The sequence below is a fragment of the Hevea brasiliensis genome, chromosome 16, assembly GCF_030052815.1.
Source record: "Hevea brasiliensis isolate MT/VB/25A 57/8 chromosome 16, ASM3005281v1, whole genome shotgun sequence".
NCBI classification, from domain to species: Eukaryota; Viridiplantae; Streptophyta; class Magnoliopsida; order Malpighiales; family Euphorbiaceae; genus Hevea; species Hevea brasiliensis.
The window spans coordinates 47,762,190-47,901,592 of NC_079508.1; the positions used below are offsets into that span (position 1 = coordinate 47,762,190).

Below are 139,403 nucleotides of genomic sequence, written 5' to 3' on the forward strand. Positions count from 1 at the left end.
GTACAAAATTTGGACTTTTATCTAATCGCTCAAATGCTGGATCAGCCAACGCTTTTCTTCAAATGTAATTATGTAATGCCATGGACACAACTACTATATCTTTTTGTACATAAAATGAATAAGGAAGCATTGTTCATAATATCTTCCATCTTGCCTTTCAAACTCCAAAAGTTCGTTCAATGCAACATCTTAGAGATGAATGCCAACGATTAAAAATTTCTTTGAGTCCCCTTGGTCTTCCACCACGTTGAAAATCAGGTAAATGATATCTAGTACCTTTATAAGGTGCAAGATATCCTTCCATCTGTTGATATCCAGCATCCACTACATAATATTTTCCTACATATGAAATATATTTTATTAAAAAAACAAATCACTAATGTATAATAGTATAAGGTTTGTGTGTATATATTTGTGTACATCTGTGTACTTGCCTTTTTATGACCAATTGAAAAAAGAAATGAGAAAAATGAAAATAAAATACGCATTTACCTGGTGGTGGTTTGGGGAAGTTTAAATTTTGTTTATTGATAGCATACTGGAAAAGGCGTCCATCATGAGCTGTACCTTCCCATCCTGCCATTACGAATGTAAATTGCATATCAAAGCTACAAGCAGCCATAATATTCTGGGTAGGCACCCCTTTTCTACCAATAAATCGAATCAAATTTTCTTCTTGAACACAAGCAGACACATGAGTTCCATCAATTGCTCCAATGCAGTCCTATTTTTCAAATGTTTAGATTTTAAAATTAAAATACTTAATGATTTTTAATGATATTTGTAGTATAGTACTACATACAAATATAAGAAAAAAATTTGGAAAATATACCTTGAAATGAGGCATATATCTGTCATCATTCAGTATCTCAAGAGGAATATTACTGAACGTGGGGTCTGTCGGTTTTATCATATCAATTGATAAGCACAGCATTGCTTTTAATACTTCATGAAAGTTCCTACTGACAGTTTCTCCTGAATGCTGAAACCTTTCCTGAACTTGCCTATTTGAAGCTCCCAAAGCTAGAACATATAAAAACATGCCAACTTTTTCTAAAATAGTCATTTTTTTAGAACATTTTAATTTGTAATGACACTCTAAGTCTAGACAAAGTTTTATTAATGTGTCTTTATCCATTCTGAATAAATTAACACATCTTCTCTCATTACCTCTCATTATTTCTTGTGATCATACAAGTCCTGTATGGAATGAATCCATACAAGGTTCTTTATGAATATAAGACAAGTAATAGCTACATATAATATCAGCTGCATATGTGGTTGTCTGCCAAGCTTCATCGTCATCATCATCCCAAATCATTCGCTGAACAACATTCATATCTATCAAGAAAAAATAAAAACAAATAAACCTCATATATAAATTAATATCAAGTACTAAAAATTTTAACTTTAAAAGTTCATGATTACACTAAAACTTTATTGATAATTAAGAGTTCAAACAAGTAATGAAAATAAGAAAAATAGCAAATACAAGTAATAGCATCTACTAAGTAGAAGGCTTCCACACACCATTAGTCCATAATGAGAAATGAAATTGAAGCCATTTCCACTTTGTTTCTGCATCTTCGAGAGTATTGTACATCTCTCTTTTTAACTTTTGATCAAGTAATAGTGTGCAGAAAAAATGAATATCGCTTCCTTTCTCTATAAGTGGCAAAGTTAATACATCTTTCATAACTTCTTCAATAGAACAACCGTGGCGATCTCCCAAAAGACTGCACATAGTTGCAGTCTTAGACTCCATGGTCTCTTTTATAGTTTCTTTTAGCTCTTTAACTGTATCAGTCATCTGTGTAGCACCTGAAACCTTTTTGCCCTTATTATCCTTTTTTTTCTTTGTTGCAAGGTCATTAGACAACTCTTTCCTCTTTTGTTTTTGCACGTTATGTTGACTATTATCATTTTTTGTATTCTCTAAACTCACATTTTCACCTACTGCTTGACTGAATGAACCTCCAGATCCAAAACCAGCATTCATCATTTCATTTAAATCATCATCAAAATTAGATTCTACATTAATATTCTCCTCAACATGATCTGCGGTATCAAATTGTTGCGTCTCCTGAGTTTCATTAGGTAAAACTCCAGATGATGGTGCATATGCAAATTCTCCAGTAGCCACAGTTCCTAGAAATAATTCTTGATAGTTTTCATAAAGCTCTTGTCCAATTCCTTTCTCTCGAAATCTTGCAAAATTTGAATTTTCCTAATACATATAAAAATCAAAACACTAGTGTTAATAAATAATTAAATGCCTATTTGTTTAATAAAGCCTTAAAAGCTAGTTCTTTATTTAACTTACCTTAATTTTTTCGTTCCACCACTCATCAGGAGCAACAACTGTGACTTTTATGGGATCCCATCCTAATCCTGTTTCATTCCCTTTTAATGCTTTCCACATCTTCCATTGATCTTTCATCCAATCCCACTTGTGCCTTAATTGATCTTTAGTATACTCTACACCAACTTGCCTCAATTCGTTCTGTAACCATGTATATCCTTTGTCACCCCATCCACCACCATTTCTCTTGCCCAAATTAGTGCCTCGAACACAAATTTTAACAAACAAGTTAAATTGTTCACTACTCCGTGCAACCCTTCCAACACCCTTATTTTTTGTAGCCATATCAACCTATAAAGATGAATGCTATTAACTCCAAATAAAAATAACATTCAAGTAAATAAAAGTAAGCAAAAGTATTAAACATAAATCCCCATTTGAGATTAATTCAAGAAACAAAGCATGAAAGTAAGTTTCCTATTTTGTAAGAATTCAAGCTTTTGAAAGGCAAATTCCAACAACCAAAACTCCATTTGAAACAGGCTTGATTCCATATGATACATTGGAAGCAAAGGAGTAATTGAAATAATTCATGATGTGATGACTATTCTAATGCAAAGCATTCATACATCTAAAGATGTCTATCATCATAAGTGGAACAAGATTACTACTGTTCTAGGCACAGAACTTAATTTCTAAGTCAAGCTCTTAGATTCATAAACACCATTGATTCTTTTCATTGTGAGGTGAATAGCATCAGGAAAAAAAATATATATATATATATAAAAGTTAAATTGATGTCTATCATCATAAATGAAACATTCACTCATAAATGGAATTTTCTGAAATTAGCTGATGTCTATCATCATAAATGGAACATTTAAGAACACCCACACACACACACACACATATATATATGTAGCAGCTATTGTTAACTTTTTTCTTTGTGAGGTGAATAGGAAAAAAATAAATTGAATTTTTTATTATGAGGTGAATAGCATCGGAAATCATTGGGAGGTGAATATATATATATATATATATATATATAGCAGTTATTGTTGACTTTTTTTTCTTTGTGAGGTGAATAGGAAAAAAATAAATTTTGGAAGGTGAATAGCATCGGAATCATTGAGAGGTGAATAGCATATATATATATATATACAGCAATTATTTTGTCATTGCACGGTGAACAGAGAAAAAGAAATTGATTTTTTTCTTTGTGAGGTGAATAGCATCGGGGGAAAAGAAATTGCAGTTTATATATGTATATATATATATATATATATATATATGCAACTAAACTGAAATCATAATGTATGAGTTCATAATTTGAGTTTAAGGTTGTTACCTTTCACTCTATGTTCATAAGCAGTGCAATCACATATCATTAGAATTAAATTAAATTCAAAACTAAAAAAGGAGACATAACAGTAATATAAATAGAATTAAAAATCAGAATATCATACCTTCTTGACTCAATAAGGGATAATCTGATGCACTTTAATGTCACAAGTTAATTCTACCTTGAGAAGAAATTCGAATTTCAATTGATAAGCTCAAGAAGGAGACACAATGATGGCACAAAAATTGAAAAGAAATCACAGCTTTGATGAAAATAGAAGCAAGAAAATAAAATAAGGAAAATGACAGATTGAAAAGAAATCAGTATTTTGATTCAAATAGGATCAAGAAGATAATACAGTGAAGGATACTGTGTAAATATTAAAGTAGGGATATTTTAGTCAAAAAATAAAAAAATATATATAGAGCAGTTCTAAACAGCTCCTATTTTAGAGCTGATAGAATCTGCAGCTAATAAGTATCCTATCAGCTGTCTTTCAGTTATCAGCTAATTTTTTAGAGTTTTACTAAACACTTAAATTCAACTGTTTGGATACCCATCCGCTATCAGCTGCATCCAACAGCTAAATCAAACACCCTCTAAAAGAAATTACCTCAGTTTGGTTACCACTATTCTTTGCTAGGCTGGCTTTCTAGTGATGCTAGCCTTGCATCCTCTTGCATTAATCCTTGTTGCCTTACATTTGTGACATCTAATGTACCCTTCATCTTTAGTTAATTTGAAAGGATTCCTTACCTCTCTTACACCACCACCAACCCAACAGCCCCCCCACCCAACCCACCAACCCAACAGCCCCCCCACCCAACCCACCAACCCAACAGCCCCCCCACCCAACCCCACCCCCCACCCCCCCCCCACCCCCCCCCCCCCCCCCTTATTTTCTTTTTGGTCTGCATGCAACTCTTGTCACTGGTGGAGGGTCATTATTAGCAGCTTCAACTTTTTCCTGCTCCTCCTTGCTTGGAACGGGGTTAATGACATGGTTATTCACAGACGAATATGTATCCTTTGAGAAGAATGTGTGTTAGGAATCTCTCTATTAGTGAAGATGACAGAAATTGCATGTTTACAAGACAATCCTGCCAAGTCCTACCCTGCAACTACAAGTTTTAATGTGCCAAGTCAACCACATGTTGTGTATCATAATTAAGAATCTTCTTATTTATTATTACCAGCCAGGACGCAAAAGCAATTTCTGCTCTCTAACTTTCTTTTCTCCTACTCAACTTGGGCAATAGGACATATATTACCTCTATAATTCTTCATGACATTCAACTTATATAATATCAAACTTCTTCATCAATCACTTTCTAATCTATTCAAAAATACTTAATATAGGCGATTCTCTTTTATTCTTAATGTATGAGTTGAAGGATTCACTAATTAATATTATTTTGAAAGGCGTCTGATTTGGGGTGTAATTGCCCATATGCAAGGATCATGCCTCATAAGCCAATCATATGTTAAATATTATATACTATAATGTTCTACCCATCAATAATCCAACATTATATACATTCTCGTCTGTCTCTTTTAACTTAGAAATTTGAAACTCATTGCATCACAGGCTCCATACCATAATATTTTTTTTTTCTTATACTTAAGTCCTGTAAAAATCACATTGTAGTTGTCATACATGTGCATTGCACAAAATCTATGTTTAACCCCTAGCATCAACAATTTGAGTGCTTTAACTAAGCCCTGCACATAAGCATATAATCAGTAAAAACATGAAGTAATTCATACAATTAGTCCAAAAATAAATGATACCTTTTGTTGGTTTGACATGAAGATCCATCCAGTTTCAAATGGGTATCCACTATCATCCATAAGTAGCTTAAGAAACCAGACCCAAGACTCTTTACATTAAATATCCACACATGTAATGGCAATGGGAACATGTTGTCATTGCCATCTCTACTTATGGCACAGAGTAATTATTGTCCCATTGAAATCTTCAAATGGCATCCATCAAGGCCAATTATAGGTTTAATACCAAAGGAAAAACTTTGCCTTGACCTGTAAATCTCACATATATATATTGGAAAACTATGATATATCCTTAGGAACACTTGATACACACTCCCCCTCCGGTATCATCCAATAGGAGAGCACTTTGATATGTGGAATCTTCAGCCAACTACCAGGATTTATGTTCTTGACAGTTTGTGCGTAATCCTATAGCCTCCTATATTGATCTCTAACACGTCCCTCAATTGTCTCTTTAGCTTTGTTTTAGCTCTATAGCACTTTGAGACAATAATTTGTTCACCCACTTATCCATAAATCTTCTTTTGCATGGAATCCCGATAAGGATTTTATCTGAAGTCCCCTAAGAACTTACAAGATAAATATGTTGCACTGACAAGAGGCTAGTGGAATTCCCTTGGGCAATGGTCTGGCTTGAATGTCTTAATTTGGAATGTGTCATTATCCCTCAGCTTGCTTGCATGAACCCTAAAACCACAAGCATGCATTCTTGAAGACAACAGTAATCCTACTTGCATTATTCTTCTGCATCATATAACTGTAAAACTTTTTATAGCCCACTCAAAGCTTTCCTGAAAAGCTAACCACCAGTAAACTTCATTCTTTTACACAATAATGGGCATTCATATTTGCATCTTCATTGAAATCAAGATTACCTTACTCATCATCACCATCAAATTTCTCGTGCTATGTAAGTCATCATAAATCACTGATTTCTTATTAAATTCTCCAATGTCATCTTCATTTAAGCCTCTGCCATAAACTCACCAACATAATCAGCTTTTTGATGCCCTTCTGCAATTCCTTCAACATCTTTTCTTTGCCCTTCACCACCTCTCTCATTAGTATTTCTTTGCCCTTCTCCAGCTTTCCCCTTATTTAGCTCCCTCAAAACTGCCCAAAAATATTATCATCACTACCCTCAAGATCTACCACATCTCATTAACATCACTGCATTCTGAAGTATCATCAACAGAAACATCATTCTTCTCAGCATCAACAACATAATCATTATCTGTATTTTCATTATTGCATAACTCAGTGTGTTTATCTAACATATCCTCATCAATTTTCTTCTAAATCAACAATATCCATACCACTTGCCTCATCCATTCCCTCTCTCCCTTGGGCCATATCCCTGTCGGTTTGCTTTGCATTTTGTTCTCTAAATTCTTTCCCATTACCAACTTCATTTACATATCCTATCAACTTTTATATACTATAGACAGATAAATATAATTATAAAATATATTGAAATTTAAATTCAAAATTTTATAATTTTTAAAATGATTTAAACTAAAATTTATTGATTATTTTTTTTCAAAAAGGCTATAGGACTTTTTTTGTTAAAAATTAAAAAAGGATTGTACTCCGTGAGTATGAAAATATATATTTATGGAAATCAAATCTGATAGTCCATTTATCATTAATGTCAAAACAATTTTTAAAACTATTTTTTTACATATTATTATGAAAATAAGTTTATGAGTCTTTATCATTAAAATATATTATTTATCTACAAGATTAGGAATTTGAATACTAAAATCGTTATTATTAGAAGAGTTTTACCTGAATATCACTCCTAGACTCCTAACCTGAATATGAAAAATTGTGTACTTAAAAATAAAAAATCTATTATTTTGTTATCCTCTAACATCTTCCTCGCTGTCAACTTCATTTGAATCACCAACATATGCATCATCATCATGAACCTGAGGGTCATTATGTAAATTACCTTAATTTACAGCTAAAGGTGGATCATTATCCACATAAAATACATCAATGTGAGGGCAATCCTTGCTTTAATCTAAAATATTATTTACATTGACATCATTCCAAGCCTCTTCATCATAACCCTCATCAACACTTAGGCCAGATATCTTAAATCTATTCTACACCCACTTGTATCCAGAATCCATACCACTACCCAACATAGTGCATAATTAATTAAATTACATATTGTGCTATTTAAAATAAAATAAATAAATAAAACAGACATTCATTCACTGGCTCATATTCGAAGACAAACAATATTTGAAGGAATGTATTAACTCTACTACTCACTGATGGTAACATGCCAATAGCAATGCATTACACAAAACTTAAGAAATTGTGCTCTTGCCTTTGTGTTCTTGTAGAGTTGTGAAGGCCATTTGTGAGATAGCTAATTCTGATAGACTTATATGGTTTCTTTATGGGGCTTTATGATAACTATATATGATCATACTAAAGAATCAAATTTTGCTGATGAATCCTTTGCCATGTTATAAATAAGACTCACATGCTATGTCTGCAATATTTTATTTGTTATGAGTGAGACTTATATGACATATAATAAATAAAATCAATAATAACATATTCTCATAAATTAATTTCGATTCTTAGGTAAAATTACACTCAATTTAAGAAATTTGATTTAAATAATAAAAAATGGAAGTAGCGAGGAGAAGAAAACGTAGGGTAAACTTTCCAATAATTTATCTAGCAAAGCCCAAAAGATAATTTTTCAAATTGAGTGCCAGGCCATGTGATTTTAGTCTTAAGTGATTATTTTAGGCTGGTGCAAAGGATAAGCGCAGAGCTATGGTAATTAAACGACGTGACGTATTTGTCCAAAGGCGCCAGAGGTCAGAGCCGCTTATCATCAATGGTTCCCAAGGAGCATAGAAAAATCCCAAGGAGCCAGATAAGTAGAAAGTTAAAAACCCAAACAAAATCCATAATCCTAAACCTGCAAGAGTGGCCATGGCAGGCACATCAAGAACACTCTTAAGCCTCTCTCTATCCTCTGCAACCAAGAACTACCACCCATTTCTTAGGCTTCCCAATTCCAGCAGGGTTTTTCTGGGGTTTAAACCCATGTGCACCGCCTCAACCACCACTGTCTCACCAATCGACACTAGCTCAATTCCGGGACCAGACCAAGCCAAGCACTCAATCCTTCTAGAGAGGCTGAGATTGAGGCACCTCAAGGATTCCTCAAAACCCCCACAAGCCAAAACCCAATCCCCATCAAAACCAGTTGTTGCTGTCGAGAAAGATGAAGATGGTTTTAAGTCGAAAAGGGGGAAGAAGATAGTGGGAAGCTTTGAGGAGCTTGGGCTTAGTGAGGAGGTGATGGGGGCTGTGAGGGAGATGGAGATTGAGGTTCCTACTGAGATACAGTGCATTGGGATCCCTGCTGTTTTGGAAGGCAAAAGTGTGGTCTTGGGCTCACATACTGGGTCTGGCAAAACTTTGGCCTATATGTTGCCTCTTGTTCAGGCGAGTTTGTTTTCATACTTGATTGATTTTCTCGTTCTATTGACTATGATTTTGCATTTCGTTACCTTTTAGACTTCTCGTACCCCAAATTTTGGAGTGTGTTTATGTTAATAAATTGTTTAAATTTGTTATTATTTTTTTGGCTGAAACCATAGCTGATCTTAAAATTTTAACAATGTACTCTACTGGTGATCAAATTTGTTATTTTAAAACATTGAGAAAAACGTATTTTTCAAATTGGATGGTTGAAATCTTTCAAAATGTGACCAATTTGTTTAGTGAGTTTATCAACTGTTCCACTCCTCTGTTTGGTTGTGTCTTTCTTATATTTGGAAAATGATGATGATAAAAACATGTGAATTGTTGTGGGTGTCAGTAAAAATTAAAAAGAAAATGACTTTTCATTTGTTCCTTTTGCAGTTGCTGAGACGGGATGAAGCAATGCTAGGTATGCTAATGAAGCCTAGGCGTCCTCGAGCTATTGTTCTATGCCCTACAAGAGAGCTATCTGAGCAGGTATTTTGAGTACTTCAGAATTTGGAGCTTCCTCAATCTTTGTGGCTAAACCTTTGCAATTGAAAACATTATATGTGGTCTTTAGGTTTTTCGTGTGGCAAAGTTTATCAGTCATCATGCTCGATTCAGGTCCACCATGGTTAGTGGTGGCAGCCGGTTGAGACCACAGGAAGACTCACTAAATAACCCTATTGATATGGTAGTTGGGACCCCTGGCAGGGTTCTTCAACATATTGAGGATGGGAATATGGTTTATGGTGACATAAAATACTTGGTGAGTATCTAATATTTTTACTAAATTTCACATTTTCAAAGGACTGAAAATGTTTTAAAATCTTGAATATGGATGTTTCTCATCAGTATGTGAAGACCTAGTGATATATTTACTTGCCAGAACTCTGCTTGTTGCACTTGATGATGTTGTTGATCTTTTAGTAGGTGCTAGATGAGGCAGACACCATGTTTGATCGTGGCTTTGGTCCTGATATTCGCAAATTTCTAGGCCCATTAAAAAACCGTGCATCAAAAACTGATGGCCAAGGGTATCAAACGATTTTGGTCACTGCAACAATGACAAAGGTATGCTGACTTGCACTAGAGTCTTACTGGATATACAAAATGCTGTTTATCTTCTGTGGATTTTGAATGAAAAGTTTGGTCACTACAACAATGACAAAGGTATGCTGACTTGGACTAAAGTCTTACTGGATATACAAAATGCTGTTTGTCTTCTGTGGATTTTGAATGAAAAGTTCAGCCTCAAATTTCTCTTACAAATCAATTTTATGAAAGGAACTATGTTGCTTCTCCTCACTTAGGAAATGAATTCAATTCTGCACTCCATAGCTTTTAAAATCAGTTCATTCTATCATGCTCGAGTCCATAAATTTTTCATAATCTTTTTGCTTCCTTGTGCAATTAATGGAAGCAGATGGTTGATTTTGATCTATAACTTTCTTTGATGGTTCATGTGCATGCAGCTTATTGATATTTTGTTTGTTTACCTGTTGGCTGTAATTTAATCAACTTTCTTCTGCACAAAGGAATTTGGATCATTAACTTTTTAGAGGTTTTGCAGGCAGTTCAAAAGCTGATTGATGAGGAATTTCAAGGAATAGTCCATTTGCGCACATCGACGCTACATAAAAAGATAGCATCAGCTCGGCATGATTTTATAAAACTTTCTGGTTCTGAAAACAAGCTGGAAGCACTGTTACAGGTTAACTGCTGTTCTGCTTTGTCATAATGTCATCCCAAGCTTATGCTGATTCTGCATGTATTTGTATTTCTTAATGTTATATTGTTATTGTTGATGAAACTTATGCTTCAGCCTTCAGATAATGTGAAGGCATTGTTATTACTTCTAGATCTAATCCAACAGATGATAAAAGATAGATTTTATTTGTTCCTAAATCTTCCTTCCCTTCTCTCTTGATTTTATGGCCATAGATGAAGCATCTTGCAGTGTGGAGTGTAGAATGGGGCATCTCTCTACTACAGTCCTACTACAAAAGTCAGTTAGGTTAACAGGATACAGGCCTACATAAGTAAATATGGATTTCAGCATCTAGAGACAAAAGGTGCAAAAAATTTGTGACAAACAGACCCCTTATGTAGATCCTTTAGGATATATTTTCAGCAATTTCTTTTTTGCAAACCAAAAAGAGTCCACAATCTATGAAAGATATTAAAATTTTCCAACATTCTTCCACTCATACTGAGATAAGAATTGTGAACAAAACTTGATGAGAACCTTTTGGTTTCTGTAAAATGACTCTTGGTCAAACCTAAGCAACAGTTGCAAAGTAATCATTGTTGAGGTTGGTTTAGTGTTTTAGATCATTCTGGTTTATATGTGGATGGCCTTGTAATAGAGGTTCATGAGAACTTGTAGCCTTTGTTGATTTTTGAATTTGATGAGTTTGAGGATTGAACTAGCCTCATTCTCCGTCCGCTGGTTTAGTTGCAAAATTTAGCAAGATCTGGCCAATTATTGCTTTGATTGTTTTACTTTAGGTTGTTTGCCAGAAGAGATATGTCAGGTGAATTTTAGAAAGGTTGAATTGCTATCGGTTAAGCATACTTGCAAAATCACAGAAATTAAATCAGTATGTTCTGGTGAAGGCAGGTTCTTGAGCCAAGTTTAGCAAAGGGAAACAGGGTGATGGTGTTCTGTAACACATTGAATTCCAGCCGTGCTGTGGATCACTTTCTTGCTGAAAATCAGATTTCTACTGTCAATTATCATGGAGAGGTGCCAGCAGAACAAAGGTTAGATCATGAAAATTATCTGTTCCTGGAAATTGTTATTTATTGGCACTTTGCTTCATAGCAAATCTCCACTTCATAGTAAAAATTCACTAGTAAGTGGAGTGCCAATAGCACCATTCTTTATTCAAAGGAGAGGAGTCTCTCTTTTTTTTTTTTTTTTTTTTTTTTCCAATAACTATCTAAACTTGTTGTTTCTGTTATAGAGATGGCATTCCTTCAGGATGATGCCATCATGAGGTTCAGTCCTTGAAACTGTCTGTGCCAAATAAAATATTATTGTAAAAATGGGAATATAGTATTCTAAAATAATCGTTTCTGTGTGCCTCCATGTTCAACTTTAGTGCTTAACCAACATTTCCTTATAAAAACAGGGTTGAAAATCTACAAAAGTTTAAGAATGATGATGGAGATTGCCCAACATTGGTCTGTACTGACTTGGCAGCTAGGGGGCTTGACTTGGATGTTGATCATGTTATCATGTTTGATTTCCCCTTGAACTCTGTAAGTGACTCTCTTTTCCTTTTCCCTCCATTATGTTCTCTCAGTTTGGCTTTTCTTTCTCTCAGTTTCCTCTTTTGATATCTCCTTTTAACATTTGAAAATTGGCTGCCAATATGTTGGCAATATCTTTTGGCACTTGGTTCAGTAACTTGGAACCAAATCCTGCCCATCTGAGATGGGGGAGGTTTTTGGGGAGGGGAATGGCTGCTCCAATTTTGTAGCCTGGAATTAGAAGCAAATAAAAGACTAATGTTTTATTTTTGTGGCCTTATAGATCGATTACCTTCATCGCACAGGAAGAACTGCTCGAATGGGTGCAAAAGGTATGGAGCTTGGAAATTTGCTGAAGCTATATAGTTTTTCAAGTTCAAATAAATTTTAAACCTATTTAAAGATCAATTTGTTTTAGATCAGGAAAGAAGTACTGAAAATTTTGTACATTTATGGAAAATATCACCTTATGACTCAAAATTGCTGCGAACTCAAATAAATGTTTTCTAATTTCAATTTTTTGAACTTGGCAGCATGAAACCTAGTGCAGTTTTTGACCTATGACACCATGTTCTCTTCTCCTTGCAATTTTCAATGCTTGAGAGGATTTTCTTATATTTAAAGAAATTCTAAGACACCTGTAGTGATCACATTTTTTCTGTCTCTTGAAAATTTTATCAGTGTGTTCCGTTCCATTGCAGGGAAAGTCACAAGCTTGGTGGCTAAAAAGGATGTGCTGTTGGCTGCCCGAATTGAGGAGGCAATAAGGAAGAATGAGAGCTTGGAATCCCTTACTGCAGATAATGTTCGGAGAGACATTTCAAGGGCTCAAATAACTGAACAGAAGGGGAAGAGGGAAAAATTGATTAGACAATCCAATCAGAGAAACAAGACTAAGGCTGCAACAAACAAATCTTCTAGCAACCTCACGGAGGCTTCATCTTCAGTAAATAAATCTGGAAAAGCATCTATCTTAGCAAAATCTGCCAAGGCTGTTAAAGTTGTGAAGACACTGGAAGTCTCCCGTAAAACATCTCTAGGTGGGAACAAGAAAATAGGGAGTAAAAAGTCCACTGTAGTCAAATCTACAGCTTCAAAGCTCAGAGTTGTGCCACTTAGAGGTCGCTCATCTTCATCTAACAAGAAAGAATCATCGAGGTCCAGTTAATTGTTGTTGTTAAAATTTTATGATACATTAGAAAATGCCTTTTATTTCTCTTTTGTTTGTAGTAGTAGCATCTAAAATGTTTAATGTGACGGGAAATGTCGGTTTGTGTTCTTTTCCCAGATTGGCGCTTTACCACAATCTTTGGAAATTTTATACCATTTTGTTTTTGCAGTGTTGAAACTGCGTACTACCATGAATACATAAAGTGTAATTGTTTTCTTCTATGAAGAAAACCATAACAGAGCTATTTATATCGCAGAAGGATGTATATGGTTCGTAGGGATTGACAGGAAATCAGTTATGTGAATATTACAGCATTGGCATTGTTGATCACTTCCAGGTGAGCAAGGGATGGGGATTTTTTGCAGGGGTAATAATATTTCCATCAGAGTCATAAATGATGACACCTGAAAAGTCTGGTAGCTGGCACTTCCCGCCCATGAGTATGTTCTTCTGCCAAACTGCAACTCCTTGCTGTTGCTGTTCACCACAAAACATGAGTTCATTGTTACTGCCACCATGAATAGCATGAACTCCGGTGCTTAGCGTCATAGCTTCAGTATTGAGTTGGATGACAGGATCATGGTTGGAAGAACCATAACAAGAGCTCCAGCGTCGCCATTTACGCGAATGTGAAGCACACATAAACAATGCAAAGGCACACAAGAGAAGAGCCATTCCAATCATGCCTGCTTGTGATGTGTTTAGCGGTATTTGTGCGAAGTGAAGTTGACGAGCCATAGGAAATTTGAAGTTGGTTGTGTGTGAGTCTGTATCCAAGTCTATACATATATATATATACGCATCATCTCTTCCTCTTGTTTGCCAAATGGGGTGGTTGCATTTGGAGGATTTGTTAAGAGTTTAGATTGAGATAATAGACTAGCATGTCTATGTGGTTTAGGTGCTGACCCTGGACCTCCATTCTATCTACCTACATGTTGTGCAGGTAGTAATGGCCATATTAAAAATTTACATGATTTTTTGAAAATTTTTATGCCAATATGTAATATTTTGCAATTTTCTAGCATAAAGCGTGGATGTGCAGAAAATTAAACTGATTAAATTGTATAATGGTTTGTAATTTTGATTTTATTAAATTGTACTAAATCAAATAATGAGAATTTATCCATGCTCAAAATTAAATTGAGAATTTATAATTTTTAATAATATTATATATAAAATTATAACTCCGCCTAAATAGTTTGCGCTTAGCCGGTCCCAAGCCTGGATAAAGGAGGAGGGTTGCGGTAGGTGACAACCAGCGTAAAAATTTCATCACACCTTATGATATGGATTCAAATGATATAAACATTGGGGCGTCCTCTACTTACGAACCGCTACATCAGAGCCCGGGCGTAGTGAGAAATATGCAAGGGTGTAGGGCGTTCACCAAAAGCGACGAGCCATGCCGAAGCCTGGGTGTGGTGTTAAGTGAGCAAGGGTTCCCACATCATTGACGGGTGTGGGTAAAGAAATTAGTCCATAGGACAGATAGTGGAACAGAATACAAGATAGATATAGAAAACAATAAAAGATATCATAGAAGGAGACCAATTAGGAAGGAACAAGATAGGAGGAGGATCAGGGTTGGTACTTGGAATGTTGGATCACTTACAAGAAAATTAATGGAGCTTGTGGATACCTTGGAAAGGAAAAGAGTGAATATTGCTTGCATTCAGGAGACTAAATGGGTAGGAGAGAAAAGTAAGGAAGTGGGTAATTCATGGTACAAACTGTGGTTTACCATAAAGGAAACAAACAAGAACGGAGTGGGTATAATCATAGACAGGACATTGAAAGACGCTATATAGCCGTGAAAAGAGTAGGAGATAGAATTATACTAGTAAAACTGGTACTAGAAGGAGAAAAAATAAATATAGTTAGTACTTATGCCCCACAAATAGGACTAGATAGTGAGAGTAAACAAAGGTTTTGGGAAGATATGGATGATTTAATGCAAAGCATACCGAATGAAAAGAATGTTTCATTGGTGGAGATTTGAATGAACATGTAGGAAGTGATAGGCAAGGTTATGAGAATGTTCATGCAGGTTTTGGTTTTGTCAGTCGAAATAAGAAGGGAAAAAGCATCATGGATTTTGCTATGGCATACGACCTAATACTAGCAAATATCTACTTTATAAAAAGATAGTCACATTTAGTGACTTTCAAAAGTGGGCAACATAGAAGCCAAATCGACTTCCTCTTAACCAGGAAGGCAAATAGAGCTCTATGCAAGGATTGCAAGGTCATTCCAGGAGAGGCTTTAATAAGTCAACATCGGTTAGTGGTCTTGGATGTCAAGTTTAAGAACAATTCAAGTAAGGTCAGAAGAAATAGTGTAGCTCGAACAAAGTGGTGAGAGTTCAAAGGAGTAAAGCAAGTGAAGTTCAAAAATGAGCTTCTCGAGTCCGAAGCATGGAAGCTGGATATGGAGGCTAATGATATGTGGATACAGATGGCATCAAAGATTAGAGAAGTAGCTAGAAAAGTACTTGGAGAGTCTAAAGGACATGGACCACCCTTAAAAGAGAGATGGTGGTGGAATGAGGAAGTACAAAAGGCAGTGAAGAGAAAAAGGGAATGATATAAAAATTACCTAAATGTGATAATAATGAGGCATATGAACAGTACAAGATAGCAAAGAAAGTGGCAAAAAAGGCAGTTAGCCAAGCAAGAGCATAGGCCTTTGAAAAGTTATATGAGAAACTTGGAACTAAAGAAGTGGAAAAAGATATTTATAGATTGGCAAGGAGGAGAGAAAGGAAATGTTAAGATCTCAATCAAGTTAGGTGCATTAAGGATAAAGAAGGAAAAGTGTTTGTGAAAGATGAGGACATTAAAGAAAGAGGGAGAAATTATTTTAATGATCTCTTTAATAATAGTCAAAATGGTAATAGCGTGAATATAGTGTAACACCCATATTTGTATAGCCTGGTATATTTCACTGTTCCGGTGACTGGTGTCAGTCCGGACAATTAAGCGGATTAGAACCACACTTAAGACAACTAGAGAAGCTATAAACACAAATAATTAGTAATGTCCAATTAGTTAAGTATAAACAAGAAAAACATAACATAAGAAGTTAAACGAGCCGAGAGTCACAGCGATGGGTGACCTTTTCGGGAATGACTGCGAAGTCATTTTAAACTCAAATTTCGAACCGTAAAAAGTGACGTTGCGGTCCTTAGGACCCTTATAAACACAGTGGAAAAGAGAAAATCATGAAAAAGAACTGTTAAGCCAGTCAAATAATTAGGTCAGGGAGCCGGAAGAAATATGGAATTAATTACAAACCGGGATGAACCGGTGATGGGCAATTTGGTCAATTGACCCCGAGAGCTGACTCCTGACCTAACTATCAAATAAAATCGGAGAAAAGAAAATTTTGGAATCAAGAATTAAATTAAAGAACTAATAGAAAAAAAAAAAAAGAGAATGGAAAAATTAAAAGGTGATGACATCATGCATGACCTCATGCATGATGCCATAAAGAATATAATTAATTTATTTATTTAAATGGATTTTTGGGTCTTCCATAAGACAAAAGACATAAAGAAAGAAAGAAAAAAAAAATAAAACACAAAGTCTTCTTCTTCAAAACGTCACTTTCCCTCTCCCTCACATCTCCATAGTTAAACCTCCATTAAAGCTTGTCTTCAAGCTTTGAAACCCTTACCAAATCCCAACTTCTTCCATAATCACTCCATAAAACCTTATTCCCTTCCCTTGAGAAAGAAATTTAACAAGAAAGAAAGAAGAAAAGAGGAGAAAAATTGAAAATTGGATATCAAAGTTGAGGTAAGCACATCAAATTGAAAGTTTGAGATTAATTGTTGTGTTTTTAGCTTGAATAACTTAGAAAAATGCTTAAAATGAAATAAAAATTTGTTGAGGGACCATGAATGATTTTCAGCCAGCATGTATATGGGAGTATATTTGCATGGTTTGATGGATTTAATTGGGTATATAAACCTTAGTTAGTTGAATGACTATGGTTAGAGGCATGGAATTAAGTAAATACATGAGGTTAGTGAATTAGGGTTTGGACATTAGGGTTTAGAGACCAAAAATGTGAAAAACTTGTAAATGGTGTCTTTGACCTAATGTGAAGTGACAAATGGTCATTTGTGACCAAATGAGGTGTATTAGAAGTGTTGGAATTAAAAGCCAATTCGGATTGGATAAGGTCATGTGCTGGCAGCATGACCAAAATTTCCTTTGAGGGACCAAAAATGAAAATTTTCAAGTCCAATGGATATGGGACCAATTGGGGATGAAAATAGGCACTAAATGACACAATTTTCATTGAGGAAGCCTGCCAAAAAGTGACTAAAACCTAGTGAACAAAGTGATCGAAGTTGAAAAATCGCAGGCTGCCCTGCATAAACTGACCAAATGAACAATGTTTGTTCATTTGGTCATAACTCGAGCTAGGCAGGTCAAAATGACCTGAAATTTTACCAGTGTTTAGATGAGATATAGATCTAAAACTTTCATAGAGAACACCAACCCAAATTATGCCATTAACCCAATCAAATTACTGAGCCAAATTGGGTCACTGAATCTGCAGACTGCAGATTTGCTATTTGAATAGTAAAGTTTCAATGGCTATAACTCTCTCTAGAAACCTCCAATTTAGGTGATTCTTGAACCGATGGAAACCTAAGGCATAGCAGAACATTTCATATGAAGAAAGTTAGACCAAATTATGGACTTAACTTGATCAAATTGCTGAACGAAGTTGGAATTAATAATCTGCTAGAACAAAATTCTGCAGCATGAACAGTAAACGTAATTTGCTTATAACTTGAGCTACAAAACTCCAATTGGAGTGATTCAAAAAGGAGAATAAACTTAAGACAATAAGGAACATTTTCTATTAAGAAAGTTTTGCCAAATTCCAATAGTAAACTGACCAATGAAATAGTACAATTAAGGACACCAAAACTGAAAATTTGGCAATTTTGCTTAAAAGACCTAAGTTTTGAAAAAATGACCAAAACCAATAAGTTTGGTGACCAAAATATGGTATGTGGGTAAAGTTAGAATTCCCATACCTATTAAGCCTTAGAAAGTTAATAATTTGACTTGAATAGTGCAGTGAATAGTAACCCGAAACACAAAATTTCAAGAGCGTCGAATTTAGCACGTTAGAGCTAGGTAAAAGTGAAGTTAAATTTATTTTTGGATTTATGTTAAGTTATGGTACTGAAATACTGTAAAATTATATGTTTCAGTTGAAAAGAATACCGGAAAAGAACCCGAGGAACCGAGTCAAGGCCAAGAGGCGACTCGCTTGAGGTTTGTGCACAACATCACTATTCTTTAAAATTCATTGATAAAGTGAATGAAATATACATTTTACTTTTGCTTTGAATTGTTGAAAGTTTATTGTGACCGTATTCATGATGTTTTGATTTAAATTGTGAAAGTTATTGTGTATATTTGAAATGACAATGTTTAGCAAATTGTTAAGATAAGTTTTGAAACCACAGTATCATGACCATATTTGAACACCTCACTAGCACGACTAGTGGGGGTAATTAGTTTCGAATTTTGATTCCTTCTCTGGAGAAGTGTTGAGGTGTGCCAGTAGAAGAGGATGTGAATGGATATCCATATATTTGAGCTAGCTAGCCTTGTGATGTGATTTCTCTTTACCCTCTGGCTATTGAGATTCTATTTGTTTCTAATGGCATGATCTAACTGTGGATTTTATGAAATGTGTTTTGATACTTTGAAATGAACTTGGTTTGCATTTAAAATCTCATAATGCATGATTTGTACTTAATTCTCATGTTCAGCTAAATTTTTGAATAAATGTGATTTAAGTTTTGCATAAAGATTATTTTAGTATGTTGTGCACCACTGAGTCCTAGTACTCAGCGATAGCTTCTATTGCTGTCGCAGATATAGAGACTAGAGGAGCAGCAGACTGAGCTGCTGAGGTGTGAGGAGCTATCAGCTTAAAGTCATCGGATATAATTTATACCCTAATTGTAAATATTTCTTTTGATGTATGTATTGCATATAAAAGTATGGACATGTAAATGGGTCTTGAGCAGGTTATACAAAGTTTGTAATAAAAATTTAGTTTGAATTTCCTTTGATGTAAATTTTGTAATGATGTATATATATAAATTGTTTTGTCTCTAATGAAATATGAGTGGAACTATTTTATTTAATTTGAATGAAATATATTGCTAGTATTTTGAGGATTATTAAATTTTGAACTTGAGAAATTGATTGAGTTTGATTGTGAAATTGAAGTAGTTGTTGAGAAACATTTTTAGAAGTGCTTTTTACAGGTATTTGAAGAACTGGTTTCTCAAAATACAGACAGAACTCTGTCAAATTTTTATAAAATTTGTGGAAAAATAAAATGGACTAGAAATATTAACTAGTTTTAATTTTAACTAAATGTTTTAAATACTTATTAGAAAATGCTCACCACTTATCAAAAATAAGAAAATGGTTTTAAAATCCCTTGTAGGGTACTTAATGAGTTATCGGTAGGTGAAGTTCGATAGTTCATTAGGTATTCTACGGGATCATGTTATGCCTTACAGAGGGGTAAGGTGTTACATATAGACTATAGAACAATAGAAAAAAAATGTGAATTATACTAGAAGGATTAGATCTTTAGAAGTAAATGAAGTACTTAAGAGAATGAAAGTGGGTAAAGTCTGTGGACTCGATGGAATACCAATTGAAGTGTGGAAGTGTTTGGGAGATATGGGAGTGGCTTGGTTAACTAAATTATTTAATAAGATTCTAAACTCAAAGAAAATGCCTGATGAATGGAAGAGGAGTATTTTAGTACCTATTTTTAAAAATAAGGGAGACATACAGAGTTGCTCAAACTATAAAGGAGTTAAACTCATGAGCCATACTATGAAGTTGTGGGAGAGAGTTGTGGAGCATCGACTATGTCATGATACTTCTATTTCTCTCAATCAATTTGGCTTCATGTCCGGTCGTTCAACTATGGTAGGGATCTTTCTCATTAGAAGCTTGATGGAGAAATATAGAGATGTGAAGAAAGATCTACACATGGTTTTTATTGATTTGGAGAAGGCTTATGATAGTGTTCCAAGAGATGTCTTATAAAGTGTGTTAGAATAAAAAAGGGTATCTATTAGGTATATACAAGTATTGAAAGATATGTATGAAAGAGCAACTATTATTGTGGGCACAGTGGGAGGGGACACAAGAGATTTTCTGATTTCAATTAGATTATACCAAGGATCAGCTATAAGCCCCTACCTTTTTTACATTATTATTAGATGAATTGACGAAAAATATACAAGAGAGTATTCCTTGGTGTATGATATTTGCGGATGATATTGTTCTAATAGATGAGACCCGAGAAGGAGTCAATAGAAAGCTAGAGCTTTGGAGAAGTACTCTAGAGTCAAATGGCTTTAAGTTAAGTAGAACGAAGATAGAATACATGCATTGTAAGTTCAGTGAAGGCCAAACTAGTGATAGGGAAGGAGTTAGTTTGGATGGAGTGGTACTGTCCTAAAGTAATCACTTTAAATATCTCGGCTCAGTCCTTCAAGTAGATGGGGGATGTGAAGAGGATGTTAGTCATAGGATTAAAGCCGGATGATTGAAGTGGAGACATGCTACAGAAGTTTTATGTGATCGTAAAATTCCCAATAAGTTGAAAGTAAAATTTTATCGTACAGCCATACGACCGGCTATGTTATATGGTAGTGAGTGTTGGGCACTGAAGGAGTCGTATGCGTCTAAGATAAGAGTTGCAAAGATGAGAATGTTAAGGTGGATGAGTGGTCATACTAGACTAGATAAAGTTCGTAATGAGAGTATTAGAGAAAATGTAGGAGTGGTGCCAATTGAGAATAAGTTGAGAAAAGGGAGATTGAGGTGGTTTGGTCATGTGAATTGTAGACATACAGAGGCTCCAGTTAGACAAGTAGAGCACATTAGATTAGATGATAGAAAGAAAAAAAATGATAGACCTAAATTAATTTGAGGAGAGTAGTACAACATGATCTGGAAGCATTAAGGATTTAACACAAAATTGTTTAGAGTGTAGAAAACGAAAATTTTTGGGATAAATGGTTAGTTGAGTTGAGTTGAGTTTTATTATACATAAAATTATACATATAAAAATTAAAAAAAAAATTAAGCAAGACCCATAAACAAGCATTTCCAATTACCCAGCCCATCCATCTACACTTGAAAAATTGGAATTTGGGATTCTGTCACTCCGTAGCCATTGAATTCAAACACCAAAGCAAAGATGCATAAGCGATCGCTGGTTTCTCTCTTCAATTTGTTCCGGAGACACCATTTTCAACCTTTTCCACAACCCATATATGCATTTTCTCTCGAATCGCTCTCATCGATTCCGACTCGACTCGTTCCCAGTTCAATCCAACCTCTGAACCTCAAATTTCTTCACACTTCCACCTCAAATCTTTACACATACGCCCATTCACTTTGCCAAAACCTCGACGCCTGGCACACGACTTATAAAACTCGGAGAAAATACAGTACTGAGTCGGAAGGTGACCCATTTCCCGCGTTGGATGTGAACAAAGAGGTGGACATGATAAATCTCAAGTTTGCAGAAGCAAGAGAGGAGATAGAAATGGCAATGGAGTCAAAAGAGACTGTGTATTTCAACGAAGAGGCGGAGTGTGCACGAACTGCAGTGAAAGAAGTGCTGGACATGTTTGAGGGGCTACTGGGGAAGTTGCCAGGGAGCGAAAAGGCGGCTTTGCAAAGATCAATGGGGCTCAAGATTGAGCAGTTGAAGGCTGAACTTCTACAGATGGATGACTAATGAGGTTGGTGATAATGGGTTCTGGTCGAATTTCCTTTGGTGCAATCATTTTTTGGGTTCTGGATCATGTACTATGTTTTCGTTGAGCTTATTGAGGATAATTCAATATCGATGTCATCGCTGAAAAGGGATTTTGTGATGGAAAGTTAATTTTAGTTAATATAGACGATTTTGATTTGAATAATGGACTAGGAGTTCGTTCCTGAAGTTCAATTATCTTATAGCACTAATCTCTGATTTTTTATATTACCTTTAGAATGAAACGATTTTGTTTTGCTGTAACTTTTGATCATATGGAACCCAGTATAATAACTTTTGATCATATGGAACCCAGTATAAGACTGATAATAGTCATATTCTTCTAGTGCCAAATGGTATTGTGATAAAAACCAAGGGGAAATATGTAATGAGATATCTTCTTTGGAGAGTTAATGCAATTATTGTAATTAAACACTCAATCTAAGTAGCTTCTTATACTCTCAGAACAGACTGCATAATTGCTACACGAACATTTTATGATCCAGTGACAAGAAGACCAAGTTTTATGGAAAGTGAAATATATCATATGATGGAAGAGAGATGTATTTGTATATCTCCATTGACCTCCTGTCTTGTCATGACTCTTCCATTACCAATTGAGTCAAGTGGTTAGTATTTTCTAGGTTGTGGAGCTGTGTAATGAGCAGCCGTCTTCTTATGTAGTACAAGACTTGGTCGTTGAGAGTGCTTTATCATAGTGCTGTAATGCTTTATTTCAAAATGAAGTGGAAGTGGAAATATGAGCCTTGAAGTGAAGAATTCCTAGTGTAATTCTTTAGAGCCCTGAGGTTTATTCATTTTGGTCCTTGTGCTGATTCTCATCATTTGTTACTCCGTTGTGACTTTATTGTTGTATTTTTGTATTCTTAAAAAAAAAGGAAAAAAAAATAAAAAAACGCTCTGTATCTTAGTAATGTAGCCCTTTTTTGTATTATTTCATGTTGACTTTCTTACTCCTTAAATTGTTTCCTTAAACTGGCCCTTAAAAAGACCTCGAGTTCCTGACTTTAGGTTCTGGATTTGAAGAAAACCATCATCCCATTTTTGGCAGAGTGTCTGTTACATCATGCTGAAAAGAGCTTGCAATTTGAATTTTCATTTTCACCCTCACATTACATTCGTTCTCATCATCAGCGGATACCACAAATTAAATATAAGCAGCAATAATGCTCAACTCCAGGTGGATTTTTGAATGTCTATTGCAATTCCTAGTCTACTGAGTTGAAAAGGCAATTCTTCTCTGATTTAGTTTTTTCATGCTTTTGATATAGTATTGTTATGCATCTGAAAGGAGCCTTAGATTTTAATTTTAGAATACAGTGAATTTTTTGAAGCAGCAATCAGTATGTGCATAAAAAGCAGGACTTTTCACATGTAATTGTATTCTTTCGCAAGATGCTTGAGCTGCTTAATTTCTGTACATGTGAAGGGTGAACTCTGAACCCTGATTACTATCCTCTTATATCATTTGTTATTAAGAAGTGAGATTGATTCAGATTTCATCTCCTTGTGGATAAAATTAAGATAGCTAATTCTGCCTTATTTCTTATAGGTATCAGGCTAAAGCTGATAGTAATGTACCTGTAGAGTTAATAATGTTAGTAGTGTTGTTTGTTAATAATGAATTCGACTTTGGAAGAAACAGTATGGTCAAGCACTTTATTTGCACTGGAACAGAATAGACCAGAATTTTTTGGTGGGTCTGCCTGGCAAAAAGGATTTTCCCTATATTTTTTTACCTTCAATCAAGATTTTTACCGGTGATGAGGCATTTAACATGGGTTTGAGATTCCATTACCATTCAACGCATTTTGTTAGTGAACGAAGTTGATTACAGCTGAATTCACAATTAACCTTATGATGCTCTTTGACAACATTGATGTGGCTATTTGGAAGGCTGCAATTGTATATATTGCATTTGAAAAGTAAGAAATGATAAAGCTTGAGATTTGACAGGGCATGTTTGCTGAGGATCAGATTGGTATGGCACAACATGATTTGTGCAACTGAAAGTTAGGTTGAGGCTTAAAGCTTAATTGAGTCTGGTTGTTTGGTTGTTTTTTTTTTTTGAGTCTGGTTGTTTAGTTACACTTTCTAAAACTCTATATTATTGAATCAATATTAAGGGCTCCAAGGCAGTTCTGCAGCATGTGATGCGACTGGCCACATATTTCTGAAAAATCCTATCTTTTTATGCTTGAAGCAGTGGGTCTCTCAAGATTTGTTTAGTGACTTTATATTGTTTGGGATGATTTGATTTGATTGATGGCGTAAAGTATGCATTAGCCACAAAACCACGAAAAGTATTTAGGAAAGACAAATTTTTACTATTATGTTAGCATTTGTTGTTCTTTTAGTATTATATTAGTATCAGTTGACCGGGTCACTGAGAGGAGAAGCAAGATCATTCTCTTTGAAGCATAAAAATTATTTAAACAAGTTCTACCGAAAAGATTGATTGTCACCTAGCAAATTTTGTATTTTATTTTCGTGATGATGAAGTTCATAGATAAAGCTATCTTAACAACATAAGCCAGTTGGTTTCAAGATCATCATATGATATAATGTCTAGGGAGAAAGAAAAATCAGAAACAAATAATACCTGTGAAAGAAATTATAAGCAGGGAGAAAGAAATATAAAGAAGGCCAATGAGGGGAACATTGGCAAGTGTAATGATAAGGCTTTTTGGGACAAGCTGAGTGGGCCTTAAAGAAAAATTCCACTACAGGAAACTGAACTCACAAGCTTAGTGACTGAATTTTAAGTATTTTTTTTATATTATTTTCTTTCAGCATTTCTGCTTTCTTTATTAGCAAGTCTGCACTAGGTCCTGCAACAAAAGGCCAGGTTCAAGCAATGAAACTAGCTAGAACTAAAACCTAAAAAAATATGTCTTCACTGGGAATAGATCTAAGATGAGACCCTAAAAGATGCTGGTTGCAGAAAATGTGCCTATGAAACTTTGTCCGGAGAAGAGGACATCGATTCTCATGTGGTGAGCATGGGCCGTCTGGCTTTTCTTCCCTTGTAGAGCTTGTCTGTAGGGTCACCAACCCATTGTGAAGGCCCCGGTACAAATACAAATTGAATGTGATCTGCGTTCCCTTCCTTTTTCCTCTTTCTTTTTGGATTGCTTTGAGGCATGATACCTGGAACTATAAAGATTGACCTGAGTACTAAAGAAACAAAAAGAGAAGCTTATTGAATAATCATATATCTTTGCATTTCTTTATTGATTTTTCATCAAGGTATTACCATGCTAAGGTACTAACTTTTGAGAATTGGATTTTTCTGATATTTTATTAGTTATATAATTTAAAGAAAAAGGAAGCAGCGGCCAGAGGGGGATGGATGTTGAACCAATGAGTTGCTGATTATTATCTTATTAGATCTCCTTTTTTTGACCAAAACTTGTGACAATATATATTAAAAAAGATATGGACCAATTGGAGAATAATGAGACAGGGGAGCAAATCCTTTGCCTGTTGAGGCATGTGGGGGAGAAGGAGAGAGGCATGGCCTGTTTCTGTCTGTCTGCTTTTATCCTGCTTCACAGACCCTACATACAACTCGTGTTTGAGGAGGTTGCTTTCCCCTTCTGAGTTATGGCAGCAGCTCCACTTCTGCTTATGAGTTTCACAGATTATCTTTTTATTTTACTTGAAAAAGAGTTACGAGTTTAATGGCCATACAAAACCCCACCTGCTGCCCCACACTTTGGACAGCCTTGAATGTTCATGTGATTCTGAAGATCTCTCTTCATTTTTTTTTTTCCTGAAAATCTCTTGTTGCTTTGGATGTCTTGCAATTGATGTTATATCAACTATGCAATGAGAAACGTTACTAGCCAGAATTTAAGCTGAAATTAGGAACCTCGAAAAAGTTGGAGCTAAGAATAAAGTTGACATTTTATTGAGTGGAAGAGCTCTTGATTACTGAAATGCTGCCTAGTATTCAGGAATTTGGAGTGACATAAACTAGGGCAGAACGGAAATGCATAGAGAATAGAAAATTATAATGATAAAGAAAAAGCAAAGCATGAAGCAATTCAACCAAATTGCTGTTTCTAAAACTGTACAGGAAACCCAAGTCCACCATCTCATCCAACAATAACACCACCCAAAGCTCTTCCTCTTCTCATTTTTCTCAACAATTGCACTCCTCTTTTTTGTTCTTGGGATATAAAAGAGAAATCAATCATTGATGTCCCTGGAAGGAAATAAAAATACAAAAACAAACAACCTTATTTCAACTTTGACTTGATGACTGTTTTATTAGAGGTTGAGATGTCTTTCCCCATTCTTCTGGTGGGCTCTTCACCTCCATTAACAATGCCACTACTTCCTTCATGGTGGGCCGTTCCGCCGGGGAAGAGTTGACACAAAACATTGCAATCCCTAGTGTTTGAAGCATTTCTTGCACCATCTGATCTGGTAAACCTTGAAGCTTTGTATCCAGTATTGAAACAGCTGGTTCAAAACTTCCCATCTTTTTCTTTACCCACTCAACTATGTGCAGCCCATCTCCAACTTGAGGTTCCACAGCACTACGGCCAGATAGAATCTCTAGCAGCACCACTCCATAACTATAAACATCACTCTTTTCCGTTATGTTCATGCTGTATCCATACTCTGCAAATAATGGTTATGGAAATTTATTAGAAATAGAACTAAGAATTCAAGAAAAGAACCATTAACTGATACAGAAAGCACTTAATCCAACTTGGGACCTAACTAGAACATAAGAGAATATGAAGAATAAGCATACTTGCCTGGAGCAATATAACCATAAGATCCAGCAACTCTGGATATGGCTTGATGATAATTTGGAGAGTTCATCAGTTTGGCTAGGCCAAAGTCTGCCAAATAAGCCTCAAACTTGGAATCTAGAAGGATGTTATTGCACTTAACATCTCTGTGAAGAATTGCAGGCACACAATCACGATGAAGGTAAGCTAGTCCTTGAGCTGATCCTACAGCAATCTTGTACCTCGTTTCCCATTCCAAATTTCTATTCCCTCGCAACAGCTGTTGCAAATTACCATTCGGAATGTAGTTGTAGAGAAGGAGTTTCACACTCCTATTGGAACAATAGCCTAAGAGCTTCACAATATTCCGATGTCGAATGTGTCCTAGAATTTGAATTTCCGCTGCAAATGAATCCACAGGTTCTTCCTCTCTTTTTGTTTTCCAAAGCTTTTTGACTGCAATCAACTCCCCACTTGGCATTTCAGCCTTGTAGACAACACCAGAACATCCTTTCCCAATCACATTTTCATCTCTCAAACAATCTAGTATGTTATCGATGGAAAAGTTGAGTTTTTGAAATGGGATAAAAGTCCATGGATAAGAGAAATCTTCAGCCCCCGATGAAGATGCCGATGCTCCTGAAGCTTTCTCTACCATGTACTTATGGTTCCTAGAGAGTAAAATCCATGAAGCAAGAACTGCCATGGTTACTGAAGCTAGAATCACAGAAATCAATGCTACAGTTTTGGCCGATTTCAATCCATTTCCTTTAATAGCTCTTGATGAACAAGTAGACCCATCAGCGGATAAGCAAAGATTTGGGTTTTGAAGATATGAACTTGAGGACAGAGTTCTGAAAAATGGTGTTACAGGAATAGGGCCTGAAAAGTTGTTGCAAGAGATATTAAGGGAAGTGAGGCTAGTAAGAGAACCAAGAACCTTAATGTTCCCATAAAGCAAATTATGAGAAAGATCAATAGATTGTAACTGGGTCAAACTCGACATTGTTTGTGGGAGTTCTCCAGTAAATGCATTTGAGCTCAAGTCCAAACTGATGGTTAAGCTTGTCACATAACCAATTTCTGGTGGGATTGGACCTGAGAGGCTGTTGTAGCTCAAATCAAGAAGCGTTAGCTTCTGCAAATTCTTAATGGATCTTGGAATTGACCCTGATAGCAGATTATTGTTGAGAATCAGCTTGTTCAAGTAACTGAAGTTTCCAAAACTCCATGGAATTTCACCATTGAAGCTGTTTCTGCTAAGATCAAGCTGCTCCAAATTCACAAGCTCCCCTAGCTGAGATGGTATCTCTCCAGTAAAGTGATTGTTGTGCACATCCAAGAGCTCAAGAACTGTGATGTTAGCAATCTCGATCGGGATGGCACCAGAGAAATGATTTACGTACAAGTCAAGAAAGACCAAATTCTGCAAGTGGCCTATCTCTTTTGGAATCTGACCTGAGAGTTGGTTTTCTCCAAGCCTCAATCTCACCAAAGACTGACAATTTGCAATACTTCGCGGCAATCCTCCTGATAAAGAATTCCCTAGAAGCAGAAGCTTGCTTAATTTCTTCAAACCAAAAACCTCATCTGGGATTGTCCCTGTAAGCTTGTTTCTTGAAAGATCAAGAGCATATAATTCAGTGCAGTTACCAAAAGAAGCTGGTATGGTACCAGAAACTGAGTTGCCCCACAAGTAGAAATTTTGCAAATATTTCAATTCCCCGACCTGCCATGGAATCGCACCTGATAATTGGTTCTTATCAAGCTGCAGAGCAGTTAGGCTTGTGCAGTTACTTAACTGCCAGGGAATGGCACCAGTTAACGAATTATCAGACAAGTGAAGCTGCTCAAGAACCACTAACTTCCCTAAATCGCTGGGAATTTCTCCAGAAAGATCATTAGCTGAAGCATCAAGCACAACTAGAGACGAACAATTTGAAAGCTCAGCTGGGATATGTCCAGATAGTGCATTGCCCCATAGAAGCAAGCTAGTAAGTTTCTGCAACTTACCCAACTGAGGAGGGATGGAGCCAGTGAGCTTATTCATGTGCAAATACAAGTTCCTTAACTCTGAACACAAACCAAGCTCAAGTGGTATAGAACCAAACACCTCTGTATCATAAAGAGCTAAAGTTTGGAGATTGATCAATTTCCCAAATGTAGGTGGTATCACACCAGAAAGCCCGGTTGCAGCAGCACCAAATGTTGTGAGATTGGTTAGCAGTCCTAACTGTGGTGGTATGTCTCCAGTTAGATAAGGGTTTCCACCTACTCTAAATTGCTGGAGAGAGATTAAAGAACCCAATTGGGATGGTATTGAGCCATTGAAGAGATTATCTTGCAGACAAAAAACTTGTAGAGAAGTAAGGTTTGCTAGTTGCGGAGGTATTCTACCAGATAATCTATTAGAGTTCAAGTAAAGGAACTGAAGTGAAGAGAGGAGACCAAGTTCTTGCGGTATATAACCTGAAATAGAGTTAGAGGAGAGGTCTAAAAGCCTAAGGTGAGTGAGTTGGCCAAAGGAAGTAGGGATAGTACCAGAGATATTGGTAGAGGAGAGATTGAGAAGTTGCAGACAAGTGAGAGAAGAAAGTTCTGAAGGCAGTGAAGATAGATTGAGGAATGTGTTAGGCAAGGAAAGAGAGATGACTCTGTTTTGAGGAGAACATGTAATGCCTTGCCAAGAACAGGGCGTTAAGCTTGATGGGTTCCAAGAGGAAAGAACGGAAGAGGATGCTTTTGCAGATGGGTCAGCTGCCGAGAGAAGAGAAAGAAGAGCTTCTCCATCAGGAGATAAAGAAGCTACAAAAGGTAATAATGTCTTAGTCATGGTTAACATTACCAAGATTAAGCAGAACGAGACATAATGGCTTAGCTTCTCCATATCAAGGGAAAGGTGACCAAACTAAGAAAATCTTGGGCTGATAAAAGGGAACTCCTTTTCTGGTTTTTTTTTTTTTTTTTTTGGCAGTGGTGAAGAAGTGATTGTAGTGGTGGTGTTGATGACGATGGTGGTGGGAGAGAAGGAGAAGGTCCAAATCTAGGAGACAAAATGCATGTGAGAGAGGTCCTTGTGGAGAGAAGGATGCTTCAGTTTTACACTAAACGGTTGAAACCATGCATGTGAACTGTGCAAAAGCTAAGCGCCATTAAATTTTAGTAGAAGATATGTTGAATATAGTCAAACAGTCCCAAGTTAGCGGTGAAAGGACGTTACCAGAACAGCATTAATGGTGGCGACTGGTGGTTGTGGTGTTGGTGGGCGCTCACTGCTGGTGGTGGTGTTGATGATACGTTAACAAAATAACAAGATTCAAGTTCATGCTCTCTGCTACTTCATATTTTATCAATGTTGGCCGTGCAAATTTCTTGAATGTTTTCCGTGTTTTGATGGTGGTTGTTGCGGCGGTAATGGTGGTGTGGTGTTGGGTGGTGGTGGCTATGCTTTGAGTTTGGAGCTCTCTACAGCTGCTTGCTGCTAATAGGCTCTGGAAATTCTTCCATTTAAGTAGGTTCAACTTATTTTTGTACATATTATTTGGGCGCCCACTGGCTCTTTTTCCTGATGGTCTATATTGCCCTTGCTAAGCGACAAGAAACAATGAACATTTTGTTCAGAAGTGGGAATAGTATTGAACTTTCAAAAAAGTTAAAAGTAGAATTGAATATAAAAAATCAACTAATGCTGAAATCAACTAATTAGAATAATTTTATTTTTTAAATTAAATATGAGCCATAATATTTTTATCTTTAAAAATTAAATATAAAATCAACTAATCAACTTTAATTTTGTAATATTAAAATTATTTTTAAATTTATAAAATTTTAAATTTAAAAAATAAATATCACTAAGTTTTGATATATTAAAATATTTTTAAGATAAATATCATACGTAATTACTTAATTAAAAATTTTTAAATTAATTTAAAGCAGCTTATTGTTTGTGGGTTAATAATCTCCCAAACACCCCAACAAAGTAAAGTAGACATGGCAAAATTTAAAGCATGGAGATGATGGTAATCGGAGTGAGCAGTGAGGCAGCTTCGGAGACTGTGAAAAGTAAAAGGAGGCTTGGAGCAAGCAACCAATTTCAATGTCTTTTTCCATACATTTTATTATACAATATGCTTTTATTTTGCATAAACTATATAACCTTAAACGTGGCCTTTGTTATTTTTAATGGCTAGAATTTAAGTATGGCGTGGATATAGAGGAAGTTTTCTTGGAGCATCTACTTCTTGTTTTAACATCATAATGCTCATCAATTCAGGTTTAGAATTATTTATCTTAAATGAATTAATTAAAATTAATAATTATAAAAAAAATCCTTTTAAATTATTATTGATTTATTTTTTTAGTAAATATAATTTTTAAAATACTATAAAAAATTTTAAGAAAAAATATAAAAAAATTCAAACAATTCAAAAATTGTAAAAAAAATCCAAAATAGTATTTAAAGATATTTATTTTATCTTATAATTGTTTGCTATTAATATTATTAATTAATTAATTATAAATACTATATGAATATTTAATTGATTAAATAATAATTATTTATAAAAAAAATTGTCAATTATTCACTGTAATGACTGAACTAAGTGTAATAAAATGAAAAGTTAAAGCTGAATTGATTCTCATCCAAGCGGTTTAATTATTAATTTTTGACAGTGCAGTGGTGAAACTAAGGCAAGGCTGATTTGATTACCGAGGCCGAGGAGAGGGTGGTGGGTTTGTTTCGGGACTAGGATTGAAGATTATCGACAAACACAGTCTCATCAGAGAGGGAAGATTATATATATATATATATATATATATATATATATATATATATATATATATATATATATATATATATATATATATATATAAATTAGGGCACAACTCACGATTAGGGTTTATGTTTGGCTTCTGAGACTTCTCTTCTAAATTTCAGTCTAGCCGCACACTACTCTTATAAATGTTATAAGAAAGTTTCAACTAGAGACTGATTTATGCCAATTAATGGAAGATGAAACCCTAAATTAAAAGATTTTGGCTTTATTTTTCTTTTCCATCATTTTTTTTAATTATAAGATTAAGACTCAATCAAAACAAAGAAAAAGAATTTATAAATCTCTTAATATGGATGATTCATTAATTTTCAAAATATATATATATATATAGGGAAAAAGATTTTTGAAACCCTAGGAAATTGAAATATTTGAAATTGAAATCGAAATCGATGATACTCTCAAATCAATGTTGAAAGAACAAGATGGATATAAATGAGGAAAGCCCTAGTTACTGTACTTGAGCTTTGATTCCTTCAAGTCAAAACAGTTAATAATTGGACTCATCTACCCATTACAAACCCTATTTCCAATGCCTTTTTTTCATTACATTGCTTGTATGATTCCTAGTAGTAATAGCAACAAGGCGGATTGAAAGTAGAGGTCGCTTCTCTATTTTTGTCTACAAAAGATTGAGGTCAAGATAGAGACTTTTTCACCAAGCAGGGTAGATTTTCTTGTGAGGAGTTTGCTTTTTTTTATTTTAATTTATTAATATATGATATAAATTTATTTATTTAAAAATAAATTATAATTAGAAGTACAAGTTCTGGTCATTATTTTAATAATATATATTATATTTTTTATTAAAATTATAATATTTAAATATATAAAAATAAATTATTTTTAATAAAAATAATAAAATGCTACTAACAGGATTGAGGAAAATAAATCTTATTTGAGGCAAGTTAAATCAGGTTCAAGAATTTTTACCATTCCTAGTTCTCTAACACTTCTCTCAAAAAAAAACCCTCTTAACTTTTAAAGAGAAAATTTTCTCTGTTTTTTTCATTTAGGATTATAAGTCTGCCAAATTTATTGCTATCTTGAGGCCTTCCCCTACTCCTTCTAGACATGGGAAGATTCTTCCTTAGCTCAAAGAGAAGCCACCTTAGGGCTTATATAGCTCTTTTTTCTCGTGTTTATTAAGAGGGATGCTTGATGAGGATATGTACAGTGGTGGTCTTCCTGTGTGTGATGTGTTGATTTTGGACTTTGTGGGGAGGGTGGCTTTATTAGGATGTTTAAGTGCTGACCTTGCATGTTTGTGGCTAGCCCCATTGACTACAAGAAAGTGAGACGCCATTAAGCTTTGCCGTGCTTCATCCTCCTAGAGTCACTAGTGATAGATCTGCATTTTCGACCTCTCAAGGTTCTGACATTTGGCTTGAAAAAATAGCTTCAGTGTTTTGCTTTGGAAAGGCTCACTCATTCAAGGTTGGTCCACAGTTGAAGGAGCCTCTGTCTATGCTCTTCTAGGCGATTGCCATAGTCTTGTCGAGAGTTGGAGGAGATCGGCAATGGGACGAGCTGAGAATGTCAATCTTTGAGTTTTAGGCCATTAAACCTACCAGCCTTAGCCCTAGGGTTTATAGTTTTGAGCCTTCGGACTCCATATTTTAGGGTTATGAGTGAGTTGGACCTCTGATCTATCTTGCTGTTCATGTCATGGATCTTGCAAATTAATAGATTTTCAACTTTAGACAAAAAATAAATAAATAAAAATAAATCTCACCCTATAATCAAATAAACTAAAGGCCTTATTCTTGCTAAATCGAATATATATATATATATATATACTTCTAAATACTACCTTTCATTTTTCTTATTTCATTCATTTAATCATTTTCTTTTCTCCCATTTTAATATATTTTTATTCTTTTTTCTCATTTCCTAATTTCTTCACTCGTTTTCTTCTTCTTTTTTTCTCTCATTTTCTTTTAGTTTCTCATATTATTTCTTCTCTTTCTCTCATTTTCTTTTCACTTCTCTCATAATTTTCATTCTCTTTTATCTCATTTCTTTATCTTTTCTCTCATTTTCTTCACTTTCCTTTTTTTTTTCTTCTTTTTAATTCTTACCTTATATTTCCATTTTTATTATTATAATTTTCCCTCATTTCATTTTCTCATCTTTATTTTCTATTAAATACTTTTTTCCCTCTCATTATAATGTATTTACAATAATTATTAATGATAAAATATAAACATATTTATAATAATAAAATAATTTGATAAAAAAAATATCCTAAAATTAATAGTTTATTATTTTAATTGAAAATAATTTTTTTTTAAATTACTAATAAATTTAAAATCCATCAATAAATTTATCAATATATCATAATATTTGATTTTTTTTTATTTATCTCTCAATTTATCAATAAATTAAAGAATTCATTAATACTCTTCCATTAGTAAAAAAAAATTATTAACAAAATTCACTACAACCGACTTCATTTGTTGGTAATTTTACTTAATAATGGATTTTATATGACTATACCCAAAAAAAAATTCCGTTGATAATCTTAAAAATTTTAGTGATATATGTATCTTATTAAGATTGAGGAATCATTATTAATTAATTAATGCATTGATGCTCTAAACATCGGCTTACTTAGCTATGTGAAAGTTTGAAAGATTTATACATATAATCCATTGAAAAATCCATATTAATTACATAGGTATAGTAAACAAATGGAAGGTGTAGCCATTGATGTGGATATTGTTATCTTGAGAATCCAATGAGAAATTGTATTTTAGCTATAAAAAATTTGGAACCAAAACTATACATAATAATATATTATAACCATCAATAGTATAATACTAATTGAGAGGTCCAGCTGTATATATTGAGCTCTTTTATATTATACGCTTACGCGTGGCTGCTTAATAATATAAACTATAGCCGCTAATTACGTTGCATTTTATAATTAAAAAAAATTAATCAAAAAGTGAATTTGCTCTCACCTTACTAATCACAATTTTATTTTGTAATTATGGGTAATTAAGATATAAAAAAAATAAATTATTTTTATTTGTTAATATTAGTATTTTCTTTAGATTAAAAATTATATAAATTTAATATACCACAGAACGTAATAGCTTGATGATTAATTTAGTGAAACAAATTTATTCCACTATGGTTTGACTCCCCACACTAGCATAATTAGGATGAGCCACAGTCCGATTTTGAATTAGAACCGAACTAGAACCTGTTCGATCAAAATCAGACCGAAACAGGTCAAAATTAGAACCAGTTTTTAACCGGACCAAAACTGTCCTTTTGTAGTTTGGTTTAGGTTCGTATTTTTTAGGAACCGTGAATTGATAGTTCCAAACTAACTTAAACCGACGTTTCTAAACTTGACCAAATCAGTAATTTAAATACAAAAGAATTTAATAAATATCTCACTTTACTCTTAATTCATTTATATATATCATTAATTATCTACACAATTATTCTCTACACTCTCTTTAATTCTTAATATTTTTTTAATTTATCTCAATTCCTCTAAATAATTATTTTTTACATTTTTTTTAATTTCTAATACTCTCTCAATTTTCCTACTTTATTATTTTATATGCTCATTGAAAATTTTAATACTATCTCAATTACTCTGTTATTATTTTATATCCTCAATAAAATTTTCAATACCCTCTATTTTAATTTTTTTTCTCTTTTATACTTTTTAATTATCAATTATCATTTAATTTTTAAGAAAAGGCAAGCAATAGAACTAAAAATTTTGAGTCCTCTAAATTCTAAAGGGATACGTAGACAAAATTAAGTTCATATACTTGTTTTTAATTTCTTTAAAAAAAATTAATTTCATCTCTAATTTTTTAATTAAGTTCAAGTCTTTACTTATCAAATTTTTATTAAAGATAAATTATTTTCATTCTTTTTTTCTTATTTTATTTTGATTAAAAGATTTTTAAAAAAAATTAAAATATTTTTATAAATATAACTTAAATTCTAGATTAATAAAATCTTTTTCTAATTTTTTTATTTAAATCACTCTTAAACCGCTCCTAAACCACTTTTAAATCTTCTCCAAACTATTTTGAACTACTCTTTTTCAAACTATTTTTAAACTGTTTTAAATTGAGATTTGAACCGGAACTGATAATTTAGGAATCATATTTCAAACCGTCTCCTAAGAGTTTAATTTAAGTTTATGATTTTATTAAATCTAAATTAATAATTCTTGAATCATGACTACTCTAAACATAATATAAATATTTTTTTATTTAAAAGTATAATAAGAGGTGACCCAAAATTGTTCAATGATTTATCTTATTAAATTAGGTAAACATTCAATAATATAGTGAATTAAGGATATAATTAAAAAAGATAAAGAGAAACTTGGCATGTCATAATTTGGCAGTTCACTAAGATTACAGAGAAGCTGGAATTAAGGCTGTCAAGATGGATATAGGTCTGCACACGCCACCGGCACTGCATAGGCGACAACCATTTCTTTTTTAATTCTATTTTTTATTTTATTTTATTATTTCACCCATGTCTTTGAATACAAGCATTATCTATAATTTTCACTCCTTCAAGCAAACTACCACACGCCATACTCTATTCATTTCATCTCCATTCTTTAGGGGACATGGCCAAAAAATTTGGGATTTTGATAATACGTTCATAAATTTAATTATATATTATAAATTTATTTATTTATAATTTTATATATATTATAGATTATAAATAAATAGTTATTAATCATAATTTCTATATGTTAAAATATATATAGAAATATCTTTATATGATTAAATTAGCAGCTACATTCCAAAAATATCTTTTTTATAATTAAAAAAAATTACTGGCCTTATACTATCAAGAGAGACATTATGGGCAGCAAATGGACTATGAGGTATCTTTCTTGGCTATATTCTCTTTAAAATTCATGCATGGAGCCCTCCACCCTATTCAGTTAGGGTGTGGCACCGTCAACTTCTCTCACTTGGATTTAGACTTGGCCACCAGATTGATTTCAGGCCAAAATTGATAATTTTAATATAAGTCCCCTTTTAAGTTTCAACAGACAACTTTCGCAAAACAAAAGCAGGAAGGCATTTCTTTAGCAGCAGCAGAAAACATCAACAAGACAGAGATCAGGCTAGCTAGGGTTGGCAAGACCTACAATTTCGTGGTATAATAGATCTATAGCTTTGGATTTTTTTTTTTTTTTTTCTCTTTTTCTCCATTTTTTATAGAGCTAAGAAAAGGTGGGGTAAAAAAAAAAAGGTACAGTACCATGGATTCTATATGAAATTAATTGTTGGATGGAATAGAAATGCAAGTACCTCTTACATTTCATTTCTTTATTGTCTCAACACCCAAACTAATAGGCAGCATTCGCCCACACATACTACTTCTTGGTCAGCCGAATTGTCTTGTTCTCACTTTTGTTTAGCATGCAATGGCTTCAGGTATCAAATTTCACATTCATAAGCAACTACTTGTAAAGATTGGATGCATATGATGCCATCATCCATTATTCACTCAACAAGAATGGGAGAAAGTATCCAGAAAGAAATATAATTCACAAGAACAATATGAATCTCATAATTGATTGTAAAAGAATTGGATTTATCACAGTGTGAGAAGATTTGATGCATACATATTGTGTACAACAACGGGGAAGAACTCACATCAGGCTTTGATTATCAATCATCATATGCTCTTATCAATTTTCAAATGGATAAGGCATTCACAAAAACCGCATATCCATATAAATTTCATTCTAATCACATGGTGAGAACAGTGGCCTGATAAGAAGCTATTTCCTTCTCCATAGCAAGCCCCACTTGGCATGAATTCTCCCTCCTCCAAATTAGATGATACAACAACATAGCCTCAATTACATTACCGAACTTCATTATTCCCTTTCAAATCTGAACCACTTCCAATTTGCATGCATAGTTGCTTCACTATCAAAAGGAAAGGCATCGCTTAGAGGGGTTTCTAACTTTCGAGTGTTTAAAACAGCAGGTAGCTTTTGCCTGTACTTTTTCGCCATTTCTTCTGCCTCAGCAAACACTCTCTGGGCAAAGAATATAAAATATGTTCAATGGAACCATATGAAACTCGCCAAATGAGAAAGAAAGACAATTTAGGCAAACAATTGCACCTCTTTGTTTGATATGAATAGGCCTGGTTCGCTTTCAAGGTCAGCAATACTGCATGCCAAATAAGTAAAAGTTATCATTAGCAGCCTATTGGTTCCTCATTTGGCATTAAATTTACACGTGACAATATTAGTATTTTTCATGTTTTATTTATGCAAGCTAAGCAATGTTTGAATGTTGTGTCAAAGAATTTCACCAGTTAAAATTCCATCTAATTCCTCTCCAACTTTCTTACAAGAGAAAAAACTAATCATACTAAACTTCTTTTTCTTTGCAAATGCACTCACACACGTGTGCAATCAATTAATCCCAACATTGTATATGAACAGAAAGATAAACAGTACAACTCAATTGTATATAATCAATTCATCTCTGTCACATTAGACAAATAATATAGGATCAATTTAATGTTTTTTTCCTAGCCTTTTATCATATATACACATTACACCAATATAGAAAAGAACAGATTTAGAGTGTCGCATATGTTGATCTATCTTGAGAGTCCCCTTCTAGATCAGCAAATGCTATCGTATAGGATTGAATTGTAAAGAAGTTTGAGGCTGATAATGAGCACAAGATCAACTTAAAAAAAGAAGCAATCGAGTCCTCAATTACCTAAGTGAAATTTTATCAGGAAACATTGACTTCACAACCAGCGCTTTAACCTTCTCATCAACTTTAAGTAAGTCATGGACAGCAGTAACCCGGCTTCGAGAGATATTTGAAATATGTAGCAACCCACTGAAATGCATCAACAATGTTTAAGATACTTCTTTACCAATAATGAGGAAAAAAAAATTAGTATTAATTAACACAAATATTTCCAGACAACCGTCAACATACACTGATAAAAGGGATCAAAAAATAGAATAGCCATTTATAGTTGAAATACAGAGAATCCTTTTCTTATCTCTCACATACTCTATTTGCATAGTGAACAAAAAATTATTGAATAAGTTTATACAATCATGGAAAGGTCAACACATTTTCTAGAAGTTCTCCTTAACTATTTTGATATAAGCTAAGTTGCCAATTGCCCAAACAAAAAGTGGATTACCCTTAACAGATTTATTCTCAGCGAAATGGGTAAAATTAAGATCATCACACCAGGTAAGTTATGCCAGATATTCTGAGTGTTTCAAGAAGTTTGTTTTCTCCACTCCTCGAATAATGTCTTGAAGAATTTTAAAGATAAACACTTCAGTAGAAGAGCACAGTACAAGTCCACCCAACCCTTCTCCATTCACTATTATATTTGTCCCCTCTACTAGTCAAGACTATCTTTTCCCTCATTTATGTGAAACAAGACGAAAGAATAAATTCTCATTCCCCTCTTCTGGTAACACAAATGAAAATGCCAAAATTAAGCAGTATTACGGAACACAACAAAAAGTTTGCAATAAAAAATATATTCCACGCTCACCTTCTGTTAGTTTCACCAATTCTTACTTGGGCTCCATATGAAAAAATTTTCTTGACAGTTCCCTGCAGCAGTGTTCCCTCCTGAAGGTTTAACATTTCCTGCAATCGTCTATAAAGTCAGCATGCCTTTCATGCCACCAAAAATGGAAAAGGCAAAAACAAAACAAAACAAAATGAATTATTCCAGAACAAAAAGGGAAAAAATAAAAAAGAATGCCACATGGAAACTAACCCAAGCTTCCCTTTCACTAAGTATCAGATCATTGTTAGTCTCATTTATTCGAGTGATCAGGACATATATTCGGCGTCCCACCTACGCCATCAAGAAACTGATAATTCTTAGAGCAAAAGAAGAAGAAGAAAGGAATCCACAAGAAGCATAAAATCAATGCAAGATAATAAAACACATAATAGACAAATAAAAACCATAAAGAAGAAAATCTATAGACTATTGATTATGAGATGTCAGGGCCTAGCCTTTACTCTCTCACTTGTCAAAGATACAGCACAAAGTTAGTTGACAAGTTCACTCTAGAGTACAATACATTCAGGTATACAAGCAATGACTTTACCTACGAACTTAGAATTTAAGTTCTAAATAGAAAATCCATAAAACGGTGCTTTAAAGCAACTATTATGATTAGATATAGACTGCTGTATCTATTAACAAAAGACACAGACATGGCACATAAAATGGTAGATATGTGCAAGGAATACTCTCAATAGAAAATGTGATTTTGCTGAAGTAGCAAAAATTGCAAGAAAGGGTAGCCAAAGAGAATCTCATGACATAGAGAATCTAATTAAGGTAATGAGAGAAGACATGAGACAATTGGAATGTCACACCATTGCCTAGTATTGGATAATTTACTAGCTTAGGTGCCTCCAGAAAATACTAGCAAAAAGATTCTAAGGACATCTAGAAAGCACCTTACCCATTGACATATATGCCGCAAATTTACCAAGTGACATATACACCGCAAAGTAATTGAAACCAAATTGTGCCTTCATCAATCAGTTGCAATGATCAAACATATGAAGCTTCTCCCTACTTCAAATGATTTTTTATTTATTAAGTTCCAAGGAATATAACAAATGCAAGTCCAGAAGCAAAACGCTTTCAAAAATTTTTTAGGTTATTATCCAGGCTTGAGATTTCTATAATTCATGCAGGATCGCAACAAATAACAAATCACAAAAAGTGTTATATATTCATACTTGGAAACAAAAATATTTACTAAGAAGATGAAAATAGTAATTTTTTAAAGAAATGCAATTTACATTTTCTTTCAACTCCTTGAAGTTGTTCACTCTATTCATCAACTCAGCCTTTGGGAGGAAAGCCCGTAATCCCTGCAGTACTCAACTCTAAAAAGGTTACTATTGATACAAAATGCAGGTACACGCACAGATCAATAACATAAAAACACACAAACCTCAATTCTAGTAAGCAAGCCCCCAGTATTCCACTCTGTGATTTTAACCTCAATAGGTTCATTCAATTCTTTTATCTGACTAACACAAAGTAAAATGTCACCAAGAGTTTTAACATTTGATGCCAATTTTTCAAAAAACTGATTCCAAGCTGATTTCTGAAAGGTTAAAAATTGGAAGGAAATATTCCCCATCAACAATAACAACTAAGCCTTAATTAGAGACTAGTTAGGGTGGCTATATTCCCATACAAAATAAAATAAAAGGACATAAAAGAACATAGTTAATAATTTATTCATGAGCTCCTGACCCTCTACAAAATTTACCAAATCCCCAAAATGCAAAAGAAAAAAGTGAGAAAAGAACCTGCCTCACTCGATGCCAAGCTATCCGCCGGAATAATCTTCTAGTTGAAAGCAATGGCCGTCCACTGAGCGTCCTCCCAAGGACTTCTGCAAAAAGTATGGTTCCAGTCTCTACCACCGGCCTCCCTGGACCTGCTCCCCCACTCACCGCAGCTTCATCCTTAACAATTCCCATCTTCCCTCTAACCATAAACCTCTCAGAATCCTTATCCATATCACACAACAAATATTCCATCTCTTTGTCATACAGAGGCAGCACCTCCTTTGTCAACATCGTACCCAACAAATCTGCCCCAACATTCACATCAAGCTTATTCTCATTTCCTGAAACAACGACACCTACTACGAAATCACCTGGTTTTGGCTCATAGTAGTCCACATTAACCTTCTTAGCTTCCTTATCTTTATTATTCAAACTAGACTTCCCCTCTACAACACTCGAGTCATCTTCCTCTTCGTATGCTTCTTCTAATGAATCTCTAGGCTTAAAGAGCTTCAAAAAAGGGGCTAAGGCCTCTTCTTTATTATCTGTTTTAGATTCTTTATCAACTTCTAAACCTATCCCATTATTTGTAGCTACCGGAGATGGCTTATTTAGCAATTCCAGCTCTTCATTCTCATGAGTTCTATGGTTTTGCGCCTTCTCAGGCAACTGGGTACTTGAAAAATCATCAAAAGCATCATCTTGACGGCAAAATGAGATGTGGGTACTTTTCCAAGGTGGAATATTCTTGGAGAATGGCAAGGTTTTGAGTGACCCAATATTAGGAAATAAGTGAAAACTAGAGGATTTTAGGCATTTGTTATGGATTGAAACGTTGTACGTGAGAAGGCAATTGTTAATACTAAGCGGTAACGAAGAGTTGAAGAGAGGCAGAGACTTACAGGGTTGAAGAAGGGTTTGCATCTTTGGTTAGCCTGGACCTCATGAGCTAGCTCTCCATATTTCAATTTGGTGCTAGATTTTTTCCCGCACGCTGGGATGTTGTTGATCCTCAAATTCACTTGTTCGATTTTATCCTTTCCTCTGTTCTATCGTGCTTGTGTTCTACACTGGGCTGCATAGACATGATGAGGAGGGTTCAATTCATTGGAGGCTCGCTTTGTTCACCTAGCTCAGGAGGCCCAAGTTGGGCCACCCAACCACGTTTGGGTCTTCATAACTTTCTTCAGTCTTCACAAGAATCACAATCCTGTAATTTTAAAGCTAGCAACCATTTTATTTCTGTTTATAATAGAAAGTTAATGAAATTCTATAGTTTTTATTGCAATAAATAATAGTATAATTCAAGTTTTGTACATTATATTACTTTTTAATCAATTAATCGCTTATCATTCAGAAATCCATAATGAAAAATTAGTATAAATTGAATAAAATTAAGGGTAAAAAATATTTATATAAAATTTTAAAATAGTACAGTATCAGTATATACTCAAAAAAATTTTTCTTTTATTTTTATTTTCTTCTTGTTCTTTTGTCATTGTTGCCATATGGATGCTTGAATTCTCAGAATAAAATTGTTTTCGTTAGCAGCCTGGCTCAGAAACATTCCAGTAAGTCTGACCCAGATTAACCTTAATAATAATAATAATAATAATAATAATATTTTAAAAATAATTGTAACAATCATGGCCATTATGCTCTGGAATCCAAAGAGCACATGCCATATCTAACAATCTGACAATATATTGCATTGCGTGGCATAAATTTGATATTCCAAATTTAAATATTAGATCATTATGAGCTTAGGCATAAGTATTTTTAGAAAAAAAAAAAACACACACACATTAAAGATTTTTTTTTATTAAATTCTTAGTTTTTTTTAAAGAAAAAAAAACTCTGTAGACTTTGTAATTTAGTGCTATTAAGTATCAATTTACTATAAAAAAAAATATATAACATACACATGGAGATATAAACAAGATATAAATCAATTAGGTTTTGGGTTAAATAATATTAATTTTTTTTTTATAATTGACTTTAACTGGGACTTAAATTTAAGAATAATTTTAAATAATATTTATTTTAACTTATAAGATGATCAAACAAGTTTATAAGTTATAAAAATAAACTATTATTTGTTTATAATAATTTTTAAATTTATAAATTAAGTTTATAAGCTAAAAAAAATTTTATTTTGATACTTATAAATTAGTTTAATTAAGTATTTTACTATATTAACCTTATTTAATTTTGTTATAAATCGCATTCAATATTATTTTTAGTTATTTTAATAATAAATGTGCTGATAAACTATTTTTTGATAAACACTTTAATTATTTATAAGTAACTTAAATAATTATAAATTTAAATAAGCTAATTTTCATAAGTTATACTAAATACCTTTTTAAAAATAACGCTAATATTACTGAATTAAAATTCATTGATATGTTTCATTAAATAGTAAATTATTGCACATCGAATCATAATGAAATTAATTAATATTTACAATCGATAACATTAAATTAAGTATTTAAAAAAAATTAACAAAACAGAAATTTAATTAGATAACTCAGTAACAAAAACTAAAATTAAAGAATTGCATAATTAATTTCACCTAAGTATTTGAAGCTACTAATTGAAGACCTAGTAGAGAGGCTCATTCCCATTATCATCATCTACACAACTAAAACCAACATTTAATTTAATCAACGTTTACCTAATAATAATAATAATATTGACTTTGATTTTTTAGTAGGCAAAGACAATGACATAATTAGAGAAAAATGGGCTGCTAATTGAGGAATACAAAAACATGAAGTCATGCTTGGTATGGTTCTTCCAAGAAAAAGACAAAAAAAAATGTTAATTAATAATTAATTATTCACCTTATTATAATTTTTATAAAATGGCAAGAAAACAAGTTGCAGCTTTTCAATGATCAAATCTTGCTGCATGCCTTTACTAATCAATTCTTATGGTTATAAAGCCCTACAACTCATTATGTTCATTCATTTTTTTTAATTAAATAATCTTTACTCATTTAATTAGAGGTATAGTCTATATGTATGATGATTCTATTAATTATGACTATTTATTATTTAATTTAAATAATTAAATTTAATATTTTAATCTTTTAAAAAGATTAATTTTTTTTAATTTCGTAAAATAGACATAAAGAATATTCTCATTTAAAAAAGAAAAAATTTCGTTGAAGCTCAGACTCATAATTTTAAAAAATATTTTGTAGATGGAACAATATGTAATAGATATATAATCAATTAATTAATGCACCAAGAAAAGATTATCTTGTCCTTAAGTTAGTGATGGTCTTTCCTTGGTGATCTAATTTATTATTATTTTTTTTTAATAAAAATTGTATCATTGATGTAATAGAATCCTTGGATTAATAAAACCCTTCAGTCTTGCCCTGCCACGTTGCATTGTTTTGAGTAATCACGTAAGCAACTGTCCACCGAATCCTAATTTTAATTAGTCCTAATTAACTAAGTATTTAATATATTGTACAGATATCAAATGTGCATGCATTGGCTTCTCTCAATTTGTACTTTACCTTATCTGTTCAGTGGCATCCCATTTTATAAAATTAAGCACAAAACTTATTTAATGTATTTCGACTGTTGGGTCAACAAAATTCACTGATTCCATCAATATATAAAGGGATGATAGATTTTTTTTTTTTATATAAGTAATCTCAATTTGATTAGCAAAATAAAGAAATAATTAAGAAAAGAGAAAGAATACAGTGATTTTATGCAATTTGGCAATATGCTTACGTCCATGAAATTGCTTCCTCTCTTTTATTATTAGAAACCCAATTACAGCTTATAATAAATGGCTACCCTTTATATAGCTAGCATTTTAGGGTTCTAAAAATACAATAGTAATCCTTTTATAATATTAGAAGTTTATTAACTCAATATTTCTAAATAGATTAAGAATCTCAGCTCAAATAAAATTATTCAAAACCTCGACGTTTATAAGTTTTATGTGTTACACGGTCAGGCCATGTAACTTTCTGGTCTATTATGACTATAGAGTACGGCCGTGTACCTTTCTGGACAGAGCCATCTTCGCACTCAAGCATGTACCTGATCAAGGTATTCGTCATGTACTTCTTTGAGCCAAGACACCCTTTTCTTGCGAACATGCACACGACCGAGCATAGAAACTGTGTACTTTTTGATGCCTCGGTCGTCTTCTCACACGGCAAGTCGGTGTGACTTGCCTTGTAACTCTCTGCCATGCACTCCCAGTATAACCCCCTCCACCCACACCATCATCTTTTCATTTTAAAATTTTATAGAATAGAAAAAAAAATTTTTTTTTGGTAAATCTTATATCAAGAAAGAGACGAGGTGATAGTTTGTGGTGGTCACAAGACTTCTCTTTTGCCAAGTAATAATGATGGGGATGGAAAGTTGAGTTGAGAGAGAGTCCAAGTTCTTAATTTGGACACGTGTACGTACACGTTGCCACTGCATAAAAGAGGAAAGCGACCTTCATTTTTGGGCCCTCATTCCCCCATTAGGTTCTTGATGTTTCGAGGTCACAACTCACAACACAACACTCTTCTTTTGCCTTGTAATAAGTTTGGTGCGTTTGGACAATGAAATGGTAAGTCATGACCTTCTCGGGAACGTGGTTGGTTTTTACTTTTTCTTTTTGAGGATAAAGGTCCATCATTGATGATCCATTGTACATAAGAAGCAATAAACCTTCCTTCCAAAGCAACTCTTTTAATTATAGCCAGATTTTTAGTGGTTTCAAATAACCCGAGTGTGTGTTCTTTTCTTCAACAGAAAAAGAAGCCGTCTAAATGAAAATAAAAGAGAGGTGAGCGCTCATGGTATGGCTCTAATCGAGATTTGTGAATGAATTAAGTGTACTCAAAATTTGGTTTTTTGGGATTCAACATCATATGATGGTAGTATTTGTGAGTGGATTATATAGGATCAATAACTCTGTTAAAATTATCATGATTTAACAATAGTCTAATCGAATTTCTAATTTAGGTGCGTATGTTATTTCCTTCGATAAAAAAAAAACAATTAGAGTATGCGGGTTCAATTCTGATTTTATCTTTTAAATCTAATTTAACCCAATCCAATTCAAGTACGATTTTAGACCTCATTTATTTTGTGTAAAATAACATGTACAAGAAACTATTTTTTATGAAATTTATTTTTTAAGAAAATGTTTTTCATAAAATATTTTATGTTATTTGATTGTAATGTTAAATTAATGATGTGTGTTTATGTTATACATATATAAATATTTTTATATTTTAATAAAATTATCAAAATTTAAAAAATAATCTTTTTTAAAAAGAGAAAGTCATTTTTCTTTAAAAAAATACTTAATTTTCTCTTTTGATAAGAAAAATATTTCCTTTAACTTATTTTATGAGTACCAAAAGCTAAAAAATATGAAAATATTTTTCAAAAAATATTTCTTTAAAACAAATAAAAGTTAAAATAGTCACAAAATTTAAAAATTATATTTTTAAGATATAATTAACTTGAGTATATAGCTCTATATATTAAAAATCCACTTTGCATCTAGTGTATATACTTACTTTACATTTAAGGTAGTTCTATCAAGATGTGAAAAATCTAAAATTGAATTGGGCATAGGTATTTATTCAGTGAAAATAATTGCCTATAACATTTTAAAAAGTGTTTCCTTAAATTAAATAGAACAGAATATTACTTTTGTTTTGAATATTAAATAAAAAAGAGAAAGAGAATAATATAAAAGAAAATTCATTTCTCAAAGTTTCTTAATTGATTTAAAATATTTTCCTTTAAAGTAGTGTGACATAAAGAAAAATGTAGGAATAAAAATATTATTGATATTAAAATTACTTAGATGCCTTTAGAAATTACAAAAGAAAAGATAAAAAAATATAATAGTATTTTTCCTCTTGTCTTTTAAAGAAAAAATTATATTTTTTAATATTTTAATAATTTATCTAAATAATTAAAAAAATTATTTTATTTTCTTTTTTTATTTACTCTATTAAATTATGATCACTTTTAATAAAGTCTTTATTTTTATATAACTCAAACACACGGTGAAATCCCGAAAAATCAACCTTTGAGCATAATTATGATTACAATCCATAGTTATTAGAAATTAAATTAAGTTTTTAGTTAGGTTGCTACTTGTACACTTAGCCTGTTTAAAAAATATAATTTTATAAAAATTTTATTTAATTAATTTTTTTATTTATCAATTCTCATATTTAAAAATATAATAAATAAAATAATTTAATTTTTTAACTTAAAAATACATATTAAAAGAAATAAAAATTAAATAAAAATAAAAAAATAATGTGAGAATTTAATTATATTCTTTTCTTGCAAGTCAATTTCTTCAAAGGAATGATCACTCATCAATTGCCATGATTATCACATGCCGTGAACACCTTCATGCCTCAAGTAAATTCACAATTGGCTTCCTGAAAAACAGAATTTTCTCACCTTTTTCATAATTGGAATTTTATCAATTCAGGAAGGATTGAAGATGATTTTAAATGCAGTTAAAAGATGAATCTAAAAATTATTTAAAAAGATAAATCTAAAAATTATTTTATTATTTTGAAGCTTTTATAATTAAAAAATATAAATTGAATTTTTAATTAATATTTTTTAAAATTTATGTTTTAAATTGTGTTAATATTTTTAATAATAATGTCAAATAAAATTTAAAATTAATTTTCATAACATGTCTCTAAATTTTATTTTATATTTTATAATAAATTAAAATTAAAATTAAAAGTAAAATATAGGATAGAATTTAACAACATGCTATAAAAATTACTCTAGGTTTGAGGGATGGAAATTGGCATCCAAAGGAGCCTTACACGGTAAAACAATAGTAAAAAATAAATGATTATTAAGAACCACGTGGCACAACCACGTGGGAAGAGATTGAGGTGCGGATGCTATTTCCTTTTATCTTTATAAACAGCCATTAAAGTCCACCTGTCCTTCTTCCCTCAGCAGCTACCACAGATCTTCTCTTCAATAGGGAAATTCACATCCCACTCTCTCACAAACAAACGAACAAACACTTTCTCTTTTATTTCCCTTCTTTCTTCTTCGGCACCAATTGAGGGAAGAGAAAAGAGAAAAAGCTACTCATCCTAACAGTGATCAGAGAGCAAATTAAGCAGAATTAGAGTCAGGTATGTAAGCTTGATCTGCACATTTAATTTTATATATGATTCCGTTATCTTTCATGCTACAGATTCTTGATCTCTTCTAATAAGATCTTCCCATTCTCTCACAAACAAACGAACAAACACTTTCTCTTCTCATTTCCCTTCTTTCTTCTTCGACTCCAATTGAAGGAAGAGAAAAGAGAAAAAGCAACTCATCCTAGCAGTGATCAGAGAGCAAATTAAGCAGAATTAGAGTCAGGTATGTAAGCATGATCTGCACATTTAATTTTATATATGATTCCTTTCTCTTTCATGCTACACTTTCTTGATCCCTTCCAATAAGATTTATCCATGATTATATTTTCATTTTAAGGAAAGGCTTGATCAGTCCATTTCTTGGATAAAGTATATTCTTCATCTGTTCTTTTTCTTTCTTTCTTTCTTAGAATCCTTTTAGTCTTTTGCTGCACAGTGTTTGTTTGGCTAGCTAGGTTTTTTTATTTTTCTTTTTAATATTCAGAGGATGAAGATTTGAATCTGTCAGGTGAACGTTAAACGAAATTAGGCTAATTAACTTTTTTAGTCTAAAACTCTTCATTATGTGACAAAAGTATTTCTTTCCAAGAAAACAGTACGCATATAAAAGAAAAAAGAGAGAGAATCTTCGTCTTTTTATTATGAAAAGGGTTACAAAGAAGATAATTTAGTGGGAGCCAAACCGGGCATAGCAAGTATGGCATGAAATCATCCCAAGAGTAAAGAAAGAAAAAAAAAATAATTAAAAGCTACTTTATTTGAGACCTGATTTGTAGGGAAAACTCGAGATATTTTTAACTCTGCTTTTAAGAATATGTTTTAAAATCTATATATTTTTATTTTTTTTTAAATTAAAAAATATATATATATATATATATACAAGCAATAATTAATTCATCATAAATCATATGTAATCTTTAAAACGACAAGAAATTAAATTAAAAGGAGTCTAAAGAAAAAAAAAATTTACTTGAGAAATGTTACAAATGTGAAGTGATGAGATACAAGATTCAAGTATCACATTAATTAAACTTTTTTTTTTTGTTTTAATTTAGGATAGTGGAATTTCTTTGATTTAAAAAAAAAAAAACAAAATTTAAAGCCAATACAGTAGAGCGTCTCATCCAATACTATAGATTATAAACAAGCCTTAAATCCATGTAAAAACCATGGTCATCTTAACTAATGCACAGACCCCAACCCTGTAAACAGAATCTACGGATCCAAGAGAGAAAAACCTAGCAGAGGCAAGTTGGAATTCGAACCCGCAAACCCATTGAAGAAGCAGATGATGTGCCACTGCCAAAATTCAAGGCACACTCGAAACGACTAGTTGTGCCAGACATCTACCGTCGATAGGGAGAAGAAACAATCTAAAGAACAGATACATCATCTAAGGAAAGAGCCCACGGCAACAACGAAGTTGCATATTCCAATCTACATAGATGCAACATATCATCAGGCTCTGGGAATGGCATAACCTAAAGGAACAGAAAAAAGACAAGGAAGAGAAAGCCCTTGTGGCATCTCATTCTCTTTTAGTTGAAGTGGGGGCGCATCGGTCTATGATTTGTTGCCAAGCACTTGTTCAAGTTCTCTCTTGCTCTGAACTACCTGATGAAACTTGTTCTCCTCGCGATTCAAACGGCTCACGCCTTACCAAAAGGAAACCGTGACTCATCCTCGTCACGCAAAAATGAAGATCTAGTCGACTGTGATAGTTTCCCGGTAGTAATTGCAAACAAATCATAAAACATGGTACAAAACAATACAATAGAAACAAAATAGCCCTGAAGATTCCCTCAATATGTACTGTTGGCTACTCAACCAAAATTATATACAACCTAACTTAACTATAGGGAGAGAAACCCACAAGATTGGCAAGGACAGAGAGGGCCCTTCTCTGCAAGGGACAGAAGCGACCGAGGAAGCGATAACATAAAAAGTTTGGAGCTATAAATGGAAAGGATCTTAGAAGGAGAGAGTTTCCCCCTCTAAAAATTAGAAATAGAATGCGATTTTTAACTTAATTCCCCCTTTCTTTGCTCTCTGGATTTAATCAAACTTTCTCTTACTCAGTTTTAATAAATAATATATATCAATATAAAGACATTTTTATAAATATCCTATTTTTTATATATTAATACTAATGTATATTAGTATACATATATTTTTTTCTATATCACTTAAATTTGCAAAAATACAAAAATGATATTCTGGACCATGTTTGCTGCCTTGTCAAATTGATTTGTTTTTTTCCACTCGATTTTAAGCAAAGATGATCACATGGATGTGACTTAACGTTTGCAATATAGATAAACTTGTTAAGCAAGCCTTGAATTTTTTTTTTCCTATTTTATTTTTTTTAACTTCAAAATCATTGCATTACAAGTACACTGTGCATTTTCCTATTTGAGTTTCAAACGATGAATGAATGAAATTTAAGTTTTTAATTAAATTAACAAATAAAATTACTTAAAATTAATTAAATTTTTTATACACCGATTAAAAATTTTAAATAGTTTTCCATAAATATAGAGATTATTAAAAATTAAAATGATTCATTTTTAAATATATTATAATCATAAATAATTTGAAATTATTTTCCAATATTATTTAAAAATTTCAAAAAATATATATCTACTTTTTGGGTGCTATAATATTTAAAAATAAATTATAAATCTATTTTTGGGGAGAAATAATGGTGTTTAATTTCTTAATGCAATATTCTTTATAATTAAATTCAATTAAAAAACACTTAGCATTATAAATAATCCCATAATAGAACGTAATCGTTAGTATCGTGGAACGGCGACAAAAAGTCAAAACCTTATATGTATATTAGTATATATTTTTTATATATATATCACTTAATAATAATAATAATAATAATAATAATAATAATAATAATAATACAATTAGAAAAATTATCAATAAATTTTAGTTTAAGGAATAGTTTTCAGATTTGTGAGGTTTGGAATCTAAATTAAATTTAATTATATTAAATTTTTAATTTTTTTATTCTTTTACTATTTTTATAAAATTTTGAAATCTTTTTATTATGAATTTAAAAAAAAAAAGAATTTTTTAATATAAAAATAGTAGCTCTTTTAGATCATTGATTCAAGATCATCGATTAATTTTTTTTATGGGAGGAAATTTCCTACTGAATTCAATATAGATCTCAATAAGATAATATTAGAACATTTCACAATAAATATAGCAATATTTAATTATTAAGTTAGTGTAACTGTTGATCGAACAGGGGATGAGACCATGTCAGTCCACCTAATTTACTATTAGACTAGCATAGCATCGTCAGTTAGGAGTGAGTATTCAGTTTAAATTAAATCGAATCGAATCGAATCAAATCGAATTAAATTATTAAAATTAAATTATTATATTTTAGAATCAAACCGAATCAAAATAAATAAAAAATCAAATCGAATTACTCTATTTCAGTTTAGTTCAATTCAAACTCATCAGTTCTCAAATTTTTTTAATTTTTTAAATTATATTTAATTTTTAAATTATTTTATTTGATTTTAACATTAATTTAAATATAATAATCATTAATTAATAAAATTTAATAATTTATATATATAATTATATATAATAATAAATTCTTCATAAAAATAAATTAATTTAAAAATAAAAAAAATATTATTTTATTTAATTCAATTTAAATTGATTTTTTTAAATTGAATATAATTAAAATTTTAAAATATAAAATTTAACTAAATTAAATTATATTAAAAATTAAATTAAATTATTAAAGTTAAAATTATTTAATTTAATTTTTTAAATTTAAATTAAATAATGCTCACCTGTAGCGTGCTAGTTAATGGGTGGCAGTATAGTTTGGCATCTAATAGGACACCGCCATTAATAATGGAGGGAGGTGTCAAAATCTGCAATTATAGCTGTGGAAAATGGCAACAAATATTCGGCCAATAATTATATGTTTAAAGAAAAGCCCTCTTAACTCGATAGAATGATTTTCAAATAAAAATAATAGTATTATAATTATTTTTAAAATTATAAAATTTTGAATGTATATAGTCCATAAGCTTATTGGTAGGATTCATTATGGTTTAATTAAATTCAAAATTAGATTAAAAATTAAAAATTATTCTTTTTTATTTTTAACTCGTGTTAATATTATTTATTAATATTATTTAAATATTTTATAAGATTAAGTTAATTTTTTATTTTATTAATATTTATATCATTTTAAATGATTAAATATTAATTTTAAAAATTTAAATTAATAATTATTCTATTTAAATATTAAAACTTATAAAATAATTTTTAACTATTAATTTTTTAATTTTCTATCAAACACATTAATCATTATCCTTCATCATGATTAAATTAGTGAATTTTTAATTTAATTTAGTTTAAATTTTGATTTAAAAAAAATTATTTTAATCATTGAATGGCTTAAATTATAATTAAAGTAAAATTGAAATAATCTTAAATTAAAATAAAAAATAAATTAAAATCATGGCCAATTGATCTCTCTTTCGGTTAGATTTGATTGGTTCATGAATTGACATTATCCATTTTGATATGAAATTATGAAAATTATTAAATATATTTAATGCATATATATTTTTATTTAGAAAAATATGAATTTTATGTTTTTAAATTTTAATTTTAATTATTTTTATGTAATTATTTAGTTCATTACTTTTAATGTACCAAATATATTCTATAATTTACGTGAAATCAGATTGAAATTGGCATGTAGACCCTGCCTATTGATCATGTCACATGCCCGAAACATGTGATGATTTTAGTGGCCACATGATTACTATTAAAAAAAATAGAAAAATCAGAATTTTTTTTTTGCAAATTTATTATAAAATAATAAAAAATATAATTAAAATTATTTTTATAACCATAAATTTTATAATTTGAATTATAATTAATTATATTTAAAAATATATAAAATAGAACACAAATTATATAAGTAATAATATACTTTATTTAGATTAAAAAAAAAATTACAATAAAAAATAATCCATGACACTGTATTTTTACTCCTTAATTATTAACTCAATAAAAAAGCAAAAAGAAAATTTTTCGGTGATAACATATCAAACGATATATTTCTCTCCTGCCTTTAGGCCTTAGCTTCTAACTTGGGAAATCCGCTTTCAACTTGTTCCCTATTTTACTTTAATTTCTTAATTTTAATTTGTAATTAAAAATTTTTAAATTTTAATTTATAATTAAAAATTTTTAAATTTTAATTTTTTTTTAAATTTATAATTTAGTATAACAAATTTTTAAATTAAATAAATAATAAATTACCTTTTTGTTTTATTTTTTTTATACTTAAAAAATATTAACTATTTTAATTACTATTTAAATTTATCGTAAAAATATAAATGTTATTATAGTGATCTATTTTATTAGAAAAAAAATAAGAATTTATTCTTCATAAAAAATGGTTAAAACTATATTTATAGTTGAATTTCATCTTATTAATCATTATTTTACAGTCTTCATGAATAGTTCATCTCTCCCGATACAGTATTATAATATCGTAATCCCTCATAAATTGTAAACCTTACTTTCTCTATTTTTTTCTCTTATTCACGAAGAATATAAATTTTTTAATTTAAAAATCTATTATTGCAAGTTAAACAAATTTTCTATGAAACATAATTCAAATTTAAAAATTTTTTGATAACAAATGAAATTGTGAGATAAAGGTGAAGCAAACGATAAGGAAGGATTATAAAAATTACCCATCAACTTCAAGATTGTGTCCTATGTCACATGTGGTGTCTAGAGGCCTCCCGGAGGATAGTTTTTGATCCCAGACATAACAATTAGGGTTGTAGATTTTCAATTTAAATTAAAAGAACTGAATTAATTTGATTTTTAATTCAATAAATTTAATTTGATTTAAAATTTTATTAATTTTAATTTTTAAAATGATTCATTTAGTTTTTCTCTAATTCAATTTAATTTCAATTGATATTTTATATAAATTTAATTTTTTAATTTTTAATCTCGATTTAATTCACAATCAAATTAACCAAATGCTCTTTTCAAGTAACAAGGTTACTATTTTATTTATTTATTTTATTTATTTGGAGGAATAAGGTTTTTTTCTTTGAAAATTGGAAAATAAGTAATTACATGGGATGGGATCCATGTGATAGTAGTATGCAACATTTGCTTTGCCTTTTGTCTTTAACGAGTCTCTCTTACGTTACATGCGCAGCATAGGCCCATGTGTGGCCCAATTGAATTTGTAGAAAAAAAAAAATAAACAAGGCAAATATTACCCATGAATTTTTGTTTATAAACTATTAGAGTAATTTTTAAAATTATAAGATTTTAACTTTTAAATTTAATAGAGTGAAATTGCAAAAGAAAATCATTTAAATTACATAATACATGAATATATGAAAAATTTTATTATGTATCGATAATTTCATATAGAAAAATATATATGAAATGATAAATTAATTAAAAAATGATAAATATACAATAGTACTCATTTAGAGTTTGATTTTTTTTTTATTAGTCTATAAATTTATTTAGGTCCGATTCATTACAACACTATCTCAAGATATAACATGCTTTGATATTATGTGAAATTTATTTTGACCAAAAATAAATAGATGACTAATGATATCAATCTTTATATTAAACTTGAGATTATTTCCATCAAAATAGTTTAAACCAATCTAGCTTAATTTTTCCTTATTTTATATTTTCATAACTTAGTTTTTTTTCTTTACGTGGACACCAACAACAAATATAATAAACTAATGACATTTTATTTGAAAATTTAAAATAAACTGTCCAAAATCCAAGGCAGACACATGGAAATTTTATTCAATGAGGATGATAGAACGTGAAGATGAAGCCAATAGATGAAAGAAACAATGAAATTACAGTCACCAAAAGAAAAGAAAACGTAAGTTTGTGGTGATAATTTACAGTGGTGTGGAGGTATTTGGCTTTGTCCTAAATTTGCAACTACTCCAATCCTCATCACCTTCCATTATAGACTATTTTAAGTTTTAACCCTTTCATCATATATGCGTTAAGATCAAGACAGATTTGAGAGAAATCACGTGAAAGAGTTAAAAAACAATTTGACTTCTTGAAGTATAATTAGACATAAGAAAATTATTAGTCATAGAATTTTATATTCATTAAAAAAAATATTTTTCTCAAGCAGTCTAACTAATTTAAAATTATCAATAAAATTATCATAATTCTATTAAGGGACATATATTGTCTTTATGATATGGTGCTGCATGTTATGTTTTGGGTGTCTCAACTTGTGAGATTAATCTTTTGAAATCTCACATTGTTAATAAAGAATGTGTGTATAAAAGATACATAGCCTACTACATCTTAATAAAATTATCCTAATTCTGTTAAGGGATATGTCATTCTGTCTTGTATATGTATTTTTTTTTGGTTAAAATCATATTTTTAATAAAATAAATATATACTTTTACAATTTCAATTTATTGGACTTGATTTATATTACAAAATGACTTCTATATTATGATTAACAAATTAATTAATTATTAGGTTCACGCGTGAAAAACAAATAAAATAATAATAATAAACAGAATGGCTTTTTCTGATTGGAGGAACACTCGTAATAGGTCGGTGCAGAAACGCGTTAGCCGCCGCTCTGATCACTTATCTGAACCCGAAATTGGTTGGTCTGGCCGGTCTGTTGGGCTTCTTCAAACATTCCCAGCAGTCAGCGTTCAGCAAAGCAGTCTTGCAAATTTTTTAAATAAATTTAGTCAATTATATTTTTTTAAGTATTTTTTTTTTCTTTAAAATCAAGTTATAATATTATTCAAAAAATTGAAAATTCCTTTTATTTTTTAAATTCTTAAATTAAAATAAAAATGTATTTTGATATAAAATTAAATTTATAATAGCAATATTTTGTAAATTTATTTTAGGAGTCTTAATTATTAATTATTTTGTAATGTTGCCAAACGCAAGTGTGAAACAGATGGCACAGCGCATCAGTTGCCACGTAAGCTTGCAACTGTAAAAGAAACTGTGCTTCTTCATTAATCTTTCTTAATTACTAAATTATTTAATTATCCACACTGTTAGTTAATTAATCACCATTACTGAGCAAACATAGATTCTTAATCCCACAGGTCAAATCTACATTCTCTCTAATCTCAACAGTTATCCTTCCCTTCCTCCATTTCTGCAACTTCCTTTGATCTCTCTCTCTCTCTCTCTCTCTCTCTCTCTCTCAGCTTCAAAAACCTTTCACTCCATTGTTTCTCCTCTTCTTCTTCCTCCTCCTTTGATTTTTATATGTATTTTAACATTTTCGCGTCATGAAAAATCCACAGACCATGCAGTCTCGCTCAAAGCCCCATGAAGAGGTATTTGTCTCTCCCTTTTTTCACTTTGTTTTTTTGGCTTGGGTTTTGGTTAATTTTGATGTTTGCGTTATGGGGATTAGTTTACTAAGAGAGAAATTGGACAGAGCAAAAGTTGGGCTGAAACATTTTGTTGTTTGGGTTGTTCGTGCCTACAGCTGTTTTGGCCCAGAGTGGTCATGCGTAAATTGCTTAACATCTCCACCAAAGATTCCGATTACAGTGCCGACACTGACTCAGACGACGGTGACAATGATTCTGCTTCTGATACCGAAGGTGGGTAACTTGCTTGCTTGCTCAATCTCTCACATCCCAAGCTATAGTAAATCTTAAAAGCGACAAAAGAAAGGGAAAAAAATGGTGAATTTTTTGGTTCAATTTTTTAGAAGGTTTGTTAATTCTTGCAGAATTTTGTGAGTACGGTGGAGAATCGCGGTTTAGAGGTAATGGAGGAGAGGATGCTCAGCTTGATCCTATCAATGGTACTATTTCTTCATCTTCTTTGTCTTTTCTGCTTCCCCACGTTTTGGGTTTTTATTCATCTTTCAGTTGGACACTTGAAATTTTTAGTTTTATCGCGTAATTTTGAATTTGTTGCAAAAAAGGACGGGTGTTATGAAGCATCTGATTCTTTCAGTTGCAGATACTTTATATTTCAAATCTTGCTATATTATTTTTGATCTGGAATGTGAAAATCTTTATTTTTACGCGTCTGGTGCAAATGACATCTTTATTATTATTATTATTATTATTATTATTATTATTATTATTATTATTATTATTATTATTATTATTTGTTTCGTCCAATATAAGACTTAGGGTTGTAAAAAGAGAGTTCAATAATGATAAATCGTGTTGAATAAGAACCAGCACATTTTGTTGAAAATGGGTGATGAGGACAGCTATATATTGACCAAGTTAGTGGAGTTAGCTGCTAATACATTGCTTGTATTTTATTTATCTAGTTAGAGATTTCTTTAAAACCCTGGCTATCTGTTTTGATTGGCTATTGCCTATTGTCAACATATTGCTTTTTATTATTATTATTATTATTATTATTATTATTATTATTATTATTATTATTATTATTTTAATTTTAATTTTAATTTTAATTATACATATATTTTAGAAAAATAAGTTCTAGTAATGATTTGGTGAACAATTCAGGACCCTGCATGAATACTAAATCATTCCATTGCATCATAATTTGGTGATAAAAGAATTTTCTTTCTTGGTGATGACTCCATTTTATGTGTCAGATTGGCTTTCCAAATAACACTTAGTAATTAGAATAAATATATAATATTAAAGATCAAGTGATTCCTACTTCAAATTTAACCATTCTTAGCTGCTTTAACGTTTTAATTTTTTATTTTTTAAGGCTGCTTTAGAGGTGAAGCTGTTTGATCAGAAGTTTCGTCATATTGTATTGCTCCTTTAGCTGTTGTATTGCTCCTCTAGGCTTTAGCTGAACTATCTCGTCTGATTTTTGGGTTTCAGATGCTCTTCCAAGATTAAGGAGACGAAAATCAGAAACTTTTAGGACACAGTATATAAACACAAAGGAACTCAGGTTTGGTGCTCTTGACAATTGACATGTGTACATTCTAGTGGAATACTTGTATTGGTTCAAAGATTGTAGTTTTATTAGATTTTGTTGGCTGAACTCTTCTTCTTCTCTCTCTCTCCCCTTTTTTTTTTTTTTTTGTCTTCGCCTTTCCTTTATCGATAAGTTTGTTTTCTTAAAGCCCCTCACAACCCACTCAACCAGATCTCACTTACTAAATAGTTGAAATATTCAAACTTTTCTCCTGTAGAATATGCATTGGTACATGGAATGTTGGAGGAAAACTACCACCTGATGATCTAGATATTGATGAGTGGATTGATATTGATGAACCTGCTGACATCTATGTTTTTGGGTAAGTGTCATTAATTTTTGTTCTGAATTCTTGTGGCGTGAAACTTACATCTATAACTGAAATTCTGTTAGTCATACCATCAAGCATTAATTTTATCCAATATGTTGGGGAAGATGGACTTGGTGTTTTATCTACTTGACATGACTCCAGCAATCTTATTTTTTATTGCCCTAACTTTATATAATGCATTTGATTGTTTCTTTTTAAACGTATAATCTGTATTCCTAGTTTTGTTAGTTTACTTCATTTTGGAAACTGTCTTTGTTGGTTTAAATCTGTTGTGCATGCAAAGAGAGTTCATTTGAGAAACATTATAAATGCTTTCACTTTTACAGTCTTCAGGAGATTGTGCCATTGAATGCTGGGAATATATTTGGTGCTGAAGATAACCGCCCAGTTCCAAAGTGGGAAAACATTATTCGTGATGCACTGAATAGAATTCGACCAACAAAGACCAAAGTTAAATGCTATACTGATCCCCCATCTCCATCAAAATTTAAGCCATCTGATGATGTGCCAGATATAGAAGAGATATTACTTGAAAGTGATAGTGATATTGGTGAGGAAATTCATCCATTGGATCAAGATGAAGATAGTCCGGACATGGGTGACATGGATGTTAATTCTGGATTAGCATCGGATAATAGTGGTAAATTAGGTGTCCCAGTAGAAGAGAATTTACAGAGGCAATTTTCTTCTCCAAAGAAATTAAGTAGGCTAAATTGTTTGCGGACAGAAGATTCTGCTGGAGATGTAGAAGTAGCGGCAGGTCAAAACAACCGCAAGTTAACCAAAATGCTTAGTGGCACTGAAAGGATTGGTTTGAGCTGGCCAGAGCCCCCATTAGACTTGTTATCTCAGCATGTTTTACAGAGACCAAATTCCTTTAAAGCAGTTAAATCTTTTAAAGCAAGCAAGTCTTTTGGAGCATATAATTCTTTCAAGTTACTCACAAATGAAATGCAATCGGACATAGCGTTTCTTGCAGAACTTGACCTTGAAGCTCTCATGAAACGCAAAAGAAGATCATCATATGTAAGGATAGTAAGTAAGCAGATGGTTGGAATTTTCCTCACAATTTGGGTTCGTAGGAGCTTGCGAAAGTACATTCAGAACTTGAAAGTGTCGACCGTTGGCGTTGGGGTCATGGGCTACATTGGTAACAAGGTATGTTCCATAGATTTTTAAGATAGTTTTTGAATGTTTTGATTTTTTTTTAATCTTTTTAACATTTGTTTTTTTGATTTTTAATCTTCCATTTGACTTATTTTGCAACCTACTTTCAATAACTTGTATAAAGCATATATTAGTATGTATGTAAAACCTAATAATATTTAGTGGGTGAAAGGTTCTTGCATTTTTAAAATTGAATTTACTTTCATTGTAGAGTATTTACCAAGAATAATTTTACTTTCTGAGAATGTGCTAGACATCAACTTCATAGAATACAGAAACTAGCTGATGCATACATTCAGAGCAATTTTGAATATTCTTGGTAGAACTTGTGATAGAAGGTTTGCATTCATTTCTTTTAGAAATAACCTGCTGAAATACAATCGCCTGAGATCTGTCTTGTTTATGCAAAGAAGAAATGCTCGGTGCGACTCACAAGGTACTGTCCGCTCTGGTGGAGTTCAATCCCTTCGCCCTGCAGAGCTAGGATTCGAACCCTTATCACCTCACGGGTTTGCTTCGCCTCTTACCAATTGAGCTGCAGCTCAATTGGTAAGAGGCGAAGCAAACCCGTGAGGTGATAAGGGTTCGAATCCTAGCTCTGCAGGGCGAAGGGATTGAACTCCACCAGAGCGGACAGTACCTTGTGAGTCGCACCGCCGGCCTCTAGGGGGGTACGCCGGCAAGATGGCCACCCAGAGAGGGGCTTGAGCTGGGGCCCGATTTTGCTTCCTATTCCTCATATTTGATGTCATGCACATAGAAATTATTAACTAAATTTTAATTAGTAATGTTATCTATGATGTTTTATTTTTGAAATTTATGGAAATTCTTCAAACAGTAAGAATATTCTTTACTCTTCCAGGGATCGATATCAGTCAGTATGTCTATATATCAGACTCTTTTCTGTTTTATATGCACTCACCTGACATCAGGTGAAAAAGATGGAGATGAACTCAAAAGAAATGCTGATGTGCATGAAATACATAGGAGAACTCTATTCCATGCCAATTCTGGTATTGGTCTTCCAAAACGCATCCTTGATCATGAGTGAGTATACAACATCTTAATAAGACATGAAGAATAGGTTTCTTATCAGCTGTTCCAACGTCTGATATCTGCATACAGTTAAAATTGCTCTATTCTGCTTTTATGAATTTCTGTTAAATTTATTATTTAACTTACAATCCTCTTTAATACTTAAATAACTGTGAGAAGAAATAAAGTATCTTGTCATTGACAGTAGTTCAAAGCTAGTAGGTCTGTCATTTATGATAATGTGTAAACATGTAGGATTCCTTTCCATTTCAGGATTTTTTTTTTGTGCACTTCTTTTTCTTTCTTTTCTTTTCTCTCTCTCTCTCTTTCTTTTGAAAGAGGGTTTGGTAAGATGGCATATGAATTTAGCATGTTAAAGTTCCACAAGTAAATCTCTTTCGTGTTTGTGGATGTTAATTTGGAGAAATTAATTAAGTGGAGATGAATTCTGGCCTCAGATATCAAAGGGAATGATTAGCATTTTATCTCATATCATACACTGGGAAGAACAGTGCAGGGGGTCATTTTGCTGGTGAATATCATCTCCATAGCCTGTAGAGGTTGTAAAATACCCAAAAATGTTTCCGATAACTTTTGCATAAGAAATAGAGAATAAATTTTGCAAATAGAATGGTATTTTGATTTAGAAATCAAAATACTATGCATATTTTCTAGGCTATTGCTATAAAGAAAATTTAAAAATGAAATTGCTTGATATAATCTTGTCTGATGACTTGTTATTCCTGTGATGTTATATATGGTACTGAAAATGATTTTTCTAAAAAGGCATACTTCATAAAAGAATCTTAAAAATTCATACTTTGTCATTGTCATTGACAAAAGAAACACTTAACGCATACTTCTGAATGAGAAGTAATCTTTGAAACTCATCTTTCTGCTAGAAGTTTGGAAAGAAATTGGATATTGTGACTGTAGACTCAGTCAAATGCTTACTAGGTATTTATTTGTTGATTCATTTTTTAGATGTTGCATCACACTTTGTGGTGCAGCATGTATATCTTCATAGAAGGAGCAGGTGGGGGTGGAGAATCCAGGTAAATTGGCAAAATTTTGTTGCTTATGAGAAGACAACAAATAAGAAGAATAAAGGGAAGGTACTTCTGAAGTTCTGATGCTTTGGCAAAGGCCTTCCCATCTTCTTCTTTTGTATATGAGTTTGCAATTTCTACCATTAGCCTGACCTTTTGAATTATGGTTTAGAAAAGAAGCATGCTGTATATTCCCAAGGTACTGTTATGCCTGAAATTCAGGCATATCCGCATAACACCAAAGAAGAGAAATAATTATCATAAAAAATTTATGCTTTTTATTAAAAAAATTGTTCATGTTTGTGTTTTTGATGAACTTCAAATTTGGTACTAATTTATTAATTCTTATTAATACTCTATATTTTCTGCAGAAGAATTATTTTGCTGGGTGATTTGAACTATCGGATCAACTTGTCATATGAGAAAACACGAGAACTAATCTCCCGAAAGGAGTGGTCCAAGTTAGAGGAGAGGGATCAGGTAGAATTGCAATTTATCGTTTGTGATAAACTTTAGATGATTGCGGCATTGTTCACAGTCAGTACCAGGCTTTGCATGCTATTATCAATTACTAGTACTAGGCTAAGGCTATCTTTGTGTTTGCGTGCATGTGTATTGCAGAAGTGGTTGGCTTGGATTCATTTTCACTTTGAGCTATTATTTTGGAATAATTTTCTTTATTAATGCTGCAATTTTCTAGAGTCTCAAAAAAATAGGTTAAAAGTAAAGCAGATACAATGCCAACTAGTAGATAAAATGCCAACTAACCATTAAATTCATTAATATCTATGGCAGCTTGTACGAGAACTAAGAAAGGGTCGTGCATTTGATGGATGGACTGAGGGTACATTAAATTTTCCACCAACATATAAGTATGAAATAAATTCAGACAATTATTATGGAGAGGATTCTAAAGCTGGGAGGCGTGTTCCAGCATGGTATGCTTCTGCTTGATTTTGAGTTGTATAGCAGTTGCTCCTCTATCTTTTTCTTTTGTTTATCATACAGTTAATGGATTATCTTATAACTGCAATTTTTCTTCTTCTTCTTCTTCTTCTACTTTTTTTTTAAAGATTTTCTTCTGTTGAAATAAGAACTTTACCTGAATCTGTATTTAGTATTTCTTGGTTACTGTGTTTTCTTCCTTTGTTCGGTTATAGTATGTGAACATACACACATTTATATGGTAACTATGCTTTTTCTTCCTTTGTTTGGTTTTAGCATGCGTACATACACACATCTATATGGTACTGATCAGATTTTTTAAGCAGGTTTAGGTCAGAATTAATCTGTTTTATCACTAAATCTACAATGGTATCTATACTTGTAAAGTAACTTGGTTCATTGAGCAGGTAGTAGTCATCATTTTGATTGCCTTGTTCATTACAATTATCATTACCTATGTCTTTAGATCATACCTTGCATGATTAGTACAGATATCATTGCATGATTATATATTTCTCCAATGAAGGTAATACTTGATACATAAGAGACGCTTCCCAAAACTGAACACGATAGACTGGAGAAAAATGCTTATGTTCATTTTTGAACAATGTATAGTTAAATTTCCAACCCTCATTTGGGGAAAAAAAAAAGAAAAAAAATCTTTTCCCTTCCTATGGTGATTAATAGCACATGCACCTGATTGTTTGATAATCAAATTCTTCTGCAAATTTTCTTTAATTTCTTCTAATCTTCTAGGTGTGATCGCATCCTTTCTTATGGAAAGGGAATGAGGCTACTCAAGTACAGGAGAAAAGAGCTCAAACTTTCTGATCATCGACCTGTTACAGCCACTTATATGGCTGAGGCTGAGGTGTTCTGTCCTAGGAAGCTACAGAGGGCACTCACATACACAGATGCAGAGATTGAAAATGAGGAAGTTCTAGAAGAAACCATTGATGTTGGAATGAGCCAGTTGAGATTCGAGAAGGTGAGCAGTAGCCTATGCATGTGCACCGCATAAATGTGGATGGGTTTGATACTTTACTGCATCTGAAGGGTGTATATATAAAATTCTTAAATCTTATTCTTATCTTGAAAAGAAAAAATGTTTTAAAAATAGTGTCTTATCTATTTTTCCTGGAAGGACAAAATGGCCAACTAATTCCTAAACCCTAACATCAGATACTGACAATTGGGAAAAGGATAAGTTTTATATTATATTATTCATTCATGATCATAACACTAGATGGTTTGTATCATTTCACATAATCATATCTGTTTCTGGTTGGAAAAATAATATTTCGCAGTTAGGGTGAATTAACCATTGCCTGAAAAGAATTATGCTTATATCCAACTGGAGGCGTTCTTATTTGCTTATCTTTCTGACTTGAAGTAGTTTTAATCTGATGCAGGATATTTCTTCATGGGAGCGTTAATGGAGTCAATGTATTATAAAAGGCAAAAAGCTTGAAGTAACTTTGCAATTCTTCACTATATAAGAACTAGATCCATCCTTTTGATTTTGCCATTTTTTTCGCGATATTGTAAATTCCAGTTATTATATTTAGTGTGTTAACTTGAGGGGTTTGTCCTATAGGGTTCATAGAAAGATTTAAGATAGAAAGTGTGGTGGGTCTTTACGTGTGCATCAAAGAAGGTAATGTGTATTTAGAGAACAATCCTTGAGGTGTGCAGCACTCTCCAGTCTCATGGATCATTAATGTTGATGTAAAAAAATAATAATAACAATTAATGCATGTGTTTAGTGAGTTGGTGCTGCTATGTTGGCTTTATTTATTTACCACCTTTATCCTAACAAATGAACATATATGCAAATTTCTCCTGTTCTTAACAATTAGCATCCCCCCTCCCTCAATGTGTGTGCATGCACGCGCACGTACACTTGTGCGACGAGCACTCTTGAACCATTATCGGAACTCTGGGGATAACAATCTGACATGGGCGTAATACCTATTCTTATCATGGTTTTTAGTGATTTTTCTGAGTCTCTTGCAATTGGAATGCGTCTATTACGTATCGAATCTGTTTTAGCTATTTATTTTACCTTAAATGTACAGCCATGACGCTGGTACGTGTAGGTATTGATGTATTGAAATCGAGAACTTGGTCATATGAAATTTTTAAGTTTTAGGCATGATAGAATGGGTGAGAATAATCTAGTGGTAACTATTCGTGTGTTGAACTTAGACTACCCCATCACATATATGATAAAAAACTTTTCAGGCATGGTAACAGTTTTAGAATTAATAAAACAAAGGGAAATTTCCCAATTTTATTAAGGGAAAAAGTACGATTTAGTGTATGTGTTGCATGTTTCTTCAATTTTTTGGCTGTAATTTTTTTTTTTCTTAACAAATGTGAGTAATGTGGTTTTTGCAGTTAACAATGATGAATCAATAAGGTAATATGCACATTATAAGAAATTGTTTATATACATTTTATTAGTATATATGTATATATATATTTGACGTGGGTCTTGGAGTTACAAGTAACAAAGAACACAGCCCTAGTGTGTTCCGCCAGGGAACACAACCCTAGTGTGTTCCAATAGTCTAGAACCAGAGTGTGTTCCACAAGGCACAACAAAGGCAGAAATTCATGTTTCCCCCTGTGGCAGCACGTTTCCAAGTGTATTTTCAGCAGTCCTTGGCAATCCTAGCATGATCCTACCTATTTTAGAAAGTTTCTATTTGTTTTGGGAGAGTTTTAGATTGCCAAAATAATCTTACTTTGTTTTCTTATTTCAATTAGTATTTTATGTTTTACTTCCTATTTTATCTAGGGTTTATTTAATTTTCCTATTTAAATAGGATTTAGATTTCCTCTTATTTTATTTAGGATTTCTTATTGTAATTTAGTTTATCTAAACTTACTAGTTAGTAGAGTTATTTTCTTGTTAGGTTTAGGAGTGCAAAATTCCTATAGATATCCCTATATTCTATGTAATTTTAGTTCAGATTCCCATTAATTAAAATTACAATAGAGAATTTTCTCTCAATTTTCACTAGTGTGTGAGTAATGTGTTTTCAAGTTTCACACTGCATCATATTAGAGTGGGGAAATGGTTAACCTTGATGGAGGTGGTGATAATAGCGGTTTTTGTGATGGCGATTGAGGAGCTAGAGCCTTTTACCATAGGGATAAAATGTTGCAATGATGGGAGCAACGTCTAAAGCAACAAATGGATCTCAGATTTGAGTGAATAGAGAGACATTTTGAAGAAATTATAGGTCATATTGATGCTCTGAAAACTAAAACAAACAGAAATTGAGTTGACAAAAAAGGTTAGGAGAAGGTTTAAATCGTGGTGACCCTATTTGTCGACCAATTTCTAGATGTAGGCAATTTTACTATGATGATTCAGAGGAGGCAGATGACTATGAATCATCAAGTTCAATATGGATCAACAATGTGGTGGTTATAAGAGAAGAGGTGCATATGGGTATCATGAAAAGGAAAATCAATTGAAAATTGATATTCTTAATTTCTATAGGGATTTCAATATAGAAGAATTCTTAGATTAGATTGCTAATGTTGATAGATTCTTTGACCAAGTGGACATAGCACATAAAAAAAAGAGTCAAATTGGTGACTTGTCGGTTGAAAGGAGGTGCTTCCACTTAGTGGGCGCAATTGCAATCCGGAAGAGCAATAGAAGGAAAGGGACCAATTTGTACATTATTTATAATGAAGTATTTGTTGGAACAAGAGTTTTTGACTCTAGATTATGATTAGATTTTATTCTAACAAAAACTTTGTCCACAAGAGGTCCCACCAAAGCCTTTCTTGGTTGTGAAACAAGAAAGTGAAGAGCAAAGGGAGTTTCAGGAGTTAAAAGTGCAACCTAAAGTAGAGAAATCTAAGTTTAAAGAATCTGAACTTGAAACTTTAGTTATAATGCCTCTCACTATTGTTGAAGATGATGAGCCTCAGTTCAATTTTAAGTAGCCAATTTTAGAAGGGGAAGCCAGAATTAATGAGATAGAGCAAGGGAGCTTGAGAAAAGTGCCCTAGTAAGTGAAGACCAACCCATGGAGATTTCAATATAGAGTGACAAATACCATTCTATGAAGATTGCAGTGGTAGGTGAGGAAAAACAATTGATGGAGACAATATTAGACATTGGAGAAAATCAAATCAAGGAGATGATGAAAATTGAATATCTTTCTAACACTTTACCCTCAATTGTTTCCATTGATTTTCTTTATTCAGGTGTTCTCATAGAGACAAAGAAAAAGGTGAAATTGTTTAGCTCAAATATGCTCAATTCCATGGACTACCTCATCAAAGAAGTCTATATGGTGTACATCCCCAACGAAGATTGTCATTCTCTTCCATTTCAAAATTTGAGGAAGGGTCTATTTCAAGTGGAAGAGAACGATATGGGAGCTATCTTGGTTTGTTGCAAACTATTCCAACTCGAGAACCAGTTTTTTCCAAGTGGGGGCGTTTGACGTGAGGCTTGGAGTTCCATATAGCAAAGAACACACCTTTGGGTGTGTTTTAGCAGTCCAAAACACACTTGGTGTGTTCCACAGGGCACAACAGACGCGGAAAATTCATGTTTCCTTCTATGGCAACTTGTGAAGATTTTTTTTTTTCAGTCTAAACATGTTTTCCAAGTGTATTTCCAGCAATCCTAACATGATCCTATTTGTTTTGAGAAAGTTTCTACTTGTTTTGGGAGAGTTTTAGCTTGTAAAAATTAGCTTATTTTATTTTTCTATTTCAATTAGGATTTTTTTTTCAATTAACTAGTTATCATAGAATCCCTGAGTCAGGGTTCTGCTTGCAAGAACATGAAGAAAGGAGACGAGAGAATAGAAGAAATAGGGATGAGAATTAGTAGAAATGCGAAAAGAAAATAGAAGAAACAAGGATGAGAAGTAGAGAGAAAGAGAGATTTATAGAGAGAGAAAGAGAGATTTATAGGGAGAGAAAAGTAATTTTTGTATTATTGAATTCTTAGCCAACTCAATTGGTTACAATGCTCCCCATTTATACAATATATTCCCCTGTACATTCCCACAGCCCTTGTTCTTCATAACATTTCATATAGGATTTATTTAATTTTCCTATTTTAAGCAAGATTTAGATTTCTTCCAATTTTATTTAGGATTTCTTATTATAATTTAATTTATCTAAACTTCCTAGTTAATAGAGTTATTTTCTTATGTGGCTTAGAGTCTAAAATCCCTATAAATAAGTTCAGATTCCTACTAAGAAAAATTGCAGCAAATATTTTTTTTTTCTCAATTTTCACTTGTGTTTGAGTGTATTGTGTTTTTAAGCTTCATTTTCACCATTCTTTTTACAAACATTTTTTAAGACATTTTAAATAAATTAGATACAAATACAGGAAAGGCTATATAGTCACATTTTCTTTTAATTAAATAATGTAACAATTAAAAAAAAATCTAGTATGGAAAAGCAAAAACACTCAATTATATAAATTTTGCATTACATATTCCCAACAATCTAATATATTACTCTCAGTGATTTCCACAGATGAGTTGAGAGTGCAAAAACTGAGTTTGCAGTTACAATGTGGGCGATTGCTTTTGTAATTGAAGTAAAAGCCAATGAATGAATGGATTGAGTCCCTCATGTAGCATCTACAGCATAACCGTTTGCATAAGCAACAGAAGATCCCAAGAGTACAGGTCTTCTCAACCAATACTGCTCAAACCTCTGCCTTGCATACTCCAAGTAGTCAAAATCAAGACTGTTCACATAACCCTGCCAAAGTTGGAAAACAAATTTAAGACATCAGAAACCTTTCCTGGACACACATGCTTGTGGGTGATAATGAAGAGACTGATGTAAAGAATGCTTACTGAGATTATTCCCCATAAGCCCCAAAAGATATGGTTTGCAAGAGTGTAGTTTTCTGCATCATCCACTAGCCGTTCCACTTCGTCTTCACTCGGTTTATTGCCTGCAATCAAGATTTTCCAAGCACAAAGATAATAATCTCAGCATAACTCATGCCAAGCAACCATAAGTCAATGGTTCATTGAACTTTCAAATGAACTAAAAATCTTAATGACTAACCTGATGCGCTTAGATATGCATATACAAATCTGCGACGCTCCTCCAAACCTATTGTCAATGCAAGTAAGAAGAACAAACAAATTAATCCTGAATTTCACACCTATTTTACTCCTAACATGTTATAGCAAAGAAAGAGGCAGGGGAGGGAAATGAAACAGAATGAAAAGTTACCTGGGTATTTGCTATAGTCCAAAATATGTGGTGTCTCAGAATGATAATTTGCTACCATTTCACAGAAGTGATTTGCAATGTCATATGCAACAGGATTGTAACTTGCATACTCATAATCCTGTAACAGAAAACAAACAGTAAGAAAGAAATTATATACTGGGAAAAAAGGAACCAAATAAGTAGGAATAGGCACCAATAGCTTGCTATTTTCACTGAATGCGAAGGCTGAAGAAAATGGAACAGGGCAATCCGGGAGCACATACATGCCAATATGGAAATTCGAATTTCTGTAAAAAGTAATGAAGTACACTAAAACGAGGGATCTGTCCAATTCAAAAGTAATAACAGATTTCAGGGTAAGAGAATATGGGTTAAGAGAACAAAAAATGGCCAGTTCATATATGATCAAGTATTCTTTAAAAGGGAATGGTGTAATACCTTAGAAAAAGGCAGACCTTTTCTTTGGCTTCTTATTTTTCTTTTATGTTTCTTTTATATGATTAGTTTCAACTGCAATTATTTAGCAGTAAAAGTCACCATCACCAAGAAAACCACCATGCAGTTAATCAAAAAAGACTAAAACTAATTCTAAACAAGCTTTTTAACGTATGCTAGCTAGCAATTGAATTTCACATGCCAGCAAAGTCACGTTGTTTAGACAGCGCGCATGAAATATTAATTGTTTGCTCAACCACTGATTTTAAACTTGCTTTACACTGTGCTCCTCCCTTCTTTTGCTATTTGAACTGTTTGGAAATCAGATCACAGCTCAAACCTAACAAGAAGCACAAGTATAAGCACCCTACTTGCATCAAAATACCATTTTCCCTGTTCCCATTGTTATCATTCATCTCTTTATTCTTTTTTTCTTTTTAGAGATCTTTATTGTATTACTTGATATGTTTACTACCTTGATGCTTCTGAGCTCTATGCACACGCACTCATAGAGCTTTAAATGATATATAAATTGCAGAGTGCCAATTCAGTGATTTGTCTAACAAAAATGGTTTCTAGAGCCACTTCTTGACTGGATGGAAGCACATGCCCATATTTTGTTCCATGTTTTGGCAAGAAATTAGTGCTTTGAAAAAATCAGCTGTAAATTAGGTTTAATATCAGTCTGTTGTTTCCTTGGCTGGATGAAGATGTCTTGTATCCAAGCAAAGTAAGTGGAAATAATTAAAACCAATGCCATGATGTAGTTCACAAAAGAAAAAAAAAAAAAGAAGAACTTACAATTATGGTGATTGATCTTGTATCTTCATCCATCATTATGTTACCGTATTGCAGGTCATTGTGACAAAACCCAATATCCTGATCGTCTTGTGACAGCCACTTCTCTAGCATACTGATTTCACCTTCAAGATTATTCAACTGAAATTTCTGTGCATCTTTAGCAGAACACAAACTTTTGGCTTCAGCCAGCCAGTTCCTAGGGAATTACAAAAAAAGAAGACTAAAAGGCATTAGATACTATGGATTAAAAGGCATTAGACATCTTCAACCTAAAAATTTATTTTCATTTAGAAATTAATACCTCATTCTGGTCCAGAGGAGTACACTCCTTGGACCAGGCATATCAAGATCATGAAACTCTCTCATCTTTGCTGCTACAAGAGCAGAGATTTCAGGATCACGAAGGTCAGCAGCTGATAGCGTCTAGACATCCAACAAAAGAAAAAGGAAAAGAGCATCAATTTTATGAATGTTTCATTCTCAACATTAACTTCCGAATGGCTATCAATGAAAAAAGAGAAATGAAAGTATGAATGTATGATCAAGTCAAATGGTTATTAACATTTATAAGAACTTGTACCAATACAAGTAATTACTAGTTTCATACACCAACAAATATATCCAATTGGACAATCTTATCTGAAAATAGCAGAGACAAACATAGGTAACTTGATGGTTAAAAAAAAGGAATGGATAGCATAGGACCCAACAATAAGCAAGAATTTAGGAACTCTTCCAGCTAAACTCTGATCTGAGAAGATTAGTATAAGATTACTATTCATGGTTCGATGGTCAATCCCCACAGGCAAAATTACTTGCCAACTTGTTTGCTTTTCTTATGGTAACAGAACAAAGGCATCGTTCTCACATACAATCAAGCTAAAAAATTTTTTTAAAAAAAAAAGCAATTTCACTGGTGCATAATGACATTGATCATGAAAAAATAAGAATAAAATTTTTACTGGTTCAAGAAGAAAACACCCCAAAATCATTGCATTTAGGAAAAACCTATATTCCTGCAGCAGCAGCATGAGAGTCATATCGCAAAATCATTGCATATAGGAAAAACTATATTCCTGCAGCAGCAGCAGCATGAGAGTCATATCGCAAAATCATTGCATATAGGAAAAACTATATTCCTACAGCAGCAGCATAAGAGCCATACATCTAATTGATCTACAAATGTGATTTTCACTTTTTGAGGAGAAATATCAAATTCCATAATCCTTAAATTGATTCATTGTCTCTTGATTTATTTTTAAACCAACTTTGACTTAGACCATTAATTATAACAAATACATCAATGATTAATTAAAGCAATTGCATTTCAATCTGTCAACTGGACTGGTAACTGCTGTATGCAAATTTCACAAACACAGAGACACATAACATATAAATCATATGTATAAATATATAGTCAATTTATAATAGATGATAAAACTTCAACGTTCAAGATTTAAAGAACTGCAATTCACATACCCTGGCATGAATAAACTCTTCAACCCTGCCATCTGCAAACCGACCAAGAAGCCTAGGCCCTTGTCCATGCCTTGACATGCACTCAAAAGTCCTAACCTCATCATCCCTTTTGAAAAAGACTTCAACACCTTCACCATAAATCCGAATCAATAATTTTCGAATAACATCACCACTCTTTGTTGGCCAATTTATCTGGAAAACCTCATTAGTCATAGCTCCCTTCAAGGGTATAACCTGCAAAGAATCCATATTATCCACCACATCTCCCCACTCCGATGCCACAGATTGAAGAATTTTCTTTAGCTCATCAGGGAAAATGCCCTCAAAGAATCCTTTCGTTTTTATTGCCATTTTTGAATCAATAGACGCAGATTGTACTGCAACCCAAAAACAAAAAGACTCGAGATTTAGGAGACAGAACAAACTCCAAGTAATTATATTTGTCAAACAAATAATCTAAACAAAACCCAGTTCAAACAAAGCTTTTAAGGAACAAAAAGGCAAAAGATTTATTCAAAAAGGAAGAATTTGAATATCACAGACCCAACAAAAGTCCAAAAAAAGCGGCAGAAATGAAACGCAAACTCAAAGAAACACCAGAGAGGCGTTCCAAGAAAGTTGCTGAAACTGAAATCCAAAGTTGTAAGAGGCAAATAATTTATAGGGTAAAGGAAACAAAATCATGAATTATAAAAACAAAAGAAATTGGTCTAGTAAATTTCTTTTCTATATAACTGAAATTACTACTGATTCCTTATGATAACAAACCTCCCGCGTAGAATCTACTTGGATTGCGTGTGGGGTTTTTTGGGCCTGTTACACACGGGGGATTATACCAGTGAAACAATCGAATCATCATCTGCCACGCGTTCCCCGGACCGAAATTCTTGGCTTGAGGTTTCAGATAGAAGCAAGAAATGATGAAAGTTCATACATATAAGATTGCAAGATTTTTTTCAAACTTCAAGAAACTAAACATGCATATTAGAAGTCAAAATCTTTTGCTTATGAGAATTTGACACGTGTCCACTTGGGCTTTTTTTCTCCGTTTTAACGTCGGCTGACGTGTCTTTGAAAACGACTCCGCGTTTTTAATGTGAACGGGATTTAATGTTTTTAACTGTTAGAAGCAAACTAAGTTAGAGAACGTGTACAGTTTGGTTATTTATTTTTAATTTTTGGTTTAAAATATATTTTTAATTTATAAATTAATTGAAATAATTAATTATTTAATAAAATTATTTAAAATTATTTTTTCAATAATTTAAATATTTAATTAAAATATATTTAAAAAATTTTAATTTATTAAAATAATAAAAAATATATAATTAAATATTATGATTATTAAAATAATAATATTATTAATATTTTAAAAAATTATTAAAATAATATAGTTTTTAATTTAATTAAAATATAATTTTAAAATAAATATATAAAAAATAAATAAAAATATTTTATTTATAATTTCTTACTTATTTTTAATATTTTTTAATTTATAAATTAAATTAAATATTAATTTATTTATAAATATATTTAATTAATTTATAAACTAAACTAAATACCCTCATGATATATTATTTTTAAAAGCTGAACACATAAAATTATGGTAGTGTTAGCAAGGCGCAGTATGCTCACACATGCACCCATCCACAACGCTTATATAATTTTCTTTAATTTTTTCATAATAATTTCTAATATGAAAATAATTATTTTTAAAAAATAATTTCTTTGTTCTATAAAAATAAATTTATCTATTTTATCTGTTTTAAATTTTAAGTTATTTTTATTTTTAAAATAATAATTTATTTATTAAATTATTAGTAATATAAATTATTTAATTTTTAATTGAATAATATAAATAAAAATTAAATTAAAATTATAATAAAATAATTAATGAATTTTAATTAAATAATATTACAATTTAGTTTAGTATTATGAGATCTGAAATTTAAATTTTATTAAGATTAATTGTATTAAAAAAAATTGTAACAGGACATGTCAGAGGATAAAGAACCCTAATTTTAATATTAATTAAAAGAAAAGAAAAGCGGAAACGCAGCAGCATTGAATGCTTTTCGCTTTTGGCTCCGAAAACGATTGTGCGGAGATAGTCTTGACCTCAGAGACGAATCAGCATTTCTAGCACACTATTAATTAATTAATTAATTAATTAATTTCTTTATTTCTAAAAATATATAGAAAACGAAAGCAAACAAAAGAAATTCATTTGGATTTTTGTGTTTGTTGCTTTATATTTTAAAAATAGATATTAATTTATTTTTTATTCATGTTTAAATAAAATTTTATGCTTAAAAAAATTGTAGTATTCTTTTATTTAAATTTTATATGTACACAAATATAGTCTAATTCTAAATTTGATATAAATTCAGTAGACTTAAAATTAATATCAGACCTGACCTATAAATCATAAGTTCAAAATAAATCTTATCTGAACTTGAATAAATTTCTTACAGAAATGTTTGAAAAATTTGTACACTAGCACAGAATTAAATATAGTTTGCATGATTTTCGCTAAGAATCACGATAACAATACAATTTCATTATATATTACTAAAGAAAAGCTCTGGATTAATCAACAAGATCTTGGAAAATATGTTACTATGACTCTTATCACTATATAAATAAGTTCTTTTATTGTCATTATTCTCTAAATTCTTCTTCGCTGGAGCATAAGAGTGGTTGTCATTAGGCCATCGACCTCACCATTTTTTATGTTCTCAAGCAACTTGAGATCCAACTATATCCATTTAGCAATTCAAAAAACCACGGCAGCATCGTATGCTCACTTTATAGTCAACATATGTATGAAAATTATGATGAGAATGTAGCTTTTAAGACTTAATTTTGGTCAAGTATCACTTAGAGTGCAGAAAAGAACACTCACAATGGTTGAAAACATCAAAGACCCTACCACTAAATCAAATGCAAACCTAGATTTCATATGCTTCACACAATATTATTCTCACTAGATCTCAATGTTATCTTAGAATTGTGCATTTGTTCCAAATTCTCTTCTTTTTACTTTTTGTCTCATAAATAATTGAATTATGCTAATTTTTGTTTTATCTTTTTATTATATATTAAGAGACTTAATGGTATGCAAGTTGGAGTAGTTTGACTAATCAAATTATTTAATGTCATAATAAAATCTAAAAAGATGCTAAATAAATGAGGAAAAAGCACTTTAATTCATATATTTAAGAATAAAGTAGACAATCAAAATTAATTTTGTAGCACTAATTATGATAATGATATTAATTACTATATATTAAAACAGATCCCCACTTGTACATTTATTTATATTAATTTTTATTTAACACATGCATTCATGTGATTTTATATAATTTTTTAAATGTATTATTTTTATTTTTAAGTAATATATGCAACCTAATAATACCATGAATCTATGAAAATCAACAACAATAAAATTATTTAATAAAATAAGAAAAAAATTAAAATAAAGTTATTAATAATATTAATAAAATTTTCCTATTATTAGATCTTGATTTCTCACTTAGATGAGAGAATATATTTTTTTTTATCTCAGGTATCTAATTTTTTTTTTTTATAAATAATAATAATAATTGTTATTATTATCTACTTACCAATAATTGATATAATTATAAAAAATTATATTAAATAAATTGTTAAAATTTAATTTAATGGTAAAATATATAAAATAAACTAAAAAAATGTAATATATATATATATATATATATATATATATATATATATATATATATATATATATATATACATACCCGATATGTGCATCATTTTATGACTAATCAAATTATTTAATGCCATAATAAAATCTAAAATGATTTGAATGAGTGAAGAAAAAACACTTTTTGTACAACTTTGATTGCCTGTTTTATTCTTAAATATAAGAAATAAAGTGTTTTTTCTTCACTCATTCAAATCATTTTAGATTTTATTATGGCATTAAATAATTTGATTAGTCATAAAATGATGTACATATCGGGTATATATATATATATATATATTTTATATTTAAATAATTTTGTTAAATAGCATAGATAAGAAGAGAATAATTCTAATAGATAAGAAGCGAATAATTCTTAATATGAAATTATTGTTTTAATATTTGAATGTACTAAAATAGTCAGATTGCATGGAGTTCCAGCTTCCATAATATCTGACAGAGGGCCCCAGTTCACTTCTCGGTTTCGGAGAAAGTTGCAGGAGGCACTTGGCACACAGTTGAACTTCAGATCTGACTTTCCACCCTCGAATGACGGACAAATTGAAGGACAATCCAAACACTGGAAGACATGCTTCGCATGAGTGTCTTGGATTTTGGAGGTCAATGGGATGAGCAGCTAGCTTTGGTGGAGTTTGCCTACAACAACAGTTATCACTCCAGCATAGGGATGGCACCCTATGAGGCACTATATGGAAGAAAGTGTAGGTCTCCTCTGTGTTGGACAGAAATGGGGGAAGCGAAGGTGCATGATGTAGACCTAGTGCAGTACACTTCTGAGATGGTTCCCTTAATCAGGGAACGATCAAAACTTTCGGCGTAAGAGTTATGCACACGGAGGGATGTGGAGTTTGCAGTGGGCGACTATGTATTCCTGAAGGTTTCTCCAATGAAGGGAGTCATGAGGTTTGGAAAGAAAGGCAAGTTGGCACCTCGGTATATTGGACCTTTTGAGGTTACTGATAGAGTTGGAGCAGTTGCCTACCGGTTGGAGCTACCACCCAACCTTTCTCACGTTCATCCCGTGTTTCACATCTCCATGCTCAGGAAATACATTCCCGATCCTTCTCATATCTGCGCAGGATGTGATAGAGCTAAAGAGAACTTGACATTTGAGGAGCAACATGTAGCCATAGTGGACTACCAAGTGAGACAGCTAAGATCCAAACAGATCCCTATGGTTAAGGTTTTGTGGAGGAGTCAGTCGGTGGAAGAGTGCACCTGGGAGTCAGAACGGGACATGCGTAGCAAGTACCCTTATCTGTTCAATGTATAATCATGTGTTTTATTCTGCCTTGTGTAAAAAATTCGAGGACGAATTTTCTATAAGGGGGGAAGAATGTAACACCCCAAAATTTTTAATTTTATGAGCATTTTTAGTATTTTAATTTTATTAAATTTTTAGAATTTTTTTGAGATTTTTCGGATTTTAAAAATCGGGTTCGATTTTCCGAAAATATAAACTTTGATGATTTTTAAAAATTAATTTAAAGACCACGTGGCAAAACTAAAAATATATTTGGAGTCTACGTATTTTTCTGAGTTTTATGGAATTTTTTCAGAATTTTTGGACCTCGTTTTCGGTCCCGAGGCAGAGTAAAAATTCAAAATTTTGTATTTCGAATCGAACCGGCCGAATCGAACCGGACCGGATCGGACCGGTCGAATCGGACCGGTCTTCTTCTCTTTTTCTCCTCCCTCCCGCGCGCGATGGCCCTCTCCCTTTTCTCTCTCGTTTCTCTCTCCTCCCCACCCCCAGCCGGCCACCACACCAGCCGCCACCACCAATGAGCGCCGCTAAACGGCCGGAAACGCAGCGCAACGCCCCTGCGCTTCAGCTTCCCCGGCCAAATCCGGCCGATCCGGCCACCAATTGGACCGGGTCTTGTGTCTAAAATCATCTACTCGGCGAGAGCTTTCCATAGACACCAAGAACGCCGAAATCCATCGAGCGGTTTGTCCGATTTTTGCTCGGGAAGATTTTAGCCCATTTCGACTTTTGGGCTAGATTTCTCGAAAACCGTGAATCCCACGAGAAAACCGAGGCTACCAGCACGCTCCATTCGTCGAGAGCTTCGCAACGACATAAATTTCGAATTTTTCCGACACCGTTTTTCAGTGGGTCCCACGGAACTTCGCAGTATATTTTCGAGCATTAAATGAGCTTAGAAAATTCTGAAAAATTTATGTACTAACCCCCGTGTTATGGGCTTCGTGTAGGTATCCTCGATTCGCGGAAATTCAACAGTTGACCGGGTCTGCAAAATTCCGGCCAGACAGACCCGTTACCGGAAAAGTCTCCTAATTGGACCGAGGTTTTGGCTACCCCCCAATTGTCAGACGTCCCGAGTGCGTCCCCGAAGTCGGAATCGGCAAAGGTAAACCTGAACCTTGCTTTTTCGTAATTTTCTAGTGCTTAAATAGGATTAAAAATCCATAAAATATTCGTGGTAGCTTAGAAAATTACGATTCTTTTTGCAATAGCTTAGAAAATTACGATTCTTTTTGCAATAGCTTAGTAATATTGCTAAGGACCGCGGGGCAAAGTTTTATAATTTTTAGAGCTTGTTTGGGCAATTTTTGTAAAAATGATCAATAATAAGGACTAAATTGAAATTTTGCGTATTGTGATGGATGACTGATTTGATGGGCCCAGGAGGGGCTGTGTGATATGATTGAGTTGTGGATGTATGGATTGTGAGTATAGAAGTGTATTTTGAGCCCTTTTGCAGGTTGGGTAGGTCCTAGGTATAGGGGAGACTCTGCCGGATTTTCGGCACGACTTAGGACGTATTGGTCTTTTTCTTTGTTTGTATTGAGTCAAATTTATTAAATGATTGTAATAAAATTGTCAGGTGAGCCGGGACAGCCTTCTTCCTCCGCCCAGCCGCCTCAGTGACCACCGTCAAGTCTGTGAGTAAAATATTAATTTTAATTGTAATTTCGATATTATTATATGTTCAGCATGCCCATGCATCACTTATATGCATATATTTATGTAGTTAAACTCTAGGCACGATTTATGATGCATTGATAAATGTTAAAGTGCCATGATGTTGTTGTGGTAATTTGGAGCAGTGTGCGTGCGTTGGCGTGCGTGTGATGTGGTGTGGACTATGGATAGGACGGGTAGTCACGGCTTGAGTTCTTCGCTGGGAACCCGATCCTTCGAGGGGTAGTCACGGCTTGAGTTCTTCGCTGGGACTCTCGATTTGGTTTATTAAGCGAAAGTCTGGCTTGAGTTCTTCGCTGGCACCAGGTTGGATTTAAGAGAGCTGTATAGGGGATCAGCTCCCATATGTTATGATTGATACTACAGGGTGTGTGAGTGCTCCAAATTACCTTTTTGATGTTATGATGTGAAAATGTTGTTGCTGTTGCATTTCACTCCACAGGTTGCATTAGTACTAGATAGTTATAGAGATTATGGTTAAAATTGATATTTTACTCTCTGAGTCGAACGCTCACTCCTGTTCAAAAATTTTTACAGGCCACAGGAGGATTTTTTTTTGAGGTTAACCTGCTTTCTCCCTCGCAGGTCAATTATTACTGTTTGTATAAACTTGTTAAATCTTAGAATTTCCGTATGTGTTAGAAATGTTTATTTGATTTGGGTCTGTAAACTAAATTATTATTTTGGGACCTGTAAACTTAATATGCTATGCATGTTTGATGGATTGGATGAGGGAGCTGAGCTCCCATTTATTATTATGTTGATGAGTATGTGGAGGGTGAGCTGAGCTCCCCAATTGACTATATATTGTGTTTACAGGTCGGGTGAGTCGAAAACTCCCCGTTGGTAAGTCCATTTTATGGCCGGACTCTGTCCGTTTGTTTTCTTGATATTGGGCCCAAATGGGCCTTAGAATTGGGTTAATGAACAGTTAGGCTTACTACGGGCCTCGGGGGCTTTAAGCTGGCCCAGGTCCTAGTGCCGGTCCGGCCCATAGGTTGGGTCGTGACAGTAAAAATGTCTTGATTATTAAAATTTATTTTTTGATATTAATTTTATATTTATAATTGATTAATTTATTTCAAATTTTAACTGTGATTAAAAATTCAATACACTATGTTATATACTATTTAGAAAAGTTATCATCATCATTTCTTTTATTTATTTACAATAATATTTTCATATTGTGGACAATTATAAATTTAAAATAATAGCGAGAATTATCATTTATTATATTTATTTTTTTTATTTTAATATTATTATATATTATTAAGATTCAGAAGGCCAGTTAAAGCCTTTGTCCCAAGTAGAAAAAATATTAAATTGACAGATTTTGAATGTCAAGATCCAAAATAATTTTCTTGCGATGATTGCTTTTAAAATTGATTTGATGGTTAGTCAAATTTAATTAACAGACCTAACTTACCATAAAAAGACCCATATAGCTATCGATAATCTGTTTTCATCTTATAAACTACATTTATATATATATATTTTCTTTTTAAATTTAGCAAAATAAATTTTTGACCAACTGATCTAATAATGATATTAATTACTATATATTAAAAAAAATCTCCACTTGTACATTTATTTATACTAATTTTTATTTAGCACGTGCATATATGTGATTTTATATAATTTAAAAAAAAGTGTTTTTATTTTTAAGTAATATTTGCAACCTAATGGCCATGAATATATGAAAATCAACAATAATAAAATTATTTAACCAAATAAGATAAATTAAAATAATAGTATATACATATATATATTTCGTTTTTATAATAGAATAATAATAATTATTGTTATTATTATCTACTTACCAATAATTAATATAATTATTAAAAATTATATTAAATAAATTGTTAAAATTCAATTTAATAGTAAAATATATAAAATAAACTAAAAAAAAGTAACACATATATACATATATGTACATCATGTTATGAATTTTGAATTTAAATAATAAAAAAAACTTTATCATTGAATTTCTCCAAAAAAAATATTAAACTCATGTCACTTTCATAAAAAAATCATTGAATTCAATTCTATATATACATAATATAAATAAAAAATTCTTTAAAATCAACATAAATAATTTTATTTAATCAAATTACAAAAATATATTTAATATGATGTACAAAAAATTATTTATAATGTCACTTGATCATAATGAAATTATAAATTTTGTTTCACTGTTAAATAAATTTTTAAAATAAATTTAGAAAAATGAATAAAATGATAATTAGGTATTATGGAATTATAATATTTTATAGAATAAAAAAGGCATGAAAATGAAACAATTAAAGCAAACCAAATGAAAAAGGGAAGGAGGTAGGGCGCATGCCTTTTTCAAGGCATTGTCTTTATACGTTTATTGGATAGACATGCACTCTCTCCGTACGATAATATTGAGTTTTTTCTTCTCTTCCCTTCTCTTCTCTTTCCTTCTTTTGTCTTTCCTTACCTCCTAATGTCAACCTTTTTTAGGTGACATGATTTTAATATTAATTAAAATTAATTAACATAACATTAAAATTAATTAAAATTAAATTGAAAAAAGACTTATTTGACTAAATATTAATTTAAATGAACTCAAATTTCCTTTTTTCAATCCAAGTTTCTAAGATGATCTATTTCCAAGTTTCATCTATAGATTTCTACTATAATTTTTAATTGGAGTTTTAGTTCATATTATAATTTTATTAAAATTAGAATTGTAGAATAACACTAATATTTTTATAATTATAGAATAAAAATTTATGTTTAAAAAATTGTTAAATCCAATTCAAATTAAAATAGTATTAAAATTAATAAGGAATTTAAAACTAAAATAATTTTTATATTTAATTAAATATTAATTTAATTCTAATTTATTATATTAATTATGAAAAATATAAAACAGGAATTAATTATTTATGTTAATTGATACAAATCTTTTTATTTTCCATAATTTATTCCTAACATATTTATATAATTGAATTATATGAATATTATTTGTTAAGATAGGACTGTATTATGGAATAGAAATTATTTGCCTTTTTTTTAACTATAAAACAATTTTTTTAAAACTTTTAATTTAGTTATACTTTAAGCATAGCAATATAATTATAATATATTTATATTACTGATTATATTACTACAGTAGACAAGGATTTTTTTTTTTTATTTGGGATATATTTTTTTTTTAATTTTCGTTTACAGGTTCTAAAATAATTTTTAATTCTTTGTATATAATTATTATTCAGCATTTTTTCAATTCAACTTATGAAGACAATCGATTTCTATCTACATTACAATTATATTAAAGATATAATTAAAGAAAATCATTTGTAAAAAAAAAATAAAGTTTATAAAAATTACTTCTAAAATAGAGATTCTAGGTTCAGGGTCCATACATTGGTGGAGAAGGTGTTAGGCACCCCACCTCGTCCCTCAAATGGGGGTAAGCAGATTTAACGATGTGCTATTCATAATTTAAGATCGATAATTTTTGGGGTTAGAATTATGATGTTGGTCTCCGTTATTGATAAAAGGAACGTTTAATATTTCACCATCTTAGGTTTCCTAGAAACACGAGTATATAGGATGACCCTACAGTAAATTGATGTTGTATTTATTTAATTAGTTATGTATTTGTTAAATTCCTCTCTCCTTGAATTAGGACCCTAATTTCGAAGATGTGTTATTTGGTCCCTAAAGACTCATAATGAGTGAGAAGGACTCTCGGCTCACATATTATGTATCTCATCATTCGCATTCAAATAACTGGGGGTGCAGTGTGTGTAATGGATGTACAAGAACCGATATGGGTATAGATTTTCATTCCTTTTAATTAGAACTCTAATTCAAAAGTGATGTGTTAATTACCTAGAGAATTCCCTTCATTAATGAGGACTCTTAGTTAATGAAGGAATGTCTCATCATCGGTATAATTATCCATAAAATCTTTACCTATATCATTTCCTATTAACTTGTTTAGTATTTCTTAATAATGGTATTTCATTTGACTAAACCGAACTGAAGGGAGGACTCTCCCCTTAGCAATATAAGTATGAGGACCTTGAAAAGGACTCTCCATCAGGTCTCACTGTAAAGTTCGGGGTTCTAGGAAGGACTTCTCCCGCGAACCAATTATCAGAACATGTGATTTTTTATAGAAATGTCGGGGCTATCAAGGTAAGGATTATTTCCCGATCTCCCCAATTTTATAAAAAAAATAGCTTTATTAGAAGTGTAACTACGGGAATCTAGGAAGGAAATCCTCCTAATTTAATGCGAGAGAATTTTTAAAAGGTACGAAAATTTCAAGAAAGGACTCTCCCCCACTCTCCCCTAACTTGGTACCAAATAATTTTTGCAAGATAAAAACTACTAGAACCTGAGGAAATGACTCTCTTCCGATCCCTTGACTTTATATTGCTGATTTGAGAACTACAGGGATCTCAAGAAAGGACTCTCTCCCGATCCCTCTATTTAGAAAAGTGAATTTTGAACATTGTGTATTTCGAGCTGAACTCCTTCTTGATCTCCTTCTAGGGAGCTGAAGTGGTGTATTGCGCGCGTAATTTTCTCGATCCCTTTACTATCTGAACTCTCTTGATTTCTAATCTCAAAACTTATGATTTGAGGTTGTATCGATTTCTAACATCATAATTTATGAATTCGTTTCGGTTTTCGATCTCATAGCTTATTTGCATGAGCTCGTATCAATTTTCGGCCTCCCGCTAATTACCCGAACCCTTTCACATCTGTCCGAACTACCTCTACTTACCCTAATTATTTTCCCCTTTAACCATATCGGAACTCTCAATATCAACACTCCCACTTGTACTTCTTACAATACTTATGAAATCTCAGTAACTTTCATATCACTCGAACTTTATTCAAGTACTAAAAAAAAAATAAAAATAAGGATAAAAATAAAAATTCTTTGAGGTGACAAAGACGTCACAATAGAAAGCTAACGATGATATTTGTGAGACAAATTAAACTAATGCTATCCTATCTTGAAGGTTCGATATGACATGATATCCTAAAAGTTCTTACATCATGAACACAAGTTATTTATATTTGGAGAATGAAGGGTTAAAATGCTTACCTTTGGAGAGCTGAAGTGATGGGAGAGTTAATATTAATGCCTTGCAAAGCTAGAACTGCTAGAGCTGGGATGACTTGAGCTACTAGAGATGATGAGAATAGGGTCGACGATCTGAGATTGGACCTTCAAGTTGGCATGTGAGTACTCGATATATGAAATTGCTATATTAGTCACTCCGGTGATAAGATCCTTTAGAAAACTTGTTTCTAAAATCTCTAGAAAACTTAAGGGCTTCCCCAAGATGAAAGCAACAAGGCTACAATAATATTTAAATTTAGAGGCCCGAGTTTTCTCTCGGCCTCTGATCCCTCTTTACAATATTGTATACAGGTATTTATAGGGAATGAGTACTCAAAATAAAGGGTCAAGATTTCAACAGAAAGAGATAGAGGGTCCGAATTTAAAAGGGCAGGATTCGACGTCTTCGAATTAAAGAGATTCAAAATTGAACGTTGTGATTTAGTTCAGAATTTTTGTCCTTTTCATTCTTTCATCCAACGGTTAGGAGTCCTGCCTTACAGAACCGATCCAAGGGCTGGGGATGAAAAGTGTCGAATCTGTTATTTACTTTTGATCTGAGGGTCTCAAATTCGTCTTTACAAGTACGATCAATGGTGTAAACTGAGATGTACTGGATTGCTTTAACCGTTTGAGATTCGATAGTGAGGAGTGTGTCCTTACAAATGAGATGGGTGGTGGGGATTGGACAGTACCCCGAAAGCTTTAACTAACTCAGATTGGACGTAGGGAATGGACTAAGGGTCATGATCGACAGTTATTTGATTCCCAAGCCTCTCGATCTCTATAAATTTACTCTTTAGTCCACCTGATCTCTCATTATCTTTATGAGATCCCTCATTCCGATCTCTCTTTCTATGTTCGATCTCCTCTTGCTTTCGATCTCTTCTCATCTCTTCTTTGTATCAGACTCGTATCGATAAACTCTTAATAATAAAGCATTAAAATTTTCAATTACCGATGAGTCGCTTCGAGTTCTGTACGCAATAAATGCTAAGGCCCTATATATATGAGGCGGAATTTTGTCATTCTCACATTCACACTTCCTTCTCTGATGAATTTCTAATGTTCTCCCTTTCTGATCCTTACCTTTCCAGCGAAAATTCTTATCATGACAACCGCCTTGATATTTTCCTGATCATCTTCTTTGCCCATCGCCTGAAAATGGATGGTGCTGGCAACCAAAGAATTATGAGAGCATCATCTAATAATGGTGAGAGAATCGGGTTAATTTACTGATTAGGGTCCAAAATGACTACCGTGCCGATCTCCAATCGATTTACAGGTATGCTCTGCAGACCGATCTCGGACAAGGAGATTGCTAATTTCAATCTTGATGTCGATGGCTGCCTCTTGAAGTTCATTTGGCTCCCAACCATCTCAGGGGTCCCGACTGTTGCTCGGTTCTGGTCGATGACATCGACGATGACCCCGAGCTTCCCGTAGTCTTTACCATAATTGGCAAGAGCTGCCCTCCCAATCTCCACGTATCTTTTGAACGACCCTTTGAGATCGAAAGAAGTCTATACTGCAAGAATGAGATAGGTCAAATGTAGGGTAGAATAGGTGATCTATATAATTACCGATCTTGAGAGATCGCCCAGATGATGTAATATGATTTTTTTGGAAATGAAGTGTACTTTTACTTATTAAAATTAGTTTCATTTATTCTGTTTTTATTTTATCATCGTATTGAATATTTTATGATCTCTAATGACCGTGTCCGATCTGATCTTTTATCGAATCCCTAATTCCACTAATCTCTCTCATTCGAGCTCTATTACTATCCACTCTATCGTCGTACTCTACAACCAACCTCACATGGCCATGCTTCTGAAATTTTCCTTTGATGCAAAATTGAGATAACTAGGTTTTCATTAATCGATGTGTTACCTAGAGCTTCATGAACATTTAATACTCGGACGAGTATAAATAGGAGAGGGGGGAGTAGCCATTTGCACACTTTGCTTTCTCTACTCACCTCAAATCTCCTTAAAGGCTTTTCTCAAGTTCTTGATTTCTTCGAAGCCAATTTATAATCAGGTAGTAGTTTTAATTTTTTTCTAATCATTTTGTCTCCGTTACCTGAAAATGAGTTGCACCGACGATCAGAGAGTTGTAAGCCTACTTTCTGTTCACGTTTATTGGTCTTTCGATGAAGGTGATGAGGCTAAACTGAGCAGGAGACCCAAAATTGTTAGGGCCATCATTCCAACCACTAGTCATCCTACATGGCCAAACTGGCAACAAGCCTCGATCATAAGGAGAGAGCCTCCCATGGTAGATGAGCTCACCTCAGTTTTGGGGATGTCCGATCTCGAGTTAATAAGCCAGGAGTTCAACCTTCCACCCGACTCCTTCGAACTCATTCTATGTCATGGGGACTTTCACGCCGATCACTACTTTGACGAAGTCGATATGATTGTGATATACGAGGAGCAATTAAAGGCCGGGCTGCAGTTTCCTCTGAGGTCATTTTACAAGGACGTCTTGAAGTACACCCGGGTTTGCGTCGCCCAGGTGCATCTGAACTCCTAGCGAACCCTGGTGGCTTTTAGAGGATTATGCCGAGCTAAAAGACTCGAACCCACGGTAAAGGTCTTCACCAAACTTACAGGCTTGTTCGATAAAAAGACGACGAGTTTTGGTTCTTTCAGGTAAAACCACGCTGTGGGTTGTTCACCGATCTCCCGTCTTCGCTCAAAAATTGGAAAGATTGGTTCTTCATACTTCAAAGCAAAGACCCCTATGGCTTCGAGGGGATTTCCCGAAGTTGGAATTATTTGGCTGAGAAGCCGGAGAGAAGAGTCGTGTTGACTAATGTCGAGAGCCCCATGGTGAAGGAGCTCAAGAGCCAGCGAACTCTTGCAAATATTCGTGCTTGGATGTGATCATGGCCTAACTCAGGTGGTGGTTGATGAGTCTGATTGGTCATGAGAACATGCAGTTGCAACTCTCTAATCTGGGTCCCGAGACGGGTAAAACCTGAATCTTTAATCTCCTAGTCCCTGGCGATCTTACTAATCTTGTTTTTCTGTGCAGGTATGGCTAGAAATGAGGCAGCGAAAAAAGCTCGAAAGTGGAATAAAGAGATCAGTAGGAAGGTATTAGAAATGAAGAGATCTGAAGCTCAAAAGAGAGCCCGAACTAAAGAGAAGAGCTCAGAGGTTCAAATCCAAGAGCAACCGATCCCAGAGGTGCAAATCCTTACAGTGGAGCCTGCCGCCCGATCTGAAACTCCTCCCCAACCTCCTATCACTTCGGCTTTAGAGGGTGGATCCTCAGGGCAAGGAGCTTCGTCTGGATGACCTCTTTCACAAGCTATTAGAATATTACTCAATCATTGGAGAAAAACAAATCGGTGCAGGGCAATCTTGATTTGGCAAAAGTAGTGAGCGCCACAATCTGTTTCCCTGAGGATCAAACCAGAATGAGTCCTGAAAGTATTGATGATCTTCTCAGCCTTTAAATGAGCTTGAGCTTAGAAGCAATGGTGACCCAGCATGCGGTCAGAGAGAAGGTTTATCTTATGAAGAGGGAGATGTTGAGGATGTCTCAAGATGTGGCGTCAATGCAGAACCAACTCTCTGTTGTGAATGCTCGGATCATCGAGCTGGAAAAATAAACGAAGTCTTATAAAGAGAAGGCAGCTCAGCTGGAAAAGGAGCTTGAAGATGTCCGGGTTAAGTTCTCTGAAGAGATCCAAGCAAAGGATGAGGGGGCTCTGATGAAAGAAGCTGGGGCTTATGTGAAAGCTCATAGTGATCTCCTTGCCGAGCTTGTCAAACATTATCCCAACGAGGACTTCGCCTGGCTCGAGGAACTTGCTTCGGGTGTTGAAGCCGAGAGTGAGGGCGAACAAGAGAGAGAGGAGGGAGTAAATGTTGAAGATGTAATTGAAGAGCAAGTTAGGGAAGATCCTCCTGCTGAATGACTTGTGTATTTTATTTCTTGGAATGAATTTTAAAGTTTTTTTTGGTTTTGTTTGTGATTAAAGTTTGGTAAGATCGGAAAATATTAACTAAGTATGGATGAGTATTGAATCAACTCCTACTTGATCGGATAAGCTAGGACACAGAACTTAAGATCGATTATTAATCATGAAACATGACTGTTTAAAGGGATCGGATAAATCTAATCGCGAGTGCGAGATCGGGAAGCCTTGTGACCGAAAATCGATTAAAACTTGGACGCATATAAAAATGATTTGAGAACAAATCTTAGTCTGAATTTGATAAGTTCGGGACCACTCATTTAAAGATTGGTTAAAACATTAACTTCGTTAAACACTTGAACAATTCGAGCGAGGTAACTGATCACAATACGTCCCAGAATTGGGGATCTTGAACATGAAGAGATCGAAAAACAAAAATACAAAATCAGATGGTCTGAAGATTAATCAAAACAGGTTGGGGAGATCAGGAAACACTTGGTTTGAGTGCACTTTGAAGTTTATTATTTATCTGGGAGGTTACTAGCTCAAAGAAAATGACCTAGGGTTGAATAACTGGTTGAGATCGGTCAAACGCCTACTAGGGAGATCGACATAATTGCAGTTATTTAAATTATGAATTTGAATATTGACCAAATATGGTGTCTATTGTACAATAATTTTTTATTCTTTGTATATAATTATTATTCAGCATTTTTTCAATTCAACTTATGAACACTATCGATTTCTATCTACATTACAATTATATTAGAAGTAAAATTATAAAATATATAATATTTTACCTTTATAAACTTATTGTTTAAGAATATTTAAATTAGAATTATAATAAAGCAATAAACTTTAATAATTAATTAAAAATAGCTTTAGAAAAAAAAATATAAAAAATAACATTTAAAACATTTTGAGTTTCAATAGAGTATTAATTGATAATTGTTTGAAACATAAAAGATGCCTCTTTTGGAAAAATATAAATTTCCTGATATTTTTAGTTGATGTTTCATTAAAAATTGATTTTTTTAAAAAATGTGAAAATTACGATATTTTTAAACAATATGAATTTCTGTTTTAGTTAATTTTTTTTATAAAATTTTATTTTGAGTTGTATTAAAAACTTAATTAAGTAGAAGCTAAATAGAAGTACAACTAAATATTTTAAATTTATATAAATTTTAAATTAATTTAAATAATAAAAATTATATAATTATAAATAATATAAAAAATTAAAAATATTTTTATCTATTCAAAAGTTCTGTTCCTCATTCATATATTTATAAAAGGGACTTATAAAAAAAAAAAAAAAAATTCTTAATATGCAATGATTTTTTTTAAAAATTTTTTTATAGTTCAGAATAATTAGCAATTTTGTTTCTTATAGTTTGCTAGCTAATAAGTCTACAAAGTATCCAGTGATTTTAAAAATTAAGAATTTTTCAATACATTTTAGTCATCTATATTTTTAATTTGACTATATTTTAAACTCTCAAATATATATATGTATATAACTGAAACATAAGAAATTGCTCACAAAATTTTATTTAAAATAATTAACTAAAAAAAGTCGTGTAATTAAAACGACTAATTACACTTTAATCTTTAAAAATCTTATAATTTTTACTATAAATAATAGTACATGAACTAAATTTTTTTCCATATTTTTTGAAACAATAAGTAAAATCCTAATAATAATAGCAAATATAGATGAGCAATGAGCAGCTACTGATGAGTGAAAAGTATCGGAATGAATCAGTACAAAAGTTTCGTGTAAGCTTCGTGGTGGTGATGCATGCAGAGACAAACGAAGCGGTCTTTTTTGGCATAGAAATATCACGTAGAGATTACAAAAAACAAAAGCAAGCGAGCCCACCTCTCTTTTGATAGATAGTCCTTTGTATCTATCAATCATAGGCCCTCGCTACATATCAGAAACACATCATTTGTTTTATTTCTGCAATTCATCCATACTGATATATATATCTACGAAAATTCTGAGAGATCACTAACAACCAGAATTTTTATTTGACTGGAACCTGTACTACTGAGAAAAGTTCTTGGAGTTTTCTTGGTTTCTTAGAATGCACTTAAATACCTTTGTTTGTGTAGTATTATTTTCCACTTTCGCGCAAAAATCAACCCATTGCAAGTAAGTGTGTGTGTGTGTGTGTGTATATATATATATATCTTGAGTTTGTGTGGTTCATAACGTTTGTTGTGAGTTGTGAACATGACATATCAGCTTATCTTTTGGACCCATTTGTTGTTGGATTACTCTGCCGAAAGATAGAAATGTTGACAAGGGAATCAGCACTAAATAATGCAGCCATCTTTTACTTTCTTGCTCCTCTGTGTGACCAGATTGCCTCCTACAAGGGAGAAATAGGCTGATATGGACCTCTTATCAGATACATTCCTTTGCCCAATTATAACCTTCAATATTTAAATAATTATTCTTGGAGAACATAAGCCCTTTTCCAAGAAAGGACTTCAAATAGGAAAAAAAAAAAAGGAAGCTAAATTACTGTTCCCATATGATCTTTAGGGACAGTGCATAAATTGATTTGCTATGCTTACAACGTAAAGCAACATCTAGGAGAGCATTGGATAGGTAGATTAGCTTACCAATCTATTTTTGATACCTTTCTTTATTAGTTAGCACCTGATTGCATCCTCTCCAAGATTGTGATTATGGGCAATTGTAGTGTCAACTGGCTTACAATCCTATATTCCCGCTCCTGATACCAAATCTAGCACGTAACTTCTTTGAAAATCTTGGCAGCCATACTCTCCGTCATTGTCAGAATGAAGAACTTGAATTTTAGCTAAAAATTGTGTCTGAATCATTGCATGAAAAGATCAAAACACACTAAGGACTTCACTTTTTTTGTTTCAATATGAGCACGGATAAATCAATTTAGTTCCTCAGTAGCTTGACCCACATATATCAATTTACTTAAGAGAGATGAAACTAGTGAAGTATTGGCTAAAGAGAGTGAGAGTGATAATGCCATAGTTCCAGCCCCAGCAACAGGAAATGTAACCCATTAGCATTAGCAATACTAGTTCCCTTTGGTTGAGTGATCTTGATAAATTCATTTGAATCAAAAGTCATGTGGTTAGTTCCTCCCGAGTCAATTATCCAGCCACCATAATCTCTCTGGTTAGTACTAATTAAGTAACGTATTTCCACAATTACCTTGTTCTTTCAGAGTTGTATTTAAATCATTTGATGTGAAATGAAGGATAATTGAGGTTTTGCATTCACCAATCCATGTCTTGAATTCGTTCCACCATTCTGGTTACCCATGTAACCTAAAACAAGTTTCATTGGTATGTTTCATTTTTCTATAATGAGCATGTCCCCTCCTTCCAATTGTGCCTTAGCCTTGGAGGTTGTATTCGATTCTCATTACCCACAGAAGGAAGACATATGGAGTGAAGGAGACTGTTATTTCCTCATCTTAACTCTTTCTAAAGCCATACCGACATCAGTTGTATTTTCTGTTCTTGTTATCATCACTGCCTGCATAATATATTCCCTTTGAACATGAGCATAGGCTAGTTCTATGGATGCAGATAGTTGTAGGCTTGTAGCGCATATCATACCCAGTTGAGAAGGGTCACTCTGTGGTGCATAAAATTGATCACATACCCTTTGTGCTCTTCTGATTACCAATTACTAATCTGCAGCTTCTAAAACTGATGAGGTTCTGTTTTTGCAGTTGATTTAATCATTTAGACACTATATCTATATCACTTGCAGCTTTATCAAATAGACATTAACCGACAGCCTCTAGCAACAAATGCATAATCTTTTTTATTAGATTTTTTTTTTCTTCTGGGTAATGTTGATTGAGGAAATTGTTTCCATATTAATTATTTGTGGGTTTTTGGTATACAGATTAACAAATTATAAATAAAGGAAAATCAACGGTTGCTAAAATCTCAAGCAGAATTCGTTTGGACAAGATGGAAAGTTTTTCTTGTCATTTATGGATGACAGGACAGTGAATTTTTCTTGTCAGGTCAGGGAAATCACACTTGGTTTGGTATTAGCGACAAGCTTTGGACCCCAATTTGTTGTAAAATCATCTAGCAGAAAAAAACATGTCATATATGATGTCCTCCTCTTTGCTTCCCTTGATATGCTGATTATTAAGACAAAGGCAGCTGTATGACAGCCCCTCGTATCTAGGCTGGGAGCCACCCTCTCCCTACCTCACGTCAAGTAGTTCTTCGACATATTAGGTCTAATACGCGGTTCTACCACATTTATGCACAGAAATCAAGCAAGCACCAATCTGCCAACTTGCAAAAATCACTAAGTAGACATTGGTATTGACCAGTAATTTGTCATGAGTTTCTGTGGTTCTTAAGGTTTGTTGGTATTTTGGCCCCATTTGTTGTTAGATCACTCTGCAGAAAGATAGATATATCATGTGTGATTCCCGTTCTATGCTCATCATTGGTGTGTCGATTGCCAAACAAAAACAAACATGCCTACCCCTTTAACGTCTGCTTATCGCATGGTTTTGCTTCCCATGTTACCTTGCTTTAGGAGCCTTCATTTATGGAACTGCCTCTGGCTATTTACATATATAATCAACTCAATTCATTACCTCCTGCATATCAAAAAGCTAGTACTGAGAGTGTTCTAAGAACAAAGCCCTCCTTTTTCTACCATCTTAAAAGCTAGGTTAACAAGATGATCAGTGCCAAGAAACTTATCAAACTGGCAAGGAAATGGCAGAAGCTTGCTGCTCTTGGGCGGAAAAGAATCACAATGCCAAGAACCACTAGTGGGATTGTGGATGCAGAAAGTTGCAGCACATCATACTCAGTTGAGAAGGGTCACTTTGTGGTGTACTCAATTGATCAAAGACGCTTTGTGCTTCCTTTGGATTATCTTAACAATGATGTTGTAAAAGAATTATTCGAGCTTGCAGAAGAAGAGTTTGGATTGGCAAGCAACAGTCCTCTCATATTGCTATGTGATTCAGGCTTCATGGAGTATATAATTGATTTAATACGAAGGTGTATGACTAAAGATGTAGAGAAAGCATTGCTGATATCCATGGCTAGCATTCGCTGCTCATCATCTTTGCATCCTCATCAAGCTCTTGCAAGTCAACAGTTGCAAATCCGCAGCTTCTAAGCCAACAGTGTACAAATATATATATATTATCAATGAAAGATATTTCAAAGATTGTCCTCATGTTATTTTTCTTCAATTGTTTAGATACTACAATTAAATGCAAATGCTACATTTTGCATATAAAACCAGAACATTCATTACAATCTCAAGCAGGGAATGCAAATTGTCATTTATTTAAAAAATGTCATTTCATTGCAGGGATTCTTCATGATCATATTGATCTTACCTAATTTATTTCGTAATTTTTTAGAACATTTAACTTGAACTGGATTTACTTTGAGAATTACAAAAAATTAAACAATCTGACAAACAGTTGCTTTTCCAAAAAGAAAAAAAAAATCCTATAAAATTCCAGAGCTCTTAACAAGTAAAGGTTACAGAGAAAATTTTTTACTATAGCTTAAGGCTTGATCTAAAAATTCTGAACTAGATTATCGAAAAGTTTGTTGGAGTCTCACATCAGCCACAATAAAATAATTTGAAGAGAATATATAGCAAGGGGAATTAAGTCGAGCTGATTTAAGTCATTTTAGTGAACACAACCTTAAGCTCAACACACGATTTTGCCGACAATTATCTGCACTCTGGGTCAAATTTCTGCAGGCTAGTACCACAATGGGTCAGACCCAATTGGATCCATGAGTTAATTAGACCTGTAGAGCCAAGCCTAAAAGAAGAGGTCAAACTCTATGTGAGCCATTACATGCAGTATAGTGACAATTGGGACCTATAAACTTGAATCTAGTCCAATTGCACTTAAGATCTCTCTTGGAGTTCTACATCTGCCACAATAAAAAATTTTGTCTTAACCGGTTTTGGTGTTGACAACCCTAAACTCAGCATATGAGACAATCATCCGCACTCTTTGAGTCAGAATTTCACAAAGTTGCAAATTAGAGAATCAATCCCTGCACAGGATTCATCCTTGGATAAAAAGTGTCTTATTCACGGGTAGAATAAGCTTAGTCATATCTTGGTCCTAGAGTTCATCAGGCAATGGTTGACAGTGATAATTTTTGCAGGTGGGTTGGTGAAGTCCATGAGTGATTACACAAGAGTTACATATCAGATTAACTATGTAGCCTACGACTCTCTTCCGTATGGTTGATCAGCCCAAATAGTTTCTCTCTTTTAATTATCAATCTCGTATTTATGAAAATTCAGGAGAAGTGCATGCATATCAAAACATCATCAACTTAATGCAAACTGAAATTATCATTTATTATCTTTTTAGCTTCTAAAATATTTCTATAAATAATTCTATTTTGGGGAAAATTCTTTTATAAATTTAGTTTATCTTAGACCTAAATCACATTATATATAATGAAATTCATATATAAAATAAATAAAACTCATATATTTATATCTTAAATCAATAATAAATCAGGTCTAGATCCTCGATCATATGTTAATGCCTTGATGTATTATATATATATATAAAGTAGGCAATTTTTTTTTTTATTTTTCTGATATTACTATGAGGAGAAGTCAATTTGCTAAAATAATAACAAACTAAATACTAGCTCATGTTAAACTACATGCCATTGTAACAAAGAGCTCATACATTAAATATTAAACAACTTTTGCTTTCAATTGGATATTAAAAGGATTTACTTAATCGACAATTTACAATGCAAAAGCATATATAAAGACTCAATTCAATTACTCCAGAAAAATATATAGCTGTCACACCCTGAACTTGAATAGCACATAAACATTGTCTTCCAGAAAATATTGACAATTGGCGATGCTCACCTCAATGAAGTAAAACCATGCTCGTCGCCAATATGGTTTTATGCACAAAACTGCAGCTATTGCCACCAATATTATGATGTAAGCCACCACAAAGCTCACATAGAAAACACTCAAATCTATGATGCCACTCTCCTCTGCATTATTACTTGAAACTCTCAGCAATGGTGATGGTGATATTGCTGCATTGCAACTCTTTGATAGTGGCAGTCGACAAAGGAAAGGATTTCACTTTCATCAAAAGTTGCAAATTGTGCAACTCTCTTAGGTGTTGATCCAAATAAATCATTATTTGCTACACTGAAGACAGCTAGAGAATTTAGTTGTGTAAGCTGAGGAGGAATTTTCTCATCCAAGTTGTTGCAGGAAAGATCCAAGCTTTCAATTTCACTCAGGTTTGAGAATGTTGATGGAATTGGTCCTATCAAACAGTTGTGGGAAAGGTTCAACACTTGAATCATGCTAAGGGCTCCAATTTCAGGAGGAATTTCTCCACTTAGTTTATTGTGCGAAAGATCTATTCCAGAAAACAACATGAGAACGTTTCACTGATAAGAATATGTCATCCATTTTGTCGTAAAAACTAAAGCCTGTTGCTCACCCTCATATTCTGGATCTATAACACTAAAACCCCCAGTACATCTTAGGCAAGGAAGGATATGACCAGAAAAATTATTATGAGATAATTCAATCAACCTTAATGGTCTAAATTGCACAAATGCTTTGGAATTTCACCTTCAAGGTTGTTATGATTCAAGAAAAGATATCCCAACCAAGAAAGACTACAAATCCATTCTGGAATCGTCCCGGTCAAAAAATTGTGGCTAAGATCTAATGTTATTAACTTAGAGCAACCATAAAATGCATTTTTTATTGATCCTTGGAGCCTGTTATAAGATAAGTAAACAAGTACTAAGCTAGAAGGGTTAAAGTGTGATGGTAGACTTCCAAAAATATTGTTTCTTGAAAGGTCTAAAACTTGAAGAGAAGACATATTACCCATTGACCTTGGGATCCTGCAAGAGAGATGGTTATCACTAACATCCAAAATCTCCAAATAGGAGCATTTATATAAGTTATCAAGGATACTTCCTGTGAACTGATTTCCATCCAATTGTAAAACTTGTAAGAAGCTAATTTTGCAAAGTGAAGAGGGAATGCTACCACTAAAACCACTTCTAGGCATTTTCAAAATTAGTAACATAGAGAAAGATGCTCCAATTCCCATTTGGAATGTGTCCATGGAAGCCATTATTGGAGATATCTAAGCTTAACAAACCCATATGAGAATGACCCGGCAGTTGGAGAGGCCCTGAAAGAGAATTATTGGCTAAAGAAAGCTTTTCTAGGTTTGTGTTATTATCCAACAACCAAAATGGAAAGCTTCCCTTCGTTTTATTATGTGAGAGATCAACAACTCGCAATTTATGCTGATAGTAGAGGAACTTGGGAAATGCTCCACCATATCCAAGACCAGGTAAAACAAGAGTCTCTAATTGCAATTTTGGGATCAGGTTATGAGCCTCTAATTCTGCATATACTTCATTATCTTCACCCAGCAAATGCTTCAGCCTTGTATGGTTGAAAAATGGACTAAGTGAAATTGGTATTTGAAAGTGATTGCCTGAAAATTCTAATTCTTGGATGGATGTCAAACCCTTGAGGGAAAACATTTTTCCAGTGAAATGATCGAAAGAGAGATATAATGGTTGAAGGGATGTAAGATTTGCTAGACACCAAGGCAATGTAGCTTTAAGATCATTATATCTGAGATCAAGCACGTGGAGATGTTTCAACTCATATATGCCTGAAATTTATTTATTTATAAGAACTTTAGCTAGAATCCTTAATATGTATGGTGTGCCTGTGTGTATGTGTGTGTGTAAGAGACAGAGAGGGTTTATAGACCTTGCCTTGGGTTGTCTGTATGGTGCCACTAAGTCCACAATACATCAACGATAAAGTCTTCAAAAAGATCATTTTTGAAATCATATGCAGGATGTTATTGTTAGTAGTAGAAAGATTTAAGTATCAATGTTCTAGCTTCTTGAAATTGGGGAAGCCTACAATAATAATAATTGAAAAAAAAGTTTAAAAAGACATATAAATTAATAAAAAAAAGATATACATTATCGAAACGATGAGCACATCGTTGAGGGGGTAGGGTGTCCCTTACTGAATTCTGTTTAAAAGAGGGCAATGCTCCAAGACTTTGACGGGAGTCTTCATTCAAAGAAGATGAGTCTACAACTCTTCCAACCTGGTAAAATTCTCTGACTCTATTAAGAAGAAACAACAAATTTTTAAGACTCCATACAAAAACATACAAGAAGACATTACAACTTGAGCTAATATTTTTCCTTTGAAACCATTGTCTCGTAGATAGAGGGTCTTGAGGAATGGAAATGCTCCCAGGTTATGTAGCAGTGAGGAGCTTCTTCCATTTGTGGTGATGTTATTCAGAATTAACGTGCTTAGCTTGATAAGACCTGTAGCATCTGCAATTGAGGCAAGGAATAAACCAATTTTTTGACCTTCACCCTTGATTTAATCAATTTATTTTGTACCAATCAATAAAACTGTGGGCTATGAAAGATGATCCACAACAAATTGAACTAGTACTCTAGAGCCTCAAACTTGATGATCTGATACTCAAATCTAGCTCCTCTAAGTTGGTCAAAGCACCCAATTCTAGACAACCAGGAAAGTAAAACTATAACTAATTAATAAGATTCTAAACTCAAAGAAAATGAGGATGAGTATTTTAATACCTATTTTTAAAAATAAGGGAGATATACAAAGTTGCTCAAACTATAGGGGAATTAAACTCATGAGCCATACTATGAAGTTGTGGGAGAGAGTTGTGGAACATGACTACGTTCCGTCATGACACTTCTATCTCTCCTAATCAATTTGGCTTCATACCCGGTCGTTTAACTATGGAAGCGATCTTTCTCATTAGAAGCTTGATGGAGAAATATAGAGATGTGAAGAAAGATCTACACATGGTTTTTATCGATTTGGAGAAGGCTTAAGATAGTGTTCCAAGAGATGTCTTATGGAGAGTGTTAAAAAGATATATATGAAGGAGCAACTACTATTGTGCACACAGTGAGAGGGGACACAAGAGATTTTCCTATCTTAATTGGATTACACCAAGGTTCAGCCGTAAGCCCTTACCTTTTTACATTAGTTTTAGATGAATTGACGAAACATATACAAGAGAGTATCACTTGATGCATGATGTTTGCAGATGACATTGTTCTTATAGATGAGACGCGAGAAGGAGTCAATAGAAAGTTAGAGTTTTAGAGAAGTACTCTAGAGTCAAAGGGTTTTAAGTTAAGTAGAACAAAGACAGAACACATGCATTGCAAGTTTAGTGAAGGCCGAACTAGTGATAGGGAAGGAGTTTGTTTGGATGGAGTGGTACTGCCCTAAAGTAATCATTTTAAATATCTCGGCTCAATCCTTCATGTAGATGAGGGATGTGAGGAGGATGTTAGTCATAGGATTAAAGTCGGATGGTTGAAGTAGAGAAGTGCCACGGGAGTTTTATGTAATTGCAAGATTCCCAATAAGTTGAAAGGAAAATTTTACTATATAGTCATACGACCGGCCATGTTATGTGGTAGTGAGTGTTGGGCACTGAAAGAATCGTATGTGTCTAAGATAAGAGTTGCGGAGATGAGAATGTTAAGGTGGATGAGTGGTTATACTAGACTAGATAAAGTCCGTAATGAGAGTATTAAAGAAAAGGTAGGAGTGGTGCCAATTGAGGATAAGTTGAGAGAAGGGAGATTGAGGTGGTTTAGTCATGTGAAACGTAGACACACGGAGGCTCAAGTTAGATAAGTAGAGCACATTAGGTTAGAAGATAGAAAGAAAAGAAAGGGTAGACCTAAACTGACTTGGAGGAGAGTAGTACAAAATGACCTATAAGCATTACACATTTTCGAGGATTTAACATAAAATTGTTTAGAATAGAGAAAGAGAATCCATATAACAGATCTCAAATTCTTATGATAAAGGCTTAGTTGAGTAGAGTTGAATAGTAGATTTGAGAGATGAAAGCATGCTATTGTTAAGGCGATTGACTCAGATCAAGGAGCTCAAGATTTCTCAAACCTATAAATTTTTTTTATGCATACTGATTTATATATTTAAGGAAGCAAATCATATAATAAATGTAGTGAACCATGAGAGGATTTAAAACCTTCAATTTCATTGCCTTGTAAATTCAACTCCTTCAAGCTTGTTAGGTTATTCAATTCTGCACAAATAAAATGATACTATGAAATACATAAATGTTTTGCAGAATATGATTTCACTTCAGAGAATGATGGAATGAAGTGGAACTCACCTTGAATGTTAATTATTCCTTTCAGTTTATTGTTGTTTAGAGTTGATGATTTTAAAGATGAAAGACCACTTAGAGTTAGCAGGATGCTGTTATTGAATTTGTTGACAGTTAAATCAAGAGACTGCAAATTGCAAAGGCTCCATAATCTTTCAAAACCTGGAAAATAGTTCCAGGTAGTAGCTTTAGTTGGAACTGATAAATTACAAAATGAAATGAAATTTACAAGATAACTAATACCATGCAAGAGATGAACCTTCATTCTCAACACAACCCAGAATGTTAATTTGCTCCAGGGAAAGATGATTCAATTCTTTGAATGGAAGAAAGAACGAGGTATTGAGATACCAATCTCCCAATCTGTCATCTCTTCAAGGATAAAGTGATGTTACTCGCCCTGTAATGGGGCAACATTCAACATAGTCCCAATAACAACAGTAGGGAATTTTCTCCCAAGAAGACATGGCATTGCCATTAGGATAATTGAAGTAAGCTTTGAGCTTGAGCAGGGCAATTCTCTCGTCCTCCCAACAGCCATAACACCACCATACCCCTTGTAACAATAAAAGCATAGCCACAGACACCCAAAACTGGTTTAGAGCCTTACTTCTTGAATGAAGCAAGCCAATACCAATGGGTTCTATTAGGCTTTTCCTAGAATGGGTTCAAGAACCAAGATCTTTAATGGCACACTCTTATTGATCAAGAATCAACTAGTTTGCTTCTTGGAGTTGCGTTTGCATACGTGTCACTTAAGAAAAAAGACCAGCATCTATCCCTGGAAGGAGACTTTGTCATAGAACTGCAGTGGCAGCACCACATTTATACTAGTTGGTCAAATGACCCACTGCCACAATTTTTTCTTCATATATTATATAATAATATTATTTTGACTTACAATTAACAACAAAAAAAAAAAACAAGTTATTTTAGCCGGATAATTCTTACAAATGATCGCTCAGTTTTCAGATCATATGTAGGATTAATATATGAAACGGTAAATTAATTAAAAATTGATATGTAATTATAATAAATAATTATTAAAAAATTATTTTAAATATATAAAAAAATTAAATATTATGAGCCCTACTTATATTTATTTACTTAATTCTAATTAATTTATTATTTTATGTAGATCATCCTATATAGAATTACTACTATACTATTTAATTTTTTCTCGATTTTATAGATATTTTCATAAAAATTATTAAATTTTAATTTTTTTTAAATTTATCAAACTTTAATTTGATTTCATAAAAATTTAATTTTATTTATAAAATAATTAATAAATTAACAGATTAATTTAAAAATATTTAATTTTTTATTACAATAACATTTATAAAATAAATTTAAAATTTAATAAATTTTATAAAAAAATTAAAATTAGATAATTTTTATGAAAATACTCATTGCGTTACTACATATAAGATTATCCCTATTTTAACCCATAAGAAATATTCACGAGTTTTTTAAATTCAAAAAAAAATTATAATTTTCATTTTTTTAATGTTATATATATATACAAGCTTAAATGAAAATAATCCACTAACTAAATTTCTAGTTCTGCCACTGTATAGAAGTCAACTATTATCTGGTAAATGGTTGAATTGATCAACGATCACTTGGACAATTGCGTAATGTGTCTCACATTGAAAATAAAGATTTTCTTACAGATTGTTTGATTGGTGGTTAAATAGAGAAGGAAACCAAAAATCGTATTATACTTCTGAGCCCTCCATATTTCCTGTCTTCCAGGACCTGATGCCAAGCTCACAAAGCAAGCCTCTTATGCTGCCATTTTACTTTAATTTTCTACAAAAGCTATTCACGCCCACTTAAATAATAATTCACGAATAAACTCAATGCGTCGGTTTAACATGCAAAGGCCAAATCAAGAAGTGGTAAAGGGTCACATGGCCTGGCCGCATGGATTGGGAAAGGCACAAGGACTGGCCGTATGAGAAGATAACGAGGCATCACAGGCGGATACGTTCTTGTTCCACGGCCGTGTACCTACCGGTGTGGAAAGGCATCTTGGTCCATAAATTACACGGTAATGCCTCGTGTCACAACGCTTTCTATGAAAAGGATAGCAAACATGATTTTGCTTAATGTTGCCGCGTGTGTTTTTTTTTTTTTTCTCAATAAAAAGAATAATATGCTAATTAATAAATTATTAATATAAATTAATATAATTATCAATACATAATAATTAATATATTAATAAATATTTTAAATAATTATTATCAATATTTGATTTTAGATGCTGAATTGTTAGAGATAAATATATAAAATTATTAATTTTTTATAATTATTTCTATTGATGTGAAAAGATATTAAAATTTTATTTGTTTCATAAAAATAATTTGTATATAAAAAATATTTTTTTTAAAAAATATTTTATATTATTTAATTATATATTAAATTATATATATATAACATTTTCACATTTTAATAAGATTATCAAAATTTTAAAAATAAAAAATAATTTCATCTTTTTTAAAATAAAAGTCATTTTAAGTAAAAATGATTTTATTTTTCTTTAATTAAAAATTTTTTTTATTAATTATTTTTTTAAGTGCTCAAAATGTTAAAAAATATAAAAAATATTTTTCAATTTTTTTTTTTGAAACAAAGGGAGTTTTATAAAAATTCCTTCCAATATATGTTTTTTTAAAAGAATGGTTTCCTAAGTTATCGATTAAATAGACTTTCTAAAAATTTAGAAATGTGAACAACTTCTAAAATTATCCAATTTCTAATTTATATCCTTGCAAGATTTATTAATTATTTTAAATTATTTATTATAGTATGGATTGATTAAATATTTTTAAATTATTATAATATTCTAATATTTTTTTTGAATATATGAAGAGGATATAAAAAATTTTAATATTTTAAAATAATAAAAATATATAATAATTAAATTAATCTCAAATTATTTTATATTTTTTATTTATATTTTTATTATATTATTATATTAATAATAAAATAAAATATAGAGTAACTGACAATAAATTTAAAATATAATTTATTTTTATATTAACATTAAAAATATATAAATTAAAATCTTTATTTATTATAATTATTAATATGTAATTCCTAATTGTAAAATGTACAGGAATGAATTGGAAAATAATGAGAAATTCTGGAGAGAGAATTCACCCCGAAAAAAATAAAAAAAAAATTCAAAAGCAGGTGGCCTCGCCTGATAGGCTGGGTAGGGCGGGCGCACCAAGGGTATTCCGGTACATTCCTGGAACACTGTGCTTCGTCAAGCTTACACTTGAAAGTCGAAAGAGTCTTAAATACTAAAAAATTAAAAATTAAAAAAAAAAAGATTACATTTCAGCTTAGCAAGCTTGTGTCAATGGAAGTAGGAAATACTTGGACATTCTCTGAAGGTATTTTTTTTTATAAAAAATTCTTTTCGATTTTCCAAATGGGCTGAAAATTAACTCAGGAATTTGGCTCCCTTCCTCTATCGATTTTTTTTTTTTTTTTGCTTTTCAATTTTGAATTTTATCATTACATTTTGGTGGATGCTGTTGGCTTCTTTAATTTTTGTTATGATTTTGTTATTCTTTATTTGATATGTAAATTCTTGATTGGTGTTTTGTGGTTATGAGCAAAAGCTTCAGTGGAGGGAATTCGAATTTCAAGCAATCGCGTTTGTTCCATTGTTGGAAATTTTCAGTTTTCTCTATTAACATGAAGCTGTTTTTGTGCTGCAGAACAAAAAGAAAATTGTTATACAGATGGATTCGGCTATAAGAAGTGCATTTCTCAGAAAGAGCCGCAAAAGTTTTTTGCTTCAGTTAGTGCAGGAGAGGATAAGCCATTTGATTTCTTAGGCGCTTTATATGGTCGGTATGGAAATTGGATTGAATTGGGACCACAGGAGTTTAAATTTAGTTTGTTATAAAATAGAAATTTGTATACTGAAAATCTAGCTTATACTGCAGTAAGTTTTCCTTAATTTTGTTTGAATTTCACAGAGGGCATTGTAGCTGGAAGCACTGCAGGTGTTGTTGCAGAAGCGGCTTTGTATCCACTTGATACAATAAAAACTAGGCTGCAGGCAAGTTGTCACTTTATATAATGTTTTGCTCTATTTGTTGCAGTATGTTGCGGCCACATTCTTGGATTATTTATGAATAGTTTGAACTTTAAAAGTAGAATCTGATAGATACCCTTTTTTTTTCATTAACTTTGTTATGCGGTTATATGAGATGTCAGTATATTTGGATCATGCCGCTCCTGGCTACATGGAAATATGGACACTAGAGTGCAATGATTATTTCTATTGTCTCTGGTTTATTGGTCTTAATTCCAAATTCTGTGGCAGCATCACTATTTGTCAAAAATGTAATATTTCCTTACTTAGGGTCATTGAAACACTCTTTATTTTCAACTCTTGTTTTCTTTTTCTTTGGACATGGGTTTAAGCATATGGATGTTACATTCTTTTGGCACCTTCTCTTGCAATTCTTTTTTGGGCTGCCCAAGACTCCTTATGATGTTAAGGCTTTTATTTTATCTTCTGTACCTAAACAGATTAACATTAACAATATGTTCAAGATATAAAGACCTTAAAATTATCTCCTTTATGTGTTATTTCCTTTCTTTCATAGTTATGAGCTCATTGCCTTCATTATTTGTACTATTTTTTTTTGTTTGGCATATTTTGAGCAGGATGTTTGATAGACTTGATAAAGTGGGTTTTCCAAAACTTTGGCGGATTCTATGTTATCTCAAAGAATTTGGGAGGTGACAAAGGAAAACATTTAAAAATCTGCTACTTCAACAGTGGCTTAGTGTATTTGAATTGAGAGATGCTAGAATTTTTTTAAGGACCAGTATCTATCTGTGCATTGTGGGTGTGACTGACCTACTTGTTCATACTCAATATATAACACTTCTATAAAATTTTCAAATTTAGTTACTATATTTGATAGCTATGGTTCTGGTGCTAGGCTGCTCATGATGGAGGAAAAATTATGTTCAAGGGTCTTTATTCTGGATTGGCTGGAAACCTTGCTGGTGCCTTTCCGTGAGTACTTAATTGCATACATATATATATATATATATATATATATATATATATATATATATATATATATATATGTATATCTCTTCTTCTTTAGTACATATATGAGCATTTAAACAGAGCATCCAATTGATTCTCCTCTTCCATATGGTTATTTCATGGATATTTGTTTTTAAGTGTAACTTTTGTGTCATACTCGTAACTGTACTCAACTTTGCCTCAATTCCAGTCTATTTGGATTGGCTATACGGATCTGTTCCTTCAATTTGTGTTCAGTTGGTTGTACAATTTTAAGGAGGTCTAGAGATGCTAAATCATAACTAATCTTGACCACTTCACCCATAGCATACTTAATCTACCTTTTTTCTTTACTCCCTTAACATTGATATGGTTAATCTTTCATACTCGTGCACCTGCCTGTCTTGGATATGACTAAAACATTTCATTTGGCCCTATTTTAACTTATCCTCAATGGGTACCCACTTCTTTTGAACATCCTCATTCTTTATTCAATTCTATCTTATATGTTCGCATATCTATCCTAAATCCTCATCTCTTCCATGCTTAGTTTGTGGAAATATTATCTCTTCACTGCCCAACATTTGCTATCAAACTTCATGCTTGGTTGACTTGTGGTCTTTGTAGAGCTTCCCTTTCAGAGTAGCTGGGATTTTGTGATCAAATATGTTGGAGTTGTAGTCTTGTTTCTCTTTCATTTCAAATCATTCAGCAGCCAGGGTCATTTAGAGAGTTCAGTTTTTTTTATTAGATAATATGCAATTTATGAATTTTTCTTTCATCTGCAGGGCTTCTGCTGTATTTTTTGGTGTTTATGAACCTGTGAAACAGAAATTGCTGAAAACTTTGCCTGAAAACCTCAGCGCTTTTGCTCATCTGGTAAGATTCCTAAATAACATGCTTCAAGTTGCTAAACTAACTCTTAGGAAAAGTGTTTACTAATCTGGGATTATCTGTCTTATTTAGTCCAGTGTCATTTTTTCTAGTTTACATCTCTTTAAAAATAAAACTTTCCCCGTAGGGCCTCACTGTCGCATTGGCATTTGTAATTCACTTGTTACACACCCACTGATATCTGGCATAATCCCTTGTGTTTGCAACTAAACCAAGAGAAAATTTGGCACATTCTTTACTTGACGTTCGAGTTTGCAAGTAATGCATCTTATTTCTCTAAAATAAATAGAATCTTGGGATTTAATCTATTGGATAGAGCCTATCTTTTTTATTATAATAGGTTTCAAGACTTTATTCAGTCTGCAGGTGCCATTGGAGGTGCCATTTCTTCCCTTGTTCGTGTGCCGACAGAGGTATTTAACTTGGTTATTTTTATTGAGCTTTTCTTGTTTCTTTTCTGTTCTGCTGAAACTGGGCTTTTTATTTTAGGTTGTTAAGCAGAGAATGCAAACCGGGCAATTTACTTCAGCCCCTAATGCTGTTCATGTTATTGTTGCTAAAGAGGGTTTTAAAGGTCTCTATGCGGTATGCTACACTTACTAAATATCTTAAGATTTTTATCTTGGAACTCCTGGATTTAATTTTGGTGTTCTATAATTTTCTGCCTTGCAAACTTTTCCCGAAGAATATGATAACTGATAAGTATCTTATTGTGATTAGAAGAGTCTGATGCTGTAAACTGGTTATGGTAGGCATCATTTTGCTCACAATGCTCAAGCAATCTGCAAGTCATTTGCGCGTCATTGCTTTTTACTGCTGTTTGGCACATAATGCATGTGAATGTTATTTGTCTTTAGTTTATGAACTTTTTCTTGGTCTGTGTACCCTATTTATTCATTTCTTTAAAACTGTAGGGATATGGATCCTTCTTATTGCGAGATTTGCCTTTTGATGCTATCCAGTTCTGCCTCTATGAGCAACTCCTAATGGGATATAAGCTGGTGGTAAGCTTACTTTTGTCGTTGTTTGGCATGTACATGCAAATTGTTCACTCTAGTCGGACTTTTCTTGATTGAGAGAGTTGTGAGGATTCTGATCTAACTGAGAGCTAAGGGGTATTGAAATGTTGTACATGAAGGTCTCGATGGCTTGCTTCTACATGTATAGTTCATTTGATAGTTCTGTTGTTTGGTTAAATCACGTCAATAAGAAGAAAATGAATCTCCTACATCTGTTTTAAGCAAATTTTGTGGTCTATAGACTATAATTTGATTATGCAGAAATAAGCATTTATTGCCTTTTTCTGCAGGCACGAAGAGATCTGAAAGATCATGAGATTGCTATAATTGGTGCTTTTGCTGGTAATGTAACATTTCAGAAGCTCCTAAATTTCTCATAGATTTCTGTGGATCCTAATAACTGATAAGGTCCTTGCTGACATGGAAAAAGAAGTCCTGTAAATTTATAATGCAAGAAATAGTTGTAAAAAAAAAAAAAAAAAAAAAAAAAACAACGTTAGAAAATATGAAAGATAATGCATGGAAAGAGCATGATTCTATAAAATATTATAAAAATTATGAAATATAATAAATCGTGAAGATAATGAACGAATAAAAACCTAATTGCCATAAGAAATAAAAATAAATAAAATAAAAAGAATGAAAATTTACCAAACACACAACATAAAATCTGGGTGGTTCACTAACTATGGGCCTGCATTCACAAGATAAAGGCAACCATAGAAATTACAATATATTCGATTTTGCCAAATATATCAGCCCTAGAAGTGAGAAAATACTCTACTAACTGGATACAATAAAGAGAACCACCCATTGAGCGAAAATGGTACTTAACAGAAATTATAATACTCACTATGTGCCACCTACAGTTGGCCCCAAAATCCGTTAAATTCCTAAAATTCTCTCCAATTTGAGTTTGGAAATCAGCTTCTCTTAAAATAAGAAATGCATTGTAGTTCCATCTGAAAACTACAAATAAAAAATCAAATCTAGATAGGACTTTGGGGTAAATCCTAACAGAAATTATATATATCCAGGATATGAAAAATGGGGACAACTTTATTCTTTGGTGAGTTAAGAGTTCAAACCTTCCTTCCAATTTGGGGGATTTAGGGGTAGCTTTATCAAAACTAAATTAATTGTGTTAGTTAGGATGTGCTTTTTTCCACAATCTTTTACAATGTGGACTAACTATGATTGAATGATCACTTTTTATACTGCTTCATATACAGGTGCAATAACTGGAGCTCTAACTAATCCCCTTGATGTGGTAAAAACTAGATTAATGGTTCAGGTATGGATTAACTTGTTTTGCTTTCTTTATAGATATCTATTGATTTCTCCTTCTTCCTTTACCTTTTATTACTTTTCACGGATGATTATTACTTTCCTTCCTTTCCTTTGCTGGAAGTCCCTGAAGTTTTTCTCCAACCTTCTTTTCTTTTCAAATCTTTGCAGGGACCAGCAAACCAGTACAAAGGGATTTTTGATTGTGCCAGGACTATTACTAAAGAAGAGGGAGTTCATGCTCTTCTCAAGGTCTGTCCATTCCCTGTGATTCTACTACCTATCAAATACAGTTGTCAAAGAGTGGTAACCATTATATTTTTTTTCTATGCTTATATTAACATAGCTTAGTTGTTCAAATATTAGGACCAATTTCCAGTCAATTAAAAGAGATAGAAGGTTTATGAACAGTAATGTTGTTAAATGTATGTACTATTAAATTCTTTGAGAATGTCAATTTTATGCTCTGATTTCAGCATTGAGCCCCATCTTCTTGTTTCTGGCTTCTTACTTTTATATAGAGTATCTATGATTCTGATTCACAGCAAAAACATAAAAAAATAAATGAATAATAAACAGAAACCTGCTTCTATCTCCTAATAGACCATAAGGTACAATTTAGAGGAATTGATTGTGTGATATTGTTTCTCTACGAACACCCTTTTGCTTGTCTGGGATTTTTAAGTGCAACTCATTATGAATGTGTATATATATATATATATATATAGAGAGAGAGAGAGAGAGAGAGAGAGAGAGAGAGAGAGAGAGAATTTGATTGCTGGCTTGTCATAGATGCTTGATGTTGATATCGATGTCTTCATGATGTAGCAATAGTATCTTGTCAATTTTTTTTGTCTTCTTGGTATCTTAGAAGAAACAAGAAATAGATTCCTCATGTTAATGTGAATAGTTAGGCACTTTCTAACAAATAATTGTGGCCAAAAGTAATGATTTTCCTGCAACTGATCAATCACAAGTAACACGAGTACGAGATATGAAAGAGTTTACAACATACTGACCCTTTTTTGCTAGCGTTGCAGGGTATTGGACCAAGGGTATTATGGGTAGGTGTTGGAGGTGCAATCTTCTTTGGTGTCCTTGAAAAGACAAAGCAGATACTTGCTCAAAGATGCCCAGGTCCTCCAATGCCAGTCTCTTTCAAGCAAGATTAACTTTTGCTGACTACCAGTTGAATCTTCTACCAGCCACCATCTGCCATTTGATAGTTTCCTTCAGCTAATAGAGAATTAGACCATTGCAGAAACTTGGGCATTGACTTTAAAACTAAATGCTTTAGAGTGTGCAAGTGCTGGGATCAATTTTGATGGATATAATGAACTGTTTTCGTTGTTAAGTCCTTGAGCTTGCAGTCCTTAGCGTTCTCTCTTGAAGATTTTTTTTTTTTTTTTTTTTTGTCCTTTAAGAGTAGGTAGGGTAGGACAAATTCAAATCATCAACATTTGAAAATCCTGAGCCTCTACATTCCAATTCAAAGTTTTCGATATGAATTCTTTTTTTTAATTTTAATTTTTGTTATTAATTTTGAAAAATATTTTTTCAAATAAATTAATGAAATTATAACATCCCTTTTTTATTAAAAGTAATCATCAATAATCATATTTGAATTATGAGCTTTTTTTTTTTTTGTAATTTGGCTTCAAAAACGCTAAACCTCAAAATTTTCCATTTCCTCTTTAAAGTTAAAATTCATTAATAATTATGCCGTTCTTTGATAGCAGGGGTGCAGTTTTGATTTTGGTTCGAGATTGGTAACAATTTGAAATTTTAGTACGCTTCTGATATGTTTTGATTTTGATGTGATATGATTTTTGGTATTTCAGTTTTAATTTGGCTCGATGTTGCTCCCGTTCAAGTTTTAGTTCCTAAGACAGTTATACCATTGTTGTCATGGTACGTTCATGAATTATTATTTAAAATTGGTTGCTAATATTCAAGGGTAAACTATAATTTAATTTTTGAGATTTAATAAAATTTATAATTTAACTTTTAGGGTGCGTTTAGTATAATGTTAAAAAATTAAGGGTTAAGTGTTAATCTTATAAAATTTAAGGGAATAATTATTAAGGGGTTAAAAGATATTTAATAGTGTAACAATTAATGATGTTTTGTATAAGGTTAGAAAATTGAGTTCAACTAAAAATATATAAACATCTATTTTTAATATTTTAATAACAAATATCAAAATTATTTTTTTTATTTTTATTTTTGGTAATATTATTTTTATTTGTAAATAATTTAATTTAAAAAATTTATTTTATATATATATATATATATATATATATATATATATATATATATATATATATATATAATTTTTTTTCAACTCATAATAGAATAAACAAGATAGAAATCCATATTTTTTACACATAGAAAATTTATAATCTTACTCATGTGATTGAAAAAAAAATTGTACCTTCTTATTGTTGTGGGAGAGGAAGAGTGTGTTTAGCTTCTGTTAACCTACCTGCCACAAGGTTAACATTTAACCCCTAAAAAGAGGTTAAATATTAATGAAGTTAAAAATTAACCTGCTCACAAGATTAATTATTAACCCTTATTAACCCCATACCAAATGCACCCTTATTATTATAATTTTATTAAGTTACTGTTAATTGTAAAAAAATTACCAGATTGCCTTTATCTTTATTTACAATTTTATTTTTTTGAATAATTTAGTCTATCAATTTTTGTTTTATTAACAATTTAGTTCTTATATTTTTAAAATGTAGATCTATTAAATTAAAGAAAGTAAATTTAAATTATTAAAATATGAATTAATTACTTTAAGGTCTTTAAAAATTTTAGTTAATTATAAAATTATCCATATATTTCACAAATTGATCCTTAAATGTTATAACTGTCACAACCCAATCTATGAGCCGGACTAGCACTAGTACCTGGGTTAGTATAAAGCCCTTAAGACCAGCAGTAAGCCTTACTATTCCCAAACCCATGACTAGGCCCATAATTTAGGCCCAACATGCATATAAAAATAATTTAAATTAAAATATTATAATTTTATTTCGGGCCAACTTAACCCAATAATTATCAGAAACTCAAATTAGGGGAGCCCAGCTCAATCCGGTTATATCATTTATAAATTGTTTAAGTATCGTATAAATCTTTATTTATTAACATCAAGAATTTAAATTAACACAATTTCTAACAGGGTCTATACTACTATTAACACATGCGGAGTTCTAAATTACAAATTTAGAGAATAATAATAAAATTAAGTAAATATTGATAACCTGCGAGAAAAGAAGCAGGTTATTCTGAAAAATGTCTCCTCTTGTAGCCTAGAAAAATAGGGTGAATAGGAGTAAGTGTTCGACTTAGAGAGTAAAATACTAATTTTAACTACAATTTCTATAGCTATCTAAAGCTAATGAATCCTAATGAGTGGAATACAACATCATTAAAATTTTTATACAATTCACATCATAATAGTAAAAAGACAATTTGGAGCACTCACTCACCCAACACCGTTCAAACAATACATATATGGGAGCTGATGCACTATATAGCTCTCTTAATCTAACCTCTGCCAGCGAGTGTCTCTCAAGCTGAACTTTCGCTTAATAAACCAAATGTGGGGTCCCAACGAGTATCTCTCAAGCCGTGTCTACCCTGACTTATCCATAAAGGACCGGGTCCCAACGAGTGTCTCTCAAGCCGTGTCTACCCGTCCTGTCCATATCCAATACCATACCACACGCATGCCAATGCACGCACACTGCTTCAAATTACCACAAACAACAGCCATGGCACTTTATCAATTATGAATGTAATATAAAATGTACCTAGTATTTAACTACATATATACATATTTATAAGTGATGCATGGGCATGCTTGAATATATAATAATATCGAAATTATAATTATAATTAATATTTTACTCACAGTACACCGAGCACTATTGTGGTTACTGGATGGAAGAAAATAGCTGACCTCGATCACCTAAATAATTATATTATAAATTTATTAGTATTAAGTCAAAATAAAACTCTAAAGAGACAACAGACAGCCTAATTCATGCCGGAAATTCGGCAAAATTTCCCTTATACTTGGGATCTACCCAACCTGCAAAGTGGTTCAAATTATACTTCTAAAATCACACATCTCAACTCACATCTCATCAACAACACAGGCCCCCTCCTGGGCCCTCCAATCCAAGCAAAATTCACAAAATTAAAATTTACGTTTTAATCCTTTAAATTAACCTTTTTGCACAAACCACTCAAACGAACTCTAACAATTCTAAAATTTTTGTTCTGCAGTCCTTAACAATATTATAAGGCTATTGCGAAAGGAATCGTAATTTTTTGATCATCTAGGAATATTTTATGAATTTTATTCTAACTCAGTACACAATAAAAAAATTGAGCAATGTATAGTTCGGGTTTACCTATGTCAAATTTGACACCTAGAATGTGTCCAGAACGTCTGAAAATGCTAGGATTGACTATAATATAGACCACGTTCTAAGACGAGCCGCCGGGCAGCAGGATCTGGCTAAAAATGTGGTCCCGGTGCCGATGACCTATCTTCGATCCGATTATACCTAAATTAAGTCCAAATTTTTTTAATAATTATCATAAAATTATTTTTAAATTTTAAAAATTTAAAAAATTTAAAAATCTCACCAAGCGATCTGAACCGTCTGATTATCGCTTTTTTTAAACGGTATCCGATCGAAGCGGAACTTGTCCTATCTCGAAGATTTCACCGTTTTGAGTCCATCAGTGGCCTCGGATTTCCGATCTGACCGTCGGATCGACCAAAAACTTGTCGGAAAGCTCACTGCCCAATTTTCTCTCTCCTCTTTCTCTCTCTTTGAAACTCACCGGAAATCTCCATGGAACGGAGCAGCGCCGGTCGGGATGGGAAGCCCGTGGTCCCAGGAGTCGAGCGTCACTCTCCCCATGCCGGTAGGTCACCGAAAAATGGCCTAGATCTCTCTCTCTCTCTCTCTCTCTCTCTTCTTTTCATTCCCTTTCTTCTCTCTCTCTCTCTTCCTACCTGCCTCCTACTGTCGTGGCTGCTGCGTTTTTAAGTTTGTTTTTTTTTTTTTTAACTTTTAATTTTATTGAAATCCCTAAACTTTTCTTGTTTGTTCACATAGGTCTCTAATCTCTGTTTAATAAATTTAAATTGATAATAATAACAATGTTAATAATAATGATAATAATAATTAAATTAATGACCACTAAATCAATTGTTAATAATATAAAATAATATTTTATTAAACATTTAATATGGATGTTTAAAACTAGTCATATAAATAAATAATAATAATAATAATGAAAACAATAATAATATATGTAAAAATAATACCCATTTAACACAAATTACCATTGTAAAAATATTAATTTAAATTTATGAGTAAAATATCAATAAGTTATTAGCTCAATAAAAGAAAATTTATAAAAATATATTTATTAGAAAATTTGAGTTGTTACATTCTTCCTCCCTTAAGAAAAATTAATCCTCGAATTTTCAAACAATCAAGGAGGAGTAAGGAAGAGGATGTTATTGGCATAGTTGCGGACATTTACCCCTCAAACTCTTGTACGCTATAGATTAAGTTCTACTGCTCTCTGTCGCTATTGTAGTATCCTTCCTACTATTGTCATTATTCTGCAGCGAAACTCTTACTTCTAACTATACATTGACTATTCCTCTGACATCTCAAGTACTCACTATACTTCTACTAGGCTTGACTTAATGCCTCCTAGCATCCATCAACTTTGGTGCTTACCTCTCTTCCGTTGTGCCCTAATGCATCTCTTAGTGACTTTAGTCACAATTTTTCTATTTTAATAATCTCTGCTCCTCAAAGATGAGACTTACGTTCTTTATCCTATAGTACCTACCCTATGAGATGCTTTCCTATAACACCTATCATAGGCATCTTATTTGAAATATTTACTTGTTCTTTGACCTCAACGGTTAACACCTATGCATCTTCTCACTACCATGATACTTCGAATTTTCTAATCTACTCTGTGTCATTACTATGGTTCTCAGACCAACTCCTGTCCATCTTATGTAACTAATCATGTAGAGCTCTATCCAAGTGCTAAGCGTCCTCTACACCCTCTATCAACTTTAAAAAGTGAACTGGGTCTCTTCTCCTCTATAACAAAAGTGTTTGTATTCACTAACAACCCAATTAATGCGTCTTTATCATTTCCTATTCCTTCTCTAGAATTGGAGTATCTTGACCTTTTCCTAAAGCTTCTTATTATGTGATATACTTTTTGACACATTTGTACTTAGATTGAGACTCCACTACTCTTTTAATCTATCATCTCACCATAACTTGTTTTACACATCCCACAGTGTGTCCCTAGCATACTTATTCCTTCTTATCCTCATAATTATAACCAACTCTACCAAGCTTTCTTCTTGTCCTTTGGATCTTATCCACTTTCTTTTTTTGTTTCTGTTATTGTTGATATCCTTTCAACCTACTGTACTTATACTTTAGCCTTTGTCCTCTCTCATTCGAATACTTTTTCCTTGAAGGGTGTCCACCCCATCGTCGATTTTAACCTTTGTAACACCCTCCCGGTAGCAACTCCATACATTCTACTGTTCTGGTGACCGGTGTCAGTCCGGACAGCTAGAACGTCCGGAAAAATATTTAAACTAAAGTGAGGAACCAAAATTAACTCAAATATTAATAAGAAAAATTTAGTAAAAATTTTAGAAATAAAATACAACCAAGTTAAACGAGCCGGTGCCCTAGCGAGGGGTAACCCAGAGGGAAGTTGCGGTTCTCGCAACTAGGAGCCCTAGACCCGGGTAAAAATTCATAAAATAATTATTGGGACTCCAGAGAATGATCATTGAGGTTCTTATGGCATTAGAATGCCAAGAAAATATTTAGAAAAATTTTTCAATCGGTACAGACAATTTTGACCCGTTAAGCCAAACGGAGGGCATTTTGGTCATTTCGCCTTCAGAGGTGATTTTTGGCCGACTTGTCCAGTTAAGTAAATAATTAATATGATATAAAATATGAAGAAACATTACTAAAAATTAAATTAAAATTGAGTAGCGATGAAAAGAAAAAGAAAATACACTAAAATGCCAAATATGACATACTATGATGTCATTTAAAAATATCCTCCAATCACAATTAAACAACCATGTGATTAACTAATAAAAGAGACTAATAAAGACTAAAAAAATTAAAAAGCAAACAGCCATCACCCTCCTCCCCAAACCAGCCGAAACCCATGGTTTGCCCCAACCCTCCATTAACACACCATCAAGCTCCATTTCCCTCTTCATTTCACCCTAAAACCCTAGAGACCTTTCACTAAAATTTGTCCTTGCACCTTGCAAAACCTTTTGGCAGCCAAGAAGAAGAAAGAAAGTGAAGTTTGGGGCTTGGAAAAATCTGCCCTATAAGAGGTTAGTGCACCTATCTATTTAAAACTTTTATTTTCCATGGTAGTAACTTGAATTGAGTAAGAAATTGTAACTTAAATAAACAAAAATTATGTGTATACATACTATGGATTTCGGCAGCCCTATTGAAGGAACAATAATGGAGTGTTTTGATGGACTTAAACTGGATTAGAGATCATGTTTAAAGCATGTATACATGTGGTTAGTGAATGAGTTAGTAATTAAGGTATGTTGTGAAAACTTATAATGGAAACTAGGGTTTTGAGAAGTGAAAATTTGACTTGGCTTAGTGAAAATTTGACTTGGCTTAGGAAATTGTTAGGGAACATTTTAGTGGTCAATTAGTGACCATTTTAGATAAGTTGACCATAATTTGGACTGAAATGTAGCATGGCAAAGTGAATGTGTATGCTGCCTTGAGAGTGCAGCAGGGTGACTGAAATTTCAGTCCACTTGGACCACCATACCTTTGGCTGTGTTGGTCCAATTGGTGTTTGGCCAATTGGACATGAAACTAGGCTTATAATGGCACATTTTTACTGAAGAAACCATACCCAAAAGACCAAAGCAAGTGGACCAAAAGTTGGCCCCAATCTGGATACCCTGCAACAGCACCTGCAGAAATGACCAAATGAATGTTCATTTGGCCATAACTCACTGTAGATATGGTCAATTGACCTGAAATTTTTACAGCAACAAGTTAAGACATAGACAAATAACTTTCATGAAGAAACCTACCCCAAATTATGGCCAGAACCTATTAAAAAATACAATCACAGTTACTGTTCATGGTACTGTAGATTTGGTAATTCTGCAGTTTTGGCAATCCGGCCAGCTGTGGTTTTTGGACCATATCTGGAGCTACAAAACTCCAAATGAAGTGATTCAAAAAAGAAAATTCAACTAGAAAAAATAAGGAACAACTTTCATGTTTGCCATTTCTTCAAATTCCCACTGCAATAGTGCTTAATGGAACAATAAACTTAGGCTTCAAAAACTGAAATTTCTGCCCTCTTGGTTTTAAGTTAGAAATGGTAATTGTGACCAATTCTAACAAGTTTTAAATGCAAAATGTGGTATGTTGGGAATGCCAAAACCAATGTACCTAATTTCTATCTAAAAGTCAACATTTTTGTTGACTAAAGAGGTGAATAGTGACACCAAAACTTGAAATTCACAAATTGGAGAATTTAAAGGTTTCAAATGCCCTAGTATACCTAACAAGATTGGTTTGGATAGTTTGGCATGCCAATAGAGTTCAGTTAGCAGTACTGCACATGGCAATATGCCATTCTGTGATTTTATGGCTTTTAGCCATTCTGACCTTGCATTGAGATTTGGCCTTGTGCCTGATGTTATCACAGCTTGTTAGCTGTTCTGTTGCACACCGGGAGATGCATATGTGACCGATGGTGTGACGGCCCGAGGTACTTGATACCCAGTGCCAGTTTACCCGTTTATCCAGTCCAGTCGTCTAGTGTAGGTTACTTGGGCAACCAAATGAATGAAAATGGACAAAGTTAATGATATACAAATTCAAAACAAATAAAACATATACATTCACTACATATTTATTTTCTGCTATTTTCTTTTATTTTATTATTGCACCACTAAGCATTATTGCTTAGCGTGTTGCTTTTGCCACACGTAGGTACTGGAGATACTGATCGTGAGCCCAGTAGACCGCAGACTAGGTGAGTCCATCCTACAGTTCTGCACAGTGTCCGTGTCACCTCACCACCTGCAGTGCATTGGTAGGGCACTAGGTGTCATTTTGTCATTTTGTAACAAAATTTTATTTTCTCATATGTATTTAGAATTATGTAATGTATTTTGTTGATCATGTAAATTATGAAAAATTGTATTTGTGAATGGAAAAGTAAATATCTAATTGTGATTTATACTTGATTATCACATGTGATGGATGATTGAGAACTGAAATTGAGAAATGTTGTTGAGATGATGAGACATGAATATTGGAAGTGTTTTTCACAGGTTCCGAAGAACTTTTTTCTCTATTTTTAGCCGGTACTCTGTCGGATTTTCTTTAAAATTTTCGGAACCTCAAATAAATTATAATTTCGATAAATGGCTAAAATAAATTATATTTCATAAATTATATTCAAAAATTATGACAAAAATTGATTAAGGTAAAATAGAGTGTGCCGGTACACCGTGTGGCATTACTTACTCGGGTATACTGTACACGGGTAAGGGGTGTCACATTTAGTGGTATCAGAGCACGGTTTAGGCGTTTCTGGGCCTAGATTGAGTCCATACCATGCATTGCATTTGTAAGAGTCGAGGTGACACTAATGCAGATCTGTTTGTTTTTCTTATTTTAAATAGGATATGGACCCTTCATCTCAGAGGGCAGTTGAGGAGGAAGTGGAGAGTCATGCTCCACCTGCAGCAGCTGAGACTGGGGGCATGGGAGAACCTGCTACGCGGCTCGAGGCGAGCACCTTTCGGCCTCCACAGGCCATGTTCCAGCAAATGGCCGATTTCTTCAGACAAATGGCTGGAGTAATGCCACCACCACCACCACCAGCTCCACAGCAGAAATCACACCTGGAAAGACTAAGAAAGTTTGGAGCAGTGGACTTTTTCGGTAAGAGAGAAGATGATTACATTGCGGTAGAATTGGTTGAACAGAACAGGCAGAGTTCTAAAACAACTCCACTGCACTCCAGAGCAAAACCTGGAAGCTGCTATATCTTTGTTGCAAGATTATGCCTACGAATGGTGGGATACTGTGTCCAGTGAAGTTCAGCCAGAAACTATAACATGGGACTTCTTTCTCTCCGAATTTAAGAAGAAATATGTGGGTACTGTATACCTAGAAGAGAGAAGAAGAGAGTTTATTAATCTGACGCAGAGACAGCTATCAGTGGCCGAGTATGAGAAGGAATTTATCCGATTGAGCCGCTATGGAAGGGAGATAGTCCCTAATGAAGCTGAAAGGTGCAAGAGATTTGAAGAGGGACTAAATGACAACATAAAGATCCAGCTCACTGCCCTGGGAATCACAGAATTTACCAAGTTAGTGGAAGCGGCAATAAAGGTTGAAAAAGTAAGAATCAGTGAGCAGACTAGAAGGGAGAGACAGCAGAAGAAGGGCCCAGGTCAGTCTAGTTCAGCTCCTGTATTTGGAAAGAAGTTCAAGGGTCCACCTGCATAGAGTTCAGCTCAGCCACAAGGTCAGGGTCTCGGGCCAGTCACGATTTACCCCTAGGAGAGATCGGTCCACACCATCGGTGGGGCTCTCCGAGGATGGGGTTCAGGGACCAGCCCGGCAACTCGCATGTCCACATGCGAAATGGCACAAGGGGGAGTGTTGGAGAGTCACTGGTGCCTGCTTAAGGTGTGGGTCGACAGAGCATCAGCTGAGGAATTGTCCATGCAGAACTACTACAGCTGCTCTAACACAAGCAGACAGACCTGCTCCTGCATCACAGAGGGGTAAGAAATCTGGTAAATCTGAGGCAGTGGGACCATCACAGAGGCCTGCATCTAAGCCAGCAGAGAGGCCAGATAACAGACCACCTGCCAGAGCCTATGCCATTCGAGCCCAGGAGGAGCAAGATGCCCCGGACGTCATCAGGGGTACGTTCTTCCTCTACACTACACCTGTGCATGCATTGGTAGATCCAGGATCTACTCATTCCTACATTTGCATCAACTTACCCGTAGAAAGGGGGATACTAGTAGGGGAGAGTGACCAAGACATTCTGGTCACTAATCCATTGGGCCACAGTGTAGTGGTGAACAAAGTATACAAGGGTTGCCCGTTAAGGATTCAGGGGTATGAATTCTTGACAGACTTAATTGAGTTGCCTTTTCATGAGTTTGACGTGATTTTGGGAATGGACTGGTTGTCACGTCATCAGGCAATAGTTGATTGCAAATTGAAGAGAATTTCTCTGAAAACTTCTCAGGGTAATGAGATCACTGTTGTGGGTGAAAGGACAAATTTCTTGTCCAATGTCATCTCAGCCACAGTTGCAAGAAGAATGATGAGAAAAGGCTGTGAAGCCTACCTAGCACATGTGGTGGATACTAGGCAGGCTAAGCCAAACCTGAGTGATATACCCACAGTAAGAGACTTCACAGAGGTATTTCCTGAAGAGTTGCCTGGTTTGCCACCAGAAAGGGAAGTTGAATTTGCTATTGAGACACTGCCGGGTACAGCACCCATTTCCACTGCTCCTTATAGGATGGCACCCACTGAATTGAGGGAGTTGAAAACTCAGTTGCAAGAGTTGCTGGATAAGGGGTTTATACGCCCCAGTGTGTCACCATGGGGAGCTCCAGTGCTGTTTGTGAAAAAGAAGGATGGGACTTTGAGGCTTTGCATTGATTCTGCGATTGAATAAAGTGACCGTGAAGAACAAATATCCGTTGCCTAGAATTGATGATCTGTTTGATCGGTTGAAGGAAGCGAGTATTTTCTAAGATTGATCTCGAATCGAGGTATCATCGATTGAGGGTGAAGGATGCAGATGTGCCAAAGCGCATTCAGGACCCGATATGGGCATTATGAGTTTCTAGTGATGCCCTTTGGCCTAACAAATGCACCAGCGGCATTCATGGACCTTATGAACCGTATCTTCCATCCACACTTAGATCGGTTTGTAGTGGTCTTTATTGATGATATTTTAGTGTATTCCAAGACCAGGGAAGAACATGATGAGCATTTGAGGATTGTTCTGCAAACCCTGAGAGAAAAGAAGCTGTATGCTAAGTTGTCCAAGTGTGACTTTTGGTTGAATGAGATTGCATTCCTTGGACACATAGTGTCAGCTAATGGGATTAGGGTGGATCCCAAGAAAATAGAAGCAGTGATGGAATGGAAGCCTCCCAGAAATACAACTGAGGTCAGAAGCTTCTTGGGGCTAGCTGGGTATTACAGGAGATTTGTGAAGGGATTTTCCTTAATAGCTGCTCCAATGACCAAGTTGTTACACAAGAATGTCAGATTTGACTGGAATGACAAGTGTCAGACCAGTTTTGAGAAGTTGAAGGCTATGTTGACAGAGGCACTAGTGTTAACACAGCCAGTGTCAGGAAAGGACTTTGTGGTCTATAGTGATGCCTCACATAATGGACTAGGGTGTGTATTGATGCAAGAGGGGAAGGTGGTCGCTTATGCTTCCAGACAGCTAAGGCCACATGAACAGAATTACCCTACCCATGATCTAGAGCTTGCAGCAATTATCTTCGCACTGAAGATATGGAGGCATTACTTGTATGGTGAAAAGTGCTACATTTACACAGACCACAAAAGCCTGAAATACTTGCCAACCCAGAAGGAGCTCAACCTTAGACAGAGACGATGGATTGAGTTCCTAAAGGATTATGATTGTGTAATTGACTACCATCCTGGGAAGGCAAATGTAGTTGCTGATGCTTTGAGCAGAAAATCCATGACAGCTTTGAGATCATTGAACGCCCGTCTATCTTTGGTTCGAGATGGAGCTATTTTGGCTGAGTTGCAAGTGAGGCCAAATGTAACACCCCTATTGGTATAGCCTGGTATATTTCACTGTTCCGGTGACCGGTGTCGGTCCGGACAATTAATGGGATTAGGGCCACACTTAAGACAATTTGAGAAGCCATAAACACAAATAATTAGTAATGTTTAATTAGTTAACTATAAATAAGAAAAACATAACATAAGAGGTTAAACGAGCCGAGAGTCACAGCGATGAGTGACCTCCTCGGGAACGACTGCGAAGTCATTTTAAACTCAAATTTCGAACCGTAAAAAGTGACGCTGCGGTCCTTAGGACCCTTATGAACACAGTGGAAAAGAGAAAATCACGAAAAAGAACTGTTAAGTCAGTCAAATAATTAGGTCAGGGAGCCGGAAGAAATATTGGATTATTTGCAAACCGTGATGAACCTTCGATGTTCAATTTTGTCAATTGACCCCGAGAGCTGACTCCTGACATAACTGTCAAATAAAATCGGAGAAAAGAAAATTTCGGAATCGACAATAGAATTAAAGAACTAATAGAAAAATAAATAGAAAAAAAAAAGAAAAGGAAAGAAGTTAGAAAAGTCAAAGGTGATGTCATAAAAGAATTAATAAATTGAATTAATTAATTTGGATTTAAGGGTCTTCCATAAGCAAAATAGATAAAAGAAAAGAAAAAAAAAATTTTTTGATTACTTCATTCCCGTCACTCTTTCTCCCTCATTTCTCTCATTTCCCTTTCCACCATTAACACCCATTTCAAGCTTTCAAAAGCTTGATTTTATTTTATAAACTCCCTAACTCCTTTAAGTAAGTCTTGTTCTTGGACTTTGACAAGCATCTTGACAACAAAAAGAGGAGGAAAGAAAGAAGATTTGAAAAGGGAGAAATTCAACAAAAGAGGTTAGTGGTTAGTTTTTAATATTATGTTTAAATTCATAATTAAGTAGTTGAATTACACTAGAAATTGTGGAAAAATACAATGAAATAAATTGTTGAAGGACCAAACCTAAATTTTAGTCAACTAGGGTTTGAGGATGTGTATGCATGAACTTGGTGAATTTAAAGGTGTATGTGAGCTTATTGGTGTTGAATGATTAGCATTAAAACAATTAAGTGTGATTAATTACAATAATTAGATGAATTAGGGTTTGGAGGCCTAGGGTTTGAGGCAAATTTTGGAGAAATACATAAATGGCATGTTTGACCTATTGTGAAGTGAAATAGTGGTCAATTATGACCAAATGAATTGTGTGGGAATGGTAGGAAATTAAACCAAATTCTTAGGTCAATGGTCATGCTGCTGGCAGCATGACCAAACCCACTTTGAAGGACCAAAACTCAAATTTTACAAGTCCAATTGATATGCCACCAATTGGAGATGAAAATAGACATAAAAGAGCACAATTTTCATTAAGGAACCATTGCCAAAAACTGACCAAAACTTGGTGAAACAATTGACCAAAGTGAGTTGATAGCAGGTACTCTTGCACTAAACTGACCAAATGAACAGTAACTGTTCATTTAGTCATAACTTGAGCTAGGTAGGTCAAATTGACCTGAAATTTTACCAGCAATTAGATATGATATAGACCTAAAACTTTCATGAAGAACACCAACCCAAATTATGCCATTAACTCATTCAAATCATTGAGCAAAGTTAAAATTTCTGTACTGAAATTCTGCATATTTTTAGTTGAGCAGCAATGTTTGGATAGCTATAACTCTCTCTAGAAAACTCGGATTTAGGCGATTCTTGAACCGATGGAAACCTAAGACATAGTACAACATTTCATATGAAGAAAGTGAGACCAAATTATGAACTTAACTTGATCAAACAATTGACCAAAGTTGAACCAAAAATCTGACAGCACCTAAATTGCAGTATGAGCGATTGCGTGAGCGATAAACTTATTTTAGCCATAACTTGAGTTACAAAACTCCAATTGAGGTGATCCAAAAATGAGAATACACTTAAGACAACAAGGAACATTTTCTATGAAGGAAGTTTTGTCAAATTCCAACAGTAGATCGACCAATGGAATAGTGCAACTTCGGAAAACCAAAACCGAAAATTGGCAATTTTGCCAAAATGACCTAAGCTTTAAACAAATGACGAAAACCAACAAGTTTGGTGACCAAAATGTGGTATGTGGGTGAAGTTGGAGTTCCCATACCTATTAAGCCTTAGAAAGTCAATAATTTGACTTGAATAGTGCAGTGAATAGTAACCCGAAACACAAAATTTCGAGAACGTCGAATTTAACACGTTAGAGTTAGGTAAATGTGAAGCTAAGTTTATTTTGAATTTATTTTAAGTTCTAGTACTGAAACATTGTAAAATTGTGTGTTTCAGTTGAAAAGAATATCTGGAAGGAACTCGAGGAACCGAGTCGAGGCTAAATGAGAACTCGTTTGAGGTTTGTGCACAATATTACTATGATTTAATATAATTCATTGATTAAATGAATGAAATATGCATTTATTGTTGCTTTGAATTGTTGAAAGTATTGTGACCTTACTTATGATGTTTTGATTCAAATTGTGAAAATTATTGTGTATATTTGAAATGACAATGTTTAGCAAATTGTTAAGATAAGTTTTAAAACCACGATTATCATGACCATATATTTGAACACCTCACTAGCACGACTAGTGGGGTAATTAGTTTCGAATTTTGATTACTTCTCTGGAGAAGTGTTGAGGTGTGCCAGTAGAAGAGGATGTGAATGGATATACATATATTTGATCTAGATAGCCTTGTGACATGATTTCTCTTTAGCCTCTTGCTATCGAGATTCATGTGATTTCTCTTAGCCTCGGCTATTGAGATTCTATTTGTTTGAATGGCATGATTTAACTATGGGTTTTATGAAATGTGTTTTGATACTTTGAAATAAACTTGGTTTACATGTAAAATCTTACAATGCATGATTGTATTTAATTTTCATGTTTAGTCAAATTTTGAATGAATGTGCTTTAAGTTTTGCATAAAGATTATTTTAGTATATTGTGCACCACGAGTCTTAGTACTCGTGATAGCTTTATTCTTATCAGATATAGAGATTAGAAGAAGCGTGAAAGTCTTGAGGTGTGTGAAGTCATCGGCTTGAAGTCTTGGGTATAATTTATACCCTAATCGTAAATATTTCTTTTGATGTATATATTGCACATAAATGTATGGACATGTACATGGGTCTTGAGCAACTTGTACAAAGTTTGTATAAAAGTTGTAATAAATTTTAGTTTGGACTTCTGAATGTAAATTTTAGTATGATGAATATATAAATTGTTTATCTTGAATGGAATACGAATAAATGATATTGATGGACAGATATTTTGAAGAAATTATTGAACTTGTGAATTTGAGAAATTGATTGAGATTGAGTTTGAAATTGAAGTAGTGGTTAAGAAAAACTTTTAGAAGTGCTTTTACAGTATTCAAGAATCTGTTTTCTCAAAATACAGAGGAAACTCTGTCAAAATTTTTATAAAATTTATAAAAACTAAAATGGCCAAAAATATTAATTAGTTTTAATTTCAACTAAATGTTTTAAATACGTATTTGAACTGCTCACCACTTGTCAAAGATAAGAACATTGTTTTAAAATCCCTTGTAGGGTACTTAATGAGTTATCGGTAGGTGAAGTTCGGTAGTTCATTAGGTATTCTACGGGATCATGTTATGCCTTCTGAGAGGGTAAGGTGTGACATGTTTTAGTGGTATCGAGCAAGTTTTGAATTATGTTTTAAATTGTGAATTTGTGTTTTTCTTTGTTAAGTACAAGCTCAATGTCCATAATTGTTACATACAATTGCATTACATCATGAATATGACCTAACGGAGAAATCTCCTTGTGTTATTTGTTCAGAGATACCCTAACTTCGATCGAAATGGAAGAAGGGGATAGCTCAGTTGAGCAATCTGTTGAAGCTGAGGCACAATGGGAAGCCCCAGCTTTACCGAATGTCAGTGGGTCAGCAGCACCAGCCCCACAAATGCCGCAAATTCCTGCACAGTTCGCACAGCTGATAGCAGCAATGTTTCAACAAATGGCTGAGGGTATGCCTGCTCAAGCTCCACCCCAACCACCTGTGGCACAACCACTGCCTCCAGCGGCAGTTTGATAAATTGCTAAAGTATGGGGTGCAGAATTTAAAGGGTACAAGTGGACCCTTTAGAGGCAGAGCAATGGCTTGAAAGAATGGACAGAGTGTTTAAGAAATCAGATCGCCAAGATGAGTGAAGTTGGAATATTCTCGTGTCGCTCTGCAAGGATGCGTATGATTGGTGGAAGACCATCCCCACGGCTTGGTGAACCACGATCTTGACACAGGATGACTTCATCGAGAGTTCGCATAAATACATCCCGGATGCATATGTTGATCGAACTGCAAGAATTTTTGAGTTTGAAACAAGGGAACCGAATCAGAGCAGTATGAAAGAGATTTCTCAAGGCTAAGCCACTATCTTTGGAAGCTTAGTCTCCACCCGAGACAGATGCAAGAGGTTTGAGTCAGGGCTAAGGCAGTGCGAGAATGCAAGTTGTGGGTTTGGACATCGAATTTTTCAATTGATCTCACAAGCCTTGGAATTAGAAAGGATAGAATCGAAGGCGGTGAGGAAGGGTTCACAAGAGAAATCGAGAAAAAGACAAGGGGAAAAATCGGTTGAGCAGAGTTACGGTGCTACCTGGAAAGAGAAAGAAGTTTAGTGGACCCAACAGGTCGGGGTGGAAGATTTAGTAGAGGCAGATTTTCGGACAGAGACCCCTAGGTCCGCAGCTGTGTTCAGCGAGGGTTCACTGCCCTGTGAGACTTGTGGCAAGATTCATGGGGGGGAGTGTTATTAGGCCACTGGAGCCTGTTTTAACTGCGGAGGCAAGGGTCATTTAGCAAGAGACTGTACTAATGCTCCGAGATATGGTCCAGCTCCTACTACTACCGAGGGATCTATTCAGAGTCCTGCTCCCGAGGTTCACGATCGGTTAGCGAGGAAGAGGCAGAGGTAGAGGCACCGCCTGTGCGATCAGGCACAATTGGTCGATCGGGACAAGGAAGTGCTTCAACCGAATCTATGCAATGAAACAATGAGAAGAGGTGAGACTTCGATGTGGTAGCCGGTACATTCTCTATCTCGATCAAGAAGTATATGTATTCTTAGATCCGGTATCAACCCATTCATATGTTAGTGCTAGCATAGTTTGTTCACTTGCTGTTCCATGTGTGCAAATGGGTTTTGAAGTGCTAGTAACTAGTCCGTTAGGACAAGAAGTCCGGGTCAACAGAATCTATAGAGACTGTCCTTTGGTGATCCAAGGACATATTTTCCTGTCAGACTTAATTGAAATTCCCTTGAGAGTATGATATCATCTTGGGCATGGATTGGTTAGCGGGCATCATGCCATGATTGATGTAGATCAAGATACACTTTTGGTCTCCTTTGTATGTTGATGTGGTAATACACGGGAGAGGCATTTATCGCCATCAAACATCATTTTGCACTAGCCGGAAGGATGATTAAAGGGTGTGAAGCATACTTGGCACATGTGATAGACACCCAGGTGGGGAGTCCAGCACTAAGGGACATCCCTACGGTATGTGACTTTCCGGATGTATTTCCTGATGAATTGCCAGGATTACCTCCAGAAAGAGAGGTGCAGTTTGAAATTGATGTTATGCCTGGTGTGGACCCAATCTCCATAACGCCATATAGAATGGCACTGCAGTGAAAGAGTTGAAAGTGCGGTTGCAAGAGTTGCTTGACAAGGGCTTTATCCGCCCTAGTGTGTCACCATGGGGAGCGCCGATTGTTTGTAAAGAAGAAGGATGGCACTCTCGGTTATGCATTGATTATCGCATTGAATAAGTTGACAATAAAGAAAAGATATACATTGCCCCGCATTGATGACTTGTTTGATCGGTTGAGGGTGCGGTATGTTCTCCAAAATTGACTGAGATCGGGTTATTATCAGCTGAAAGTACAAGAGCAAAGTATTTCTAAAACTGCCTTCAGAACCCGCTATGGCCATTATGAGTTCTTGGTCATGCCATTCGGGTTAACTAATGCTCCGGCTGCTTTTATGGATCTGATGAACACTATTTTTAGACCATACCTCGATCAGTTTGTTGTGGTATTCATAGATGATATATTGGTCTATTCGAGGAATGCAGAAGAGCATGATAGACATCTGCGGATTGTACTGCAGACTTTGAGAGAGAAACAGCTATATGCCAAATTGTCGAAGTGTGAATTTTGGCTGAAAGAAATATCTTTCTTGGGGCATGTAGTATCAGAAGAGGGCATTAAGGTAGATCCAAGTAAGATTGAAGTCGCCCTTATTGGAGGCCACCTGAAATGTCACAGAGATTCGCAGCTTTAGGTTTAGCCGATACTACCGTCGATTTGTGAAGGATTCTCCATGTTGGCATCTCCATTGACCAAGCTACTTAGAAAAGATGTAAAATTTCAGTGGGACGGATAAATGCCACAGTGAGTTTTGATGAATTGAAGAGATGTTTGGTGAAGCTCCAGTCATAACTTTACCTACCGGTGGTATATAATATACAGTTTATAGTGATGCTTCTCACAATGGGTTAGGCTGTGTGTTGATGCAAGATCGAAATGTCATTGCCTATGCATCACGCCAGCTAAAATCGCATGAGAGGAATTATCCAACACATAACTTGGAGCTTGCAGCTATTGTGTTTGCTCTTAAGATCTGGAGACATTATTTGTATGGGGAGAAATGTTATATCTACACAGATCATAAGAGTTTGAAGTATTTGGGCACCCAGAAAGAGTTGAATTTGAGACAGAGGAGATGGTTAGAGTTGATAAAAGACTATGATTGTCTGATAGACTATCAGCCAGGGAAAGCTAATGTTGTGGCTGACGCCTTAAGTCGTAAGACTATGGCAAATCTACAAGTTACTCCTTTGTCTTTGGTACATGAGTTGAGATCATTACATGCCAGTTTAGAGATTAATGATGATGGGCAAACAACAATTGCATGGCATGTACAGCCAGTGTTGGTTGATCAGATTAGAATGGCTGCTCAGAATAATCAGAAGTATCGGTCGATGGAAGAAGTCAGCAGGCAAGAAACCGTAATTCTCAATCGGAGATGATGGTCTCTTGCTACACCGAGCGAATGTGTGTTCCTAATGATGTTGATTTGAGGCAGATCATTTTGAAGGAAGCACATGAGTCTCCTTTTGCCATGCACCCTGGTGGCACAAAAATGTATAGGGGGCTAAAGGAGCATTACTGGTGGATGGGTATGAAGAGAGATGTGGCAGAGTTTGTGTCCAAATGCCTAACTTGTCAGCAAGTAAAGGCAGAGCATCAAGTACCCACTGGGTTGTTACATCCACTACCAGTACCAGAGTGGAAATGGGAGAGAATAACGATGGATTTTGTGATGGGACTTCCGAGGACACAGAAGAGTCATGATGCAGTTTGGGTCATTGTTGACAGACTGACTAAATCTGCTCATTTTCTGCCAGTTCGGATGGACTACAGTTTAGAAAGATTGGCTAGGTTGTACATTGATGAGATTGTGAGACTACATGGAGTGCCAGTATCCATCGTGTCAGACAGAGATCCTAGGTTCACTTCTAGATTCTGGGGTAGTCTTCAGAGAGCCCTAGGAACTAGATTGAACTTCAGTACTGCATTCCACCCACAGACAGATGGCCAGTCTGAGAGGGTAATTCAGATCTTGGAGGACATGCTACGGGCTTGTGTGATTGAGTTTGAGGGTAGTTGGGATACACACTTGCCTTTGATTGAGTTTGCTTATAACAACAGCTATCAATCAAGCATTGGGATGCCTCCATATGAAGCTTTGTATGGCAGGAAATGTAGAACCCCGTTGTGTTGGGATGATGTGGGTGAAAGAAAAATGATTGGACCCGAAATTGTTCAACAGACTGAAGAGAAAATCAGGGTGATCCGAGATCGACTTAAGACTGCATCAGACCGTCAGAAGTCCTACATTGATCTGAAAAGAAGGGATATTGAGTATGCAGTGGGTGAGAAAGTTTTCCTCAAGGTTTCTCCTTGGAAGAGAATTATGAGATTCGGTAGAAAAGGAAAACTGAGTCCTCGTTTTATCGGGCCATATGAGGTTCTGGAAAGAGTGGGTCCTTTGGCATATCGGTTGGCACTACCTCCAGAGTTGGAGAAGATACATAATGTCTTCCATGTGTCTATGTTGAGGAGGTACCGATCAGACCCATCTCATGTACTACCAGTAGAAGAAATAGAAGTAAATCCAGACCTCACATATGAAGAAGAACCCATAAAGATTCTGGCTTATAAGGTGAAGCAGCTACGGAATAAACAGATACCATTGGTAAAAGTGCTGTGGAACCATCGTTCAGGCCAAGAAGCTACTTGGGAACGAGAGGAGGACATGAGGAGACAACATCCACAGCTGTTCAGAGATTGATACCAGGTAAAATTTCGAGACGAAATTTATTTAAGGGGGAGAGAATTGTAACACCCCTATTGGTATAGCCTGGTATATTTCACTGTTCCGGTGACCGGTGTCGGTCCGGACAATTAATGGGATTAGGGCCACACTTAAGACAATTTGAGAAGCCATAAACACAAATAATTAGTAATGTTTAATTAGTTAACTATAAATAAGAAAAACATAACATAAGAGGTTAAGCAGTAGAGTCACAGCGATGAGTGACCTCCTCGGGAACGACTGCGAAGTCATTTTAAACTCAAATTTCGAACCGTAAAAAGTGACGCTGCGGTCCTTAGGACCCTTATGAACATAGTGGAAAAGAGAAAATCACGAAAAAGAACTGTTAAGTCAGTCAAATAATTAGGTCAGGGAGCCGGAAGAAATATTGGATTATTTGCAAACCGGGATGAACCGGCGAGGGGCAATTTGGTCAATTGACCCGAGTGACTCGACATAATCACAAATAAAATCAGAGAAAAGAAAATTTCGGAATCGACAATAGAATTAAAGAACTAATAGAAAAATAAATAGAAAAAAAAAAAGAAAAGGAAAGAAGTTAGAAAAGTCAAAGGTGATGTCATAAAAGAATTAATAAATTGAATTAATTAATTTGGATTTAAGGGTCTTCCATAAGCAAAATAGATAAAAGAAAAGAAAAAAAAAATTTTTTGATTACTTCATTCCCGTCACTCTTTCTCCCTCATTTCTCTCATTTCCCTTTCCACCATTAACACCCATTTCAAGCTTTCAAAAGCTTGATTTTATTTTATAAACTCCCTAACTCCTTTAAGTAAGTCTTGTTCTTGGACTTTGACAAGCATCTTGACAACAAAAAGAGGAGGAAAGAAAGAAGATTTGAAAAGGGAGAAATTCAACAAAAGAGGTTAGTGGTTAGTTTTTAATATTATGTTTAAATTCATAATTAAGTAGTTGAATTACACTAGAAATTGTGGAAAAATACAATGAAATAAATTGTTGAAGGACCAAACCTAAATTTTAGTCAACTAGGGTTTGAGGATGTGTATGCATGAACTTGGTGAATTTAAAGGTGTATGTGAGCTTATTAGTGTTGAATGATTAGCATTAAAATAATTAAGTGTGATTAATTACAATAAGTAGATGAATTAGGGTTTGGAGGCCTAGGGTTTGAGGCAAATTTTGGAGAAATACATAAATGGCATGTTTGACCTATTGTGAAGTGAAATAGTGGTCAATTATGACCAAATGAATTGTGTGGGAATGGTAGGAAATTAAACCAAATTCGTAGGTCAATGGTCATGCTGCTGGCAGCATGACCAAACCCACTTTGAAGGATCAAAACTCAAATTTTACAAGTCCAATTGATATGCCACAAATTGGAGATGAAAATAGACATAAAAGAGCACAATTTTCATTAAGGAACCATTGCCAAAAACTGACCAAAACTTGGTGAAACAATTGACCAAAGTGAGTTGATAGCAGGCTGCCACTGCACTAAACTGAACAGTAACTGTTCATTTGGTCATAACTTGAGCTAGGTAGGTCAAATTGACCTGAAATTTTACCAGCAATTAGATATGATATAGACCTAAAACTTTCATGAAGAACACCAACCCAAATTATGCCATTAACTCATTCAAATCATTGAGCAAAGTTAAAATTTCTGTACTGAAATTCTGCAGATTTTTAGTTGAGCAGCAATGTTTGGATAGCTATAACTCTCTCTAGAAAACTCGGATTTAGGCGATTCTTGAACCGATGGAAACCTAAGACATAGTACAACATTTCATATGAAGAAAGTGAGACCAAATTATGAACTTAACTTGATCAAACAATTGACCAAAGTTGAACAAAAAATCTGACAGCACCTAAATTGCGGTATGAGCGATTGCGTGAGCGAGAAACTTATTTTAGCCATAACTTGAGCTACAAAACTCCGATTGAGGTGATCCAAAAATGAGAATACACTTAAGACAATAAGGAACATTTTCTATGAAGGAAGTTTTATCAAATTCCAACAGTAGATTGACCAATGGAATAGTGCAACTTCGGAAAACCAAAACCGAAAATTGGCAATTTTGCCAAAATGACCTAAGCTTTAAACAAATGACAAAAACCAACAAGTTTGGTGACCAAAATGTGGTATGTGGGTGAAGTTGGAGTTCCCATACCTATTAAGCCTTAGAAAGTCAATAATTTGACTTGAATAGTACAGTGAATAGTAACCCGAAACACAAAATTTCGAGAACGTCGAATTTAACACGTTAGAGTTAGGTAAATGTGAAGCTAAGTTTATTTTGAATTTATTTTAAGTTCTAATACTGAAACATTGTAAAATTGTGTGTTTCAGTTGAAAAGAATATCGGGAAGGAACCCGAGGAACCGAGTCGAGGCTAAAGGACGACTCGTTTGAGGTTTGTGCACAATATTACTATGCTTTAAAAAAATTCATTGATTAAATGAATGAAATATGCATTTTATTGTTGCTTTGAATTGTTGAAAGTATTGTGACCTTACTTATGATGTTTTGATTCAAATTGTGAAAATTATTGTGTATATTTGAAATGACAATGTTTAGCAAATTGTTAAGATAAGTTTTAAAACCACAGTATCATGACCATATATTTGAACACCTCACTAGCACGACTAGTGGGGGTAATTAGTTTCGAATTTTGATTCCTTCTCTGGAGAAGTGTTGAGGTGTGCCAGTAGAAGAGGATGTGAATGGATATCCATATATTTGAGCTAGCTAGCCTTGTGACATGATTTCTCTTTAGCCTCTGGCTATCGAGATTCATGTGATTTCTCTTAGCCTCTGGCTATTGAGATTCTATTTGTTTCTTATGGCATTATTTTAATGTGGGTTTTATGACAGGTGTTTTGATACTTTGAAATAAACTTGGTTTACATGTAAAATCTTACAATGCATGATTGTATTTAATTTTCATGTTTAGTCAAATTTTTGAATGAATGTGCTTTAAGTTTTGCATAAAGATTATTTTAGTATATTGTGCACCACTGAGTCTTAGTACTCAGCGATAGCTTTTATTGCTGTGGCAGATATAGAGATTAGAGGAGCAGCAGATTTCTTTGAGGTGTGTGAAGTCATCAGCTTGAAGTCTTGGGTATAATTTATACCCTAATCAGAATATTTCTTTTGATGTATATATTGCACATAAATGTATGGACATATACATGGGTTTTGAGCAGCTTGTACAAAGTTTGTATAAAAGTTGTAATAAATTTTAGTTTGGACTTCCTGAATGTAAATTTTAGTATGATGAATATATAAATTGTTTATCTTGAATGGAATACGAATAAATGATATTGATGGACAGTATTTTGAAGAAATTATTGAACTTGTGAATTTGAGAAATTGATTGAGATTGAGTTTGAAATTGAAGTAGTGGTTGAGAAAAACTTTTAGAAGTGCTTTTACAGTATTCAAGAATCTGTTTTCTCAAAATACAGAGGAAACTCTGTCAAAATTTTTATAAAATTTGCGGAAAACTAAAATGGCCAAAAATATTAATTAGTTTTAATTTCAACTAAATGTTTTAAATACTTATTTGAAATGCTCACCACTTGTCAAAGATAAGAAAATTGTTTTAAAATCCCTTGTAGGGTACTTAATGAGTTATCGGTAGGTGAAGTTCGGTAGTTCATTAGGTATTCTACGGGATCATGTTATGCCTTACAGAGGGGTAAGGTGTGACACCAAACCTGCTACAGCAGATTTTAGATGGGCAAAAGGCAGATGAGAAGCTAATGGCTATTATGAGCAAAATCTCAGAAGGAAAAGCAACTGACTATGGGGTGAAAGCAGATGAGTGTCTGTATTACAAAGGAAAACTGTGTGTACCAGATAATGGGGAATTGAAGGTCAGTATTCTAAAAGAGGCACACACCAGTGTATATGCTATGCACCCAGGAAGTACAAAGATGTATCATGATCTGAAGCTTTAATATTGGTGGCCTGGTATGAAGAAGGACATAGCTGACTATGTGACTAAATGCTTGACATGTCAGCAAGTCAAGGCAGAACATCAAGTTCCATCAGGTTTGCTACAGCCTATACGCATACCTGAATGGAAATGGGATCGGGTCACCATGGATTTTGTAAGTGGTCTGCCTCTCACCCAGAAGAAACATGATGCAGTATGGGTGATAGTGGATAGATTGACGAAGTCAGCACACTTTCTGCCAGTTAGGACTGACTACTCACTAGAGAAGTTAGCAGAATTGTATATCAGTGAGATAGTTAGACTACATGGGATTCCACTTTCCATCATATCTGATCGAGACCCAAGGTTTACATCGAGATTTTGGAAGAAGTTGCATGAATCCTTGGGTACACAACTCCACTTCAGCACAGCTTTCCATCCTCAGACGGATGGGCAATCAGAAAGAGTAATCCAGGTAAACAATTGAAACCAATGGAATTGATACAAATATTGAACTAAAATGATAATAATAACATGATATATATGTCAGGTCCTTGAGGATATGCTGAGGAGTTGTGTCATTGAGTTTGAGGGAAGTTGGGATAAATACCTCCCACTGGCAGAATTTGCATACAACAATAGCTACCAAGCTAGTATCCAAATGGCCCCAAATGAAGCACTGTATGGAAGAAAATGTAGAACTCCAGTGTGCTGGACTGAATTGGGCGAAGACAAACTGGTGGGGCTAGACCTGGTGAAACAGACTGAGGAGAAAGTGAAACTAATCAAAGCCAACCTGAAGGTTGCCTCGGACAGACAGAAATCTTATGCCGACCTGAAGAGAAAAGAAATAGAATATGTGGTTGGCGACAAAGTGTTCCTCAAGGTGTCACCGTGGAAAAAGGTATTGAGATTTGGAAGAAAAGGTAAGTTAAGCCCTAGGTTCATTGGCCCATATGAAGTCATTGAACATGTGGGTCCAGTGGCCTATAGGCTAGCTTTACCACCAGAGCTGGATAAGATCTACAATGTGTTCCACGTGTCCATGCTTAGAAGATACCGCTCAGACCCTTCACATGTCATCTCCAGGGAAGAAATTGAAATACAACCGGATTTGACATATGAAGAAGAACCTCTACGGATCCTGGCTCGGGAAGTAAAAGAATTAAGGAACAAGCATATTCCATTGGTGAAAGTGCTTTGGAGGCACCACAACACCGAGGAGGCAACTTGGGAAAGTGAAGAGACGATGAGGCAACAGTTCCCTCAACTGTTTGCATCAGGTAAATTTCGAGGACGAAATTTAAATTAGAGGGGAAGAGTTGTAACACCCTCCCGGTAGCAACTCCGTACATTCTACTGTTCCGGTGACCGGTGTCCGTCCGGACAGCTAGAACGTCCGAAAAAATATTTAAACTAAAGTGAGGAACCAAAATTAACTCAAATATTAATAAGAAAAATTTAGTAAAAATTTTAGAAATAAAATACAACCAAGTTAAACGAGCCGGTGCCCTAGCGAGGGGTAACCCAGAGGGAAGTTGCGGTTCTCGCAACTAGGAGCCCTAGACCCGGGTAAAAATTCATAAAATAATTATTGGGACTCCAGAGAACGATCATTGAGGTTCTTATGGCATTAGAATGCCAAGAAAATATTTAGAAAAATTTTTCAATCGGTACAGACAATTTTGACCCGTTAAGCCAAACGGAGGGCATTTTGGTCATTTCGCCTTCAGAGGTGATTTTTGGTCGACTTGTCCAGTTAAGTAAATAATTAATATGATATAAAATATGAAGAAAAATTGCTAAAAATTAAATTGAAATTGAGTAGTGATGAAAAGAAAAAGAAAATACACTAAAATGCCAAATATGACATACTATGATGTCATTTAAAAATATCCTCCAATCACAATTAAACAACCATGTGATTAACTAATAAAAGAGACTAATAAAGACTAAAAAAATTAAAAAGCAAACAGCCATCACCCTCCTCCCCAAACCAGCCGAAACCCATGGTTTGCCCTAACCCTCCATTAACACACCATCAAGCTCCATTTCCCTCTTCATTTCACCCTAAAACCCTAGAGACCTTTCACTAAAATTTGTCCTTGCACCTTGCAAAACCTTTTGGCAGCCAAGAAGAAGAAAGAAAGTGAAGTTTGGGGCTTGGAAAAATCTGCCCTACAAGAGGTTAGTGCACCTATCTATTTAAAACTTTTATTTTCCATGGTAGTAACTTGAATTGAGTAAGAAATTGTAACTTAAATGAACAAAAATTATGTGTATACATACTATGGATTTCGGCAGCCCTATTGAAGGAACAATAATAGAGTGTTTTGATGGACTTAAACTAGATTAGAGATCATGTTTAAAGCATGTATACATGTGGTTAGTGAATGAGTTAGTAATTAAGGTATGTTGTGAAAACTTATAATGGAAACTAGGGTTTTGAGTGAAAATTTGACTTGGCTTAGGAAATTGTTAGGGAACATTTTAATGGTCAATTAGTGACCATTTTAGGTAAGTTGACCATAATTTGGACTGAAATGTAGCATGGCAAAGTGAATGTGTATGCTGCCTTGTGAGTGCAGCAGGGTGACTAAAATTTCAGTCCACTTGGACTACCATACCTTTGGCTGTGTTGGTCCAATTGGTGTTTGGCCAATTGGACATGAAACTAGGCTTATAATGGCACATTTTTGCTGAAGAAACCATGACCAAAAGACCAAAGCAAGTGGACCAAAAGTTGGCCCCAATCCGGATACCCTGCAACAGCACCTGCAGAAATGACCAAATGAACAGTAAACCATAACTCACTGTAGATATGGTCAATTGACCTGAAATTTTTACAGCAAAAAGTTAAGACATAGACAAATAACTTTCATGAAGAAACCTACCCCAAATTATGGCCAGAACCTATTCAAAAATGCAATCACAGTTACTATTCATTGTACTGTAGATTTGGTAATTCTGCAGTTTTGGCAATCCGGCCAGCTGTGGTTTTTGGACCATATCTGGAGCTACAAAACTCCAAATGGAGTGATTCAAAAAAGGAAATTCAACTAGACAAAATAAGGAACAACTTTCATGTTTGCCATTTCTCCAAATTCCTACTGCAATAGTGCTTAATGGAACAGTAAACTTAGGCTTCAAAAACTGAAATTTCTGCCCTCTTAGTTTTAAGTTAGAAATGGTAATGGTGACCAATTCCAACAAGTTTTAAATGCAAAATGTGGTACGTTGGGAATGCCAAAACCAATGTACCTAATTTCTACCTAAAAGTCAACATTTTTGTTGACTAAAGAGGTGAATAGTGACACCAAAACTTGAAATTCACAAATTGGAGAATTTAAAGGTTTCAAATGCCCTAGTATACCTAACAAGATTGGTTTGGATAGTTTGGCATGCCAATAGGGTTCAGTTAGCAGTACTGCACATGGCAATATGCCATTCTGTGATTTTATGGCTTTTAGCCATTCTGACCTTGCATTGAGATTTGGCCTTGTGCTTGATGTTATCACAGCTTGTTAGCTGTTCTGTTGCACACCGGGAGATGCATATGTGACCGATGGTGTGACGGCCCGAGGTACTTGATACCCAGTGCCAGTTTACCCGTTTATCCAATCCAGTTGTCTAGTGTAGGTTACTTGGACAACCAAATGAATGAAAATGGACAAAGTTAATGATATACAAATTCAAAACAAATAAAACATATACATTCACTACATATTTATTTTCTGCTATTTTCTTTTATTTTATTATTGCACCACTAAGCATTATTGCTTAGCGCGTTGCTTTTGCCATGCGTAGGTACTGGAGATACTGATCGTGAGCCCAGTAGACCGCAGACTGGGTGAGTCCATCCTGCAGTTCTGCACAGTGTCCGTGTCACCTCACCACCTACAATGCATTGGTAGGGCACTAGGTGTCATTTTGTCATTTTGTAACAAATTTTTATTTTCTCATATGTATTTAGAATTATGTAATGTATTTTGTTGATCATGTAAATTATGAAAAATTGTATTTGTGAATAGAAAAGTAAATATCTAATTGTGATTTATACTTGATTATCACATGTGATGGATGATTGAGAACTGAAATTGAGAAATGTTGTTGAGATGATGAGACATGAATATTGGAAGTGTTTTTCACAGGTTCCGAAGAACTGTTTTCTCCATTTTTAGCCAGTACTCTGCCGGATTTTCTTTAAAATTTTCGGAACCTCAACTAAATTATAATTTCGATAAATGGCTAAAATAAATTATATTTCATAAATTATATTCAAAAATTATGACAAAAATTGATTAAGGTAAAATAGAGTGTGCCGGTACACCGTGTGGCATTACTTACTCGGGTGTACTATACACGGGTAAGGGGTGTCACAACCTTCCTTTTATTTCTTAGTCCTATCTTGATTATCAGTTCCATTTCTTTTGGAATTTTAACCATACGATTGGCTTCTATGTAACGATCGGGCTCCAACCACTAGAGGAATTGTCCGCTTTGGCCATAAGCCTCACGGTTTTGTCCCATAGGTGGAATGGAGAACTTCCCAGGAGGTTACCCATCCTAAGATTTCTCTCAAGCTAGCACACTTAACCCTGGAGTTCTTCCAATTCTTCAGGCCATTCCACCAAAAGGCGCCTCTAGTGATTAGTTCCTCCATCTTATAGATTATTACTTTTTGAGCCCAAAACCATCTTCGTGCTTTATCGATGTGAGATTTGCCTATCAGAGCCGCTCACGTGTCCTCTTGAGAGATGGTGGGGCAAACCTCAGCGAGGACACTAAGTCCCAAAAGGGGGGGAGAAAGGTCCCTTAAGCAAATCTCACATCGGTAAAGCACGGAGATGGTCTTGGGCTCAAAAAGTAATGATATATAAGATGGGGAAACTAATCACTAGAGGCGCCTTTTGGTGGAATCGCTTGGAGAGTTGGAAGAACTCCAAGGTTAAGCGTGCTCGCTTGAGAGAAATCCTAGGATGGGTGACCTCCTGGGAAGTTCTTCATTCCACCTATGAGACAAAACCGTGAGGCTTATGGCCAAAGTGGACAATTCCTCTAGTGGTTGAAGCCCGATCGTTACATCCTATTAGTACTTATTTCACATTATGTAATACTGGTAATTAACCATAGAAAATTTTTCTTGTACCTCCTTCCCAGCTTGACCATTAGAACATTACCATTCCCTACTACCCTTAGTAGGAAATTATTCATCCTAGTTAGGTAGGAGCCCCATAAACTATAAGTTCCATCTGAATTAACATAACTATAGAAAATGTGTGCTATGTCTTAATTCTAAACAAAATACTTCACGTGTTCATTCTCCTTAATATAATCACATATACTGCCCATAGCTTTTCAAACTTTAGCCTCAACTTTTCTCATTAGCAAAAATTTCATCTATTGAAACTCATCCATAAATAGTACTTCCTCTAGCTCATAGTTTAAAACGGTTGCAAGCCTTCAGAACTACTCTGATTGTCCTTTCATACTTAATATTAGGTACACCCTTATCATAATTTTTGCCTCAAAAGTTTATATATGTACTAACGCCCATCAAATTTTCAATTAATTGGGTCACTTTGACACAACCTCTCTTCTTAACATAATCTCCTAGAATCGAAATACGAGCCAATTTGAAAAGAAGGAGAAATGTTCTCCCACCATTTATGGTATACTATTATTTGATAAATAAGGTTTAGCTCATACCCCTTAGTCTCCCTTTTTAGTTTCATTATTTCTTTGTAATTATTATGCTTTATTACACGATATTAGTTGTATTTACCATTTGTTATACTGTTGTCCTACCTGATATATCATCTTAGAATTTACTATTTCTTTTTTACTCTCCATTTATCTGCCATACTTATAATTATTTGTCCAATGCTCCTTATACTTGGTTATATTCTAGAAGATAAAAGCACTCATAGATTCTTTCAGATCTACTCCAATCTTACCAACAATCACTCATCTAATTACACCTATACCTATCTTGTCCTATTCTGACATTTACTAGCGTTCTGCTACATATTATCATACTATTATTTATTTATTTTTTTATTATTATTCTCTCTTTTTTTTTTTTTAAATTGTCCTATTGATCACACTGAAAATATCTGTTCAACTCCAATTTTAGACTCTAGGTCTCATCATTCTAAATTTTAACATTAAGCCTTTGTGATATTATCCCTCATCTTGCATATTTAAATCCCTTATGTTGACTTTTATCCAGCTTACTCCTACTGTTCTTGCTTCTTTATCTAACAATACAATTCAAGTTACCACAGCACGCTCAATAACTACTACCTACTTTGGTCACACACCTCACCTAATTTCCATTATACTGTCAACAATCAAAAGGGTTCTTATGTCATTGCCCCATTATCCTACCTTGGGGGTAGAAAACAGATAAGGTCTAATCCAGATCCTGTAACTCTAAGTTTTAGGTTCAGGCTCCTAACACTACATCGATTATGACCTGCTCTAAGTCCTGTATTTCTGGGTTCCATAACTTGACAATGTTCTTCCTAATGCCATCCTTTTCTATGCTCTCTATCCTTACTTTTTATTTATCTCGTTTACCCTTCCTAGAGCCACATTCACCTCCTCGGCATCTTAGCTCTATTCTTCCTAATCTTATTCTAATATGTTTTTCCTGTTTATTCTTTAGCCAACTCTTTTTATCTTACCCAAATCTGAACTTTCACTCTTCCATTCTTTAGCTCTATTTTCTTTTTGAACCTGATTGTCATGTCAGAAACTTATACCTTTACACTACCCCTACCACGTCATCTATATCTCAATGTTACTTAGAATTGATCCTTTAACTACCCTAGCTAAACTTTTATTAGCATTCAGGCTATCTCTCCTACTGCATTTGAACCGCACTCCATCTATATATATATATATATATATATATATATATATATATATATATATATATATATATATATAT

General features: G+C 33.5%; 9 protein-coding genes and 1 pseudogene across 21 annotated transcripts; 5 read left to right on the plus strand and 5 right to left on the minus strand.

The window, feature by feature from the left end:
* The first annotated feature begins 8,260 nt into the window (after window positions 1–8,260).
* Window positions 8,261–13,545, plus strand: LOC110641927 (DEAD-box ATP-dependent RNA helicase 39). Its single transcript, XM_021793825.2, has 9 exons — window positions 8,261–8,918; window positions 9,339–9,434; window positions 9,520–9,708; window positions 9,873–10,013; window positions 10,513–10,653; window positions 11,563–11,705; window positions 12,077–12,206; window positions 12,481–12,529; window positions 12,899–13,545. Exons 1-9 carry the CDS (start codon window positions 8,400–8,402, stop codon window positions 13,363–13,365), a joined length of 1,875 nt encoding a protein of 624 aa, XP_021649517.2. The 5' UTR covers window positions 8,261–8,399; the 3' UTR covers window positions 13,366–13,545.
* A 126-nt stretch (window positions 13,546–13,671) lies between these two features.
* Window positions 13,672–14,107, minus strand: LOC110641928 (uncharacterized). Its single transcript, XM_021793826.2, has one exon. The coding sequence runs from the start codon at window positions 14,104–14,106 to the stop codon at window positions 13,696–13,698; it is 411 nt and encodes a 136-aa protein (XP_021649518.2). The 5' UTR covers window position 14,107; the 3' UTR covers window positions 13,672–13,695.
* A 7,462-nt stretch (window positions 14,108–21,569) lies between these two features.
* On the plus strand, window positions 21,570–22,418 carry LOC110641918 (embryogenesis-like protein). The gene has a single exon (XM_021793818.2). It carries the CDS (start codon window positions 21,643–21,645, stop codon window positions 22,186–22,188), a length of 546 nt encoding a protein of 181 aa, XP_021649510.2. The 5' UTR covers window positions 21,570–21,642; the 3' UTR covers window positions 22,189–22,418.
* Window positions 22,419–26,118: 3,700 nt separating this feature from the next.
* On the minus strand, window positions 26,119–30,438 carry LOC110641932 (LRR receptor-like serine/threonine-protein kinase RGI5). The gene is made up of 2 exons (XM_058138603.1): window positions 27,000–30,438; window positions 26,119–26,859 (listed from the first exon to the last, which is right to left on the minus strand). The coding sequence occupies exons 1-2, from the start codon at window positions 29,860–29,862 to the stop codon at window positions 26,477–26,479; spliced, it is 3,246 nt and encodes a 1,081-aa protein (XP_057994586.1). The 5' UTR covers window positions 29,863–30,438; the 3' UTR covers window positions 26,119–26,476.
* Window positions 30,439–37,360: 6,922 nt separating this feature from the next.
* On the minus strand, window positions 37,361–42,219 carry LOC110641931 (protein PIGMENT DEFECTIVE 338, chloroplastic). 3 transcript variants are annotated; one of them, XM_058138065.1, is made up of 8 exons: window positions 41,170–42,218; window positions 40,806–40,880; window positions 40,651–40,722; window positions 39,602–39,682; window positions 39,371–39,468; window positions 38,563–38,688; window positions 37,950–37,998; window positions 37,361–37,862 (listed from the first exon to the last, which is right to left on the minus strand). In XM_058138065.1, exons 1-8 carry the CDS (start codon window positions 42,073–42,075, stop codon window positions 37,698–37,700), a joined length of 1,572 nt encoding a protein of 523 aa, XP_057994048.1. In that variant the 5' UTR covers window positions 42,076–42,218; the 3' UTR covers window positions 37,361–37,697. The 3 variants fall into 3 exon arrangements, with proteins under 3 accessions (XP_057994048.1, XP_057994049.1, XP_057994050.1); XM_058138066.1 differs by lacking the exon at window positions 40,806–40,880 and having other exon boundaries at window positions 41,170–42,219; XM_058138067.1 differs by lacking the exon at window positions 39,602–39,682 and having other exon boundaries at window positions 41,170–42,219.
* A 5,904-nt stretch (window positions 42,220–48,123) lies between these two features.
* LOC110651848 (type IV inositol polyphosphate 5-phosphatase 3) lies at window positions 48,124–64,645 on the plus strand. 9 transcript variants are annotated; one of them, XM_058137491.1, is made up of 12 exons: window positions 48,124–48,322; window positions 48,488–48,557; window positions 56,707–56,739; window positions 56,820–57,012; window positions 57,144–57,218; window positions 58,237–58,309; window positions 58,554–58,658; window positions 58,994–59,825; window positions 60,697–60,881; window positions 62,290–62,398; window positions 62,714–62,856; window positions 63,620–63,899. In XM_058137491.1, exons 3-12 carry the CDS (start codon window positions 56,710–56,712, stop codon window positions 63,882–63,884), a joined length of 2,010 nt encoding a protein of 669 aa, XP_057993474.1. In that variant the 5' UTR covers window positions 48,124–48,322; window positions 48,488–48,557; window positions 56,707–56,709; the 3' UTR covers window positions 63,885–63,899. The 9 variants fall into 9 exon arrangements, with proteins under 9 accessions (XP_057993474.1, XP_057993477.1, XP_057993478.1 ...); XM_058137494.1 differs by having other exon boundaries at window positions 56,895–57,012; XM_058137495.1 differs by lacking the exon at window positions 56,707–56,739 and having other exon boundaries at window positions 56,895–57,012.
* Window positions 64,646–68,302: 3,657 nt separating this feature from the next.
* LOC110651846 (probable choline kinase 1) lies at window positions 68,303–72,749 on the minus strand. 2 transcript variants are annotated; one of them, XM_058137817.1, is made up of 9 exons: window positions 72,593–72,695; window positions 72,368–72,451; window positions 71,825–72,201; window positions 70,647–70,768; window positions 70,346–70,541; window positions 69,110–69,227; window positions 68,939–68,986; window positions 68,722–68,822; window positions 68,303–68,623 (listed from the first exon to the last, which is right to left on the minus strand). In XM_058137817.1, the coding sequence occupies exons 1-9, from the start codon at window positions 72,681–72,683 to the stop codon at window positions 68,489–68,491; spliced, it is 1,272 nt and encodes a 423-aa protein (XP_057993800.1). In that variant the 5' UTR covers window positions 72,684–72,695; the 3' UTR covers window positions 68,303–68,488. The 2 variants fall into 2 exon arrangements, with proteins under 2 accessions (XP_057993800.1, XP_021662982.2); XM_021807290.2 differs by lacking the exon at window positions 72,368–72,451 and having other exon boundaries at window positions 72,593–72,749.
* Window positions 72,750–92,051: 19,302 nt separating this feature from the next.
* Window positions 92,052–92,850, plus strand: LOC110656828 (auxin-responsive protein SAUR63-like). Its single transcript, XM_021813812.2, has one exon. It carries the CDS (start codon window positions 92,290–92,292, stop codon window positions 92,737–92,739), a length of 450 nt encoding a protein of 149 aa, XP_021669504.2. The 5' UTR covers window positions 92,052–92,289; the 3' UTR covers window positions 92,740–92,850.
* Window positions 92,851–94,649: 1,799 nt separating this feature from the next.
* On the minus strand, window positions 94,650–96,935 carry LOC110656845 (cuscuta receptor 1-like; annotated as a pseudogene).
* Window positions 96,936–102,133: 5,198 nt separating this feature from the next.
* On the plus strand, window positions 102,134–108,473 carry LOC110656846 (S-adenosylmethionine carrier 1, chloroplastic/mitochondrial). Of its 2 annotated transcripts, XM_058138146.1 has the most exons (12): window positions 102,134–102,255; window positions 102,586–102,717; window positions 102,850–102,932; window positions 103,828–103,904; window positions 104,708–104,798; window positions 105,173–105,226; window positions 105,303–105,398; window positions 105,728–105,817; window positions 106,123–106,174; window positions 107,065–107,126; window positions 107,291–107,371; window positions 108,160–108,473. In XM_058138146.1, the coding sequence occupies exons 1-12, from the start codon at window positions 102,222–102,224 to the stop codon at window positions 108,289–108,291; spliced, it is 984 nt and encodes a 327-aa protein (XP_057994129.1). In that variant the 5' UTR covers window positions 102,134–102,221; the 3' UTR covers window positions 108,292–108,473. The 2 variants fall into 2 exon arrangements, with proteins under 2 accessions (XP_057994129.1, XP_057994131.1); XM_058138148.1 differs by lacking the exon at window positions 102,134–102,255 and having other exon boundaries at window positions 102,580–102,721.
* Window positions 108,474–139,403: the final 30,930 nt, after the last annotated feature.

Coding starts and splice junctions, on each gene's coding strand:
- LOC110641928 (XM_021793826.2), bottom strand. CDS start 14,106: ATGGCTCGTCAACTTCACTTCGCACAAATACCGCTAAACACATCACAA.
- LOC110656828 (XM_021813812.2), top strand. CDS start 92,290: ATGATCAGTGCCAAGAAACTTATCAAACTGGCAAGGAAATGGCAGAAG.
- LOC110656846 (XM_058138146.1), top strand. CDS start 102,222: ATGGAAGTAGGAAATACTTGGACATTCTCTGAAG. Junction 105,227..105,302: donor TTGTTCGTGTGCCGACAGAG/GTATTTAACTTG, acceptor TTTTTATTTTAG/GTTGTTAAGCAGAGAATGCA. Junction 107,372..108,159: donor GAGTTCATGCTCTTCTCAAG/GTCTGTCCATTC, acceptor CTAGCGTTGCAG/GGTATTGGACCAAGGGTATT.
- LOC110641931 (XM_058138065.1), bottom strand. CDS start 42,075: ATGCAAACCCTTCTTCAACCCTGTAAGTCTCTGCCTCTCTTCAACTCT. Junction 39,469..39,601: donor TTAGTGAAAGGGAAGCTTGG/GTTAGTTTCCAT, acceptor AGACGATTGCAG/GAAATGTTAAACCTTCAGGA. Junction 37,999..38,562: donor CCTGATAAAATTTCACTTAG/GTAATTGAGGAC, acceptor TTTGGCATGCAG/TATTGCTGACCTTGAAAGCG.
- LOC110651848 (XM_021807294.2), top strand. CDS start 56,692: ATGAAAAATCCACAGACCATGCAGTCTCGCTCAAAGCCCCATGAAGAG. Junction 58,310..58,553: donor ATAAACACAAAGGAACTCAG/GTTTGGTGCTCT, acceptor TTTCTCCTGTAG/AATATGCATTGGTACATGGA. Junction 62,857..63,619: donor GGGAGGCGTGTTCCAGCATG/GTATGCTTCTGC, acceptor CTAATCTTCTAG/GTGTGATCGCATCCTTTCTT.
- LOC110641918 (XM_021793818.2), top strand. CDS start 21,643: ATGCATAAGCGATCGCTGGTTTCTCTCTTCAATTTGTTCCGGAGACAC.
- LOC110641927 (XM_021793825.2), top strand. CDS start 8,400: ATGGCAGGCACATCAAGAACACTCTTAAGCCTCTCTCTATCCTCTGCA. Junction 10,014..10,512: donor TCACTGCAACAATGACAAAG/GTATGCTGACTT, acceptor GAGGTTTTGCAG/GCAGTTCAAAAGCTGATTGA. Junction 12,530..12,898: donor TGCTCGAATGGGTGCAAAAG/GTATGGAGCTTG, acceptor GTTCCATTGCAG/GGAAAGTCACAAGCTTGGTG.
- LOC110641932 (XM_058138603.1), bottom strand. CDS start 29,862: ATGGAGAAGCTAAGCCATTATGTCTCGTTCTGCTTAATCTTGGTAATG. Junction 26,860..26,999: donor TTATGGTTATATTGCTCCAG/GCAAGTATGCTT, acceptor CATTATTTGCAG/AGTATGGATACAGCATGAAC.
- LOC110651846 (XM_058137817.1), bottom strand. CDS start 72,683: ATGATGATTCGATTGTTTCACTGGTATAATCCCCCGTGTGTAACAGGC. Junction 70,769..71,824: donor AAGAGTTTATTCATGCCAGG/GTATGTGAATTG, acceptor TTGGATGTCTAG/ACGCTATCAGCTGCTGACCT. Junction 68,624..68,721: donor GCTTATGGGGAATAATCTCA/GTAAGCATTCTT, acceptor CAACTTTGGCAG/GGTTATGTGAACAGTCTTGA.